Source organism: Podarcis bocagei (assembly GCF_964188305.1).
Source record: "Podarcis bocagei genome assembly, chromosome: 2".
Lineage (NCBI taxonomy): Eukaryota > Metazoa > Chordata > Lepidosauria > Squamata > Lacertidae > Podarcis > Podarcis bocagei.
In genome coordinates, this window is record NC_138126.1 from 58,910,499 (window position 1) to 59,054,677 (window position 144,179).

A 144,179-nucleotide genomic window follows, 5' to 3' on the forward strand; every position below is an offset into this window, starting at 1 on the left:
AACGGTAGAAATCCCAGGGAGTGGAATGAGGGAGAAGAGAATAAACGCTCTGTTAATCATTTGATCAAAAACCAGCTGCTTCTATGCATCTTAGACTGGATGATGAAGTTCCACAAAGGTATTTGGCTAGAATATTTTGCAAAATTGCTTCATTCTGTTGGGTTACTCTTACGCTGGTATAGTGTGGGAACAACAGCTTTAGCTGAGTGTGTTAGTAAAGAAGTATAAGCTGGCCAGCTTCATTCAAGATAGTAGGGAAGAGAGGGCATTTGCCATGGTAAGAACTAAATGTGGGATCACTTGTGAAGGAATTTGACTACACCATTTTACACAGCTCCTTGTGGATTCAGACAAAAATGTCCTCCTCTCGGTTATATCAAAGAAATAGTTAGAACCTACAAAGAACTATTATTTCTACTCCAAGGTAGGAGTCCTACCTTGGAGTAGAAATTGCTAAGAAGGGCATATGCTGAATACAAACTTTATTACTACTGCTCTCTGTGTTTGTGGTCTCACTCAAGACTCACTGCAGGCCAAGTAATGTTACTTGATTTAAACCAGTCTAGAGCCTTTAAGTCAAAAAGAGTATTGTTTTTGACAAAACAGAGAAAAAGACATGAATAAGTACATCTTAGCAATCAATCATGGTTCTAACTTCTGTACTTGAGCTTCAAGTACTTGAGCTTTCTTCTGTACTTTTACTTCTGTACTTGAGCTTTCTATGGGATTAGAGCTATAGGCTGGGGCAACACAGCCAGATGGGTGGGGAATGAATGCATGAATAAATGGAAATAATAATTAGCACTGCCCCTAGTGATTTTCTACACCCCCCATACACTCCCAAAGAGAACCCTCTTGCTTGCCCAACTCAAAGAGCACTTTGTGAGGTAGAACTTTAATTTGGGAATGTTCGCCAATGAAATATTGGAAGCCAGGCTTAGTGTCACATGCTATTTTAGGCCCAGGTAATGTGGTCTTTGTAGCTCTAGGAATTAATTAAATCACAGGAAAAGGAACAATTGCTTAATGGATAGAAGTGTCTGGTAAAGAGGACCATGTCTTTATTTTATTTTATTTATTTTTTAAAAAAACATGCCTCTTGATTGCAATAAAACCTCAAAGTGGCTTACAAAAAGAATAAAACAGACTGTTTCTGGGAGTGTGAGTGATGGAGCCTTGCTCCCCTGAGGGAGCAGATACATAGTCTGGGGGATCCACAACTGCCATTGGAGACCCAGGGAGTGCCTGTTGCCAGGTATGGTTGGTTTGCTAGCTATGGACATTCCTGGCCTGGAACAGCCTAGTAACAGCATTGCTCACTCTGGTAACCTCTCATCTCGATTACTATAATGTGTTCTATGTAGAGCTTACCTTAGAAGACAGTGCAGAAACTGCAACTCATGAAGAATGCCACTGCTAAAGTACGGATGGGTGCCTCTAGATATGGTCACAGAATCACAGAAATGTAAAACTGGAAGGGACCACGAGGGTCATCTATGTAGTACCTGTCTTCTGAGATATGGACAGGCTGCTTATAGGCTCAATTTAAGATGTAGATGTTATTACACAAAGCCTTGAATGACCTGGGATCTGTGCGTTACATGCTGTGTTATTTTACGGGTTGTGTTGGAAACTGCATTGTCACTAGTAGACAGTGGTGAAAAGCATCTACAGATTCTGGAAATAAGCAATGAACTCAACGCTACTTACTTTTGCATACTGTATAAGATTGTAAGTGGCACAAATGTGCAAAGCATTATTTAGATGCTTCAATAAACCAGCTCAGAATTGTGGTTTAGATCTTGCCAAGGTTCCAGTGACTGAGGGAGAGGCGGGCAAGTTGAAACCTGACCTTGGTAACACAAGCCAGAGAGAATAAAATAGAAATAAACACTATTATTCCTGGAAAGAAGCTCTCCTGCCCCCTTACTAAAGCACACTGCCATCCAGATCAGATTACTCTCAGATTCCTTTCTCCGCTCCACCTCTCATTGTCAGGGCAATGTTCCCAGACCTGGACAACAAAACTGCCATTTTATTCAGACCTCTCTTCTACAGATTTGTCAAGTGAGAGAAACATCTGCACACAGGGTACTCTCTTTTGCTGAGCCAAGTGTTTGGGACACAAGCCTGCTGATCTTCTTATTTAAAAGCATAAAACAATATTTGACCCTACTAAATCATCAGGCCATGTCACTTGCCTTGCCATGGGTTTCCACACTGTTTTACTCTGGTAGTATTTTAGCACATTAAGAGCAGCACACATACCACACTGTGCTCTTCAGCAGCTGTGCTTAACGAGCTTGGAGGTAACTGCAACGTAAACTTAGCTTTTGTTTTTGTTTCAAATCCTGATCCCAAAGCCTCAATAACCCTCTCAGAACACGCCACTTGCTTATGAACCTACAGTTGCCGTAGAAATCCTGTGCCATTTCCCTACTTACTGCAAGAAAGCATGGGCATGTACACATGTAACCCCCTATCCTCATCAACACTTTTTGTTCTGTCCCAGGAGGATATTAAAATGTACTGACAGCATAATTCAATGCAGAAGTAAGTTCCACATATTTCAGTGGGTCTTACACCCAGGTAAGTAGGTCCAGGATTGCAGCTTGAATCCTTTAACTCAATAAATTATCCCAGGGGTCACCAACTTTTTAGACCAGCAGGCACACCTTGAATTTTGACAAAGTGCTGTGGGCACCACTCACAAAATGGCTGCCTTGGTGGCATGGCGTAACACAAAATGGCTACCATGGGGCATGGCGTAACACAAAATGAGAGTGTGGTCCTTGTTGCTTCCTCCCCTCTACAGTGGTGCCTGCACTGTGGAACAGACCCAGCAGGCAGCTTCAGTAATGTGCTTTTTCCAGCAATTAAAAACACTTCTGTTTATCCCAGCATATGTGAATTGCTGATCACTGGATCATTTACTGTTTAATTGTGTTTACTGTACAGTTTATTTTTGGGAGTGTACACTTTTATTAGCTTTAATGAAATTCATAATATTGTTTTAATTATGCTTTGTTACCCAGTGTAAAAGAAAGGGAAAAACCCAATAAATAAAACATTCAGTCAGCAGCCTGCTAATGAGATCCTTTTCAGTGGCCATGTGCTATCTGTCATCTCTCAAAACAATAGTTGACCCAAAACTTCCTTTGGAGCGCTTATGGGTGGATGGATGTGGGCTGATTCTTTCATTATAAGTCAAATGAGGTGACACAAAAAGGATTGTTTTGAAGGTGACTAGCTTTTCCTTTCAGGTTTAGAGGCCAAGGCTGTCTGTTACTCCCCCTGGTCTGTACTGAGCTTTGTGGCAAGATCCTTTTATTCTGCTGAGCCATAATGAAACAAGCATAGCTAGAAGGAAGTGAGTCAGGAACCCCGGTCTGCTTCAAGGGAAAGTGTGATTCAATGCTTGCGACATCGGCCTTGTTCCCCAAAGGCTCCACAGGATGCTGCAAAATGAAATGAAATCGTGTAGTCCACAGAGACAGCTCACTGTACATCCTAAATCTTCTGATCTTCCCATAGGAGGGGTGCCTCTGCTGAGTACTGTATGTTAGCTGATTCCTTAGAATGAAAACACCCAAAAACTCTGTGAGCGAACTGAGCTGAAGGCGCTGGTTCTGGGCTGCCTGCCCACACTGACAGCTGAGCTAGGAACCACAGGCGTATCACATTTAAGAAGAGCTCAGCAATGATTTGGCAGAGACCTCCTGAGTCCTGTTTAGTCTATGCTTTCCTCCTCTGCAACTTGCCAGGGCTAAAGGTATCAGTAAAGGAGATGGACTGACTGGTGGTACTTATAGGCCACTTTTCCACAACAAGCTGGGCTCGGTGTGGCTTGCAGCAAACAAATAAAACCTTCAAAATAGGGAACATTGGAAATACAGAATACAGTAGTATCTCTGTTTTCGAACATTTCCATTGACGAATGTTTCGGTTTTCAAATGCTGTAAACCTGGAAGGAAATGCTTTGGTTTTCAAACACACCTCGGAAATTGAACATGAAACATGGCTTCCGCTGAGTGCAAGATCCTGAGACCTAGCTGTCGGCTATTGAGTTTTCAGTTTTCGAACGTTTCATTACTTGAACCATCTTCTGGAACAGAATACGTTAGAAAACCGAGGTACCACTGTATACAAAATACATAATAGTAAATTTAAAATAGCAGGAACCAACAATTTAGCAAGAACAGAATAAATTCAATATTACAAAGAAAAAAACAATCTAGGTATTATAAATACACAGAGAGAAAAAAGTTAACCAACAAAACAGTTGGTACAGCTCTTTCTGTACTCCAAGGAGCCTGGCTTAAATGCTGCTGAGAGACAAGTGGTAGAAGACATACAGCTGGCATGATGACAGGGGAGGAGAAAGTGAGGCTGAAAGGTGGATAAGGCAGCTCCAGAAGACATGTAGTGAAAGCAAGGCAGCCCTATAATACAATGCAGGGGGAATGGCAGTATCTCAGCGGCCGAGTTTCTGCTTTGCATGCAGAAGGTCCCAGGTTTAATTCCCGGCATCTTCAGGTAGGGTTGGGAGAGACCCCAGTCTGAAACCTTGGAGAGCTGCTACCAGTCAGTGCATGCAATATTAAGCTAAATGGACCAGTAGTCTAATTCAGAATAAAGCAGCTTTCTATAATCTTATATTTCATTGGAATTTATCAATCCATCATCTGACCTGGGTGCAACACTTTTCTTAGTGTTATTTATTTAATGCCTTCCTCTGCATTGTCTCTAATATCATACCAGCTACTTAGTAAAATAACCACCATTTTGGAATTACTGAGATGGAGCAAAAGGAAAACAAGGAGTCTGGCAGCACCTTAAAGAAAAAAATGAATTTGTGATTGCATCTGATGGAAGCAGAGTCTAGTCCACAAAAGCTCACGCCATTAAAAATGGTTATTGTTTAAGGTTCCACAAGGCTGTAGCTTTTGCTGCAACAGGGAGAAAAAACAGACATGGACACACCTCTTGAAATTGAGATGGAGAATGTTGCCGAAAGGGTAGGGAAGGAAAGAAAGATCATGAGGAAGAATCATGGGTCCTGAAAGAAGAAGGAAAATAGAGATGTGAAAGTGCATTGAAGGGTCAAAGGGTAAATGCAGCAGAGGCACTGTGGGTGCTTCAACCAGACTTTTAGCAGGCAAAGGAGGGGCAAGCGCTATCTTGAGGTTGCCCTTTCAAGCCATTGCCATTGTCTGTCCTGATATTTGTGTGCATGTATAATTCACCTTGACAAACACCAGATCAAGAAGACTTTATGAGGGTGCACTGCAATGGCATGCTTATTCCTAAGTAGACCCACCCAGTACAAAAGGTAGGGGAGTTTGGTTTTTCCTTAAAGCTGCTCTCCTTCTCCTCACCACCCACACTGGGGATCTTTAGAGGGTAGCATTATTACTAAGCATACAAATATCATTGGAAAGTATTGTCTTGGGCACAGAATTACTGAGAACCAGCAACACCTTCAGCCAAACTTTGGATTCAGGCCCCTGTGATCAGCCATGAATTTTTGAGTTTCTTTGGGCTAATCACTCTCCTACCTTTTGAGCTTCAGGGTACCATGTGAAGAATTATAATGTGGTAAGTTTGGGTGGTTGGGCAGGAGAGGATGAGTGGAGACTTTAAGGAATGCTGGGAAGTCCCTTAATGGTCTTGGCAAAGCTGCCAAGTACCTCTTTTGCTAGGGAGACTACAGGTAATATGTTTCTGTAGAAACTAGTTGTTAGAAAACCTTCCTGAAGTCTTCTAAAAGAGCAGAAGCAGAACTTTGCTCCTCCATCTCCATCTAGATGTAAAGGTGGACAGGGTTGCTGTGCCTTTAGTAGTTGTGTAGAAGGGGGTGGGATTTCATCAGTTGAAGCTCGTCCTGTGCCCTCTTTCACACCTGACCGGATTCCCTCCATCCTCAACTAAGGATGATGAAATCTATGTGTCTCTGTGTGAAGAGACACAATAGAATACTGAGGTTTTGGATAGACTGAGACACAAGAACCATCTTCAGGTGTTCAAAGCGAATGTATGAAGGGGCAAGGAGGAATCTGCAGGATGAGCCCCACCACCTTGATGATGCTATGCGTGCCAGACACATGTGATCATTGTTGGTCTGAAGGGAACCGTTTTCATCAGGTCAGCTAGGGTTCCTGTCCCCTTTTTGGAAACCCTGTATTTGAGTAAGGCAGCCCCTTCAGTCTAACACCAATCCTGCATGAGCTGGGAAGCAGGTCTGGCATTTGAAGCATTATGGGAGCAGGGCTTGCATCTTCATGTGTTCAAATGAAATTCCCAGAGAGCCAGAGAGAGCCAAGCATTTGTGGGTACTGACTTTCTGTATCTGGAGATTTGATGTGGAAGCAGTCGTCTCTGGCTGTCTGGTAGAGCGCTTAAGCTGTCCCTCCACCATACTTAACTTCTGTACAGTGGTACCTCGCAAGATGAATGCCTCGCAAGACGGAAAACTCGCAAAACGAAAGGGTTTTTTGAGCTGCTTCACAAGACGATTTTCCCTATGGGCTTGCTTTGCAAGACGGAAACGTCTTGCAAGTTTGTTTCCTTTTTCTTAACACCGTTAATACAGTTGCGACTTGACTTCGAGGAGCAACTCATAGAACGCGGTGTGGTAGCCTTTTTTGAGGTTTTTGAAGACTTTGGTGATTTTTGAAGCTTTTCCAAAACTTTTCCGACACCGTGCTTCGCAAGATGAAAAAAATCGCAAGACAACAAAACTCACGGAATGAATTAATTTCGTCTTGCGAGGCACCACTGTATTTTTAAATAAATGCAAACATTGCAAAACTCCAATAAAACTCCACAGACCTTCCAAACGAAGTGCTGCACCCCTGGAACTTCTCATCATTTGGAGAAGCAGGATGAAGCTATAATGGCTTGTTTTGCAGTGTTGTTGTTATGGCGAGCAACACTAAAACAATTTGTACAGAACAGTGCTGCTCCTGCATGGTAGATCCCCAAAGGGGAGGCAGGGCCTGCACTCTGCCCATTTTTCTGAAGAGCCACGGCTGCAACCCAACACAAGATTAGCATGTGTTTCTCTCGATGTCGAAAAAGAAAGGGTGGGTGAACAGAAAAAGCAGATTGAAGCCAAACCCCAGTTTGGAATATAGCCACCCGCAAACATCCTAAGGAGTAAAGAGTGGGCTCACAGTGGAAAGAACTAATCACCCACTTTGAATACAATAGTATCACTCAACTGTCAAGAATGCAAATGTATTTTAATATGGTACTTTCCAGCTGCTTCTTCACACCTCCCACACAAAAGGAAACCCTGAGTTATGCATCACCCAAAGTGGTTCTGAGTGTCTGCCTAGGAAGTAATACTTTGTATAGGCCACACTGTAACTGCCACGTAACACAAGCAAACAGAATGGACTTTCCCTTCCCAGCAGTGCTGCTGAAGGAAGGAGGGCTCTGCCCAATGTGTGGCAGTGGGGTTGATGGCAGAGGGAGAAAAGGAAGAGGCCTGGCAAGGAAACTTTGCAGTAGCAGGAGTGAAGGATCTGCTGGATAACCAGCGCCACCCTGGGGTCGGGACCCACTGAAAGCTAAGGAAGGAAATGGTAGAAGAGGTCATGAAAGACTTAGTTAAACCCAAAGGAAATCCCACTACGCAGCAGGCCTGCACTGAACCGCCAACACAATCCTGACCACAGAGTATCATCAGCAGAAATAAAGTACACTACGGGGGAGGAGGAGGGAAATGAGATCACTGAAGAACAAAGAGTTTGTCGTTGACTCAAATACAAAAAGGAAAGTCATGTGTTGCAGCAGAAAGCCACCATCCATCTAGTAAGGTAGCAATGCCCCTTGCAGGTTCTTAAATTTGATTCAGAGGAAAATATCTTTTGACCAGAGATATTGGACAGACTGAGCATAGCCGTTGATCAAAGATCACCAGTGTTGAAGCAATGATTCTTCAACATCAACTTTATTGGACTGGTCATGTTGTGTGGATGCCTGATGATCGTCTTCCAAAGCAACTACTCTATTCCAAACTTAAAAATGGAAAGCGTAATGCTGGTGGTCAACAAAAGAGGTTTAAAGCCTGTCTCAAGGCAAATCTAAAAAAATGTAGTATGAACACTGACAACTGGGGAACACTGGCCTGCGAGTGCTCCAGTTGGAGAGCAGCCTTTACCAAAGGTGTCATGGGCTTTGAAGACACTCAAAGGGACGCAAGGGAGAAACATGCTAAGAGGAAGGCATGCTTGGCAAATCCACACCATGATCAACTCCTGCCCGGAAACCAATGTCCCCACTGTGGAAGGATGTGTGGATCCAGAATTGGCCTCCACAGTCACTTAAGGACTCTTTGTTAAAACTGTGTTAATGGAAGACAATCTTACTCGGCTAAGAGTGATCACCAAAGAAGAAGAGCCGTTGATCAAGGCCATCAGAATCAGCATCACAGACGGTATCATATCATACTGCAGGCGAGGATTTGTTTGACTGAATGCTCTCCCGTGCAAAAATAATTCCCTGCACATAGAAAACTAGATGTGAAGAGGGAAAGAGTTTTAGCCCACCCTACTCTTGGACCTGCTGGTTTTAACAAACATTGTACCTTGATGTTTCATGACTGGCATGGTTACCTCACACAATTCTCCTTAGGGTGGATACGTTTGCACTGGCAAAAAAGAGAAAATGCATCACCAAAAAGGAAAGTAGAGGTTTGCACAAAACTGCACACATGCTATTTTGTATGTATAGATGCAAATTTAGAAATCATTACTTTAATATAAATAAATAAAGAAATCTCACATTATATTGGGAGGAGCCTATTGGAACCAAGTGACCTTTGTGTGGTAGGGATAGATGCGTCCATTTCAGTTCTCCCAATTTTTCATTTTTCCAATCTTAAATTCAGTTAGCTACATTTCTTCAGCTCCCCCTCCCCAATTCCTCCAATAATGCACATTTCTGTATGCCGCTTTCTCTAATGTACACATTTCCGCAAAGCAATTCCCACTAATGTAATGCATTTTTAATGCACACTTTATTATATGCCCTTTTGCACACATTGCTTGCTGGAGAACTGCATTGCAAAATTCAGGGACATGTGAATTTTCAGGGACATGTGAATTTTGAAGGATGGCTGCTTTTCAGTTGGTGTATTGTTACAGAAAGTGCAGATTTGGTAGGTTCACCTTTAAATGTGAACTTAACATCAAATTGCTTCCCCATCCCCAGGGCTTTTTTTCAGCTAGAACTCACCGGAACTCAATTCTGGCACTCCTAATTAAAATATTAGGAACTATGTTATACATTAGGGTAAAGAGATTCCGGTCCTCCCTCTAGTTATAAACCTACATTCAAAAAAAGACAAAGTAGGTATTTTATCCAATCATGCACACTGCAGGTGGGTTCTGAAGGGGTTATTCATATGAAGCTTTCAAGCTTAAGGAGTCATTAATACACTTTACACTAATTATAGAGAAAAATAAACACCATCTCATAAAGAGAAAGAAAGGATATAAGGTTTCTGAGAGGCCTGAAAATAGGCTGCGGAAAAATAGGCTTATTTGGTTTCTTTCTTTCTTTCTTTCGAACCAAAACACCCGAACTTTCTCGGTTCAGACTGACATAACCCAGAAAAACTGGGGAAAGGACAGTGGGAAGGGAGATGTCAGAGCCACTCATTTTTTTCCGCCCAACAACCCCTGGCTACAGAGAATGCCTGTTTCTCACTTTAAGTCCCACGGACTTCCAGGAAGGAGTAGTGAGCTAAGCTGAACTGCTATTCCCAGGAACAACTGAGGGGGTGGCAGGGATAGAACATGACTATGTTCTTGGAAAACCCGGGGGGGGGGAACCTATCACAGAGCTGTACAAATTCCCTTTCCCCTCCCTAAACTAACTGGACTGAAACCTCAAGCCTGCTCAATTTGACCAAATAAACACACACACATTTTGGAGCTGATAGGGGAGATAAGCCGATGAAATAAACAATGCTCTGGAAGCTTTATCCAGAACCATGTCAGACCTACAGATCCATTGAGAAATACATTAAATGTATATAAATATATATATTTTTAAGGAATCAGCTTGTTGTGGTTTTTTATTGGACTCATCTGTTTAATAAACCACGACTTAGCCTGCAAGCATAACCCCACTTCTGAGTAGACATGGTTAGGATTGCACCGTTGGGAATTAACTCTTGAATACACACACACACACACACACACACACACACACACACACGTCTGTGTGTATGATTTCTTTCTTCTTTCCAGCAACTTTTTGTCATTAAAAATACAAATTATTTTTTAAAAGTCAATTTTTTTTTAACATTTAAATCAGAACCAGAAAGTAAGGCATGGATCATGATGTTTATTAACACACTTAACTACAAAAAATATAACCATAGCTCACTTTTTCAATCTAAAATTCAGTTCTAATAACAATAATAATAATTTATTATTTATACCCCGCCCATCTGGCTGGGTTTCTCTAGCCACTCTGGGTGGCTTCCAACAAAGTATTAAAATACAGTGGTGTGTTAAACATTAAAAGCTTCCCTAAACAGGGCTGCCTTCAGATGTCTCCTAAAAGTCTGGTAGTTGTTCTTCTCTTTGACATCTGGTGGGAGGACGTTCCACAGGGCGGGTGCCACTACCGAGAAGGCCCTCTGCCTGGTTCCCTGTAACTTGGCTTCTCGCAGTGAGGGAACCGCCAGAAGGTGCTGGACCTCAGTGTCCGGTCAGAACAATGGGGGTGGAGACGCTTCTTCAGGTATACTGGACCAAGGCCATTTAGGGTTTTAAGGTCAGCACCAACACTTTGAATTGTGCTTGGAAACATACTGGGAGCCAATGTAGATCTTTCAAGACCGGTGTTATGTGGTCTTGGAGACCGCATAATGTTCTGCACATTTCCACATTGGTATGGTTTTAAAAAGGCCCTCCTGAAAATCCACCAGTATTTTAGGGCAAATTTATCCCAATACACACATTTTATATGCATGTTTTTCTAATATAAACATTTTTCCTAAGCATATTTTACCTAATATAATGCATTTTATGTTCCACCCCCAATACATTATATACACTATTTTTTTGCACACTTTAACTTAGTATATGCATTTTGTACAGATTACTTGGCTGGAGAAGTGTATTGCAAAATTCCAGGGAATGCAAATTTTGAAATGTGAACTGAACTGAATTTCTCCCCTTCCACATATATTTCGGAAAGTACAAAATAGTTTGTACTATTGTAGTTTGCTTGCCATGCATCTGGGCACCTCTTTAGTTATCATAACCAAATGATGGTTCCTGAAAGCAAGCAACAGGTTTTTGTCTTTGCTTGGATACAAGTCAGTAGCATTTTGAATCAAGATGGCAGACGGAACCTTTTAAATCTGTACAGTACTGTACAGGGGTACCTTTACCTTTACTGTTTTTTCATTTGTTTCTTAGAATTCCCAAAGCAATACTGGAGTCATTCTTTCAATGCTAGCTATTTTCCATTGTTCCAGTATTAAGTACATACTGATCTAGCACTGCTAGCACAGTGTTCTTCTGAGTTCACTATCTGATTTACTGTGAATGGGCATAGCACAGAAAGGAATGCCAGATCAGAGACTGGGATCTTGCATGAGATGATTTCTTTCTTTCTTTCTTCCTTCCTTCCTTTTTAAAAAGAAAAAAAATATGTTTTAAGTCCTTGTAGATTTACAGAGAAGTACAGGGAATAATAAAATAGCAAGTAAGCTCACAAATTCTTCTTGTTACATATTGAACCTACATGCATTTCAAAAGGGCCAAACAATGACCCAGCAAGAAAGATGAGCAAATGAGATTTTTTTAACACACTAGGAACTCAAAATAAAAAAGGAATAATGAAAAACAAGGAACTACAAAAAGGAAAGGAAACCTGCTGCCATAAATTATCATGTAAGGGCTACTCTTTCTCCCTCTTCACTTTAGCCCCAATTGATTTAGGTGTCCCAGGACATGAGAACAGAAATTCGGTAGAACGCACATAATTTAAAAAAGAATCATCAAATTTCAGTTTAGGGGATCCCTTGATTTGTGAGGAAATCTTATTTTGTATTAACACTTACCAGTCTTTATCCTCTGGTGTGGCCATGCAATGCAACAGGGGGACAGTTCTATGCTGGAGGCCTTCAGCAATGTGTAATATTGGGGTGGGGTGGGGTGATAGGAGACAGGCAGGCAGTGATCTTTAGCGTAAGTCTAAAGGTGAAATATACTTGAGTTGAGAGTGGATTTCATGCTCTTATTCAGCTCACAGTGGTGAGGAGGAATGGAAGTTCCCCCAGAATGTCTGCTTTATATACCGGTACATTATTTACACAATGGGCCCCACGTGATTGGCTAATTCTGGGATTCACCTGTAGGCCAATCCAGTTGCGGATTCCCTTCCACCTGGAGCTGGATTGGGTGGCTCCTGTGGACCAATCTGACTGCTGAATTCTGGATCCTATTGTTCTAGGACCAATCAGACTGTTGCATTCTAAATCCTCCTGTTCTAGGACCAATCAGACTGCTGCATTTTGGATCCTATTCGACTCAGTACATAACAGAAGGCCCCATGGGTGCCCCTAAAATCAGCCGTGACCTGTTGGATGGCAAAGAGAAGTCTTGGGGTTTGGGAGGTGTAGTGGAGAGAGGGCCCAGTTCCCCCAGGACAGTCTGATTTGCAGAAGGGCTGAGAAGCAGATGGTGCCAGGGATGCTTAAAGGTTCTCACCTCATCTCTCTGCAGAGGCTGATGACAGCAGAACCAGCAGCTAATCTTCTGCAGATCACCGAAATGTCCTGAAATAGCTCAACCCCAAAAGTGACAACAACCAAGGCTATCAACCTCTGATTGGCCAGACCTTTTGGCTGGTGTAAATTGTCATTACTTCACTGACAGGACAAAGTGATAATAAATTTAACCAGCACAGATATCTGAGCCATTAACTTTAATTAGAACAGGCTGGCTAGGACTCAAGCCTGCATAAATATTCTTGCCATTCAAAAGCATAGGTTTGCATTGACACAGGTCTCTATATTTAATGTACAGTACTCTAAGTGAAGCAATCAAAATAGATCCCCAAATAGACATGCAACTCTGCAGTTAACGAAGGATATAGATGGCTTTCTTAGAATCGCAGACAGAAAGATTTATGGGAAGAAACCACAGAAGGGAAGGAAGCAAGTCACTGTGCTTACTTTTTTCAAGCCACACACATGAACCATGTCCCAAAAGTTTGGATGAAATACTGGAGAGCGATGAAAACAGAAAGCTTCAGAGATTATGGGTAATGCTGGAGGAATTAGTGACCACATAGATATTCAGGGAAACAACTGTACTTGGCAGAATTACCGTCAGTATGGAGGACGCTTATCTGTATCCAGAGGCCTGGGTCAGTAGCTCCCCCAATAGGTTTGCAAGATAATTGCAAAAGCTGGAAGTTCTCTAAATTTCCAAGATCTACCCTCACAGTTTTGTGACACTCTGGATGGCCTGATAAAGGCATTACACTAATACGGATTTTGGAGATTTTCTTATGGGCCAACCGAGTTACATTTATATTTACATTTACAGTTCCGTCCCAGTGTGTTGAACCAAAGGTGAACTCCTTGCTGCGGTGTCCATCCCGCACATGTAAAAGGCTAGGAGACCTGGCAGGCTGGTAAGTCTACACCTTTCTTAATAAAGCACTAGAATTGATCACTCTGTTGTCTTTGGCACCCCCCTCTTTTTTTTTGGCATACCTGCACCCAGCCACTCCCATGAACCTTCCTCTTGGTCTATGGTTTAGAACACCCAGACAGTAGAATACAGAGTCTCTCTTAGCCTTCTTTGTAAAATTGCCATGTAGGTCACATCAAAGCTTAGATCCTCTAGAGCAGGGATGGGGGACATGTGGCCTTCCAGATGTTGCTGAGACTCCATCAGCCCCAGCCAGCATGGATAATGGTCAGGGATGATGTGAATTACAGTCTAACATCTGGAGCGCCACAGGTTCCCCATTCCTGCTCAGGACAAAGGCTAAAGTAAGGGTAGCCAAAGCGGTGTCTTTTACTTTTACTTACTAGATATGTGTAGTACAGCCCCCATCAAACCCAGCAAGCAAGGCCAATGCTCAGGGATAATACTAGTTGTAGTCCACAATATCAGGAGGAAATGACATGTTGTGAATAATAATAATAATAATAAATAATAAATTTTATTTATATCCCGCCCTCCCCAGCCAAGCCGGGCTCAGGGCGGCTAACAACAATCAAATAAACAATCAAATAATAACACATTCTAAAAATATTTCATTATAAAAATTAGTTAAAATCAAATTGATGGCAACCGATTAAACAAAATTCTGTGCAGGTTGCCAGAGGAGGGAGTCAGGCTGCGCCCTGACCAAAGGCCTGGCGGAACAACTCTGTCTTGCAGGCCCTGCGGAAAGATGTCAGGTCCCGCAGGGCCCTAGTCTCTTGTGACAGAGCGTTCCACCAGGTTGGAGCCGCAGCCGAGAAGGCCCTGGCTCTAGTTGAGGCCAGCCTAACCTCTCTGAGGCCTGGGACCTTGAGGGTGTTATTATTTGCAGACCGTAGGTTTCTCTGTGGGGCATACCAGGAGAGGCGGTCCCGTAGGTACGAGGGTCCTAGGCCGTATAGGGCTTTAAAGGTTAAAACCAGCACCTTAAACCTGATCCTGTACTCCACCGGGAGCCAGTGCAGCTGGTATAGTACCGGATGAATGTGATCTCGCAGCGAAGACCCCATAAGGAGTCTCGCCGCGGCATTCTGCACCCGCTGGAGTTTCTGGGTCAGTCTCAAGGGCAGCCCCACGTAGAGCGAGTTACAATAATCCAGTCTGGAGGTGACCGTCGCATGGATCACAGTGGCTAGGTCAGGGCGAGAGAGATAAGGGGCCAACTGCTTAGCTTGGCGGAGATGGAAAAATGCCGCCTTTGTTATAGCTGTAATCTGTGCCTCCATAGAGAGGGAGGTATCGAAGATTACACCCAAACTCTTAACGGACGGTGCTGGCACTAATTGCACCCCCGCAAGAGATGGGAGTTGCCCCCTCGATCCCATATCGTCCCGCCCCAGCCAGAGGACCTCTGTCTTCGAAGGATTTAACTTCAACCGGCTCCCACGTAACCACCCAGCCACAGCTTCCAGATATCTGGTCAGTGTGTCTGGGGCCGAGTTAGGATGGCCATCCGTCAACAGATAGAGTTGGGTGTCATCAGTCACTTGTTGTTGCACATCACCATCTGGTTGTGCCAGAAGAGGAACAGACAAGATAAGAGTTGCAGCTACTGGCCAAACATGTATGAAACCGAACAATCACAATTAAGGGGCTGCAACCCTAACTCCTAGCAGCACAAATGCTTTAATATTTTTGAGTCCTTAAATTAATATGTTATTTCATGTGGATAGTGATGCATAGTTGCCTACCCTGGGGGCAAGACCAGAACCTGCCTGCAGCTGCTGCCTGGCGGATCTCCCATCTCCCTATACCTGCTGGACCTATGGCCTCTTTGAGGACTTCCAGACCAGGACCTGCCTGAAGTTGTGCAAGTAGGCCAGGGAGCAGACCCCTGGATGGGCAGGCAGCATTGGAAACACCTGCTACCCTAGCTAGGCATGCACTAGTTGCTGGGGCAGCTCTATAAAGCCTACCTGCCCTTTATTGTCCCTTTGGGGGCAGCACTTTGGAGAGTGTTAAGCACTGAGAAGAGATTAGTACTATACAACAAATCTTGGAAAGTGGTCCTACGTGTTGTACCACTATCTTCTCTCTCTCTTTATTGTATGGAAATTTATGCATTTTACTAAAATAGCATGGCCAAATGTTCCTTTAAATTAAGGTGTGTAGGCACCTTAGCTTTCCATGAAGGATGAATCACATCATTTCCAGGGATTACTTCATTGCACATCCACCCTACTTAATGCCCTTGTGGGAGGTGTCTGGAATCTGACTGATATATCGCTTTTATTTCCTTTGATGCAAGGAAATGCCGGGGGGAATGTTACCATGCAAAATGGCTTTTATTTAGTTCATTTCATATTTATATGGGTCAGTTCCCAACAGTTCCTATGTTTCCCATCTTTGGGGGATACCTGAACGTAGTGGCTGTGAGAGATTGCACGTGTCCTGCATGTAGAAACCAGATCACCAAGAACTGATCCATACAGCTTGAGAGGAATTGTGGAATTAATAAAAAAAGTGAGAAGTACTGGTAAATGGAGGTTAAAACCAAGACCTCTTCAACCATAAGTTGAAAATGGCTGCAGGGCCATATCTTTTAGCTTGTCCCTTGACACATGGTTTTTGCTGGGATAGGGAACTTTAGGTTTGAGGGCCAATCAAGATACAGTACCAGCCTCTGCCTACCAAACTACCAATCATGACACAATGCCAGTCACTTTCACTAACCAGAAGCTACCCAAAGCCTGTATGCACGAAAACTTTCACTGCTCTCCTAAAACCATACAGCAGTGATGGGGGAACTGTGGCCCTGCAGATGTTTCCAAACTACAGCTCCCATCATCCCTGATCACAGGCCCTGCTGACTGAGGACAATGGGAGTTGGAGTGCCACAGGTTCTCCATCTCTGCCAAGAGGAAGTGCATCCAGCAGATTGATTTGGGGAGTACTTCTCAATATTCAGATCCAAGTAAATATTTGTGAGAGGATGACCAGCAGTTAATTCACTAAGGCTGTATTCATCTCATTGTAACTGCTTACAGCACAACCGCACATTAGCCATTTGCTCACAGCACATGGATTGAAAATGATTGTGTTAAGGTTTCATGCTACCCAGAGACATGCTGGGGCAAAGAAACATTCAAACTATTGCTGTTGCTAACTCTGAAGGTATGTTGCCTACACAGCAGGTTTCTAAGAAAAGGTGTGGATGCTAACGCATCATTTGCAAAGTGCTATTTTACCCCGTGTTCCTACATGCTCTAGAAACCCATTTCTCCAGTTAAAGGAAGCCTTTACTCCTGGAAGTATAACGACACAGAAATGATTGCTGTGGGTTCCATCATATAGAGTAATTCCTTTAAAACTATGCTAGGAATAGAAGTTCCTAATAGGAACCCAAAGTTCACAGCAGTTAGGCTTGGGACTGGGAGCTTTTGGAAATTTCCCCTCTTGCTGCTGCTTTCTCACTGATGCAGGGACAATAAAAGGAGTATTTATAATCCCTTCAGGCTGGCTTGTCTTTCACATGAAGCCCCTGTGACTTGTCCTTCCATGTTTTACAAAGGAGAAGAGAAACCAAAGAGAGGGAGGCACTGACTGCAATTTCAAGCTTTTCTATTAGGGATCAAGTTTAACTGGATCGCTGCCCATAACCTGTTCTCTAAAATGGTAAAGCAATTGCTTTAGCACATAGAAATACCTTGCATTCCCAACCTCCGCCCAGAAACATCTAGCCTGCTGGAGTAGTTTCTAGCAAGTATGAAGGTTATCAGAAAATAGGTATGTTAGGATAGAGCTGTTCCTTCTATTATTATCTTGGTCAAGGGACAGAGCAGGCATTTTAGCAGGCCATTTTCTCTGAGCATGGCTGAGATTGGAAAGCCCACAACCAAACCCAGGGGATGTTGTGGAGAACAGCAGCAACCATCTTGCTCCATTATGCAGATGGAGATGGGAAGAAGGCAGGCAGGGATGTACTGAAAGGGAGCCAGTCTCCCCTAAGATTGGTGGCAGCGGCAGGAGAGATAATAAAAAAAAGTAGCAGCTGTCATAGTCAAAGCTAACTGACAAAAGGATCCAGCTACCAACTGCACTGTCTTGCTGGATGTGTCTTGGGAGCAGAGCTTTGCTATGGCGGAAGGAACTGAGCGGAGAGCTTCTGTCTGAAGGAGGGACATCTGGCCCTCCAGATGTTGCCAACAAGCATGGCCAATGGATAGGGGTGGTGGGAGTTGTAGTTCAACATCTGGAGGGCCAAAGGTTCATCACACCAGCTCTAGAGCTTCTACCATTTTATAGTATTTATGAATGGTGCTCTTCACAGCGCAGGTGGCATTCCTTCCGGATCTTACAATATTAATTACATATTGGACTGTTTTGACATCCCGCCATGTTCTGCGCCTTGAAAAATATTTCTGGAGCCCTTGAGAACAGATATGGCTGTACCTTTTCCATAAACAATTCAAGGAAAAAACCCAAGATTATTTGTTTAAAATATTTATATCCCATTGAAGCAAGTAACACCACTTCGTAAAACAGTACCTCAGTGAAATAAGAACGATGCTTAAAAATTGCAACATAGACGGCATCCGGCAGCAGCACCTCAGAGGCAAATCATCAAAAGTGTGCCATTATCCAGATGTCCGTGATATAATCTAGACCAGCCAGGTTAATTACATATCAGCCCCTGCACATCGTAGATGACATAAATGGTGGTGTGTGGCTTAGAGGCCTCTGCAGATGCTGTGCCTTTCCTGGGATGTGTCAACTTCTTCCCACCCTAGATCACTAGGTAGGGGAGGGAGTAGTCCAGAGGAAACGATCTGCACGTGAAAGGACACACAAGGTGATGTCAGATGCTGCAACTTCTAGCCACCTTAAAATGCCCATTGCACCTGGTCACGGTATATGTGACTTGTGCCTAGGCTGTTGCCTATTTGTGGCTATAATTATGGAAAAAACAAACAAAACAAAAGCCCCACCTACTGGTCCCACACACCCTCATTTCAAACATCAACTATCATACCTCCTCATTACAAAGAATAAGACAACAAACAAGGGCTAAAGGCTAAGCCAGCTCTCACCAAAACATTATTCATGGCTAGGGCTGCTGAAAAGTCGGTACCAGTGGAATTGATGTGCCAGCCCCACAGCCCAGGTACATGTATTGTCTGGTACTGACATGTGCTGTATGTGCCATACAGCTGATCACTGGCTTCACCCAGCAAATCTGCTTCCTAATATTCCTATGCATTCTTGATCCAAACTTTCCATAGAGAGGATTTCCCTTTAATGAGAGCTGCCCCACATAGCACCCCTTCCACAAAAAAAGCAGATTATCCTGGGTGCTGGAACCTGGACCATTGTTTTTTCTTTAGAATATGCTGTCCTTTTCTGTAGGGCCACAATCTTCCCCCAAACACCGACTGGCATAGATCCCCTGCTTCTTTCAGCCTTTGCAGGCTGAATTATATTTCCAAGCAGATTTGTTTCTATTCTCAGAAACGTTGGCTGTTGTGTAAACAGGGGTTGCTTAAGGTTGTAGAGAGAAAAAGGTTCTGTTGCTCAAGAGCTCTCACTCTTGCATCTGCATGGGAGATGGAAGCTTTGGCTGATTGATATTATACAGCCTTTTAATTGTGTTTGTGGAAGGGGGGGCTATTGTTTTGTTGTTTTTAACTGTTTATTTGTCTGTTTTCTCTTGTATTTTTTTATCTTGTGAGATCTTTTGATGAAGGGCGGTGTATAAATTTATTAAAATAGATAGATAAATAAATAAAAATTTCCGTTATCTTGCATTCAACTGAAAGCCAGCGAGGAAGGGCTCCCAAAAGTCAAGATGAAAGCAACAGACATATTGCTACTGCTGGGGCAAACAGTTCTAGTTCCACAATTACGCATGTCTAAGAAACAAATAGAGAGGAGTCTGAGAAAGGCTGTATGCCTGTTCTGTACTTCTTGCAAGAATCCGCTCTCTCCAAAGCCCAGGGCTACTGGGGCCTAGCACAGTGGAGTATACTGCATACTGAATAACTGTTTAAGTTGCACATAGCAACTGCAACATTTGCAGAACACTCAGTCAGGCACTGGTGTGAACCAATCAGTCAACATGCTAACAGGCAGATCACTCTTTTCTGCCAATTGCAAATATATCAGGCTATCTGGACGTATAGAACAATGGATGCCAACCTTTTTGGGCCCAGGGGCACATTTGGATTTTTGAGAGAATGTCACAAAATGGCTGCCATGAACTGGACATAAAACTGGGATTTCTGGTAGGCTTATATAACAAAGCATCAACTGATTGGTTGACCTGAGAGAGGAGGGTTCAGATCCACACTTAATCATGATGTTCATTGGGTGTTTTGGTGCCAGTCATCACCTCTCAGCCTAATGTACCCCATAGGATTGAATGTGAGGGTGTAATGGGGAGGGGCATAACCATTATGCCACCTTGAGCTGCTTGGAGGGCTATTATTATTATAAATACAAAGCAATACAATACTCAGCACCTCAGATTACACAACATTTTCTAAGTTTAAATATCATGAGTTCTTTCTAGACTCCCACTTCTTTCTCTCTCACACTGCTGGGCTGGGGCTTTCTCGGTTCCTCATTTATGCTTGGCTGCTGACCTTTTGCTCTCTTCAGTGATAGCTGCTGCCTTTCCTGATGCATCATCCAGTCCGTTTCACAGACATATGCTGCCACACGGCTGTGCACAGCTATGGGGAGGACGGAACGGGGAGAACATGGCACTCCTTTCCACAAATATTTTCTGTTTTTAATTATTCTGCTGCCAAAACACTTTCTGTTTAATTATTGATTTGCTAAACTAGCTTTTATTTAATGATGCTCTGTGGTGATGTGCTGTATCAGAGGAAATAACAAACAGAATATCTCATACCATAAAATGGTTTCGCCACAAGGTCAACACTGGCTTCGGGTAGAATGTGTGAGCGAGTGAGAGAACTGGGGTGAATATTGGGTGAACAAGTGGATCAGACGATAAAATAGGCTCTGAAAGCTTGACCAACATCCACCATCTACCCAATGTTGGTTGTAGTTGTTTGGGCTCTATTGACAAGAGACCATTGTAACTTAGTGATAAACACACACTTTGCATTCGTAAGGTCTTGGCTTCAGTTGGTCACTGGGCTACAAAAATCATAGTCTGCACCACATCACTGCCATCCCTGCCAGGATTCCTCTTTTGGAAACCTTTTCAACCTCAGGACCACATGTCTTTGTAGACAACCTTCCACAAACCATAGGGCAGTGGTAGGTGGGGCCAATGCCAAAGGGAAGTAAGGCCAAAGCCACATACAGACCCTATTCACACATCCTAATCTCTCTCACCCCACCCTCTCTGTGACAGCTTGTAATGTGACGGCTGAAGCAAGGATTCCCCAAAACTAAGTGTGTAGCAACATCTCTAGACAACAGGCTAGTATCAGACAATACCAGTCTATGTAACAGTTTTGAATAGTAAAGACTGATGCAATGCCTTAGAGACAGACATCGCAAGTAGGCTACCACCAGCAGCTTCTGCCAACCTAGCAGTTTGAAAGCATACCAGTGCAAGTAGAAAAACAGGTACCGCTGTGGTGGGAAGGTAAATGGCGTTTCTGTGCGCTCTGGCACTTGTCACGGTCCTCCATGCACCAGTAGTGGTTTAGTCATGCTGGCCACATGACCCGGAAAACTGTCTGTGGACAAACGCTGGCTCCCTCGGCTTGAAAGCGAGATGAGCGCCGTATATGGTAGCTGGCAGGACAGACATGGATTCAAATCCTTAGTTGACCATAAAGCCCACTGGATATTATCTGGTCACTTCCCAACTCTTAACCTAACTTACTTCACAGGATTGCTGCAAGAATGAAATTAGACACTTTTCCCTAAGGAAGGGGAAGAGAGCAATTTAAGGTAGAAATATAATTTTTGTAGACGTATTTTATTGTGTGCAGCATAAAAAAAGCTAAAAGGCCCCTAAAGCCTGTGACACGACTGACAAGGTTTGTTGGGGCTTGTATTCCAACTGCAATGCATGCCTTGTTTGTGTTTGTTTATATGATTCATATAAGCAGGAGGTACCTCTGTTTTTGAGCGTCTCGGAAGCCAAACGTTTCAGTTTTCGAACACCGAAAACCTGGAAGTAATTGCTTCGGTTTTCAAACGTGCCTCAGAAATCGAATGGCTTCTGCTGCATGTTTTTCAGTTTTTCCAGTTGAACTTGCAACCAGCCCTTTGTGCTTCGGTTTTCAAACAATTCAGAAGTCAAACGGTCTTCTGGAATGGATTACGTTTGAGAACCGAGGTACCACTATATCGGAAAAGGATGTAGACATTCTCAGTATTGTGAGATGCAGTGACTTGCATTTTCCTGCTGTGGTCTTCTCACTGCTGTCAAGAGAGAGAGAGAAAATGCTTTAAAAAGTTGTGGCAAGAGGGCCACTCTAAATTCCCCTTTTGGTTTTATCTTAATGTCAAAAACAACACTGGAAGCCAACACAGGCTAAGAATATTTTGCTAAAGGTTGTGTTTTTAGCACTGGCAGGAACAAAATCTGAACAGCTGACAATGATTCATGCAGTAATTGTTAAAACTACATGTGGTTGTGTGGAGGGTTTCAGAATAAGTTTGAATCACAATTGCTCTTAGGGCAGTGGAAAAGTATTTGGTCCAAATAACAGGAGAAACCAGTCTGTCCTGGACAACTTTTTGTTATGGAGCAGCAAACAATAATTTTTGTTAAAAACAGTTACCCATAGTTTACCTGTCATCAGGCCTACTTACCCATCACATGTAGCCTAAGGTAGGTATTGAGAATCATAACCTAACTCCCTCCTCTAAAAAAGGATAATCTAATACAAATCAGTCAACAGTTTAGTGCACCATGATACTTGACAAAGAGCAAAACTATCAACCTCAATTAAAAAAACCCAAACTGAAGTCAAGGTATTTGCTGAAGCACATCCATTCACTTCTTTGGAGGAAGTGTCAATTTCACTTCTGGGAAAGAAACTTGCCTCACATAGAATGCAGAAGGATCAGAGAAATATTTCTTGGAAAATAAAACACAGATGTCTAGTTTTCTCCCCCCCCCCCCTTGGAAAAACAAACAAACAGCAGACGATCTTATGATTCACTACTTATGGCCCATTATCGCAATCACCTCAGCACTGTATGGGAAGAAAGTCTGCAGAAGGACTGCAGCAATTCACAGGCTATGGAGTGGCAGAAAAAAAGCTTAATTCTGTGCATGGTGATATGTGCCCACAACTGGGTCTCTCCCCTGATCACCAACCATGTGGTGAGGTGGCAAGGAGAAGAGGCCCTTATTCAACATGTGCAGTTCATGTTGGCTACTATTACTGATCTCGTTTGTTACACTGGCCATCTTCCAAGGAGCTCAAGGGAAAAGGCCTAGTATTATTCCCCTTTCACTCTCAGCAATTCTGCGAGGTAGGTCAAGGTGACAAGCGGTGGACTTATTGGCTGAAGGAGGATTTGACTCTCCGGTCCAACCAAATGCTCTATCCACTCCACCAAATTGGTTGGCTATGCCTATCTGTGCCTGAAAGCTGTGCTCCCAAGACGACTTCACATATACAAAGATTTAAGACTTTTCTCTTATTCAGCCTGTAAACAGAGTTTGGTGATCCGTGTTGTGAGTCTCCACCATTTTTAGGGGAGATGGAAGGTAATGGCAAAGGCAATCACAAACATTGCACGGGCTTCAATCAGGTTGTGGTTTCAGTGTGGTGTAGTGGTTAAGAGCGGTAGTCTCGTAATCTGGGGAACGGGGTTCACGTCTCCGCTCCTCCACATGCAGCTGCTGGGTGACCTTGGGCTAGTCACACTTCTTTGAAGTCTCTCAGCCCCACTCACCTCACAGTGTTTGTTGTGGAGGAGGAAGGGAAAGGAGAATGTTAGCTGCTTTGAGACTCCTTAAAGGGAGTGAAAGGCGGGATATCAAATCCAAACTCCTCCTCCTCCTCTTCCTCTTCTATTTCTAGTTTCATTTCATTTCAGAATGGATGGCTCTGTAACAGATCACAGAGCAGCCCCGTCTCCACATCAGGGTCTTCCCTGGAGAGAATCACCATGGGCCTGTAGTTGGAATTGCTGCGCCACCTCCTGGTACTCTGGCAAAGCCCATGTTATTTCCAGACACTTTTCCAGGAAAGCTCAAATTGTCAGATGCAGTGCGTTGTCCCCAAAGAAACCTAACCACCAGCAGCCTCAGGGGGAAAAACAAAACCCAGCCCTCTGCAAATTTCATTTAAGGAAAACACTCCCACCCCCTCCTTGCTGAGGCTCCAAGGAATTGAAAACATGTGCCAACTGACTAGGAATGAGTTCTATTAAATTATGATACAATTATGTAAAATGAGGAAAGCAGTAATATTACCTGCCCGCAGCTTTATGAAGCAATTAGAAACTCTCTAGTGAACTGGTTGTCAAATTGCAGACTTTCCATGGTGGAACCTTCCCTCTTGGGAGAAGTCTTTGGCCTGGGGTGTCACTGGCCCCTTGGAGCCTGCCACGTTAATATGTTCTCAGAGGCTTCTGAGATGAAGTGTTTTGCTAAACGTGTATTAGATGCTGTGGCACACAAAGTGCCAGGACACTTTGGCAAAGAAACTCATGCAAAAGAAAATGGCAATTTTCTCCCCTCGTGTCCTAAAGAGGAGGTCAGCACATGCCATGTGATCTTAAAGATCATTGGCTCAAAAACTGTAACACAAACTTTTATAAAAGGAGACAAAATGGGAAGGTAAGCATAGGCATATAGCAGCAGTTGGACTTGGGTTCAATTTCCCTCTTAGCCATGAGCTTGCTGGGCAGTCTTAGGCCAGTTTCCTCTGCATTGTGCCCAACTGTAAATTAGGACTAAATGGTCATTGACCTCTGAAGACTGTTGCCAGGAAAGAATGAGATTAATAATTGCAATTCAGGTTGCTTTCTCAAAATGTGTTTAAAATCATATTGTTAGAAAAGCATTGTTTAATGTTTGGATAAGATATAAGGATTTGTTAGAAAAGAAAACCCCAAGATGGTTGTCACCAATGGAAGCGAAGGCACAGAAAAAACTCAATATGGAGGCCAAATGGCCGAAATATTGGGAAATTCTGGTGCAAGATGGAGACAGAATAAAATTGCAGAGCTTTGAAAAATTGAAAAACAAAGTGCGAGATTGGCTCCATTATTATCAAATAATGGAGGCATACAAATTGGACAAAAAAGTTGGTTTCCAGGTGGAAAAATCAAAATTGGAAACAGAATTGTTAGATCCAAAAACCAAGAATTTGTCAAGAATGTATAACTTGCTGTTGAAATGGAACACTCAGGATGAAACAGTGAAATCAGCTATGATTAAATGGGCACAAGATGTTGGACATAACATAATGATGGCTGACTGGGAACAGTTATGGACCACAGGTATGAAATTTACGGCATGTAATGCCCTAAGAGAAAATTTAATGAAAATGATTTATAGGTGGTACATGACACCAGTTAAGCTTGAAAAAATTTACCATTTGCCCGATAATAAATGTTGGAAATGTAATGAGACTGAAGGTACATTATTTCACCTTTGGTGGACGTGCCCAAGGATTAAGACATTCTGGGAGATGATTTATAATGAAATGAAAAAGGTATTTAAATATACCTTCCTTAAGAAACCAGAGGCCTTTCTCCTGGGCATGGTCGGCCAATTGGTGCTAAAGAAGGATAGAACTTTTTTTATGTATGCAACAACAGCAGCAAGAATACTCATCGCGAAGTATTGGAAGACACAAGATCTGCCCACCAGGGAAGAATGGCAGATGAAGTTGATGGACTACATGGAATTGGCGGAAATGACTGGCAGAATCCGAGACCAGGGAGAAGAGTCGGTGGAAGAAGAGTGGAAAAAGTTTAAAGACTATTTACAGAAATATTGTAAAATTAAGGAACGCTAGAAGAATGTTGGAATGAAGTGATATGGCTTTAGTAGAAAGGTTATAAGGAATTAAGTACAAATAGATTAATAGAGTATTAAAGGAAAAATAAGGTTGAAATGTGTTAAGATAATTACAGGATAGGAAACAGGGGAAGATGGAAAGGAATTGCTGAAATAATTAATAGAAGTGGAATACAAAAAGGGAGGTGTGAGGAGGTCGTGGAAATATGTGAAAGAAAGATAAGATATTGATTTTTTTTCTCTCTTCTTTGTTGATGTGTTTTTAAATTGTTTTTGTTTTGTCTTGTTAGTTTAATGTTTTTCATGGAACTTTGGAGTGTCAGGCATAGCCCTATTGGCTTTAGCCCAAACGTAGCAGAGTTTTCCTGCACAGCGAAGAAGCTAGTTGCGGCAGTAATGACTAGTCAGCTAGACTCAGAATAACTATTTACAGGATTTATTAAAAAAGGAAAAATAAAACCAGCAGAGTTTCTGCATACAAAACAAAGCAAATAAACCCTATCTTTCTCTCTCTCTCTCATAACCATACACAGCACTTCTAACTCCTAACACACCTCACATCAAACTGTGCTAGCAATCCCTAGATAACAGAGTTGAGTGCTGCTCGTTAACCAATCAGAGTGAGTAGTTTCTAGGTCAAGCAGACCTGGGCTTTCTGCCAAGAGTAAATTGACACCAGCTTGAGTTAATTGGTGAAGCTAGAATCTGCAAGTTTCCCACGAGAACCAATTAACAGAAACTGAACACCCCCTCACAGATTCTGCTGAACAATTAACACCAAATACACCTATGTAGGAGATCATTTTTCCAGCAAACCTAAACCCTTGCACATTCGCTTGTTCTTTATCTTTGCCAATGGTTTAGTTAACACATCTGCTACATTTTCTTCACTTGACACATAAGTACAGGTGATTACATTGTCTTGTACACAGCAACGTACATTTTGGTATTTTACAGAGATATGTTTGGAACGCGATTTGAAACCCTCTGTTTTACTTAATGTTATACAAGCTTGATTATCAATGTAAACTTGTACTGGTTCTCCACAATTCACATTTAAATCTGTTAACAAATGCTTGAAATAAATCACCTCGTTGCACAATTCACTCAATGCGGCATACTCTGATTCCGTTGATGACACACTTACAACGTCTTGCTTGCGAGACCGCCAGCTGATTAAAGCTCCACCGACCCTTATGACTAGTCCTGTGACAGATTTTCTATCTGGCAAATTTCCCCAGTCACTATCACAGTAGCAACTCAACATTTCGTCCTCTGAAGAATTTAATTGTAACATATAGCCAATTGTCTGTTTGAGGTATCTCAGAACTTGTTTTACCCCTTTCCAGGCATTTAGTGTGGGTTTTGAGACCAATCTACTTAATATGCCTACTGCATAGCTAATATCAGGTCTGGACCACTGTGCTATATACAATAAACTTCCAATTACAGAGTGATATACATCAGGATGTTCAAATTCAGGACTCTCATCTATGTGAAGTGTTTTTATGAAACCTGGATCCATAGGCACCGCTGCCCCTTTGCAATCCTGCATCCTGTATGTAGTCAGTAGTTGTTTAACTTTGTTCTGCTGACTAATTAGGCAGCTGCCATCTTGGGCCCAGCACACTTCCAACCCTAGATATGTCCTAACCGGGCCTAAGTCTTTTGTACACCCACCTGCAGCCTACAATCTTTGCCCCCTCAGGCGCTGCTACTGGTGTAAAAACCTTGTGCTCATTCAGAGAGGACATCTCTTCCTCCATTGCCTGTTTCCAGCGCTCTGCCTCCTCTTTTGGTAACTTTAACACCTCCTGAAAACTCTTGGGTTCTGCACTTACACTAAACACATTTGCAGTATCTGGAGAAAAACGCACTGGAGGCACTCCTTTGTTTTGTCTTTTAGATCTTCTGGGAGAAAATTTTTCTTCTGACCCACTTTCCTCCTCAGAACTATGACGTCTCTTTTGTTGCTTAGCAACTGGTCTCTGGCTAACTCCACTTTCTTGAGAGCTCTTATCTGAACTTTCCTCCCCCTCAGACTCTGATTCTCTGTGTTTACCTTCAGAGTCATGAAGCTCCTGGGAAGGTTCAAACCAAACCTCAGTATTGGCATGTAGTCTCTCCCAGCCACTATGTTCACAAAAACTGGCATTCCTGGAGATCACAATGCCATTTGTCCCTTCAGCAAAGCGGAAACCTTTTCCCAGCTCCTGGTAACCCACAAACACTAGCTGTTTGGTCTTAGGATCTCCCTTCTTCCTCATTTGTTTCGGAATTAATACCCAGGCTTTTGATCCAAACACATGCAAATGGTCAATTTTGGGTTTTTTCTGAAACAATTTAAAGTACGGAGTTGTACCTATTGTTTGATGAAAGAGCCTATTTTGGAGATAACACGCGGTGAGCATGCTCTCCCCCCAATAAGACATGGGTAAATCAGCATCATCAAGCATGGAAAACATCATATCCTGTAAAGATCTGTTTTTTCGTTCTGCAACGCCATTCTCCTCTGGGGAAAAAACGTTCGTTTTCCTATGCCCAATGCCACGCTTTTGTAACCAATCTTTAAAGGCATTTGACATAAATTCGCCACCTCTGTCCGTCTGAATCCTTCTGAGTTTAATGGACAGAAATCTTTCCACAGATGCCACCCAGCCTTTAAACTTAGTGAACACGTCACCCTTATTTTTCATGGGAAACACCCAAGAGTAACGCGTGGCGTCATCCACAATTGTTAGTGAAAAGCGCGATCCACCCCTGCTTACAGCAAATGGACCAATTACGTCCATGTGAACCAGCTGTAGCGGTGACTCACTAACTCTGTCGCTTCTGGGGTAAGAGACTCTGTGGGTTTTAACCTTTTTACAAACATTACAATCAAGGTACTTGTTACAACTCTTTAAATTACCCCCATCAGCCAATTCGGACATTTTTAGTACACTTTTCCAGCAAGCATGCCCCATTTTCCTATGCAATAAGTGCACACAGTTGTCATGTATAGCTTTGTTATTCACTGCAGGCTGAGATTTACTGACTACTGCTGCAACTTGAGATCCTGCTTTAAGCCAAAACAAGCCTCCCTCTGACTTAGCAGTGCCTAAAATCTCACCAGCCTTCTTAATAATGCAACTGTCTCCTTCAAAATACACTTTAAACCCAGCTTTTAGCAAACAATCTACAGACATCAGATTGCTCCTTAATGAAGGCACACAAAGTACATTTTGCAGGTATTCACGAAGACAAGGAACAAAAACTGCACCCCCCGAAATCACTTCGGAAGTACTTCCGTCTGCTAGAGCCACCTGGCTGCGCTGTGCTGAGTTCTTGGAAACAAACAATTCATCTGAATTCACGATGTGGCGAGATGCTCCCGAATCGACCACCCAGACCGCTTGTTTCTCATCAGCACTCTTGACCTCGCCGGTCACCAGCTGAGCCGACTGTTTTCGTTTGAAGAATTTCTTTTTACGCTGCTGCTGCTGCTGATCTCGTCTCTGCTCCTGCACCGGCAACTGAGACTTGACCAACTCCGGACATTGTCTTTTTAGATGCGCTGAAGACCCACATCGGAAACAACGCCTAACAGCAAACGCTGACTCCTCACCAGTACGCTGCTTTTGCTTCACCTCTGGCACGGCATGAGAACTCCTTCCAAACCGCCCGCCAGTAGAAGTCTCTGCAGCCACCGACCTTTCTTGCCTCTTCTGCCATTCTTCAATCAAACGCCCAGTAACATAACTGACTGATAAATCACGCTCCTGTATGCCTTCTAGAGACAAAACTAAATTATCCCAGCTTTCCGGGAGAGAACTCAAAATAATAGCCACCTTCTCCTGCTGGTCTAATGCACAGTCTCTTTCCTGTAGCACAGCAAACTTTAACTGTAAACTGTGTAGGTGTTCCTGCATTGTAACCCCAGGCTGTAACATTGCCTTGTACAATGCCTTGCAAATGAACAGCTTGGAAACCGCTGTCTCACGCACATGGAGTTCTTTAAGTGCTTGCCACACACCTCTAGCTGTCTTGATTCCCCTCACATACGGCAACTGGGAATCTTCCAGCCCCAAGACAATTGTGGCCCTTGCTCTTTGGTCTTTATCGAGGTCTTCATCATCAGGCTTCGTAGGAAACTTACTCACCACTTGCCAGAGACGATCCCTCTGCAGCACTGCCTGCATGCATTCCGACCACAGCAAGTAATTGGAGTCATTCAGACGCTCAAAAGCCATCTGACCTGGTTGTGAGGCCATCTTGAGAGCGATGTCCCTGGAACCCGGAACCAGCTACTCACGACCACCGAGAGAGAAAACAGGAACCACAGCACCCAGCACTCACACGCTGCAGCTGTTGTCCTTGTGTCCGCTGCGTCACCAGCTCACCACGGTCAGGAACCAGCCAGAGAACAACAACTTCTGGAACTACTGGAACCAACGCCGTTGATGCTGACACCACCGCAACTCAGGCTGGCAGCACAATGCCCATAACCTCATGGAACTTTGGAGTGTCAGGCATAGCCCTATTGGCTTTAGCCCAAACGTAGCAGAGTTTTCCTGCACAGCGAAGAAGCTAGTTGCGGCAGTAATGACTAGTCAGCTAGACTCAGAATAACTATTTACAGGATTTATTAAAAAAGGAAAAATAAAACCAGCAGAGTTTCTGCATACAAAACAAAGCAAATAAACCCTATCTTTCTCTCTCTCTCTCATAACCATACACAGCACTTCTAACTCCTAACACACCTCACATCAAACTGTGCTAGCAATCCCTAGATAACAGAGTTGAGTGCTGCTCGTTAACCAATCAGAGTGAGTAGTTTCTAGGTCAAGCAGACCTGGGCTTTCTGCCAAGAGTAAATTGACACCAGCTTGAGTTAATTGGTGAAGCTAGAATCTGCAAGTTTCCCACGAGAACCAATTAACAGAAACTGAACAGTTTTAGTGTAAGGTAGTGTCTTTGTATTGTAATGTATTGTTTTTTCTTTGTTTTTTTGTAGTGTTTAAATTGTAAAAGCAATAAATATTATTTTTAAAAAAAGGTTGCTTTCTCAAAATGCTTAAGAAGTTAGGAATGCTGATATAATGCTGGGATAGCTCAGCCAGTACAGCAGGAGACTCTGAAATCACAGCGTTGTGGATTCAAGCCCTGCGTTGGTCAAATAATTCCTGCATTGCAGGGGGTTGGACTAAATGACCCTCATGGTCCCTTCCAACTCTACAATCCTATGCTGAGTCAGTCCAGCTGAGTACCATTTTGCACAACGTAGCCTAAAATGCACACTGAAAAATACAGCAGTAACATGTTTAATGACTACATCAGAGTGTGAAATTATAAAGCTGATGGACAGAATAGTTAGCGTACCTCTCAACAATCCTACAGGAGCATGTCATGTTTAGTGTGTGCTCCCTAGTTGTGTAGCTTGAAAATCCTCTCTAAGAAACCTGAACAAGTGTACGTACATATATATATATATCAGGGTTACAGCTAATAAGAGCCTGTCCTCAAGAATATTCACTGAAATGTTGCCTCTTAGTCCACTTCAGCCATTCTAATTGTGTGAATAAGATAGGTAAGGCGGCAGGATCTACCTGCTCTTTCAAAGAGCTTATAAGATGACTGGAAAGGAATTCCTGTCTGTGCTCAAAGGCTGCAAAAAGACTTCAACTTACCCCATACAAAAGATGTAGGGAAACAGTAGTTCTTGCTTGTATACACATGGAAGCAACATGTATCCTCTCCCTTACCAAACTTTAGCCCACAGTAGGGTGGTATAGCATAAGAGGCACTTAACCAGTCACATGACCGTTAAAATGCACACTGGAGGGCAGTTTTTATGGATGCAAGGATGTAACCAGCATTTACTAAATCCAGAATAACCAAGATGATCTTTCTGTCCAGATGTTTAGTCAAACCAGAGTAAACTGCAAAACCTAACTTTTGAGCAGAAGCCACAGGGCATTTCTTTCTTTGTCCTATTTGTGGCTTCTGTTCGTATTCGATCCGAAATCCTCTAGCTGGTTCCATTTAGGGAAGAAGCTCTACTATTGATACATGCACTTTTGTCCTTTCCTTCAGCAAATTCATCTCCTGCTTCTCCAGACATTCCTCCTGGATGAGTAATTTTCCCCTACCAAAAACCCTGGATAAACAAGTCTGGACTTGGATCTGAATTAGAGGCAGAGGTCTAAATTAGGTTCAAATTCACTGAGGTCAAAATCTTGTAAGTTAACATGCCAGCTCATTCAGGGCTGGGTCAGACATTTTGCTGCAAACCCAAATGTTTTGCCCCGGCGTCTGCTGCCACATTCCAGTGGAACCTGGGGGCAAGCACACTTCTTGCATCACACACAGCATAATGTTTGCCTGCCAAGGAACTGCTTTGGTTGTCTTGCCACACATGGTTGGGCTTGCCCTGTACTTGTATATTTCTGGTAGACTCCAGATTAAAAGATCAAGAGGAACAGGAGCAAGTTTTCACCCTGTCTTCATAAGCAACCTGTGTGCTTCACTCCCCAAAGATGCAGTGATGGGCCACCAACCTGGATGTCTTAAAATGAGATTTCCACAAATTCATGGAGGATAAGGAGGTTAGAAGGGTATGTTCTGTCAGTATCTCAGCTCGCAGTCAGAGGTAACTGGCCTCCCCCGGGCAACCGACTGAGATACTTGTTGGCCTTCCCGTCTGCGTCTCCCGGCAGAATACAGGCAAGGTCACAAATCGGCGATCCTCCTCAGACGTGAGAAGAACACACCATCCTCCCTCTCCCTGCATTCCCCCAGGGAGGGGTAAAGAGACAGACAGGAGTCTATTTACATGTTTTTTATTCCTGTCATTTCAGCAGTACAGAGAAACGTGACTGCACTCTCCAGACTCCAGCAGTAGAGTCACAACTCCACCCCTGTACTTCCAGTACAGGTCAGATGACACTCTGAGCTAACATCCGGTGCTCAGTACAGAGAATGGACTGCCCCTTTTCCCCAACAGTACAGTTCCAGACAACAACATCCTGTTTTGCATTCCAGCCACCTGCAGCTGGCTTTTGCATTGCTGCTTTTCCCCAACATGTTCTTCATCTGCTGTTGCAGGTAGTATGCCTCTGAACACTAGTTGCTGGGAATTCCAAGTGGGGAGAGTCCTGTTTCACTCACGTCCTGCTTGCCAGTTTCCCACAGGCATCAAGCTGGCCACCATGAGAACAGGGGGCTGGACTAGATGGGTCTTTGACTTGGTCCAGCAAGGCTCTTCTTACATTCATTGGAAGGTTCAATCAATTTAAGGTCTTCACATATGAAAACTTTCCCTCTTGATTGTTGTTAATGCAAAGTTGAACTCTCTATCATATTTTATCAATATAAACTTCTATTCGTTTTTGTGAGGCTTATGCAGCAAGCAAAGTGTGGGCTTTACTTTCAATGATCTGCTTAACCGTATGTGGAAAGTGGCACTATTCCACCTGATGAAAACCACTTGCTGGCAAAAATCATGGCAGAAAGATAGAGAGAGAAAATGCAGAGCAAACACCTTTCACGTGAGAACAGCAACAACCGTGTGACAGTTTGAAACTTTCTTTACATAACAGCTATCACACAACGGGGCCTGCTGATCACCTGAATGAAGTGTCCAGCAGGATGGAGTGTTCTTACTGGCTGTTTGAGAATATACCGTCAGAGTTCACTGGTACAGGTTCCAAACTCCCATCCCTATTGCAGCACTGAGGTCTAACAGAAGGATTCTTTTCTCTGTTGACTAACACTAAAGGCAGCTGTGCTGGGATGACAGAACTCATTCAGAATCTTCTGTTGTTTTCTCCCTCATGTTTCTGAATATGCAGGAACCGTGGCCTATACAGGAAGACAACAAAACACAGCATTGACCCCCATAGAGAGACAACAAGGGCTACAATGAAGAAGAAAATATCTCATGGCACAAACCTCTCTGGACTAGAATCCGCTTCATCAGATACAGGAAGTGCTTATAGTACATTCATGATATGCCTGAGTTATTTTGGTGGCAAGCTGGAGGTGACAAGTGGTGTTCACCTTCACTTACTTAGGAATGATGCCCAAAATGCATCAGGACAGAAAGAGAATAGTTTTTTTTCATGTGATTAATGGATTTCCAAACTGTTATTTCTTTTCCGAAGGCCGTCCTGCCATGGCATGCATGCCATGGAAGGAGAAAAACATGTGGCTCAAACTTTTGTAGCAGAATATGTGTCAGCTGGAGCAGGGGTCAGCAACCTTTTTCAGCCGTGGGCCGGTCCACTGTTCCTCAGACCATGTGGTGGGCTGGAGTATATATATATATATATTTTTGGGGGGGGGGGGAATGAACGGATGTCTGTGCCCCACAAATAACCCAGAGATGCATTTTAAATATAAGGACACATTCTACTCATGTAAAAACACCCTGATTCCCAGACCGTCCGCAGGCCAGACTGAGAAGGCGATTGGGTTGCATCCGGCCCGCGGGCCTTAGGTTGCCTACCCCTGAACTGGAGCATCTTTCCACTAAGACTCACAGCATTCCAAGCAGGGGGCAACACTTGCCAGTGCTCATTACGCTTTTGTGAAACTACTCTAGTAGACAGTAGAACAAGAATGAATGTAAAACAAGCACTTACTTTCCACAAAAGTCATTATGGGTGGCAGACACAAAGAGAAGCAAGTCGGGGTGACTGCACAGCCAGTTCTCCACCATCTCTGGGTGCCTGGGGTCAACTTCTAGAAACACACTCCTGAAAGCAGAGAAGCAAGAGAATGAGCCAACTTGATCAAAACTTCCTAATAGACAGGGCACTTCACATGATCAAATTGGCATGTTGAGAATGCGGGTTTAGTGGATCTGCACAGCGTTTTAAGCACACACTGAAGTGATTTGTGCAATTGCTCAAACACACTGAGCTTCCAAATGTTTTTGGCAGCTTTGAGGCTGCAAGTTGAGCATGGATTAAATTAAGAGCTGGGTGAATCGTGATGCAATCACACGCCCAGTTCAATTAGGTCATGATAGTTGGGAGCCTCAAGCTACCATCCGGTGGTTCATAAAGTCCCATACAGACTAGTCCAATTGACGCAGGCTCCTCATCTGAATACTCACTTCTTATTTATGCACTTCAGTTCTTAACCTGACAGCATATAATTCAATTGAGAAAGAACGCTATGACTCCTTTAAACTGAAGCAATCAATGGTGTTGAAGGAATGGTGGCGCAAGCAGTAGCAGATGGATTCTTTTGGTGGAGCAGGGGGTAAAAACCTGTTACTTGGGACCAGAAAATAGAACTCTATGAACCTAAGAACTGCTGGTGCTGAATCTGACCAATGGTATATTAAGTTTAACACACTATCTCCGAACAGGGGCCAAGAGCAAGCAAAGCAAGATTGAGAAAGTGCTTTTGCCCCAAGCACTTAAAACTATATTCAGCAGCTATGGCTGATATTCAGTACTTTTGGGTGGGTGTGTAACACACTGTGCTAGCCTGAAGCACATTCTTTTTTCCACCCAAAAAAGCACTGCTGGTGGACCTGCCTGCCCTCCCCCAAGTTGGAGGCTACCAGAATCTCTGGTTGCAATTAATCCTCTACGGCAGACACGTCCAACCTCAAGTTGCCTGCAATCTACCAACAAGTATCAAAAACTGGCAGTGATCTACCACCCTCCGTAGTCATTTCAGTTTATTAAACAAAGAAATAAATAATCTTTAGTTCACAGATACAGAAGTTATGTTTGGATATCATTATGACAGATCCAAATAGTTACTAGATGGAGAAGTAACTAAACAAGTGAGAAAAGTCAAACTATATTTTTATATTAGTTTGCATGGATCTGAGGAGTCAGCTTCTCTCTCTTTCTCTCTCCTGTCAAGGGGAGTCTCGCAGCTGATGGGGATCCCGATAGTGCCTCATGCCTCCCTCTGTGCTGCTCAGGGTTGCATCGCTGTGGAGACTGGCAGCGGCAGCGGTTGCTGCTGCATCTGAGGTTGCAGAGAAAGGCCCCACGACTGACCAGAGACAACCCGGCAGTCGACCGCGGGCTCGCGATCAACGTGTTGTACATGGCTGCTCTACGGTATGCATATTGTGAAAAAGATTTTCTTTCATTAGCCGTGAACCTACTGCCACTCATTGTCATGGAATCACCTGAGTTCTAGTATTATGAAAGAATCCTGGGGGCATCATTCATACATGCCTAACAATCATAATCCCCTCCTTATCTGCCAAATCAGTTATTTGTTCATGCTGAGCATTAAGCATTAATCTGTCCTTGAGTGCAACAAGGGCTAGAACACACAGTATTTTATCTGTGTATTATTGCATTTAATGCGTCCTTCTGCTGTTGTTAATTAGCAGTTGTGGTTGGGAAGGCATTCAGGATTGGGACCGCAGTGGAATGGAAGAGGGTTTTTTGTTTTTAAGAAACAAACCAACCAGGAGAGAATTTCTCCAAGAAAAAACAAGCACTTCGGGGAAATAATAGGATTTTCCCCAGGACAGTGAAAGGACAAGGCACTACAAACCTTTCCTCTTGCGCCAAGGGTCCAGATTCGCATTCCACCTCTGCTGTGGTTGCTGTTTAACAAGAACTAACCCAGATACATGAAATGCACGGCTGCAGTTAACAGTTATCATGTAGTTTGGTTCCCAGAGGACATTTTCTATTTAGAGATTCAGGATTCCACACCTGTCACCAGAACTAATTATTTTCTGCTACTGGACTAGGAATCTTACAATCTAAGTTTCTAGTGCACCCTGATAGACATCTTAATGACTATACCCAAACCCATCCCTAATGATTCTCAGCTTGAACACAGCCAATGGCAGTTTTGCAGGCTAAATAATAAACTGATGGAGAATGAGCCAAACCCAGGCAGTGAGTGCTTTCAGAGCTTTCCCACACGGAACATTCCCTCTGAATCAACCAGGCCCAGTCACACACACAAAATGGGCATGTGTGACCTTCAAAATGTTTTTCCTTCAATTCCTCCGCCACCTTTTTTGAGGGGGGAGTTAATAAATAACTAAAATAAAGCAAAAACTCCACAGATTCTATGAAACACTGGTTATGCTTTGAGGTTAACAATGAAAAATGATATTATAAACCCTGGAGTATGAGATGGCAAGATTTGTGCTCCAACTTTGCAGGAGGGATTTCAAGTTGCTTTTCTTTGGCTGTTAAATCACCAGTGCCTTTTTAAAACCCACAAGAATGTAGCAATATACGTGCTACCAGTTTTTACTTTCTCATGCTCCGGGAAAAACACTGCCACCCCAGCTCTCTCCCTCCCCATCCCAAGAAACTGCTGGAAAATATTTAACCACCTTCCAATTATCCGTCTAGGCTTAACAAACTTTGTTTATTATTAAACAAAATAAAAACACTAAGTTCTAAAAGACTTTAAACACTTTTCTCTCTTTTTGGTTAGTTCATTATTGAAGTCTGCTGGTTGAGGAATTCTCTATGCCCAGAGATGATCAACTTCTTCAATACAGTCACCGCCACCATTACATCACTGCTAACCCTCCCCTTTGGTTAGAGTAAAAGGTAAAGGGACCCCTGACCATTAGGTCCAGTCGCGGATGACTCTGGGGTTGCGGCGCTCATCTCGCTTTACTGGCCAAGGGAGCTGGTGTACAGCTTCTGGATCATGTGGCCAGCATGACTAAGCCGCTTCTGGCGAACCAGAGCAGAGCACGGAAACGCCGTTTACCTTCCCGCCGGAGCGGTACCTATTTATCTACTTGCACTTTGATGTGCTTTCGAACAGCTAGGTTGGCAGGAGCAGGGACCGAGCAACGGGAGCTCACCCCATCACGGGGATTTGAACCGCCAACCTTTTGATCGGCAAGTCCTAGGCTCTGTGGTTTAACCTACAGCGCCACCCACATCCTTTCGGTTAGAGTACTCTGAGCCAATAAAGCAGCCTTTCCCTTAAGCTCAGACAGGGACAGCAGGGAAGGAGGTCCAGAACAAAGTTGACTTTGATCAGAACAATGTAGTGCCCAGTTTACCCAAAGTACAGTATATTCATCAGGAACAGCAAACACATATTAGATGCAGCATGCAAAAAGTAAATTAATTTAGAATGCATAAAATAAAATGAAAGCCCTTCCTAACACAATAATAAAGTGCATGTTACACAACAATCCAATGAGACCTAGTTACTGTAATAGTGATGAGAAGGATGGTAACTCAGAGCAACTGCTTTGCATTCAGACGGCCCCAGGTTCAATCCCCAGAATTGACAATTTTGGCTGAAACCCCAGAGAACTTTTGCCAGTCAGTGTAGAAAACACTGAGCTAGGTGGATCAACTGTCTGACTCAGCATAAGGCAGCTTTCTATGTATGTTCCTATTGTGTAAAATTAATATTTAAATAGTTCCCGACTTCTTGTTTCAGTGCTATGTGGTCAAGGATTATTTCCCCCTTTTTTGCTTTTGTACTGAGTTTTCCTCTCTCGGCACCATTCTTCATCTAGTGCTAGGACTGGAAGGCCAAGGCAGGGCCCAGCTCAGAAGGGACATGACTCTCAGGAACCCTGCACTGAGAAGCACAGCCTAGGTGCCATGCACCTGGGAGCTGCAGGAGATTTCTAAGCTACCCCTCCACTTTCCAGCACTAAAGGGCAAGATAGCACAGGGAAGTGATGCAGAGGCCTCTGGGGTATTACTTCCTATAGTGCTGCGAAGGCAAAGGGCTGGCTGGCTGAGAAATGCTACCTCGCCCACCAATGCTGATGCAAACTGGTACTGCCTGATGACACTTTTGACCTGTAAGGTGCCAGGAGTGTAGTTAAAGGAGGATTGGACACTGCCACTAAGGGCTTTAGGCTAGTTGAGGGGGCACACACAGTTTCCCTCTCCCAGCAGGAAAACAGTCAGGGGAGCTGCCACTGCTCCCCACCTGCTAGCATTTGTCTGAGGCAAGTGCGTCACACTTACATAATGGTAGGGACAGCCCTGGCATTGCTGCTGTTGACCGCAGATCAGATCTCTACATGTATTGTTCAATTCGCTTCCACTGGTGGCTGTTCCACTAACCATCCTTTGTACAGTGGTACCTCAGGTTAAGAACTTAATTTGTTCTGGAGGTCTGTTCTTAACCTGAAACTGTTCTTAACCTGAGGTACCACTTTAGCTAATGGGGCCTCCTGCTGCCACCACACGATTTCTGTTCTCATCCTGAAGCAAAGTTCTTAACCCGAGGTACTATGTCTGGGTTAGCGGAGTCTGTAACCTGAAGCGTCTGTAACCCGAGGTACCACTGTAGTAGCTGTGCTCCACTGAGAAAGCACAGAGCTGACTGCCATACCCCAATTCTCCCTGATCTGGTACACTTAAAGTAACTGGAGGCACTGAGAGAACTCTCAGCCTCCAGAGAGGTGTCCAAGTTTTCCACAACCACTACCCAGAAATATTATTCGACATTTTCAATTATTTGTGATTTGTGGGGTTTTCTTCAAGTGTTTTGAAATCCGCTGAAACATCGTAGTTGCGAAAGGAAGCTGTGGGTTGTTTCCTAGGATTGAGTTTAAACTGGACTTGTAATAATCTGGCTAATGAAGCAAACTTTAAAGAGATCTTTCTCACACTTGTTTATTATACGTACTGTGGTTTCTCTCCTCCCAATCTATCTTAATGGAGATCTTCACCAGCAAAGCTACGTTTTCTGGTGGATGGGTGTGTTCTTAAAAGTACAGAGCCGCAAATTGGAACATCTCAGCCACAGCAGGGTATTTTGAGATGCAGCTGGCTGCTGGCCTTTAAGTTCCCAAATGAACTTCCCCAAATCATCGCAATATAGTATCTTAGGATCACTTCCCAAGTGCCACCTAATATAACTTCCTCAACTCCAGTGATTCCTTCAACTATTTTTTAAATTATCTTTTTGTAACTCTCTCTCTCTCTCTCTCTCTCTCTCTCCATACCAGCTCAGGTGCCAAATAATAGATAAAAGGTGCCGATATCTTTATGGTTTGTTGAAAATAACCAACGAATTAATGACACAGGTAGGATGGTCGAATGGTTAGGCAGGGGGCTGTAGACCCCCACATGGGGGTTTAATTCCTCCTCGTATCAGTAAAAGGGAGACCCGTGGTATTTCCACACCAAAATGCAAATTTGGAGGTGTACTTTAAAGGTGCTGGGCTAGGGCTTGGATTGAGTGGGGGTGCCCCTGTTTCACCCCTGCTGGCCTCTCCCACCCACTGTCTGTGGAGTGAATGCTGGGCCTAGCTCTCCCTCCCACCCACCAAACATGTGGGCATGCCAAAGCGCTCCTGACAAGATCTGCACTGGTGGCAACAGAAGAAACCCCCTAAATGGCACTTTCTAGGTGCAGGGATGAGCCAGCCTAGCTGCTGTCATGGGATGACACCAGGCCTGATCTGGACCTGACTGCTGCTCCCGCTCCAGGCTGACGTAGCAGTCTGTCTGCCTCCCCTCTCTTCTGCCCTGGTCACTGTGTGATTTTTAAGCAAGGGGAATAGGTAACAAGGGAGGATTTCTCACCTCAGTTGTGGAGTTTTTCCTCAATCCCCAATCTATGAACCTGAGACAGAAAAGGAAGAGAACTGGGAAAGACGGAAACTGCTCTCATTTGCACACTCCTGTCATTCTCTTCCTCCAAATTATTTTAGCTGTGGTGGCAGATGGTGTCCCTCAGGAAGTCTTATTCCCAGTTCCCTGCAACGAAGCTCCCTTATTGTTGGAAAAGAAGCAGCCAGCATTAGCCAGAACTTACCTGCCATCCTTGAGGATGTATGAAGCCAATTTCAGAATCTGTTTTATTACACTCATCCCATCCTTTCCCCCATCCAGTGCACCAAGATCCTCATATCTAGAAACCAAAGACAAGGTCTAAAAACCCAAAGCATTACCTAGCTTTACACACAGCAGCAAAACAAACAAGGCCACCTGAAATACATGTTTGCTACTGACAGGCAGTGGCAGTTCTCCAAGGTTTCATTCAGGCAATATTTTTTCTGGCCCTACCTGGAGTTGTCAGGGATTGATTCTGGAACCTCCTGCATACAAATCACGCGCTCTATCACTCAGCTATGGCCCATTCTTTCAAGGGAAATGGAAAAGGTCATGACACCTCAGAACCATGCCAGGGAGATGGGGAAGGGGTCCAGCAGCTGCTACCATCTCTTCAAAAAATGGCGAGAGCCCCTTTGAACTCAAAGATCTCCCCACATCATACCTAGACTGGCCTTTAGAATGCCAGCAGTCCTCACCAAAGAGCAAAAGGGGGGGCCAGAAATGTAGTGAGGAACAAAGAGGGGAGAGGTTTCTGGCTACCTGAGGATTTCTGCCGCCAACTGAGTCATGTCTTCATGGAAAATGTATGGTGGATTACTGATTATAATATCTATCAAACCCCAGGGCAGTAGGCATTCCCAGGAACCTACATTGAAGAAAGGATAAAAACAAATGTTAGGTTGACAGAAATGATAAATATCACCAAAATTAATGCTACTGAATATTTTTGATGCAACCAATGTATACGTATTGTCAAAAGAATTGATCTTATATACGATCTTAGCAACACAAATTGCAACTCAGTGGAAAACAGCCAAAAAACTTGCACTGAATGCTTGGTACTGCTCACTCTGGAATATAGCTACAGTGGTACCTCGCAAGACGAATGCCTCGCAAGACAAAAAACTCGCTAGACGAAAGGTTTTTCCGTTTTCGATTTGCCTCGCAAGACGAAATTTCCCTATGGGCTTGCTTCGCAAGACGAAAACGTCTCGCGGCTTTGTTTCCTTTGTCTAAAAACAAAGACATGTTTTGTTTATAAAGTTAATTTATTTTCCCTTCAATTTTTGAACTGCTCTTTACAGTATGTGTGACTTTAAAGAGCAGTTAATAAACTGTTGTTGTACCAAATTTGGCTTTGTTTCGACTTTTTTTGACCATAGGAACGCATTAATTGATTTTCAATGCATTCCTATGGGATTTCGTGCTTCGCAAGACGAAAAATTCGCTAGACAACAAAAATTGCGGAACGAATTAATTTCGTCTTGCGGGGCACCACTGTATAAAGGAGAAAATCACATATAATTTGAGATTTCAGCAAGGACTAGAATCCCCAGACACTTTTTATATGGTTTGGCATTTCCTTATGACATATATATATAGCAGAACCATCATTTTCAAGACAAGCCTGGCAAATCTGGAACGAGAGTTGACAGTCCTAACTTGGGCTCTGTTGTTTTTAAATCATGTGCAACTACTCATTCCATGTGCCTATTTTATAATTTTGTTTTTCACCATTTAATTTTTGTCTGCTCTTATAATTGTACATTATAGAACGAAATAAAAATTATAAAAAGCTTTACCAAAAAACAAAAGCAAAGCAAAACAAACTTTAGGTATAATAACAGGCTCAAAGGTAACTTGCGAAATTGTATTTGTTTATCCCTCCCAACTTGCCAGAATAACTAGCAGGTTGGTCTGGATCACATGTGTAATCCAGCCTTCGTAAACCATGGTTCATAAATCAAGGGTGTCAAGCACTCCTTCCCTCCTCTGACAAAGAGAAGATGAAGGAGAAGTACTTGGTCCAGAGACTAAACAGCAGCTTATAAGGCCTACACTGATCATCTAAATGACACCACGGTCCCCCCGCCCAATAAAAAAACAAATTAGAAAACCCTTCCAAACTTATAAACTGCAAAACAATGTTTAAGGGAACTGTATACTGTTAAAACAGTGGTGTGAAAAGCAGCAGTAGCGCTCTCCCAATAAGTGTGTCCTGCTTGTCAGGACTGGGCATGATGGTGGCAAGTTTGGGGGAAGCTACAGGTTGGTGGAAGCCTTGCAGAGGCCTCTACCACCAACTTGGAACTCCCTGACCTCACTGCCTTGCCCCTCTATTCCTAGCCACTGGGAGGGCACTGCTGCCACTCTGCTCCCCGCATGGGCTGCTGCTGTACCTGGCCGGATTATAAAGAACAACATATGAAGCTGTGGCAATTTTGGAATAAATAATACCTTAAGGGAGCTACAGCACCACAGGTTTCATAGCACTATATGGAGTGCTGAAACATGCCAATGGTTATATAATGGCAGCATTATAACACAAAGTGTTTCCCAGCATCATGAATGCCAATGCCCTACAGTTCTCAAAAGCCAAATTCTGGTTATTTTTATGTCTATTCACATCCTGCCTTTTTCCCTGACCGGGACTCGTACCTGTTAAGTTTTAAAAATCTGGCAAAATGGCCGCTTCAGAATTTTGTGAAGACATTTAAAGTGACATATTTGAAAAAGGGACTTTTTCTTCAGGGGAGGAAAAAGGTTACTGAAGTGCAGCCAGGTTTGCTTACCTCAGCATTCAAATTGTTTACAAAAATCAGCAAGCCACGCTTTGCAAGTACTGTGCTGCCATATAAGGCCTCAGCTCAACACATTTAACTCATTCTTCAACTGAAAATAATAATATACAGTACAGGGCTATTTTTTTTTTTACAAAAGCTCATGACACATTTTATAAAAGCAATAAATCAATAAAATAATTGAAAACAGAGAGCACTAAAAGGAATAAAAAGCAGAATACAAAATATGACGGAGGTAACTGGGCAAATTGATGCATTTTGGGTACCACATACTAATACAGTGTTGAATGTACAGAAATGGCGATTGGCAACTGTGTTCTGCAGGTCACTTCTGACATGTGAGAATTAGCACTCCTGCATTTTAATACACAATGGCTCTTGTCTTTGACCTTCCCCTGGTACCAATTAACATGAGCAACTGCATATATGAAACTTACTTGAAGACACATCATGGTGAAGGATCTTTACCCTGTCCTGCAGATGTAACCTTTTAGAGAAGAGATCATACATGAGATACAGATCATCTTTTAATGTAACAATTGAAAATGGCATTAAAACCCATCACATCCAATCTAATGAAGAAAACCATTGCAACAATCAACAGCACAGTTTTTCAGTCTGGAAACTGTGAAGTAATTATTATGGTTCTGTTTGGCACAAGCTCAAAAGAAAAAGAGAGAGATGTTATTAGTGTAACCATCAATTATGCAAAACTTTGATTAAGCAAGGAATTTTGCACTCCTCACTGCAGTTCTCCTCTGTAGGAAGTCATTAGAAAACTAAAGATGATCAGTCTCCGTGGCTGGCAATTACCGTATTTTTCGCCCTATAGGACGCACTTTTCCCCCTCCAAAAATGAAGGGGGAATGTGTCTGCATCCTATGGGGTGAATGCAGACTTTCGCTGAAGCCTGGAGAGCGAGCCCCACAAGCTCGAGGGACAGCGGGGAGGTGGAATGCTGCCATTCCGCTGTCCCCCGTCCTGGTTTGGAGGCTGGCAGCGGGGAGAAGCCCTCTTCTCCCTGCCGCCAGCCCCGCAAGCTCGGGGGACAGCGGGAAGGCGCAGCGCGCCATCCTGCTGTCTCCCGACATGCTTTGGAGTCTGGCGGCGGGCTTTCCCCGCCCCCAGCCCCGCAAGCTCCCAGAGCGATCGCTAAGCTGCGCGCAGCTTCAGGATCGCTCTGGGACCCGTTCTGGGGGAGGGGGAAGCTCGGGCTTTCCCCGCCCCCAGCCCCGCATGCTCCCAGAGCAGGCTTTGCGCAGCTCTCCGCAAGCTGTGGGAACCAGGCGCGACTTCGCACTGGCCTCCAATGGCTTGCAGAGAGCTGCCTGTTCTGGGGGCTGGGGTGGGGGAAGCTCAGACTTCCCCCTCCCCAGCCCCATGCCTGGGGGAAAAAAAAATCCCCCCCTTTATCCCCCCCAAATCTAGGTGCGTCCTATGGGCCGGTGCGTCCTATAGGGCAAAAAATGTGGTACTTTCTTCCTCCCCATCTCCTTTCCAACATCATAATATACCGCTAAATCACTAAGTTTAGCTGGCGGTATATTATGATGTTAGAAAGCAGAAATCGCCACACCCTGGCTGCTGCTGTGATATGTTCAACACCACCATGTGTCTGCAATATTGCTTTATTGGGGTTTGTATATATTGTATATATTGTTTATAGTGGGGCATTGCAGCGGTTGTGGAGAAGGTGGCCATGGGTTGAGGAAATGGCCTCACAGGCCAAATTAGGACCCCTGCCAGCCAAATTTAGCCACAGAAAGGTTTCCCCACTGCTGTCATTGAAGATGGGTAAAACAGAAATGTGATCAAACAAAATGAAATTTTGCAGCTGTATAACATTCTGCAGAATAGTTATTACGTAAGTGGAAGCTGAGAGAACAGTTGCTTGACAAGTCCTTACGTGGGTAAGCAACAACAGTCGGTGGTGGAATTTAGGAATTTAGGGAAGAAAGGGATGCCAAGTCCCATGGCTCTGGCCAAGTTTCTCAGTACAGGGATCATAAGCACATGGCAAATCCTGACTAGGAATAAAGGGCCCCCTAAAAAGAAAAGAAAATCCACCAGTCTGCAATCACATGCCTTTGGAAGATATGGGCGTGGGACTCATTAGCAGAGAATGGGTCTTACCCAAGATTTGCCCACAGGGGAGCACTAACATTATAACATGCCGCTTAAAAGGTGTAGCAAGCGCACAACTGGCTTAGATGGGAAGATAACGTGGCTTAATATGGTGGCCTTGTGGAAAACCGCTGCAGGGGGACAGGCCTTGACAGCCTCTCAAGATTAAAATGTAAAAATGAAAAGGTGAATTTGCAAAGCTCCATGTTTGCTTCCTACTCGCATCTCCTTATCAGATTCTCCAGCACTAGCAGATCGGGAGATAGTTCACCTGACATAACATCTAGAAGTCTGAAAATCCTGTGGCTGGTGCCTCTTTCACCAGCAGCCTGTTAGAAAAAAGCCACATGTGGGAAACAGGTGGCTCTGCTCTGCTACAGGCAGCTCGTATCTACTCCCAAAGTGAAAGTAGAGTAAACAGAGAACCAGGATGGGTGACTCTTTTTCAACTCATTTCTGGGTTGGCCTGATTTACCAGTTCAATGAACAAAAATGACTCAGAATCTGAAAACACCATTCCAAGACTATGCAAACAAATCTGGAGTCCTTTAGGACTCATTTACTCCACCAAATATTACTAATAGTCTTGGTTAGCAAAACTATTTGCAGAGGGCATATCTTTTCAAGAAATAGAGGGATAAACTACAGTAGGATAAGAGTCCCTTCTGATAATTAACTCATCAACAGGCTGCAGGCCTCTCTACTACTGCAAGTGCTCCTGGATGACACTGGTTATTTGGATCCACTTCAGTCTTGGTTTAGGCCTGGTTTCGGGACTGAATCAGTCTTGGTCACCCTGATGGATGACCTGTATCGGGAAAGTGGCAGGGGAAGTGCAACCCTGTTACTCTTACTTGATCACTCAGCAGCTTTTGATATCATTGAATATGGTCTCTTCCTAGATCAACTGTGTGGGATGCAGTTTGGAGGCACTGGACTACAGTGGTTCTGTTCCTACCTGCCCGGTCACCTGCCTAATTGCCCTCTTCAAGCATGCAAGTAGGGAAGCGATGGAGCAGAACCCTCCACTTGCCCTGTCTGGGGCAGATAAGAGCCCAAAAACATCTCAAATGCCACTGGCTCCCTACCACTGCTCTAGGAAATTGTGCAGACTGGGTCAGAGATAGAGGGCAAATGAATAGATGGTAGTGAGGAGCTGACAGGCCCCCAAGACTTGCACCAATAGCTGTGACATGCCTAGCTGGGCATATTCAATCTCAAGGATGAGAGAGAAAGCTGTCTCCATTACTGAAGCAGAGGGGCTGTGCTCTTCTCCAACCACTCACCCCTGATCTGATCCCTTGAATTTTCTTTTGTGAAGACTTGCAAATAATAGCCAAAGTGGGAAGGGCACCTTTGCAGAGGGCAAAAATGCTTGTGACTAGCTCAGCAATAATTGGAGCAGAATGTGGTGGCCTAAAAGAGGCCCAGCAGTCTAACTCAGAATATCGGAGGTTCCACCTGCAAGCTGCAATTTTCATGATCTTAAACTAAACTAATGCAACTGTCTCCTGCTCACATGTTAGTTGGTTCAACTTTCCCCCAACTCTGCTGCCATTCTGAACGGATTCCTCTCCCCTCCACCCCCACCAGCACAGCGGAAAAGTAGTCATGCTTGTTAATCAGAAATTCACAGGTATCAAAATACTCCTCCTATGAGATAGCTCTACTGTGTTGCACCCATTGTTATCTACTGATATTACAACACAATCTCTGAATTACTGTGTAAACATCCCAAATGGGTCTGGGTGCTACAGGAAGGGGAATAAAGTAAAGTCTCTAGCTGTCAGATAAGAACAAATCCATAATTAAGAAAGGGTAACTCTTATGAAATAAAAAGAAGGCATATGTTTATTGTTCCTTTCTTCACTCTGTCACATAACCAACAGGTGATATGTAGTAATTAATTTAACTTGATCATGATGATAGAGCGAGCCCATGTCTTATACTGTAAAACTTGTTTATATTTAAAAACCTGTGTAAAATTAAACAATGTATTAATAAGAATAAGAATTTAAATTTGTATACTGCTCTTCATCCGAAGATCACATGGTGGTTCACAACATAAAAATACAAAATGAGAACACAAAATACATAATAAAACAAAAACAAACCAATAACCCACCTCCTCCCACAAATCTCCCAAAGCAGATTTGTAGAATGTTAATCAGCCAAAGGCCTGGTTATAGAGAAATGTTTTTGCCTGGCGCCTAAAGATATGTAATGACGGTACCAGGTAAGCCTCCCTGGGGAGAGCATTCCACAAAAGGGGAGCCACTGCAGAAAAGGCCTGTTCATGTGTTGCCACCGTCTGGAACTCTTGTGGAGGAAATACAAAAAGAAGGAACTTAAGGACGTCTCTCCCTGTATAAACCATGCCAGATTCTACGTTCATCATCTGAGGCCCTTTCTCACGCGTTAATTCCCCCCTCTGTAGAGAGGGAAAGGTGCTGAAAGCCTAAATCTCAACATAAAGTAATCTGACCGTGAGAAGGGGCTGATGTCAATATCATTCACTTTCAGATCACCTTTTTTTCTGCTCAGTTGAGAGAATAAGGTCCAGAGTGTGGCTTGGTCCGATGACATGTTGGGACAGCTCCACGATAATCATGGCAGCAATGATGTCCTGAGCCAGTTGCCTTGGCACAAATGTTGAAGTCCTCCAAAACCAGCGGTCTTGGGAGTCCTCAACACCGCTTCCAAGACCAGTTCTGTCAGCTCAGGCAAGGAAACTCCTGGGCAATGGTGGTAAACTAGCAGACTCCCTAATCTGTCCTGACTGCCCAATGCCAGGAACTCAATTCTAGTTTCCCCAAACTGGACAGAGAGCCTGGAGAGAGAGAGATGGGATCTCTATAGATGACAGCAACTTGCCCTCCCTGTCCCTCAAGTCTGCCCTGATGCTTGAGTACCCAGGTGGGCACAGCTGCGTGGGACCAACTCCATCCTGCTCACTCACCCAGGTCTCAGTGATACAGACCAGATCAGCCTCCTCATCCATTATCAGACCATGGATGAGAGAGGTCTTACTCAGAGCACCCCTGGCATTCATCAATAGCAGCCACAGAGTCAAGGGCTGACTGATAGGACAACCGCAACCTGTCAGATTGGAGCAGGAGCTGGCACAGGGTACAGTCACTAACTGCCTGTGGTATTTGCCCTTTACCTGGCCTGCCCTCCTACCCTGAATTACTGTGATTGGGGTCGCCCCTGTTATTCCCAGCTCTTCTCTTCCTAGGAATGTCTTACTCCCTTATTTTAAAAATAATGAAACCCCCAAATTAAAAAGTTAAAAAGCAGTTAAAAACAATTTAAAACATTGTAAACAATTGGGGCAACACCAACAGCAGCAAAATCCACTAAGCTATACCCCGACCCAAGAGTCTGTTCAGCTGCCTTAGCTTTTGTAGCTGGAGTCAGTCAGGGAGCAGGTTCTCACAGCCAAGATCTTAATCTTGTCTTATTTTTTAAAAAAATCTGATCGAGTTTCTCCAGTAATTATAGGTTGGTTGTATGATAGTTGATTTAGTAATGCTTTCTAATATACAAGTGCAATAGTGCTTGGAGAGTTAAGGCAGAATTGTTTACGCTGCATCCCACGGTTTTAAATCCTGACCATTAAAAATGTTTGTTTATACAACCCAGATGCTTTGTTTAAACTGCCTGAAATTAGGAACAGAGCACCAGTAAACTGACCAAATGTCAGACACATTGGTAAAGAAATAGAAAATGTTGGCTATTAGTATATATAGGGTACGTGCTCTTAAAGGTAAAGGTACCCCTGCCCGTATGGGCCAGTCGTGTCCGACTCTAGGGTTGCGCGCTCATCTCGCTCAAGAGGCCGGGAGCCAGCGCTGTCCGGAGACACTTCCGGGTCACGTGGCCAGCGTGACGAAGCTGCATCTGGCGAGCCAGCACCAGCGCCGCACACGGAAATGCCGTTTACCTTCCCGCTATAAAGCAGTACCTATTTATCTACTTGCACTTAGGGGTGCTTTTGAACTGCTAGGTGGGCAGGAGCTGGGACTGAACGACGGGAGCTCACCACGCCGCGGAGATTCGAACAGTCGACCTTGCGATCAGCAAGTCCTAGGCACTGAGGTTTTACCCACAATGCCACCCGCGTCCTTACAGTGCTCTTACCTTGCTGCATTTTCCTTGGCGAGATTCACAGCAGCTTGTGATTTATCTGTGGCAATGACTCTGCTCTAAGAAAGAAAGAAAGGGAACAAGCACAACAGAAGCAAACATGAAATAATTTCTTGGGCACAGCTGGTGGGAAAAAAATGCCCTTTGGAGCAACTGAGATGAGCAAGGCCACTGTAATGCTTTGGAACAGAGCTCTTTCTAAGCCCCCATCTGCACTATATATTCAAAGCAGTTTCATACTACTTTTATATGGCTTCTCCCAAAGAATCCTGGGAAATGTAGTTTGTTAGGCATGCTGAAAGCTGGTAGGAGATCCCCTATTCCCCTCACAGAGCTACAATTCCAAGAGTTGCCTGCGAAGAGGGAATGATTGTTAAACCACCCTGGGAATTCCTGAGCCATGCCAGGTACAAGGCTGCTGGAGCAAAAAATAAATAAATGAATACGATGTTTGTTCTTAACTTTTAGACCTCAGGTGGCAAACTTTTGGAAGCAGTGGCTCGCCTTTCCATCCCTTGTTTCCTAGTGAAGCAGGGCAGGGGCAGGTCTCTCAACATTATTGTCATAAATGAAAATTTCACTCACATGAGGCAGCTTCTTCAGGAGACTCAGAGCAATCGCCCCTGAGCCACAGCCAACCTCCAGGATCACAAGCCCACTGTTCTCTGCAGACAGCTGGGGGTGCTTGCAGTTTGCTGAGGTCGATCGCTTCCTGCATTCTTCATCCACAATAAGGGAGACCAGTTCCTGGCAGGTAAGAAGCAGGTTCTGTGATGAGTCCACAGAAGTCTGACCCTAATTTCTCAGTTTACTGTCTGAATGCAGAGCTTTCTGTATGATACTGTAGAATTAGCTGGTGTGTTGAGGCATGTGCTGAACACAATATATTATATATTATAAAGCCAAGTGCTCTGAAAAGGGTCCTCGATTATTTCTTAAAAAAGGATGCCTACGAACCCTTAATAACATTAGCACAATAGTTTTGTATGCAGTGAAAACCTGTACAAAACCCCTTCACCATGCAGAAACAAAGCCTGTAAGAACAACGCAAATGCCCCAAAGTGCAAAGGCAAAAAAAATGATAGGGCTTTAATAATGTTGAGTTATTGTTAGTATTTTTTGTGTGTACATTTATGCCTGCATTAGTGTGGAATGGAGACTTTTCAGAAGGGCAGCTTTCTTCACCTGAGTGGCTTTAGACCAAAAAGTTTTCCCCAGGAGAGACGCCTGTTTGCCTGTTACACCTGTGTGTTTGCATACCTCCTCCTCTGGAAATTGAGCAACCAGAAAGTGGGTCATAATGGTACATCTGAGGCTACAGAAGCCTAGAAGGAATCCCATCTGTCTCTTCCAGTTTTCTCCCACGTGTTTGCAGCATGGCTGGTTGCTGTGGGAACTATTAGGATGTTGAAAACAGGTAATGAAATGTAGAAATTGGGGCAGAGGAGTCCTTCAGGGTTTGCTGCAAAACAATTACCCGTGGGGAGTGGGTGACTAGAGATATTCACACTGACATGGGGAAAAGGGAGGGATGATGCTCAGCATAGGACTCAGCCTGCAGGTTGTTCAATTCTATGAATGCTCTAGGACTATAGCTCCCATCAGCCCCACCTTGTCCAAAACATCTGGAGGGCACCAGGTTGGTGAAGCCTGTTTTAAGAGGCCCTCAATGCCTGAGGCCACGTTCATATGCATTCCAGAATTAAATTAATTTTCCTAATCTAAAAGTGAGAATAATGGATTATGTACAAAGCAAGGGGAGAGGGGAACAGATGACAGTATGCAACAAGAAACTCATCCTGGGCTACATTCTCACAAATGCAAAGCTGTAGTGATGAAAAGAAAAGGATTAGTATTTTTGGTGTAGGAGAGTTTCCACCTCCCCCCCCCCTTCACAAGCAGCCTATGCTCACGCACAGAATATTCTTAGAGCTCCCACAAGAAGGCTGGAGATTACACAGAAACTCCGGAAACACAGGTCTCTAGCACTCTCTACTTTCATTTGTTTTGCTCTCTCTTTTTCAACTAAGAGATGGGAATTGTGCTGCCGGCAGCGGTCATAAAAGGGGCACTTCCACGAATTTGCAGGTGAAGTTTGTACCCATACTTAGAAAGCTTTGTCAGCAAAAGCACCCTTGAGCGTGCTGGCTTTCTGGTACTTTGCAGCAATGTGTGTTGTACATACAAAGGTCTCAGCACTTCAGGAAAAATTTCAAGCACCAGGATGGAATGCTGAGACGTATAACATGAGCATACAAACAACGAGCTTATATTCACGGTGGTGTTTATATAACAGTTGCATAAAGAAGGGCCCTGCTTCCGCCCTTTTCCTTGTTAGCTTACTGCTTTAAGGATCAAAATTCCATATAAACAGAGGCAGATCCATGCAACCCTGGATCTGTGCCCAGTAAAAAAAAGGGTGGGAGAAAAAGAAGCACAGGGGGAAAGAAGACTGCTAGATCTTCCACACTAGCCCTACCCATGTCTTAAACCTCCCATAGTTGGTCCTCCCAGAGGCTTTCCTCATCAGTAGGCTCTTTGGTTGGCTTATATGTGCTCGACATAAAGCCAGGCCTGCCATCACCACGTCTAGTTTCATCCTTAACCAATGGACCGGTGAATGCCATTAATTTATGGGTATATAAGAGAGTGGGTTTAACTGGATTACCCATTCAGCATGCAGGGTATTTTGATTCACATTGCGCCGAATTTAGTGGGACTTCCAACTAGGTAAATGCAGACAGGACTCTAGAACTTGTGAAGCTGAATGTCGGAGGAATTCAGGACATATCAAAGAAACTACTTCTTCGCATGGCACATTGTTAAACTATGGAACTCATTCCCATAGGAGGCAGTGATGGCTTTGAAATTCATGGGGCATAAGGCTATCAACAGCTACCAGCCACAATGACTATGTCCTACCTTTCTTAGAGCCAATGGGCCTCTGAATATCAGTTGCTGGTACACACACACAAACACACAAACACACACACACACACACCATCTTGAATTTGAACCACTACATCTATGCACCCTGGCATATTAGTAATTCTGAATTATAATTTCTTCTAGAAAAAGCTAAATCTTGCTGCATCATTATCTCAGAAACTGGTTACTCTCACTATCTCCATTAAAGGCTCCCCTCCCACATATATATATATCAAGAAATACTACTACTACTACTACTACAAATAAAACTATGCTGGTAATACCAGGAGAACAAGGAGCTAGCGTAGGGCAAAATGTTCCAAGATTAGAACCAGAACAGCGAAAGGAAAAATGGAGAAATTAAGAGCAGTGGTCTGGACGTAGCCTAATGATGCAGCTACATAGGATCAGAGCTACAGAGGATAAAATTATGAGGTTAGAGGAATCAGTAGCACAGTGGTCACAGTTTCTTCCATGTTGTCTGCAGCCTTTTCCACATGGCATGCTAAAACACTGAAGAGGCATCTGACCTAGTTTCATGTATACCCCGCAGCAACTGGATAGATGAGTCATCAGCGTGGTGGTAACAGGATCGACCTATGGGAATATCACAATGCACGTAACTGCTTAAGAGCACTACCTACTAGTCATTCATTATGAGCACATCCCACATGCTAGACACCCTGCCAGTCTGAGTCACTGGCACAGGTTACGAAAAGCAGTTTGAGGATTTTAGTACGTCTTTCCTAGAACTGGAGGCTGAGCAAAAGCATTTCAAAATGAAACCTCCCTCCCTCCCTTCCGGCCTTGAAAACAGCAGCACCAGCTTTTTCAACAGCTTTGCTCTGGTATATATTGAACTATCATTGGGAGAGACATTGAGGGAAGGGCAGGGGAAAGAGAGAAACCAAAAAAAGAGGACTACTTGGTTTTCATTTGCTTTAAACGATGATCAAGAAAAACAACAGCATAAAATGCTGTAAGAGGAATGGGGCAGGATGCTGCTATAAGATCTGTGTTTGTCTATTCTTGTATAGTTAAGGGTTTAGTAGGCCATTACAATAGCAGGTGATGATTATGTTTTACTAGATATTTTGTTGATTATTGTGCTGATGCACAAAATATTTTACTGCCTTATACAAACATGTCTACAATTTTAAATTTTTAGTTGTGGTAAACATGTATGTGTGTGCACCGCTGTGTAACCTGCTTTTAGTGGAACACTGGCATATGAATATTCAAAGTAGAATATAGGAACAATGCTGAAGGCAAGAGGGCTGGAGCAGACTCTCTTAGTTCCATGAACTTTGTGAATGCCTTCACCAGAAGATACATTCCTGGAAGTACAAGTTTCTAATCTGGAAAACATTTCCCCAGAAAGGTAATTCTGGGAGTTTTGTAAGGGAAGATCACCTCACCTGAACATACAATCTATGTGTCTCCAGATGTCGTGTCAACAACTTGCAAAGGCTTGACTGGGCCAGAAATTATTTAGAAACAACCCAGTAAAGCATTCTGAAATTTTTGCAAGTAGTATGTTGGCACTGTATGACAACATACAGTGGTACCTAGGGTTACATACTCTTCAGGCTATAGACTCTGCTAACCCAGAAATAGTACCTCGGGTTAAGAACTTTGCTTCAGGATGAGAATAGAAATCGTGCTCCGGCGGTGCGGCGGCAGTGGGAGGCCCCATTAGCTAAAGTGGAGCTTCAGATTAAGAACAGTTTCAGGTTAAGAATGGACCTCCGGAACGAATTAAGTACTAAACCCAAGGTACCACTGTACAGGAAAACATTATTTTCCCTGACTAAATTATTGACAAAGTGCAGTTCAATGAGATAATGCAAACTTATTTCATCATGCCCCTTAACTCTGCTGCTCAGGGGGTCAATATTGCATGAGCTCTGGTATGGTTTCATTTCATTCATCTGAAGGAATACTAAACAGTTTCTCCATATTCCAATTTGCTTCCCGGAAATACCAAGGCATTCCTCCTGTCCAGTTATTGTGGCGGGGGGGGGGGGGGAGGCAGCTGTCACACACAAAATCAATATCTCCTAGCTGTCTTGTAGCTGGGTAAAAGGTAAGATGAAAAAAGGAAGTCTCTCGGTTCTCTAGGATGTACAGGATGTTATGATGCAAAGCTAACATCCTAAACTCTTAAGACACCATTGTAAGAAACAAGAAGTGACAGAATAGCCATGCAATCTTTACTAAGAAAGAATAGTTGCATTAGGAAGTACCTTCACTGGTGTAAGAATTCCCCCATGAGAAAAGGCCCACAAATGTTTGGAACATTTTAGCTCAGAAAAGTAGTTAAGGAGGAACATGAGAGATGCATAAAATCATGCATAGCGTGGTGAAAGGGATGTTATCTCCCTGCAAACTCCAGAAGTAAAATAGTTTGGCCAGAAAACAATGAAATGAATTAGTTCCATCGTATGTAATGGTGTAGAACAGGACTGACAAAGAAATAGGACAGGTCCAAAACAGGACTACAGGAATGAAAACTGCTAACAGTTCCCAAGTCATAGCTATACACAGGTAGGAATGGTTGATGGGGAAGAGCCATGGAGCTGGCACCACTGCTTACTGGGATGGCAAGCGGCAGCAGCAAAGTTGGGGCATTGTGGGCACATTGCCCCGTGGTGGCTAGTGCCCATTGGGAATGGCAGGGCAGAAATCAGGGAGGCTAAGGGTAGGTGGAGCCAGAGCCAATGGCACAGAGAGGCAGAGGCTACGACCGACCATGCCAACTAATACTAGCTTGGATCTCTGATGAGTTATACAAAGGCAACCCTAGGACTAAAGAGGAGGAAGCTGAGAGCCAGTGCCACCCCCTGGACTGGCTGTAAGAAAGCAGGTAGGTGGGGGCAATTGAGGTTGGCGGATCAGTTCCCTGTTTGCCCTAATGGACAAGCCTCCATGGTCACTGACAGAGCCAATTCAGCACTACTGCTGGTGCCTGCTATTAATGGCAGAATACTGATCTCTGGAAGTGGATAGCCTTTTAAATTCATGGAGAAGTTATTCGGGGGGGGGGGACACCTATGAATTTCTTTCATGTGAGGAGAAGGCATTTGGGTTGTATCCAGATAAAGTCGTACTTAGAGAAGACCCACTGAAATCAACAGACTTAAGGTACCCATATCTGTTGAGTTTTAAGGGGTTTCCTCTGAGTATTGCTTAGTGGGAGTGCCAGGGCCCTTTTAAGTGCAACAGTGCTGTGCAAAGAAGTCCTTCATTTCATCTGCTCTAAATTTTCCAACATTCAGCTACATTAGATGATCCCAGGGTTCTAGTAGAGATGTAAGAAAAGCCCTACTGGATCAGGCCAAAGGCCCTCAGCATCCTGTTCCCACAGCAGCCAGATGCTCCGTGAGAGCTTGCAAGCCACACCCAAGTGTAACAGCATTCCCCACACTTGTGAATCTCTAGCCACTGGTACTGAGAGGTGTGGCCTGTGTCTGACCCTGAAGGCAGTGCCCCCATTAATTGATCATTTTGGTTGCCTTTTTCAAGTGAAAAAGTAGGGCAGTCTATCCCATATTAAGAACATAAGAAGAGTCCATCTGGACCAGGCTAATGGCCCATCTACTCCAGCACCATGTTCTCACCAGCTGCCTATGTGAAGTCCACATGTACAACCCGAGTGCAACTGCACTCTCCCCTTTCTCAGCAACTGGCATTCAGAGGCGTATTGCCTGCAACAGCAGAGGTAGCACATAACAGTTGTGGACAGCAGCCATGGATAGTTTTTGGCAGTGTGAACTAACATGCTGCTTCTTCAGATTAAACCAGGGTGGGTTTAAAACCATGGTTTAAACATGTGATGTGTGAACTAAGTCACTGTATGCCATAACAGTGCTCTGGTTCCAACGTCATCTCCAGCATAAACACTTGCTGATAGAAGAAGGCATTGCAGGACACAGAGTCACCTCTTATCCTGGCAATCCCTACAGAAAACTTCCTTCAGTTTGCACACAAGATACAGAGCAAGGAAGAGCAGTTGTTGTTTTCTCCTGCTTCGGAAGGTAGGAACTGGACCAATGGATTGAAGTTACAAGGAAGGAGATTTGTGAAGGTAAGAGCTGTTTGACAGCTTAAAACATGACTGCCCTCTGGTGGCTTAACAAAAACCTGTAAACAGAAGACAGTTGGATAGCATGTGCTGCAGAAAACCCTAGAAATATAAACAGCAAAGTTTATTTAGCTCATAGATTCAAATCGTATACACAAATCCTTTGAGGCAGCTGAGGAGTGACACCCTCTCCCCCAGCTCGGAAACTGAACAAATCGTAAGAAACGAGGATTGTTCCGGGGGTCTTGACCTTGCCCTGATGCCCAAGAAAAAGCAGCTGCTGCGGCAGAAAGTGCTTACCGTGCCAAGCCGCTTGACCAGATCCAAATCTAAACAACTAAGTCTGACTGACTTCTCGGACTGGATAACTCCTGAAACAGCACAAGAGGCTACTGAAGGACTAGGATCAAGGTCGGAAGAGCAAAGGCAGGAGGGGGATAATCTCCATAGCGTGATGAACAGTCCCTAGTTCAAATTCTCAGCAGTTAGACAGGGTCTGGGAAGATCCCCCCCAAGCAGCCAAAAGGCCCTAGATCAAAAGGTTTAAGGAAAACAGACCTACAGGAAAGCTCTCAAAGTTCAAAGCAACCCAAGCAGCCCACACCTCCGCCCAAAAAACATCTCAAAAGCTACCCAAACTGCCTGAAGCAACAGAGGAGTTATTTACTGAAGAATTGCTAAGCTTGATTGGAGAGCAAAGACTACTCACTGGAAGGTCTCTGACGTTGATCTTCTGGAAGTTGGAGAGCATTGGGGATCGTGTGGCGAGGGGTCAGAAGGAGGAGAGCCTGGTGCGGTTCCCCAAGCCCCAGGGGAAGAATGCTGAGAATGCTCAACCAAGCAGGATGGAGCCCTTCAATCCTTCAAGGAAGAGCACCCAAGAAGCTCAGATTAAATTCTGTCCCTGGAATAAGACCAATGGCCCACATCCCACTAGAAGGTGTTTGCAGTTGGATCAGATAGCTTTGATCATCCGAAATAATTGGGAGAACAAAGGGCACTGGATTACCAGACCAAGAGTTTGCTCCTCCTTATCTGAACTACTGCGATCAAACATAGGTTCTTTGGACCTAAAAACAATAGAAAAATTGCCGAGCCATAAATGTAATAAGACTGCTTCTCAAATTTCATAGCCATGCCATTCCCCTGCTGCTTCCTAAAATGTGTGACTTTTTAAGTAGATTTCACATTTCAATCAGAAGGGTGTTTGCAGACTTGGACGCTGTGCCTTTATTATCAGGCAGTCAAAAGCCTGCTAGTTGACTAACTCTTGAGCTAAGAATAACATCACTCTCAAGGTTAAACCTTTCCAGAAATCAACCAGCCCCTCTGGCTGATTCTGCTATAGCTCCAGTTAATCCGGAGAGGCCTCAATTAGTGCCTCTGAAGAAATTGCTGCTCCAAAGGAATACTGAGGAAACAACAGCGATAATTAAAGCACCAACTAACCCTATTCTAGCAGAATTAGAGGATTTAACAAACCCTATCCAAGTCTTGCTGCGTGATTTCAACAACACCAAGGCAAAACCCCTGGATCTGGCCAATGTGGGCTGCATGAATATGAACACTAAAAGGTCTGTTAGAGAGGATATAGATATGGATGACAAGCAAGCTAGATTAGAAGTTACTCAGAAGCAAGGGGGATATTCTAAAAACAAACAAGATATATCTCTCGGGATACTGGACGTCCTGGGCTCTGAGCCTCGACCGAACTCAGCCGAAGCCCAACTAGAAATTCCCCGGGAAGGAATCACAATGCCAAACTTGCTGAATTCAGTACATAACACTAATCAACTCACTCTCCCCCCAGTGTTCCAGGACTGCCCCAAAGTCCATCTACAGGAAACTGACATTTTGATACATCAATCCATGCCCTGACCCATAAATGCTGGCTTGGTCACCAGAGGTCATTTTAACAGAGGAAATCCCTCCAGGAGAAACTACAAGGGAGTACAATTCTAACATTGCTCCAAGTTCTAGTGAACTTACCCCCCAAATTGACAACTCGAGTATGATCAGTTGCTAGTTCAAGAAGTGATGACACCAGGGTCCACGGACTAATAACCGCGGCCCCAGAGGTAGTGGAGGAAATACATCAGGAACCGTCTGGGGCTCCAAGCGATAGCCAACCTTTCGACATGCACCTAGATTGACTTTATGCCATGGCCGGGAACTTTCGTAAGAAAGTTTGTGGCAAATGGCCAATTATCACTCAAGTATTAATAAGAAAGTTTTCTAAGTATTTCACAGATGAAAACTCAGCTACCCAGGTAACAAAAATATGCTATACAGTGGTATCTCGGGTTACAGACGCTTCAGGTTACAGACTCCGCTAACCCAGAAATAGTACCAGAAATAGAACAGAAATCGTGCGGCGGCAGCGGGAGGCCCCATTAGCTAAAGTGGTGCTTCAGGTTAAGAACAGTTTCAGGTTAAGAACGGACCTCCAGAACAAATTAAGTTCTTAACCCGAGGTACCACTGTATGATCCTTCTGGTAATCTGGAAACTAGAAATGCAATTCTTTCATCAGCCAGCGTTCAAATGAAATTCCGGGGTAAGTACCTGCAAGAGAAATCCTGTTGTTTTCAAATGCTACATAATGACCTTGCAGCCCACGATCTTTGCTTAAAGAAATTGGTCAAGTACACAGCCTGAACAACAGGTTTATATGTATAAATGAATTGCTGGCAATTACAGGAAGTCACACATTCATACAGCATTATCTCACTGCTTGAACACTCCTCCCTCCATTCATATCCAAGAATCCATCTCCTAATTTGACCTTAAATCCATGTGGTTATTGTGCGAAAGATGTGGACATTCTTTCCACCAGACCTGTGCATCTAAAGCACCAGCAAATGCATGAGAGAAAGCATTCTTAATAACAACAAAACAACAACAACATTTATTTTTAAATTTAAAGTGTTCAAAGTGTTTCTGATAAAGCCTCACAACGTTCCTGGAAGGTAGACTAAATTAGATATTGCTAGAGGGGTGGAGGGCTGAGGCTACGTGCAACTACGGGTGAGGCAAGATTTCAATTAAAGACTTCCCTGCTGATAGCTTGCACTATGTCTAGAAGCAGCAGAATAGAAAACGATCCAAAAGCAGATGGAAGTGGATTTGCTCTGCCTTCCGAATTTAGATCTGTGTTATTGCTTTGGTGCTTGGCAACCTGCAAATATAGCAAAGTCCAAGAGTTCAAAAACTGATGGTTTGGTCAGCAACTAAGCATGCCGTGATCTCTTCCCTGGGTGATGAGAGGACAACACAGAAAATAAAGAGGTGATGCAACAACCAATTGTGTTGAGAGTAGAAGCAGCTCTACGATGGTTACACTGCTCTTTTTAAATCTCGCATGTAGTTATTTTGGAGGAAACACTTCCCTATTTATTTATTCTCTCCTCCACCACGATCATTTACGCAGCTGCTGTTTTTTGTTAGCAAGTTACACCCCTCCCCAAGTCTCTCTAAAATTGGCAGCCCCAACTTCTGGCAAATTCCAGGTGTTCTCGTTAATCTGTGAAATATTCCTGGAAGGTCAACTGGCATCAGTCCCATACTGCTAGGTGGAAGGGAAGACCTTCAGCCATTCTATACAATCTGGTTCTAAAATGATGCCTTCAAACTGCAGTTCCTAAGTCTCAAGGGGCTTAATGTGAATTACTGGCAAGCAGATCAGATATAACCCCTTACAAACTGTGCAGCCAGTTGAGAAACACTGACAAACTCCACAAGTTCAGATCAGGCCAAACCAGTGTTTACGTGCTTTAGCAAAGAGAAGGATCAGGGAAGAAGTTCAACAGCTTTGGGGCTTGAAAAGGAGGTCACATTACAAATACGTTGTTTGCTTTTTTTTTTTTTTTAAGTACAGAGGTTAGCATTTAATCAATGGTTCACATCAAACACAGCATTGAGTTGCAAACTAGGTTGGCACACATCGATCATGCAAGCATATGGGCAGAATAAGCAACACACTCTTGTGTTTACTATCAACACTTGCATCACACACAGCAGGCATTTGTTTAATGATTGCGGGGAGCAATATTGCGTGAAGATAGTGACAACACAGCATGGGAAACAGCGATATCACCAGATAGACTTGTGTTGGGCCATCCACTATCTTGTAAGTTCCATTTGGCACAGAAGGATTTGGCACCCAAAATATTAACAGATACTTTGAAGCTGGGATGTCTTTGTTAGAATAGTAGATATCTATGCAAAGGATACCAAAGTTAAAAGCAGTTCCTGCTTTTGTATGGGACATGGGCATTCATTTTGTCTAATTAATAAACTTCAACTTCCAGTCCTGAGGACACAGAACCTTGGAAACTTCAGTGAACTTTCCATAGGCTGAACTTTAGGTTTCTAGGTCTTGTGATTTTAAGCAACAGCAAAATGCAAAAGGAACAATCAGAAGAGAAAAAAGCACATTAGAAACCACTTGGATAGAGCAGAGGAGAATACAGAAAATAACTAAAGAGGAGCCAGAAAATTATGAGATGAAACCCCACCTTCTTGAATGGCTCACACCATATTTTGTGATCTCTGGGACCTTTGCTTCTGGAATATACTTTGCCTCATGGTTAGGCAAAACTGAGAAATAATTTGGACTTTAGAGGCATATGGTGCCTCTTTCATATACCCAGGTTTTTGTTCTTTTGTCTAACCTCTCTGTTTAAGCTCTACCCAACAATGTTGTTTTGTTTTATATTATATTGTTTCAGAGGTAGCTTATACCTCAAAAGAGCTATATACATTTCTGAAACAAAAAGCAGAATTTCACAATTGAAGACTATTAGAAGAGCACCGTCTTTACATATCTAAATACCACCACATATGTAAAGGTCACTGGACACTGGAGTCCTGAAGGGTTGGAGGTTAGAAGGGAAGGGACTCTGACTTTGCAATTCTTACTTAGGCTGTGCCAAGTTACTGCTGAAATTGTCCTGCCCTACTTTCTATTCCGCTATTGGAGCAGAGGAATGTCAGTTTGGAAAAGGAGCATGAAACTCAGGCCAAAATCACATGTGATGCTCAGTCACATGCATTTTCAACCTCCCACCCCCTTCTAATTCTTAAAAAAAAAAAGCACAACCCAAAAATAACTGGAGTGGCTGCAATCTTGAGTGGAAGACCAGTGGGAGGAGGGGCTGCTTGTTTCACTCCAGTTAACACACAAGCTGCAGCCAAGGTTTGTTCTTGGTTTACAGCTCATGGTTTGTCTGGAGCAAGACAAACTATGAACCAGGGTTTAGACAATACTTAAAGCCAAACCATGTCTTAGCTCACAGCAGCCAAAGCAAGACTGGAGAAGCAAAGTGGTCATGATCTTGTCTCTAGCAGCCTTGACATTCATGGTCTGGCTTAAGTAGGCTGGTACGTAGGCTGAGACCCTATCTGCCTGCGGACTGTCTCGCCAGAGTGGTGCATGCTCTGGTTATCTCCCGCTTGGACTACTGCAATGCGCTCTATGTGGGGCTACCTTTGAAGGTGACTCGGAAACTACAACTAATCCAGAATGCGGCAGCTAGACTGGTGACTGGGAGCGGCCGCCGAGACCATATAACACCGGTCTTGAAAGACCTGCATTGGCTCCCAGTACGTTTCCGAGCACAATTCAAAGTGTTGGTGCTGACCTTTAAAGCCCTAAACGGCCTCGGTCCAGTATACCTGAAGGAGCGTCTCCACCCCCATCATTCTGCCCGGACGCTGAGGTCCAGCGCCGAGGGCCTTCTGGCGGTTCCCTCATTGCGAGAAGCAAAGCTACAGGGAACCAGGCAGAGGGCCTTCTCGGTAGTGGCGCCCGCCCTGTGGAACGCCCTTCCAGCAGATGTCAAAGCGATAAACAACTACCTGACATTCAGGAGACATCTTAAGGCAGCCCTGTTCAGGGAAGTTTTTAACGTGTGATATTTTATTGTATTTTTGGTTTTTATGGAAGCCGCCCAGAGTGGCTGGGGAGGCCCAGCCAGATGGGCGGGGTATAAATAATAAATTATTATTATTATTATTATTATTAACATTACACGTAAGCTGGGTCACTGCATACATACTTTGCCATTGTGTGTTTGTGTGTGTGTGTAAATCAACTACATATATTCTAAAGATTTTCTATCTGAGATTTGCTGCAACCAACTAAGGTAAAAATATGTACCTCATCAAAGACTGTGCTTATGATAGTGCTCACCTCTCCCACTGGCCAGGTAGCAAAGACCACCCATGAGAAAGGAGGGAGGGGAAGGAATGTCCTTATGACTGCTTAATATTGTGCTTCCTTCAAGTGGAGGTGGCCGTATGTGTGTAGCAATGCAGCACTCTGGAGAAGAGCTGAGATTTGTCCCTTATGATGACTTGCCTCTGTCTCTGGTCGAGGAATGAAGACCGGAGGTTTCATCTTGAGTGTCAGATCCTGGAAATCCCACTCACCCAGAACATATTGCACTGGCATCCTAGAACAGAGGACGTGAATTACACTGTGCACTTGGCCAAGAATCCAGTAGCTTACAGTAACTCATCATCATGCTCAAATATACCACCCTCTTCCAAAGCACAAACAACTGGACAGGCAGTACCTTCCCTAATGGGTGGAGTGGGAAGGAAAAAGAACATTCAGTCCTATGACAAGAGAGATTTCAAATGTTCCCTAATGCGAAGTTTGAAGCACTGTACTACTGAAGCTAAAACTGATACCACAGGTTTTCCGTGACAGGCTATCTGCAACTCTGCAAGCTACTGACCAGGAGCCAGATGAGAATGTAAGAGCCCTTCTGGATTAAAGCAAACACCTATCTTTATCCAGCATTCTGTTTCCTACAGTGGTCAACTAGATGCCTGTGGAAAGCCTGCAAGCAGGACACGAGTGTGACAGCAGTGACCTCTTTGTGCTCCCCACATCTGGAATTCAGAAGTCTCATGCACACAGCCATCATGACTATTAGCCACAAATAGCCTTATCTCCCCTGAATTTGTCTAATCTCCTCTTGAAGCCATTCAAAGTTGGTGGCCAACACCACACCTGGTGGAAGCTAATTCCATAGTATTGTGCTGCAATGAAGAAGCGTTTCCCTTTGTCTTTACTGAATATCCCAACATTCGGCTTCACTGGATTATCTCGGGTTCTAGTATTATGAGAGATGGCCTATTTTTTCACACTGTGCATAATTTGGCACTTCTATCATGTGCCCTCTTGATATGCTCCCTGTTGATCATGTCCCCACACAAGCCCCCAAACTTTGCAGCCTTTCCTTACAGGGGAGTTGGTTCCATGCCTTTGAGCACTTTGGTTGCCCTTTCCTGCAGCTCAGGTTCAGTTCTCTCCTCCGACATTCACTGAGCAATGAAAACATTCAAAATTCTGGATACAAAGTCCCTTCATAACCACTTCGAGCAAACTGATCCAACGAAGCATTCCTCTTTGCTACACTTCCTTTTGTGGGTGCTGAATCCCCAGTTCCAAGGATCAGAAAAAGTCACCACTGGCATTTCACATGGTAGATTCCATCCAGCAAGAAGGAACTTATTCTAGATTCCTGTCTCTAAAGTCTGTCATTCCTGACGGTGCTTAGTACAGTGGTACCTCGGGTTAAGTACTTAATTCATTCCAGAGGTCCGTTCTTAACCTGAAACTGTTCTTAACTTGAAGCACCACTTTAGCTAATGGGGCCTCCCGCTGCCACTGCACCGCCACCGCACGATTTCTGTTCTCATCCTGAAGCAAAGTTCTTAATCCGAGGTAATATTTTCTAGCAGAGTCTGTAACCTGCAACATATGTAACCTGAAGCGTATGTAACCCGAGGTACCACTGTATAAAGCTAAAATATGACAATCAGGCTTGTAAGACTACGGTAGGGATGGGAAATCTGTCTCCCACCATGCCCTCCTGGCTCCGTCACAACTCCCCACCATATCCCTCCTGCTAAGCTGCAGCAATGCTAGTGACCAGGTGTGTGTTACTGCCCCTCCTTGTTGGCCACTCCTGGAAGCTGGAGTGCAACATCTAGAAGGGCAGTCTCCTTATCCCTGTACTATAGGAAGGCCAGGCAGCTGTCATGTTACCATAAGCTTCTTGGTCAGGTATTCTTGCCATCTCCTCACAAAAAGCAAGCCACACATTCTACCCTGAGGAATCATAAACTAGCCAAGGTACTATTCTCACTCGCCACCCCCTTTATCTCTCAATATACACTCTTACTAGCGTCAAGATAAGGATCCAGCATGTTTAATTTAGAATCCAATAAGGTTATATATTTTAGCTTTCAGGTACGTACAGATCCAAGAAATGTAGATAAGAAATCTACTGGCATCTTTATTAGATAGGCAACACACTTGCTGACAGTTAAATCATTCTTCATAGGCAAAAGGCATTGTGAAAGCCCACTTGTCTTAAAGGTATCCGCATTGCTTAACACATCTGATGTGTACCTAAACGCAATCATGAGCATTTTTTTATTCTGTAATCTTTTCTTATAAGGGAAAAAGAAAAAGGAACACTTAGAAGGCTGCATTGCCTTTCAGCTTCTGAAGCTGAACCACCGAAAGAAATATCCATGCTACCCACTTCTCTCTCTCTCTCTCTCTCTCTCTCTCATTCTCTTGTAACATTAGATGGTCCAAGAACAACCAGGAACTGAAGCTTGGTGAGTTGGCTGCTTAGCTTGGCCTACAACTACAGCTGCAACGATTATTGTTGGGGTTTGTACAGTTTATTCATACTTTGAATACCTGAGTCTTCTTCATGATTTCTGGGCAACAAGAGAAGAACGCCAGAGACAGGAACTGATGACTTGTATGCATTTCTGCCTACAGCAATATAACCTTGAACTGTTTTTGGTTCCAAAGGCTCACAGCATCTTTGTATCTCAACATCTACTTTTTTAACTGCTTACTGAGCAAAGCTTGTGTTAACTTAACAATGGACTTTCCCATGTTGTCATTGTTGTCTTCTTTCCCAACTTTGCTGACAGGGTTGTTCTCTCTTTTGTAAGCCTCCACATATACAATCCACTTACATATTAAATGTGCTGTAAATGCAATCTTAACAACACTAACTAGGAACTAAGTTCAATTAAACTCACTAATTAAGCATAAACAGAATTGGGCTGCACATACTACTTTTGTGGGACTCTTAACTTTACATGCACTAATGATTGGGGCACAAATGAGCACCTGAAATGCAGCAAGAATAGCACTAGGAGCCAGACTTCTGGGAGGCTGGAGAAGAAGATGTAACCACACTATCTTCTCCTGCACATCCATTTTGCAGCTGCAAGTCTCCTCTGCAGGAGTCAGCTGTGAACCATTTAGCTTTGTGAGAAGGCAGTGCCCTCTCTGACCTGTTGGTCAGGGTGCTCTCTGCCACAACACTAGCAATGTGCATTAACTTTATTTGTATATATTTACTTTTGGGTCACTTAATTTTGGTTCAGCTCTTGTTATATATTAAGTCTAGATTATTTCATTGTAGTAATGAATTAATCTTGTGCTTATTGCATTGCTGATTTTGTATTATTTCAATTTATTATGTCCTACAATACATTTTTTCAAATGTTATGCATCTTGATAATAAGTAAATATTTATTGTGAGCCCCTTTGGGAATAGTTAAATAAGGAAAAGCAGAATGCAAACAAACTAAAACCTAAGTACAGTATCTGGCTTTCATATCTTAATTTTGCCTTCATGGGAAGCAATCTGCTTACTATAATTAATAGCTGTGGCAACATGTACCTGGGCTAATAAATATTGATAGAGAGATGAAGGGTAAAGTTCCTCCATCTGTATATTTCCTTGGTAAGCAAATGCTTAATTCCCCTGAATGGGCAGAAAGACCAGGCTGTCTCTTCTCACTTTGACCCAAATCTAAATGGAAGGTATAAATACTCAAAAACTGTGATCTGCACATATCAGGAAGTATCCAGTGGCTATGCAAGAGGAAGATCCCAGATGCCTAAAGAGGCAGGTGATACTCAATTCAGATAACCATGCCACATCTGGTGGTAGCAAAATGCCAGCAAAAATATGTGTTTGTGTTACAGTGGTTAAGAGTGCAATTGAGGAGACACAGGTCAAATCCCCACTCAGCCATGAAGCTCAATGGGTGAGGTTGGGCCAGCAACTATCTCTGCCTAACCTACCATACAGGATTGTTCTGCCAATAAAATAGCAGGGAGAGCTATGTAAATGACCTGGAGCTCACTGAAGAAAATGTATGATACAAATGTAGTCAATACAGTAAATTATAATATCACTAGCTGCTTTGCATACATGGTTAGAAAAAACATTAATAGCTAGATGGCTAAAACACTCTAGCATGGAAAGGAATGCCTGAAGGGAAGCACACGTTCAGAGTAAGCTGTACCTGCTGTATCTCTCCCATGTTTCCAGAAGTGCCTTGCTATGGAACAGAAGCATAACTCATGGGTGGGGAACCTTTTCTGGGCAGAGGGCCACACTACTGCAGTGGAAAGCTGCCAGGGGCCACATTCCAGAAGTGGGAAGGTCCAATGGTGAGCGCAGTGGGCTAAATCCAACCACACACGATTAACACATGCACACAGTGCTATTTCCCATGAATAGAAGAGCACTGAATTCTTAGTAACTGCACGCAAGTTTCACCTTCCATTTTCTCCACAGGTTTCCTTCACCCCACTCCTCTGCAAAGATATTTGTAGGTTGCTTTTTTTTTAAAGGAAGCTGAAGCTCTCTAATGCTTTCCTCTGTCCTGAGTATTGAAAAAAGAACTCAATTCCTACACAATTCAAATAATACCCAATGTACAGATGAGCAGCAAGTCTTGCCTTACAGCTATAAAAAGCACCAAACTTAAAATATTTATTTCAAAAGAAAGCACCAAACTTCAGAATGCAATTGCACTCCAAAACTTGCACATTGGGTGGAAAATGCATCTGGTCTGGTAGCCTGTCACTCTTTCTACCAGAAAGTAGACAAGAATAGCAGAGGAAAACAGCAAAGGAAATTACAGACAGATCTCCTAAGCCCAACACGCAACAAACCATAATGGTCAAGTATGGACTATGGCTACCTATATAAGACTGCAATCATATGCCTACTTACTCAGGAGTAGACCCCACTGGACTCAATGGGGCTTAAGTCTGAGTAAGCAAACACACAGGTTTGCACTGAAAAGTTTCATGAACTGTGCAAATACAGCCTCTAGTGGTGGCCGGGTCAAAGCACATATATTTCCATAAATAAAGATGAAGTGAAATGAACTTCCAAACTGAGGCACACAATGTAAAAAGACACAGAGAGAAATGGGAGAGTTGTTTGAGATCAAAAAGCTCTCCTTTCACCCATCTTCTACTGCACCTGAGGGAACAAGCTAGTTAGGGTCCCAGGGTAGGCTGTGTGGCATACATAGCTCACAACAGAGACAAATGGCCTGGGAGGGTGGAGAAGACCTCAGGAGCAACACCCTAAGGAGTCTCAAAGCGACTAGCATTCTCCTTTCCGTTCCTCCCCCACAACAAACACTCTGTGAGGTGAGTGGGGCTGAGAGACTTCAGAGAAGTGTGACTGGCCCAAGGTCACCCAGCAGCTGCATGTGGAGGAGCAGGGAAGTGAACCTGGTTCACCAGATTACAAGTCCACCGCTCTTAACCACTACACCACACTGGCTCTCACAAAGCAGCAGGATTTAAACCCTACTCAAGAACTGATGAGTGGGGGTTAACTCCTGCTCAGTTTAAGCAGCCCAGCACTCCTGTTTGCACCTCTGGTTTTCTGAGGCTCATAGAGGAGCAGGGAGTTGTGTGTGAGCGCTCTGCAAAAGCGCTGCTCTTACCTGGGGTGGGGTAAGGAGCCTTGTGTGATTTCATAGGTGGGTGGCTTTCCTCACCTGTCAAATGAGGCCCGCAAGTCTGATCCTGATAAGGATCTGACCTGCGGAGCCAATAAGGTTCTCTACATACTGTTCTAGACCTCATATAGGACATCAGGTGGTGGTGGTGGGGACAAGTAAAAATGTGACTGAGCCAAAAGGGGTTTTCCAGCCACTACCAATCAACTGATTGGCGACACCTGCAAAGTGCTTTGTGAAGCACTATGTGCAAGTGTCTGAAATCAGCTGATAGTCAGGGCTCTGTGCACAGTGCTGTGCAAAAACAGGTCACTTGACATCACTGTGACATTGGATGATAGACATGTGGGCAAACCTGTCCAACATTGCCCACCAGGGTGGGTGGGGAGAGATAAAGATTCAGCCCACTTTAGAAGTCTATTGATTTCTAAGCTTTCAGCAGCTATTGCTATAGCTGGCCCACCCATGAAACAAGGTGAAGCAACTGGCTCATGTGGCAGGATCACACTGTCAATCCTACTTCCTCACCTTTTGAACCTTCCCTAACCCCTTCGTCCCTGGCAGGGAGCGAGGCACCATTCTAGGGTCCACCTCAGGTGTCAAAATGTCTTGGGCCAGCCCTGGCTATTGCCCTTCATCTTCAAAACTTTTACTCAGTACCCTCAAGGTAAAGGTAAAGGGACCCCTGACCATTAGGTCCAGTCGTGACCGACTCTGGGATTGCGGCGCTCATCTCGCTTTACTGGCCGAGGGACCCGGCGTACAGCTTCCGGGTCATGTGGCCGCAAACCCTCAAGAGCTAGATGCTATTATTGTCTTAGTGGGGTTAGAGTACAATAAGGGATGCAGGTGGCACTGTGGTCTAAACCACTGAGCCTCTTGGGGTTGCCAATCAGAAGGTCGGCAGTTTGAATCCCCGTGACGGGGTGAGCTCCCATTGCTCATTCCCAGCTCCTGCCAACCTAGCAGTTCAAAAGCATGCCAGTGCAAGTAGACAAATAGGTACCGCAGTGGCAGGAAGGTTAAACGGTGTTTCCGTGCGCTCTTGTTTCCATCACAGTATCCTGTTGTACCAGAAGCGGTTTAGTCATACTGGCCACAGAACCTGGAAAGCTGTCTGCAGACAAACACCGGCTCCCTTGGCCTGAAAAGCGAGATGAGTGCCACAACCCCATAGCCGCCTTTGACTGGACTTAAACATCCAGGGGTCCTTTACCTTTAGAGTACAATAAAACAGACCCCAGATTAAAAGAAGTCCAGTTTTCTGTCCGATTCTATATTGTGAAAAATATGGAATATTAACAGTGGGGCTACTTGTATTTCTCCTAGGTTTTAAAGCATAAACATATTAACACAGCAATAACAGCTTATTTGTTTCAACAGGAGGATTAATTAGTATGCAGATTGCTATAAAATCAGAACCAAAGAGACAGTGGGCAATTCGATTCACTATCCAAGATAATGAGTTCCAATACTGTACTGTCATTTTCTTAACCCTAATTGTTCTAAACTCACAAATAATTTAAGAAATTGTGGCTTTAAAATGCGTGCAAAATTGTCATTATGAGTGCTAAGAAATCTACAGAACTGATTCAGCCACCATAGATGAACACATTTCAGCGATCCAAGCCTTAAATATTCTCCATCTACCCTGGACGTCTCTTTGCTGGAAATGCCTCATTTATTTAAATTATTTAAGACCGCTTAATTGTTGAATGGCATTATGTAAGCCTAGCAGCCCAGCTTGTTTCTTGCACCTCTCTGCTGGCTCAGTTCTTGCAAAGGCCCTATGGATTTAAAAAGGGATTTACTCATGATTTATTAAAGTGCTAAATGGACGACTAAATGTTTGCTACTATACTGCAGAGTGGTAGTGATAGCTCAGCAGCTACTTCTAGCACTAGTACCTACTGGTTTGTCTTGCATTTTATTTTTATTACTAAGTAATATGTAAGTGTGCATATTTCTAAGCTAAACTGAGGTCAATTCCCAGTAAAAGAAATAAATTTAAACGTATCCCTCCAACCTTGAAGACAGGACTTGACCCCTGTCTTCATTTTAAAACTACTTTAACTGCCTGACATTTCATAGGCATCCTAATAGAACAGTTTTTTTCTGCAAAGTCCTTGAGAAAGTGAAACAAATCAGCGTAAGTACCCACCTTTGTAGCCGTTTTGCACATAGCTGCTGGATCTGTTCTCGTTGCTTTGCGGAGAGGGGAGTAGAGATGCTGCTGGCATTCAAGCTCTGGAACTGAAAAGTTATTTACAGGCATTTAGACTAAATTCTGGTAGCCCACAAAACTAACTCAGCACCCAGGAGGGTTAAATGCTTTTCTTGATGGTCAGCCCACCTACCCTCTCCATTGTACCGTGATAAGAGCTCTGCTGGGTGAGACCAAAGGTCTACCTAATACAGCATTCTGTTTCCCAATAAACAATTAGATCTGGAGTGGAGAACTTGTGGCTCTCCGGACGTTAAAGGTAAAGGGACCCCTGACCATTAGGTCCAGTAGCGAAAAACTCTGGGGTTGTGGCGCTCATCTCACTCTACTGGTTGAGGGAGCCGGCGTACAGCTTCCGGGTCATGTGGCCAGCATGACTAAGCTGCTTCTGGTGAACCAGAGCAGCACACGGAAATGCTGTTTACCTTCCCGCCAGAGCGGTACCTATTTATCTACTTGCACTTTGAGGTGCTTTCGAACTGCTAGGTTGGCAGGAGCAGGGACCAAGCAACGGGAGCTCACCCCGTTGCGAGGATTCAAATCGCCACCCTTCTGATTGGCAAGCCCCAGGCTCTGTGGTTTAGACCACAGCGCCACCCACGTTGCTAGACTACAACTCCCACCTTCCCTGACCACTGGCCATGCTGGCTGGGCCTAAAGAGAGCTGAAATCCATCAACCTCTGGAAGGCCATAGAACCCACTAAATTTGATTAATCTGGAAAACCAACAAGCAGGGAATGACAGGGAATGAAGGAAATAGTCCCACAACCATTCACTGGCATACTGCCTCATGAACAAAGGTTCCTAATCGCTATTATGACCAAAAGCTGTTAATAGGCCCATTCTACATGATTTTGTCCCTTTTAAAGTAGCCTCGCATTTAACAACTGTAGCTATGCAGAGGAGCAATTGGGCTGTAGAGGATGGTTTGTTCACAGAAGAGAACAAGGATGGTGGCTGAGGGGTGGAGTGTTGTGATTTCCCTCCACCATTCTGCCTTGCCATGCAGAAAGGAAAGACCCTTCCACCAAGACTAGCACGGAAACCAAGCGGGCTGGCACAGAATGAACTAAATGCTCCATCCCTACTTTTTTAGTTCACTTAATGGAAGGCACGTTTATACACTAGACTGCTAAGAGGCTACTAGCCTGCATTTCCATGCTGACCACAGAGGATTTCCACCAAGGAAATGCAGGCTACTAATCTCTTATTAAGCTAGAAAGGTTAGCTATTGTTTATTGGTTGCTTAATATTTTATGTATTTAATGTATGATATTTTAGTGTTTTTTTGGTTTCTATGGAAGCCGCCCAGAGTGGCTGAGGAAACCCAGCCAGATGGGTGGGGTACAAATAATAAATTATTATTATTATTATTATTATTATTATTATTATTATTATTATTATTAGATTAATTATCCATTCATTCCTTTCTCTCTTTTTTTTGCTGGCTAGTAACTGTGTGGGCTCATTTACCAGTCTTGTAAAAAGTCTTCTGAGCAGTCTCTCCCTTTCTGATGGCATAGCAGTAAAAAATCTAAGTCCCCTGCAGTGCTTCAATCCAAAAATTATGGGCTTATGAAAATTGGGGCAAACTTAAATGTCAGACATTTTGACCAAATAGCATGCTGCCAAACATCCACAGTGGTACAACTTATTTCCAGCTGTGGAACTGTTTAAGCAGTTATTTAGCCATTACAATCTATGGCAAACAGATATAAATAGCAATCCAGAAAAAGCATCAATGATGTAAACACGATAAACTGTACTTGGATGCTACTGCAAACAGCCGATGTGCTTGGTGAACCTTGATCAGAGCAGAGCAAAGTTATTTAAAAGGAGGCCAAGGCTTAGCCTCTCTGTCTACAAGAAGCACTATTTACTTCATTGGAGAAGCTTGTGATATATTAGAGCGCAGAATTGCTGGCTAGTGAATCAGACATGAGGCAGATCTTCCAACATTCATTTTGGTGCTCTGCACAGACAACCACTATTTTACCCACATCACTTAACTGTTTTTGCTCCCAGGACATGAGAAACAATATATTCGGAAGATGCCTGTGCTTCGGGGATCTCATTCACTTCAAACACGCCTTGCCAGTAGTTGACCAAGTCAGCAGCTGTAACCACACCTGCCTTATAACAGAAATACTTTCTTAGCAGTCTGTGACAGGGATTTAGATTGGAGCCTTTGGCAGGACTCTTCCCAAGATGAGGGAACAAATGCAAAAGCTTCCTGTACAAAGAGCTAGTAAGAACTTTCATGGCTCCAGAAGGTTATGGTTTCCAAGAATGAGAACAGGCTCAACTTTTTATAGGCCACCAAAGTACACCACGAGTCTCTAACACCAGCAGTCTGGTTTCAGAAAATACTCCAGTCTCATCAGTGCTTATACAGCAGAATGTCAACAGGAGATTCTCTTGTCCTTGCAGAGCACACAGGTGATTCATTCATCCAGTAGTAACCTAGAGAAAAAGAGACAACCAAAGGAAATCATCTCAAATTCAGGATAAGCTCACTTACCATTTAGGCTGAAGTAATTTTTAAAGAGGTCATTATAGACACAGCATAAATGATGAACTCATATGACACATGAAAATGAAGAAGGCACAATGCAGTTCACTTTCCATAATTGTGATTCTAACCACATTTGAATAAAATTAAGCAGTACTGAAACTGCCCAGATTTGCTTTTCACCAACACTCAAGCTACAGGCTAGTGCACAATCAGGAGGGTGCTAGTATGCTCATGTCCTGTTTGTGGGTTTCCAAAGCGCATCTTATTGACCACTGGGGGAACTGAATGCAAACTACAAGGGCTCTTGTTCAGGTGTTACATAATTCCTACACACCTTGTTTGTCACACATATACTATACACCAAGGGTACACAGACTATAAGCTTGTGGGATCTGGTTTGTTTTTTACTTGAACTCTGAGATATACCAACCGGAGCTTAGCACAAAAGACTTAGAATGAAAGAACTCTGAGCCCAGGAATTTGTTTTGAGTAGCAGAATGGAATGGAACTCACAATATACAACTATGTCCTCTGTGGCTTCTCAAATAATTCAGAGAGCTACCAGTAGGTCTGGATCTTTCTTCTGCTAATCCCAGCTATATACATGATGCAATAGTGATATTGTCAATTATGGCTTCCCAACACAGTTATGCAGAGTATGTTTGTTGTGTGTGATTGTCTTGACTACATGTGGATTTCCTTTTAACAGTGCCTTCTGTGATCTGTGGCCTGGGACATTCATCCTAAATATGTTTACATAGGAGATTAGGCCCAATAAAATGAATCTAAGTGAGGTGTCGGTTCCACCATCCGCAGTGGTAGGACTGATATTTGGCCAGCTTTAGACTGATTAGACTATAAAATATATTAAAAAACACATTTTTTAATTCATGCTTGACCAGTTAACAAATTGCCCACATAGGGAAAAAATTATAATGGACAGCTGATGCAGGCAACAAAGCATAGGAATATAGAATGGGAGGTGCGGACAAAAAGAGCCAAGGCTCCTCTATAATAAAGCATATAAAAGGTATCTGCTATTTTGCATTTTTAAAAATGTCTTCCTGTCATGATCCAAGCAGATCAGAATGTTATCCCTTTTCTCCAAATAATCAGGAAGTAGCCACAGACAATGAGAGTTGACAAAATAGTCTGAAATAGTTGAAAGTAGTATGATACAGCTGTTTCCTATAACACACACACACACACACACACACACACTTATTTTGTTCTGGTGTCATTTCTGATCAAACAGGTAGCAACGACAGGAACTTGTACACATAGATGATAGTGGAATAAGCACAAATGCCTCTGGCAACAATCCCTGCCTCCATCATCCCATCACCTTCTTCTGTGAAGATACTATCCTCTGTGAGCAGTGAGAGTGTCACATACAGTCAACAGGAGAAATAGGAACTTCCTTTCCCATAGTATTCCAAGCCCAGTAGGGCGCTCCTACGCATGCCTGCACGAGTTTAACGGGATTTACTTCTAGGTTAGTGTGCAAACCTTATGCTGCAAACGACTGCAGTTTAAAATACATTATTCGTTGGGTGGAAGAAGGCGAAACCATTTTGAGCTAAACCTTCACAGAGCCGTTTCCGCCGCCCGATCAATGCAGCTGAACAGCAGATAGATGAAGTCAGAGAGAAATTCTGAATAAAGCGCGGGAACGAAGCTTGGCTTAAGAACGGTTTCCTATTTAAAGACGGGGAGAAGGAGGGAGACCAATTCGCAGGTCCTTCCTTCCAAGTGAGAAGCCTTACGGAAGGCTTTTATGGACACGCACATTATAACAAAATGTGGCGGCAATGAGATATTTTGTTCCTTTTTTTACCTGCAAATTGACAAAGCACCAATGCAACTACCGCGCTTCTTTCCCAAGAGCAGGAGGCGAGACTCTTACGCAAATTACGAGACTGGCAAGCGACGCGCTTCCGGTTGGGGCCGCAAGCAACACGGCCTTACTCGCTAACAGCGACGGCGGCGTACAGTTCCGCCTGAAAGGGAAAGCCTCAAAGCGTCAATTTTCCGTAAAAGGCAGAGCGAACGAGGCAAGGGGGACCCCGCATGGAAGCCTTAGCCCATTGCAGCAGTTCCACAGGAGTGGCTACGGCAGAAAACTGTGCACGAAAGAGAGAAATAGAGTCTTCCTTGCAAGTTCACTTGGAAGGAAGTCCTGCAGTGTTCAGTGTTTCTTAGGATTTAAGCCTTAAATTTAGCACGGGGGCGGGGGGGGGGGGAAGCCTGATTGTGTTCATGGGGCTTCAGTCCAAACAACTGCATAGAAGATTGCACACAGGTGCTGTTCTGCTGTTGTCTCTTAGCATCTGTCTCTTTCTGGAGACAATGGAGGAGTGTGTCAGAGACTGGCTGGAGGAAGAGGAGTAGGGGGAGGCATCCACCAGGGAACCCCCAATGGGAGCCCAGGAGGCAGAAGGCTCAGAGCCAGGAGATCAGTGGTGGGACACTGGGGAGAGGACAAAGGGAGAAGATTGGGAAGAGGTGCCAAATGCCAAAGGGGCAACAGGGTTTAGTGAGCAGGGAGAGCCTGTGCCAGAGAGTAGTTCACATTCAGCAGCTGAAGCAGAGGAGGGGAGTCAGGAGGCTGCTGAAGAATCCCAGGAATCTGTCCTGCTTCAACAAGCTCCCCTCCCCCATCTCCCAGAACAAGCAGAATAATGAGGAGGGAAGGACAGAGACCAGAGGTATGCACACGCAATTTGAGATTGCTGGGGAAGAGCCTTAGAGAGGCATGGAAGACAGGGACCTTCAGTCCTGGCAACTGCTCCATAGGGGCAAGACCACTAGTTTGCTGAGATCACTAGGTCAAGTTGTGTGTTTGTTTCCTTGAATAAAGAGATAATGGAGATCTGCTTCCTTTATTGCTGACCTGTGTCTGACTCCAACCCTGATAGAGTGTGCCTTTGTGAGTGAAGTCAAACTGTTGTAAGGTTACAGCGCCTGCTGTGGCTGTAGAGACCAATACAGGAGATAGTTATATTGTAGCTGGGGCAGATGAAGGTGTCAGGTTGTGCTGCTACAGATGCATCATGGTGTTTCTTCTCTCTGCGCTCCTCCCAGTGGTCATTCCCCTTTGGCCACTGCTGTGGATTCACAACCTGACTGTTTCCAGGTACTGCAGGGATTCCCAAATGGCAGGGTTGATGTTGCTAGCCTTCATGTCACATTTGCATACATCTTTGTAATCCAGAGTTGGTCTACCAGCAGGCCTGATGCCTGAAGCCAGCTCCCTGTAGGGGATCCTTTGGGATCCTGTCATCTTCCATTCTGTGGACGTGACCAGCGTAGATATCTGCAAACATGCTGGGAATGTGGGTTTGAGAGAGCACTTTTTCTTTGATATTCTGTCCTAAGTAGATTTAATTTGAGAACTGTTAACTATTTCATAATACTACTACTAATAATCACATACTGGTTTTCATAAAAATATCTAGAAAAACTAATGCAGGTTAGTAGCATCACTTTCCTAACTGAACTGGGCCTCAAGCCACTGTCTTGTCACCCTCATTGGGGTCTCAAAGGTAGAGGTTTGTCAATAAATAAATAAATAACTGAAGTGGTTTTGATGATGGACTACATGCATGCTGAGTGGAAGCGCAGATCCAGCAGGGGGGTTCAGACAACAATGAGTGCTGCGTTTTGGGTGGGGAGGAAGCCTCCCACTCCCAGCATTTGATATCTTGCAAGAGACAACTGTAAGAATCATGAGATGGAGCCTCTGAGCATGGGCAGAGCACCCACCTCTCAAAGGTAGTTAAAACAACAGCAAATGTATGTTGCACACGTTAAAGAACCCGCCCGCCCCCCCCCCCCATTCCACACATACGCGTTTTCTTCATTGCTTTATTGTTCGGGAATTCGAGGATGGGTTTGGAGGCGCGAAGGCGGTAAAATACAGTCCTGCTGAGTAGGCAGTCTGACTAGTCGAGGACCACTTTGCACTAGACGATGGATTTGTCCCGGTCAATGGCACAGCAATAAGGGGCAGCTGCCGAGAAGAAAAACCCTAGTAGAGTTTTCACCGGCTCAAGCGCCTGCTCCCTCGCCCTGCCGGGCACGCGAGACGCGCCCGGATCCAGGCTTCTCGCCGTTCATCTCCAGGGCTCGCATTGCAGCCCATCTCTTCGCGGTGGCATCTCCCCGCTGTGAGTGACATCCCGGCCGGCTAATCCGAGCCACAGCGCTGTCCTCTACTGGCCAATCCCAGGGAGAAGGGGAGATCAAAGCGGAGCATCAAGAGGGCCGGTGACAGGAGGGAGGGAGGAAGGGCTTCACCCAGCATCTCGGGAAAAACAATGGCAAGTAAGACCATGGCAGCAGCTCCTGCTTTCCTGTGCAGGTAATCCGAATAGCAGCAAAGCCCCCGGAGCCACCCAGTCTCCCAGCAACCAGAGCGATGTGCTGAGGTCCCCAGCCTAGGCGGCCATTGCATGGGAAGCGGAGAGGGGGGCAAGAGTCTTCCACGTCCAGCACAAGCGCCCCTGGCTGGTCCTCATCTCTTTGCCCTCCTCGCCAGGGCCACTCTCACAAGTTGCACAGGGGGCTCCGCCAGAGTGTCAAAAGAAGGGGGCGGGGGGGGGGGGCTAACGTCTCCCTCCCTCTTTGGCCTCCGCGATCCTGGGCTGGGCGGGGGGCTGCATTCCCAACCCAGGCAGGTCAGCGTCTCCGGGACTTGCAAGGGACCCGGGTCCTCCTTGCCCGGCGATCGCCTCCGTAAGTGCTGGTGTCATCATCATGGTTTTGTTTAGGCTGCTGCTAACGGGGCCCGGCACGGCCACGCGCGCCCGGCAGGGAGCGAGGAGGTCGGCGCTGACCTCTTAAGCAGGCCACGGAGATGGGTGGAGGCGGTCGGGAGGAGCGCCAGGCCAGCCAGCCACCCCAGGAAAAAAACCCCAAAATCATTCTCGGTTCCCTGACATTCATCATGTGTTGTACCTTTCCCTGGAAGGCTTCCTTTCGCTGTCCTGGTCTGTCACGTTGGGAATTGGGGAAGTGGGACGGGGAGCTGGATTTAGTTCAGAAGTGGCTGGGAACCGACTCATCCCTTGCAATAAGCAGAGCTCTGCCCGGACAAAGTTTCTCTTTGACTCTCTTTCTCTCTCTCTCAGTGCTTAAGCGCACTTCCATTCAAGGCCCCAGCCAAGCGGGCAATTCTTCTTGAGGTTCAACAGGGGGGCCTTTGGGAATAGGGGTAAATAGCTCCCCACCCACCTCCACCCAAAAAAACCCAGGCTGGTCTTGTATAACAATGATAATCAATCTTGGGAAATGAAAATCCATTTGCATGTTTGAGCCACACAGTTCTCACTGCAGAGCAATTAAATAAGTGAATGAAAAGTCGGGGTGGAGTTTGCTTTAGAAAATAGACTTCTATATAAAAAAAGTGTCCCAATGTTCTTTCCTGGTTTCCTTCATTCTCATGAGCATGCTCCTCTCCTGGGAAAAGAAGGACACCTGAAGTGATGGGGAAAGAGTCCTAACTACATACGCAGTATGATGGGTGAGGTTCAAAGTGGTTAGGGCTGCTTAGCGATGTGATATTGTGGTCATGGTTGAAAGTTCTTTAAAAATGTCAGCTCTGATGACAACTCAGCTGTAGCAATATTAAGGTAAAAATAGTGTCCGGTTAAAAACAACGACCCTCAAGGGTTAAAATAAAACTGAGGCTGTTGCAATGCGCTGCACATTTACGAGAGAGTAAGTCCAACTGAACACAGTGGGACTGCTGAATAAACATGCATAGCACCTGAATGCTGGCATATATGTGCAGGGTGAGTTTCTAGTTTTCTCATTTAAAAGAAAAGCATGGTGTGGCAGGAGGAGGAAATGTAAAAAAGGGGGCAAGTGCATTCTAGGAGTTGGAAGAGAAGAAAGGCTTAATCATTAGGAACTTTTAGCACAGGGGGAAAAAGGCATTTCAATGGCATTTATATATTTTTTTAAAATGATATTTATTGCTTTTAAACCTTACAAAAAGAAGAAAAGAAAAGAAAAAAGAAAAGAAGAAAAAAAGCAAAAGAGAATACAATACAATACAATACAATATATAAACAATTCAGAACGCAACATTAACATTAACACATTATACAAAACAAAAGCAAAAACAATTCAGAAAACACACATCATACCATCTCAATATCCTCTCTTTCATTCCCTTGTTTCATCGACCTCCTCTCACCTCCCTTTTTGTATTCCATTTCTATTAATTGTTTCAGCAAATCCTTTCCATCTTTCTCTATTTTCTGTCATGTAATTATCTTAACATATTTTAACCTTATTTTCCATTAATACTATAATACTTATTTATACTTAATTCCTTAAAATATTTCTACTAAAGCCGTATAATTCCCTTCCAACATTTTTCTAACACTCATCAATTTTACATTATTTCCATATATAGATTTAAACTTTTTCCAATATTCTTCCACCGTCTCTTCTCCCTGGTCTCGGGTTCTGCCAGTCATTTCCGTCAATTCCATATAGCCCATCAACCTGGTGATCTTCTGTCCGAGGCTCTTAACTCTTTTCCAGATCCCTTCTGCAAGTCTTCTTCATATTTATACATGCACTTTACTTTGTCTTCTCCTGATCTTGTTCTTATTTTCCTTCCTTTGATGCTGAAAGGTAGATCTCTGGGAAATTCCCCATCTAGCAATATTTTTATTCCTTCTCGACAAGTCAGCCAAATCTCCATAGTTAGAACTGAAATTCAAAAGATATTTCCAGTCGTGTTTCAAAGTTCCTCCAAGTCTGGCAGTCCCCACAACTCCAGTCTCCTCCTGACCCAAGTCCAGGTCCCAAAGGTCAATAAACCCCTGCATGAGGGGATCTATCCAACTTTCTTTCTCCAGTCCAAGCGGGGCTCCAATCCTAAAAGTCTGACTTTCTCTAAATTCAGTCTTGAAAGGCATCAACTTATAATCATCAAATTGCAACTGTAAGGCTGGGGCTCTCTCCCTCTCCACTTGTGCCACTTTAGGTTCCACAGCAAAAAATTTCTCCCCCGCCTTCTCCTCAATTTGCCATGTCAAAATAGGTCCCTGTATCGATTCCTGAATAATTTCTGTATTAATATTGACTTTTTGTGCCAAATTAGTCACTTTTTGTTCCAAATTATCAATTTTTATAGTCCTCGCATCCGTCTTCTTATGAAGCTGTTCCAATGAATCATTAATCTTACATAATGCAACCACTAAGGCTTCTTCTGTCAACATTCTTAACAGTCCAAGGTCAATCCCAGATTCTCACAGTTTTATCTTGCAGGTGGAAATTCCCCCAGCTCAGCTCTTGTAACAATTTCAAAGGCTTCCTCTAGGGGGAAACAATTTCTAATTGTATCAGTCCTTTTAAGCACAGTTCAAACAGTAAAGTTAGTTTCAATTTTCAGTTACTTTTACTCCTTTTTAAATGCAGAAGGAGACAATGGAAACAATGTATTTCTCTTCTTTAACTTACTGTCAGCAGGCGATCTATTCACAGTCAATGAGCATATCCAAAATTTCACTTTTACTAGCAGCTCGTTTCCAGGTTCAGAGCGGTGGTAATTTGACTTTCTTCACTCTCTCCTGCAGGCTTATGCGATCTTAAATTTCCCCCCTCTTCTCCTGCTTCCAAGGGGGGTTTGATGATTTAACCGATGGAAGTTTAATCCTTTGTGAAAGACTTTCCAAGGCTTTAGCTTGCAGCCTCTTTGCTTCAATCTATTTACAAAAGGGGAAGGCAGACTTCCTGTTTGAAACCTCCCCGTTTCGGTGCCAAATTAAGACGTTTAAAAATCCAATTTTCCATTCTACTCACGGGTAGTTGTTTTAAGATCAAATTGTCCACAGGAAAAAGTCAGCGCTTTCCTGCAACAGCAATGCGGCTTCACTCCGTGAAAGAAGCAGTCGATTCGAAGCACCGCACCACTCACCCCATGTCGCTCCGGATCCCCGAAACCGGGTTTCCCCACGAGTAGGGAAGGCGCAAAAGGTGCCAGCCGAATCCCACATCCACAAGCTTCTCCCACCTGTGGTTTCTAGTGGGTCTCCGCCTTCGCCGTGGCGGCCAGACCCTGATTTCCACGGAGCGGATTCCTCCCAATCAGAGGAATTCCGCCATTACCGGAGGCGCTAACCCGGAAGTCAATGGCATATTTTTTTTAAAAAAATGTAGTAATAAATACTATGGAGTGCCCAGAGATAAAATATAACTGCAGTCTTATGCCCACTACCTCCTGTTGGGAGAAGATGCCATTGAACTCAGTGAGACTTGCATACGAGTAAAGATGCCTAGGGTTGTACAGTCATTCTCTTAAAATTCAATAATTCATGCTCTTTCATTAAAACTAACTTAGCAACAAAAGGAAGTGCTTCACACAATGTATGCATGTAGTTTGTTCTTCGAACTTAACATCACAGGATATTGTTATAGTGAGAATATGTTTAAATGACTTGATTCAATTCAGGAGAACCGATCTGTTGTTAACTAAGTTTCATTGCCAAAAGTGCAGTAGTAAGGATTAATAACAGGCATGGGATATTGCTATTGAGTCTTGCCTTGAAGGCACCTCAAGTACTGTGCCCTTGTTGCTTGTCCACACTCAAGTCCACTCACATGATACTTCTGTAGGTCACCTGACTAGGCCATGTGAGATTCCAGAAGGTCAGCTGGCCACCTGGTGAGTTACTTGATACTCAGCTAAACTTATTTCTATTTTATTGACTCACATCTATGTTTATAGCACATGCCACCATCCAGAAGGCTTGAGCTGAGTAACTATAGTATAGCCTTCCTAACGAAACAGAATGTTCAAATTAAAAGAGGAATTCATTGAGACTAGCTTCTGGGGAGATGTGCCTAGGATTGCAGTATTAGTGTTTTAAGGTGGTTAAGAGTTTGGTTCAGATTTCAGATCAACCATGAATGAACTGGGCTGGTCTTAGGCAGCTCTCCCTCCTCAGCTCTTCATCTATAATATGGTCCTAAGAATACCAGTCTAATTTATAGGGTTGCTGTAAGGATACCTTGGAAGGTAACGACTGATTTATCCTTTCCCCTCTATTGCTAGAGATTAGCCAATAGGACTTCAGAAGAGCAAGGGAAGAAAATGCAAGGAAAGAGCTTTCCCATCAGGCTTCTTGACTGAAGAGGCAAGGAAATGCACTTTGCAGCAGAAAAGTAAGAACTTGGTTGTTCAAGACATCAACCAAGGAGAAGACAACCAAAAGCTCTGGCCCAAAATGAATTATAGCACATCCACTGCGAACACTTTGTACCACAGTGGCACTCGCACTTCCGAGCCAGACCATGGGATGACTGTTGACAGTGCTGGATCAGAAACTGCTACGCTGACTCCTGAAACTAGCAGCTTTAACAGCACCAAAATTCCAGATGTGGCTGGCAATGGTTCTGGCATGGGGACCATGCTGCTGTCCTTCGGCATCATCACTGTGATTGGGTTGGCTGTTGCTATGGTAAGACAGTGTCTACCATGTGGTTCCTATGGGAGGGCTGCAGATTGCTTAGTTCAGGAGCTCCACTATAATATTTCAAGTAGGGTACAAAAATGCCTAAGACTGGGCCAGTCCTTGGGTGCCAGTCTACCTTGATCATGTATCAGTTTAAATGGCATGGCTTTTCACCGAAGGACCCTGGGAATTATTTTCTCATTTGGGTGTTTAAAATCCTCTGTTAGAGATCCCAAGACACCCCTTCGCTCCAAAAACACAGAACTGCCATTTTCTAGGAAAAGGGAATAATTATTAAGTCTAGCTATAGCGTTGGCTTCAGAGATGAAGTCCAAGCCAGTGCATGTCTACCCAGAAGTAAGTCATGTTGCGCTTAATGGGGCTTGCTCCAAGGTAAGCATGTGTATAGGGTTGCAGCCTAAGGTTGCAATCCCATTCATATTTTCCTGAGAGTAAGGTAGTTGAACACAGTGTGACTTGCTTCCAAGGGTTGCACTGTAAATTAAGCTGCAATCCAATATGGGCTTATTTGGGAGTGAGGTTTCCTGCTGATTATGCATGTCTAGGATTGCTCTCTTAGTTACTGAGTTACCTCTTACTGAGGTAAAGTTAACTGGGTTTCCAACTAGTTCTTCCTAGTGTGCATTCGTGTACACGAATGCCCCAATCCTACACCTGCTTTCCTAGGAGTAAGCCCCATTGCACTCAATGTAATTTTGCATGCCAAAGAGTATACAGTACTTGTTTTTCCTAGGAATTGGTGTGAAAAGGTTTCTCCAGTACTTACAACAACTTTCTGCTTTTCTAGGTTTTATATATCAGGAAGAGAAAACGGTAAGTGCTCCTTGCTGTTGGTAAAGCAATTTTTAGAGACTGATTGTTTCTGTATTTGAAAATCTCCTGTAATTGTAGCACCCTGCTTGTGGTTAACGCTTAGCTGGAATGAAATATTCAACACAGCAATAGAGAAATTAAAATAATAATTTATTTGTCAGACAAATAAATGAGAGACACAGTGGTATATGGTTACCAAAGCTCTGCCCACTCTAGCCCTGATGGCCAGCACTTATATTTCCTCAGCCCAGCCCCCTTGCTCCTCCTTTGGCTGCCTCTGTCCAATCAGCCTGGTTGAAATTCCTATTGGCTGTTTGCTAGAACCAATCATAAGAGATACACCCATTTCCTATTACCTTTTATGGGAGACAAAGAGCTATATTTCCTTCTATCCATAAATGGCAGACAAGTAGCCATATATCTTACATTTGCCTTGACAAGGCACCTTAATTACCAGATCATCTTTGCCCTATTGCCCTATTGCCCTATTCACTCCAAAACAGATGGCTAAAACAGATGGCTCATGGTTTTAAATTTTATCTTAAACAGAGATCTTGGGTTCACCTTCTCACACACCATCAATGAAATAAGAATCTAACATAAGAATCTAACATTTCTTACTTTCTAAATCCTTTGCATAATTACATTTAGCCAATAAATTTCATACATTAACATAGATAGATTTTTAGAAGGAAAGGAACTTAGTAAAAACAGCTTCAAAACAGCTTCAAACCTCTTCAATTTACAACTTCCTTTCCCAGCCAGCTGCTGTTCCTATTAGCTCTTGCCCTTTAACCTTAGGAAGATGTGGCTCGAGTCTGATGGGAGGCACCCATTGTTAAACAATAATTTTTACTATTTACCAACTCTTAATTAGTGTTTTTGCAGCTTGATTGTATTCTGTAATATGTAGGGTCACTGTAACCTTTGCTCCCAGCCTGTAATTTCCTTTTACAACTTTGAGAAACGTGTCTCCTGCTACTGCTATAAATCAGAGGCGCCCTGTTTAGGAAGATAAACAGCTGCCAGAGTACTTAGCCAGCTGGTTTCTGCCTGGCATGAAACATACAAACATTTGCAAATATATCTTTTTAAGCTCATTTTAAAATACAGGTCTTGATCAGATGCCTCATAATAACCTCTGCACTTAGGCAGCAGAGACTGAACCAAGCCAAAGATTGTACCGTTAAAGCAATCTGATACATGCCTCCTCAGAAATAAGTCCCATTGAGTTCAATGAGATTTTTCTCCCAAGTACATACGTATAGGATTTCAGCCTAAATGCAACTTTGGTGATGTGGTCCCTGCTCAGAGTACTTAAATTCTAAACGGTTGCTGAGCAAAAACTGGAACATTGATGATCCTGCGCAGTCCGATAACTTCACAGTGGTGGAATTTTCACTGTCCGTTTCCCCTCTGTAGACTAGAGAAGTTGCGACATCAGCTCATGCCCATGTACAACTTTGATCCTGCTGAAGAACAGGATGAGCTGGAACAAGAGCTGTTGGAGCATGGCAGAGATGCTGCTTCTTTGCAAGCTTCACAGAATAAGGTAATCCTCCCTCCCGCCCCCGACCAAGGCATTGATAGTTTGGTATCTTAAAGGGGTATTGTGATCATCTCTGCTTGCATGGCTCCAGGCTAGACCCACATCAGGTTAGAAGAAGATTTTCTGTGCTGCTTTTCCTTCTGAAGCCATGACTCTTCCCCCCTTTTTCAAAGTACATATATGGGATTGGAATTTGTGATCAATTTTAGTGCCAAAATTAAAAGGTTTCTGTAAGTGATTATAAAGGATTAGCTGAAGTTATTGCAACAATATGTGTGTGCGCGCGCAGACACACGCACACAACTTTCTGATTTCAATGGGAGCTGCTTTTAGTAAGTGCACAAAGGATTGCAACCTCTAATGCTAATTAAATGAACTGAGTGGAACCTGAATGCAGGAGACACCTGGAAGATTCATTTGTTCAGCTGAACTGTTTAGATGGCAGTTGTAATGGCCCTATAATCATTGTCCTAAATGTGTGAAACTGCTTTTATACTGCATCAGACCATTGGTCCACATAACCCAGTGTTGCCTACTCTTGAATGGCAGTGGCTCTCCAAGGCTTAAGATACAATTCTTCAGACATAAGTTCTTTAAGTAGAGTTTCTGGGATTGAACCTGGTATCTCATGCATGTAAAGCAGGGGTGACCAGGCCTGCAGGATCTCCTTTGGGGTGTGTGTGTGTTTTTACTAGCACTCTGAGGTTCCCCAATGACAGTTGGGTGTAAAATAGTAACTCAGGCCGGCTGGATGCCTCTGAGCATATGCTCAGCCCAGGAATTTGCGATCAGCACCAGCGCCAAACTTGCAAGTTCTTTCACTCAAAAATACATGCCTGGTTCCTCTCCCACCCCCATAAAAAAAATACTTTGCAGCAACATAATTTGTGGGAGTAAAGAGTTTTTGTTGCTGCTGCTGTTTCACCCTTGAGAATACTAAAACCTTGCTAATCTACTGCAAATAGCCAGCAATCATCCATTAGATCCTGACCTACCTTCTGCTTTCATTTAATGTAAAGCATGTATTGAAGTCAAGATGATATAGAGTGGAACCTATATTGGCTGCAGCTCTCGAGTTCTATAAAAATCATGTGTTAAAAAGTGATGAGGGAGAAACGCTTCACAAATGCTCAGAAGAAATCTTTACTATTGAGCTGCATGCTTCAAATTAAGCTTTTGCATAGAAACAAGTTCCAGAACTGAGCCATGGCTTCCGTAAAGAAGGAGAGGAAAGGAGAAGCGTTAGCTGATCTCACAATGTATGTTTGTTTTCTCTTCGCATTTTCTCTAAAAGCTTAGCCAGCAGGAACAGGAAGATCCGGTATGTTTCTGTGCAGGTGGCGGGAATGGAATAGAGTAGACCCTTCTCTTGTACCTGAACCTATCCTGTATTAGATCAGTAGAGAAATCCTGGTAGCTTTGAGAAACTTATCTTGGCTCGTGATCAGAGCGACAAGCTCATGCCAGCAAAAAACCTGTTCATGTTCACATTGATAACTAAGGAGATTACGAGCTACTGGTTCAGTGTGATGAAATCAGTTCTGCGATATTATAAATAAAAAAACTAACAAACAGCTTTTGAGGCAGTTTAGCGGGATTTTAAGCCAAAGTGGAACATGCTTAGAAATAGCAGATGGCTTAGAAGTGAGCAGATGGAGCTGCCCCTGGCTATAGGGTCGTAGTGATTGGGTGCCACCAAGTAGGGGTTCTGAAAAGTCAGAGGAGGGTAAGGCTACCTCCTTACCCACCTGGCAGTGCCAGCTCCTTGGGTCCCCTTCCTGACAACACTCCAGCGAGGCGGGTACTGCAGGGGCCTCTCCTAGTGTGATTTCCTCCCTATTCCAAGTCCAGGGCCATGACAGTAGCAGTTGCAACACCTGCATTCAATTTTTGCTTCATTTCTCCCTCCCTGCCCACCTGGCGTTTTTCTTCCCCTAACAATATTTGTTTGTGGACAAACATCCTGCCACCCAGGCCACCAGAGAGCAAGACATTAGTTGTGTGTTTACTTTTACGATACATGGACCTTTAAGAATCTGGCTCACTATTACTTCTGTCATAGGATTGCCTATGAGGGCAACATTTTACAGGTCCCAGAGAAGCAGATGAGGGTAAAGTACACACAAATTCCTTCTTAAATCTGTTTCCACCACTGTCTCTTTCCAATTTCTTTTTTTGGGTTACAGACAAATCAAGGGGTACTCCAGAGACCTAGTCGCCTTGTGTTCACAGATGTTGCAAACGCCATCAATGCATGAGCAGTGCTTCCTCAGTCCGAGAGGCAGGAGGGTGACACCAGCCAGCTAGCAACTTACCACAGACAGTGACCATTGATTCCAGCTGGGGGAGAAGGTGCCAGGAACCAATGTGAAGCCTGTTGGGAATCTGTTGCCATCAAGAAGCTACTTCACTCAGAGCTTGATTGGTAATGTCAATACCAAGCTGTGTGTGCTGAAAAGTGCAAGGTTATTTCTAAGGCCTTCCTCCATTGGGTTGTTGTCAGAGTATCCTAATGTCAGAATCTTGCGGGTTAACCCAATCCACTCCATGCAATAGACTCCCATTCTCAGATATGTGGGTGCATCTTTCTGGCACTGGAAGCCTGGGCAGTTGTCTCTGTCATCTGAACACAAGCCTATATTATGATGTGCACTTGGTTGTCCCATCTCATGTTTCATGCGCATAAGAGGCTGACCTTAAGCATGAGCACAAGGTCCAGAATTTTCCTTGCGACCTTCTATTATATTTCTCCAGCGCAGGTACTCTAGCTAGCTCACCTTGAGGACCATTTGCAAGATGATGCTGTAGAGTGTGGCTTCTAGAAGCTGGGGACTCTCCCATATCAGAAGGGCTACCTCTCCTGAGCACTTAACTAAAGGGAGAGTCTTAAAAGTAGGAGCAGCAATATGTAACTCATGGATTTTGAGATGATTTATCCCATCCTTCTTCAGCCAAGACCAGTTGCTTTTGGAAGAGTATTGTGTGCACATGCATATTCTTGCATATACTTAATCAGATATGGGTTTATGTCCATACAGAACTGTTAAAAGCCTGACCTGTGTCTGCCACAGGATCTGCATTCAAGGTTCTTTTTGCATTCTTTCGAAAATATTCAAGAACATTACAAGAAAAGCAAAAAGCGCAGGGCAGTTTTGTATATTAGGTTCTTTTTCTGACCTGGCTCTGTGTTCCATGCTGAAGATATTCCAAATTTTGTGATAGTTACTAAATCGAATAAATCCTACAATGCAGGCAAACCTCAGTACATGTAAGTTAACACAGTTTTATTTTACACCCCTGGTAGGGTGGGAAGGAGAATGTTGTTATTTATTTATACATATATTAAGATAATTTATATCCCAGCTTTCGACTAAAAATAGAATGCTCGAAGGGCTCGGGGTGTAGAATGCAGATTTTGTTTTGCCCCCCTTATTTTCAGCATAGGGACAAGGAAGAGAGGGGATTACCCTTCCTCTGGAACAGCCTTTTCCAATCAGATGCCCTCCAAATGTCTTGGACTACATCTCCCATCAGCCCCAGCCAGCCTGAGGGCTGATGGGAGTTGTAGTGTGAAACATCTGCAAAGCACCAGGCTGGCAAATGCTGATGTAGAACACAAGGGAACAATTGTGATGCTGATGTAAAGCCCCACACTGTCTTTGCTGGGAGCTCAGGTTCCTTATGGTTGAACAGGGATATTTTGGAACACTGAAATTTTCTTTTAGAATTGTGAATATGATAGTTTTGTTCTCCTCCCCAGTGGTGGCTTACATACTCAGGAATTTGCAGTAGCAGCCAGGAGCTGCGTTAGGTCAATCTTTGTGGTCTGATTATGTCTATGCCTATTTCTGAAACCCTCTTGATATTTACGTATTTATTAGATTCCTATCCTGTCTTTCCACCTCCACGTTCGAGGAGACAAACCAAATAGCCATTACACGAAACTGCTGTAACAAATCAGTCAAGAAGCATCGAAGTAAAGTACAATCAAAGGGACAGTGTTTCTTGATGGAAAATGGGAGAGCCTGGTTTGGACCCTCCTGCTGTTGGTGGTTGGTTGTGCCCTACGATGTCATTAGTGCACAAAGAGAAAAGCCAAAGCGTGGGCAGGTAAAAAGCCCTTCTCCTATCCACGATCACTGTGCAGTTCAGCATCATAGCTCCTTGTACTCCTCCAGATGTTTTTGACCACAACTCCATCAGCCCCAACCAGGATGACTAATGGTCAGGGAGGATGGGAGATGGAGTGAAGCATAGAAGGGCCACTGTGCAAGTATTGACATTTGTGGGCAGCTATGCACTTTAGTGCAGGTTCTGAAGCTAACCACAAACTACTTATTTATGTGTGTGCTGCTTATCAGGGCAAAGGAAAGTGTGGCGCAGTATAAGTAGGATTTCATATTGAAGTGTTTGTGGGGGATGAGAGTATCCTGGCTGTTCTCTGTGCTCGCATGAGAGCTACAGCATCCGAAACGCACTTCGGTTTCCATTGGGAACAAAATGGGAAGCTGGGGGGAAAACGTCAGAGAAACCTCATTCCAATCCTTTAACCTTCTAAACCCAGTTTCTCTTTCCTCCCTTGATAGAATTTTTTTGCTTGGCACACTTGTTTCATGCAAGAGGCAGGTTGTGATCATGTAAAGCTGGATCCATATGATAGATTTGAGATGCTCTGCTGTCATGCAGACGAGTAACTGGTCTGATATATGCAGAGCGGTACTGTTGATGTGTTGTCACTGAATGTGCCCCCCCCCCCCCGGCCTGTGCATGCAAGTTTGCCACTCAGGTCTTTTCTAGACCTGTAAAACGTGTGTGTAGAGGTGTATAATGCATATGACTGGCGACGTGAGTATATAGTGTCAAACTCCATGAATTAGAACTTTGCAATCAGTGTTAAGTCTCCCTACTCCCTATGTATCTTCTTCACTTTTGGGGTGTATAATCGCATCGGATCATGAAAACTTTCTCATTCAATGATCATTTCCCGAGGGCATTCACACAAACACCAGTAACACAATTCCCTCTGCCAGTCCTACTTGACACTCCTTTTGAAAGACAGAAAGAAAGAAAGAAAGAAAGAAAGAAAGAAAGAAAGAAAGAAAGAAAGACTCTCAAAAGATTCCAAGGGCTCAGCTGAATCTACAGTTCACAGATATCTTTCACTGTGACTTCAATTTCCGTTGCAACCCAGATCTATAAGACAGCAACCCTGGCTGGCATTGATGGCATTCAATAAGGCTGTAGCTTATAAAGTGAAGTATATTGAGGCATTGGAGGTTGGCAGTAAGGCCTCCAACACTGAATTATCAGGTGGTTCGTTAGCAGGCAGCAGCTGCTACTCAGAAGTTGTGCACCACCCTTTGCCAACCATAAGTTTTGGACTACAATGCTCACCTACCCAGGACAGTATATCCCCAAAACATTTGGAGGGCACCTGGTTGGCAAAGGCTGCTCTATTCTTTGCAGTGCTGGGTTTCTTTTTCTCACTGACAGCATTGGCTCTTTAGCATTCTCATCACTGAAGCAAAAAAATAAAATAAAAAATGACTGGAAAATGAAATTTGTTTCCAAAGGCAACAATATGCTCCATGAAGTGCCATTAACTGAAATCCTTGCAATTCTCAGGCACTTGAAAACATAGAGGCTGAGTGATTAACTTACTGCATATTTGGTACAAGCGTGCACTTTGATCATAGGCTGTTTCTGAAGGGCATGCTATATATAGTATGAATGGTTCTGGAAAGGAAATGGGATATTATTACCAGTTCCTTTCTGCCCTGCATCTGGAAGGCTTTCAGTAATGTAGTGCTGATGGCTTCACTGAAAGGGCAGCGCAGGTATTTGTTAGGCTTGTGTACCATCGTATTCTTGGAATGCAATAGCCCTTTCTTACATGGTACTTGGAAGTCTCTGCGTAATGTAGGATAACCATTGCAATATGTTCCTGTATTTGAGACGTTATTAAAATATTTATGTGAAACCAAGCGTGTGTTTTACTTGCTCTGATTGCTGATCCTGAAGAGTATTACTTGGTAAATGGCTGTCAATGTTTTGTCTGTTATGTGACAGCTTTCGGTAGTAAACTCATAGGGTGAAAAACAGTTGGTGTCCTTGCGCTTATGGGAGGACTTTTGATTCAGCAGAGATGTATGCTAATAGGAGGGGAGATAATTCTTGCTCTATTTGGGACCCACTAGGATGGGGTGGAAGGTGGCCCCCCAACCATCTGGAGGAAATTTTGAGGTGCACTAGTTGCAAGCATGTTTTTAGTCAAATTCAAAGTGCTGGCTATAAGGTCTACACCAGCAGATCTCCTAACCTGCCCCACTACTTAGATCAGCAAGGTTTGGGGAAACACAAGAAAGAGAGTCTTTTCTGTGGTGGCTCCATGGCTCTGGAACGCCTGACCAGCTGCTCTCTAGAAGGCTACCTTACTTCAGACATTTGGAAGGCCTTGGAGTCCTGCCTGTTTTATATGGCCTATTCATAATCAATGCATTTTGGGGGCTGGTATTTTTTCTTTGAACTCCCAGACTTACAGAAAATACGTTTTGTATTTTGGCCTGAGTGTTCTTTTATTGCTTTGGGAGAGAGTCTGTAGAAATGTTTATTCTGAGTTCTTAAGAATGCAAGCTTGAAGAAGGCAGTCTATATACATAATTTAAAACAAACAAATAACACTCAACGGGAAGCCTCAGCCAATCTCAGATCCCTGCCATGTGTCCCTCTTTGATACTGTTTGCTACAGTCATGTTTTTACATTTTAAGGTGTACATCTAAAATTGTAAGGCTGCAAGTCACCTCTACATATTTCACAGGAACCATTGACTCTGTGCTGCCATAGTCATTCCTGTCTTTTGCATCCCATCTTCATCATACGTTGTCAATTCAAATAGTCAAAGCTGAGCTACTTTATGATGTGCAAATGTCCCACACTCCCACTGTGCTTATCGCATCTTGTACGAAAGCACAAAGTCCAAGAGAATTAGGAACCAAAAGGTGGTGTTGGAGATACAGGCTTATTAACGAGAAATCAAAGACCCCTGCCCCACTTCCCACCTCTAAAGGCATAATCTTCCCCCTCTTTTTTGCTCTATCAGTAGATCAGTATCAGCTGTCAAAAGCTCCCCCAAAATTTTTAGACCTCAGATGAAACAGATCCTAGCTTTTCTTCTGCATCATCTCAAGCCGTGATCTTCTGAATAAACATAAACCCAATTTTCTCAGCTGTTTCTGGCCTGCTGCATTTCAAAGACCTTATCTTCATAAGAAAGTCCAGGAATCTTTGAGGTCTATGCCCATCTGAAAATGCGGCACATAAATGAGGATAAGGCATTCAGGATTTTACAAACAGCAGTGTGTTAGGGCCATGCTGGCTGGGGATGATGTGAGTCCACAACATCTGAAGAGCAACAGCTTCCCCAACCCTGCTATAAAACTGTACAATAAACAAAAACCTATGTATTTGGATTTCTGTTTCTTTAAGCAAAGGGTGGGGAAATCTGTTGCCCTCTGCATATTGCTGGACTACATTTCCACCATCCCTGATAATTGCCCTTGCTGACTGGGGCTGATGGGAGTTGGAGTCCAACATCTGGAGGGCTATAAGTTAGTGACCCAGATCACCTAGCTGGTTCAGTTGGGCTGAAGATTTGCAGTGCCCCTCTCTAGATGGCGCTGCAGCACAGAAAACAACACATTAGCTCTCTCCTGAGAGCTGCGCTGGTGCTGTAGGACCTAGGCAACCCAAGTCACTATTTCGAAACCCCTTGCAGTGTGATAAATATGTAAAAAGGACCTGTTCTTACAGATCAAGGACTAATCCATTTCTTGAGGAAGAGTCTTCTTACGGCATGATGCACTATCCCAAAGCTACATTTGCTCACAGAAAGGTTGCAACTGTTTCCAGTAAACAAAGATTTCCTTGAGAAGCAGCAGGTACACTAGACTTGCATGGCAATCTTTGCAGTCCAAGCCATTTATGCTGAAAAGGTGAACAACAGCCCTTTATTGGACCAAAGAGATGAGAAGAACCCAAACCCAAGGGCAACTTCTGGGTTCCTTTTTTTCCAGATCTTCTTTGGAAAAGGGCATGTTTACCTCTTGCTTCCCTCCACATGCAGCCATAAACTATGTAAGGCTGTGCATTGACAATCATTTCTCTGGAATAACAGAAACAACTTTTTCCTTGTGGCTACTGTGATATTAACCTTGCTCCAACACCGGTAGCTTGGAAGTAAATGGAGATGGGTGAAATCTGTCTGAACTAGACTCAGAGAAGATTGGATTAAAATCCTGGCTTCCCTCCCACTCCCCTGCCAATCATCCCAGCCTCCAAATCATCCTTCCCATCACTTCCCACCAGTTCTCCATAACACTTACCTCCTCCTTTATTTACGGTAGCTGGCCAGTGCAAGTGGTGGTATCTAAGAAGGACAGAGGCCTGTCCCCACTGCCCCTTGCTGTATTACTATGTTGAGTACCAGTAGGAAAGCTGTGGTGGTCCTTGGGATTTGTAGTTTTCCCAAGGCTACTTCCAGGTGGCGGCGGGTGGCCTCCCTCTTCTTCTTTCTCTGAACATCTCTATTAGCTAGGCAAGAAGAGGAAAGCTGAGGCTGATGGAGCAGGTGTTTAGTAGATGGGGAAAGGTGGCGAGGCAGCATTTCCCATGGGCAAAACCCAAAATTCTATAATAAAGCATCAAGCCTCTAAGAAGTGATTCTCTACTCAACTCAGGCCTACAGATTTAAGTTTCGGTTCCTAGGACACAAACCCCAATGGACTTTTGAGTGATTGTACATAGGAACCCGCTGCTATTTGCCATTCAATTTTTTCTCATTTATTAAATTTATTAAACACTTTGGGAGTGTGAACATTCATCCTGACACAGCACAAAAAGGTTTTTAAAGAGCACACTGTTACTTTCATTCCAGGCAAACCCTGATGAGCTCTAATCAACCTCCTTCAGCCCAAATGTACCATTTTAAAAGTGAATGTCTGAATCTTGTGAGATTGGCAAAAATTGATATCAACAGCATGGGGGAAGAACAAGCATTGGGATTCGCTTGACACAGTTGGCCCAGGGAAGGAATTTAATATATTAGAACAAAGAATTGGGAGGTCCCACGGTGGCCAACCGGGGACACTTCTTGATGGCAAGAGCAGTTTGACAATATAACCAATCCCCTGGAGGGGTGATGGGCTCTCCATCACTGGAGGTCTAACAGAGGCCATCTGTTGGGGATGGTCTAGCTCTGGACTCAAACAATGAGTCCCCTTCCAACTCTATGATGGTAATATATTTTACTTTAGAGACACATCAACAAGCCGTCTGCTGCTGAACCACAGCTGGAGAGGTGTCCAACGATCTACTGGGTTCTGTACTTCTGTTGATCCTGTGACATCCTTTTCCAGATGTGCCTAAAGAAAGCATGAGACAAAGAGTACATTAAAACAATAGCTTTCCCCATAAAACTTTCCTCCTTCAGGCAACCCTTTCAACATTGAAATGTCTGCGAAGGAGGAACTCCTGTGAATGACAGAAGATTCTGGAGCAGCGGCGCCTGTTATTGGGAGCACAGCCAGTTCTGAGGGAATATTGCCAATAGGGCTGTGGGGCATTGCCACACTTGAACCAAATGTGTATCCCAGCACAATGTAGTAGGGAGAAATCGGCAAATGGACTAAAGGTCACCTTCCAGGAAAACTTTTCCACTCTTTCTGACCTCACTGCATAGGCTGTAGCACCTGCACAGTTTGGCTGGCTAAGCTCCATTTATTTCAGTGGGGAAGTGAGCACGGGATTACAGCTATAGCCCAAGGCAACACTCAGCATTGTCAGGCAACTGCTTTGGTCCAAATGCCCTGAAGCTACTTGGCTGGTACTTGGCCCTCTGACCCATCCATGTTCAATGACAGGAAGGTGTTGGTTGCCAGCCAGGAAGCTGCAGTGCCTGCAATGGGGGGGGGGGGTGTGAGTGTTGGAAGGGCCTCATTGGGTGGTACCCCTCGAGTTGGCCTTGGCCACCTCGTTAAAAACAGATCTGTGCTGGATCAGTTGGGTTATATATCTCACTTGCAGACTATCAGCCTTTTGGCATACATCTCTCACCCATCTGGGTAGATGCTGGGGATATGTCCATTATAAAGTGCACCTTCCTAACCCCCCCAAGAAAGCAGGTGCATTGCGAGCGAGCAACAGCACTGAGGTGCTCTTGCACAACAAACCTGTTTTCATCCCTCTACCCCCAACAGGATTTGTCTGTGGTAAGAAAAGTACTAATAGGAAAAGCACTGGCAGCTGCCACTTGATGGTGTCATTGTATAAACCCTGTGCAAAACAATTAGGGCAAATGCTCAATAAATGGGCCCGTCTGGCACGGGTCATCTTTTCCCAATACTCACTCTGTTGCTTCACCCTTTTGCATCTATGTTTTATCAAATGGCACAGGACAGGAGGTGCCGCATGAATGCAGCTATCCTAAGCAGAAGAGGAAAGCACAACCCGCTGCAGCCGTGGTTTGAAGTGGCACGAAGGAGCTGCCTACCGTGCAAACCTGACACAGAACTGGGCAGGAAGTGAGGCCATCACAAAGGAGTCTGTGGCTGTAGCTGACATCACCGTGCGCCTTAGAGGCGGGAAATGATACGACAGCAGAAGTCGGAGAGGAAATGGACTCAAACAAGTGAGGTTAAACACCCTGGCATTTATCAGGTGGCATCTACATCAACTTTCTTAGAAATCAAGGCAGTGCTTGTCAGTCACCAGCTTACTTCATACGTCACATGATTAAACAAACCTAACAGGCAGCAGGGTGAGACCTCTTCTATCTCTCCCTTTTAACCTCAAGCCTTAACAACAACAACAAAAATTGATGAGTGGCTTCCTTCAATGCATTATAGTGCCTCCACCCCCGTTTATGCGAGGGCTGATTCTCATGTTATCTGCGGAAGCCCCACTTGAATGCCACAAACCTTCTGTGGCAGGGCACGATGTATTAGAACTTGGGTTGCTCCTCCCGTGAATGGTAGCTTTCTGAAATTCTTCCTCCTGGACAACAAGCTGCAAGAGAAATGTAAGCATCTGACATGAATGATAAGGCTATTGACAGTTACTAGCCATGATGGCTCTTTCTGCCCCCATTATGCCGCTCAGTAACAGTTGCTGAGAATGTCACATGGAGAGAGGGCTGTTGCACCCAGGTTCTGCTTCTGGCTTCCCATAGCAGCCCCAAGAGGCTGGGCGAGGTGGGCCTTTGGTCTGATCCACTAGGGGCTCTCTGATGGCCCTGTGACACTGATAGGGGCTGTGACCCTGCTTGCTTTGCTTGCCAACCATCTCTACACATTGCCAAACCCTCATTCCTCCCCACTAAGCTCTTTGCTCACCAAACCCACCTACCCCCCTCGCCAAAACACCACTTTCCGCACCATAGGTGCCAACTCCCTGAGGCCCTGGGTGCCCAAGCACCCACAAAATCCCCCATGAATGGGCTGGGCACCCACAAATTTTGGTGCCAGGGCCATGCATGCTGTATGGCACCCATGGCCACAGGCACCCACGGTTACGGGGCCAGGTTGGCACTCCTGTTCTGCACCCCTTTGCTTACCTGTCCTGCCAACCCCTCCTATGCTGTGCTTTAAATGCATGGTGTGGACATGACCTAGGCTTAGGTATTACGGTAACAAACCTCTCCTTCTGCTTCAGATTCCACATTGTCTCCAGCAGTGTATCAGATATACAGTTGCAAAGCTATGTTGTGTGAGTCATGACGGAGCCTTTTCCCCTCTCTGTGTTGCTGGCAGTTTAACCACAGGCCAGCCTATGTCAGCAGGTGTCTTACTGCTAGTCACTGTGACGGTTCTGAATACTTAGCGAACAGCCTCCTCCTGCTTGTATTTTTAGTATGGGGTATTGTTTATGATTTTTAAAACTGCAAGTTGCCTTGACCATTCCGGAGCATGGGTAATAAGAGATCTCTATGCACAGATGATAGGAGGTAACTAATTTACTGAAATACTAGAAATGCAGGGGGGGGGAGGTGATACAATTTATAACAGATTATTAGGTTCTGTTGTTGAGAAACATCTTCTATCTCCATATAGGAGAGAGATCAATTGTCACAGAGCCCAAAGTAAAAGGACCAAAGCAATTAGGGCACTAACTGATGAATAATCTTAGGGCAAGCCTGTTCATATTTACTTGGAAGCAAGTCCTATTATGTTCAGTGGAGCCTATTCCCAAATAATGTTTATAACTGCAGCTGTCCTCTTGGTTGCTAAGGAGTGATGGTAAAAAATGGAATTTAAACCGCATGTAGATCAACACTGGGGAACCTGTGGCCTTCCAGATGTACTGGACTCTCCTTCCTTGGAGGTTTTTAAGCAGAGGTTGGATGGCCATCTGTCAGGGATGCTTTAGTTGAGATTCTTGCCTTGCGGGGTTGGACTAGATGACCCTAGGGGTCCCTTCCAACTCTACAATTCCCTAGGGGTCCCTTCCAACTCTACAACTCTATGAACAGCTGGAGGGCAACATTTTCCATCAGGCTATTGGAATAGACTGGCTGCTGGTCCATCCATCAGTAGCACAGTGGCTTGCCTCAAGATTTCAGGCTCATTCTTTTTGCTGGTTGATACAGTACTAAAGTTTGTTCTCAATCTCTTGCATGCAAGTTGATCTTGCACATTTCATGACATTATTGATGAGGAGCAATTTCAAATGTCCCAAATATGCCATGTGAATGGATGTGCTAGCTCGTCACTCTCCAGATGTAACTTGGTCACTCCTCAGATGTAACTTGATCCCAGGCTTATGTGATCAGTCTTTAGGAACATCAGATGCCACTTTTTTTTTAAAAAAGGCATTTTTGATTCCATTTAACTTACCCATTTCCGTGGTCGACCCCTGGGCCTTTTTTCAACCGAGGTGTGTACCTGCAATAATGGAGAAACAATAAGAACCTTCTGTTTAGTCAACAGGTGGTCACAGAAGCAAAGGAACGAGAAACTCTATATTTTTCCCTCAAAGTGCAGTGCCTAAACGACACACACTCTCTCTCTCTCTCTCTCTCTCTCTGTGTGTGTGTGTGAGAGAGAGAGAGAGATTTCTTTGGAAAGGGGCTACAGTGAAAGATAAACAGTGATACATGATAGCATTAGCATTAAGAAGATGACTGGGAAACCACTGACAGAACAAAGAAATTGAGGAAGCTGCCATATATAGAGGCCTGCCATTGGTCTATCTAGTTCAGTATTATTGCCTATGCTGACTGGCAGCAGCTCTCAAGATTTTCCAATCAGAAGCTCCCTAGGCTCCCTTACATCCTTGGCAAGGAACTGTACCACTGCCCCCTGCCCTTTGTGGCCTTGGCAAGCAATGTTGGCTGCCCTGAGCAGCAGAGGAGCAGCTCAGGGAGTGCACAGGCAGCCATTCCAGCTCCTAGTCATTCCAAGCCAGAGTGGAGAGGTATGGTTTTTGTGTCCCTCTGTGCTTGCGCCCTTGGTGGGGCCAGCCTGGCTAGCTCCTAGGTACACACCTGTTTCAGGGTCTTTGCCAGCCTTCCCTGGAAATTGAATCTATAACCCTCTAAGCAGATGCTCTACCCATGAGCTATGGGTCCTTCTCTAAGTAAGCTATTGCCAACAGAGAGGAAGGTGCTGAAGATGCTTAGGTCGATGCAGGTGGTGCAGTGCATTTTGCCTCAAGCACCAAAACGAGACATGTCGTCCCTAGCAGAGGCTAGCCTATGTCGGGTCTTTCCTGAGCATTCATTCTGAATTCATCTTGGTTTGCTTGCACAGTGATTATGTGGCTTCCTCTTCATCATTCATCTATTCTGTGTATTTCCCTGTCACTTTCCTAACTGCAAACCCACCACCTATTTAAAAAGTGGATTCGTTACATAATGGCAACTGAGCTCTTTAATGCAATTTAATCCACTAGGGGGCAGCTCATAAGAACCTGACAGTGATTTATATTACAGTAGTGGAGAATTATGAAAAACAAATGGACAACAGCAGCTGCCCAAGGGAGACGATGGTGAGTTTGCAGCTGGTGAAACATATTTATGTAGAGGTGGTAGATAATGAAAGGAGGCTTCTAGGCTGCATGGAATTTACATGTGAATTTAATCATTTCTAAAGCTATAGGAATGAGAGGATGCCAAATGCTTAAAGATGGGCGCATATTGCATCACAATTAATGCAGCATTGCTGGTGAGGTTATTCTTCAATCTTTGGCAGGAATGCCCTTGGGTTTCATTATTCTGGTCCCAAGCATACCAAGAAATAACTAAAATAATTAAATCACCTGTTCAGGCTTCCTAGTAACTGTTATTATTGAATATGTAGATGGACAACATGAGAGCTTGTTACTCTAAAGAGCTTCTGACTTGGGTGTTATCTGCAGCTGGGATTTCAATAGCTTAGCAACGGAAAACCTTGAAAAATCAGCATTTGGCTGTGTGATATAAGAACCTATAGAATTTGGCTATTGGGGGGGGGGGAATCACACACAAATTGTGAGTTTCCAGGAGGTTGGAGGATCCAGAACATTTCTATGCCATCTGGTGGGATTTTATTTCTTTTGCTCGATATTCGCCATCCACGTCCGCTCAGGAAGTATCGATTTCTTGATTTATATTGGTGTGTTACCATTTCCTTTTCTTACAATTTATTGCTTATCAGCTTTTTATATGGTTTGATGCAATGCCCAGCTAATAATGAGGTGCTAGTAATGTCAATAAAATTTTGAAAATAATAATAATAAAGATGGACACCTTCCTTCTCTCCCTTCTCGGGGGATATGGGCCGAGTGCCAATCAGCATGAAAGCTCTTTCTGTCACTGGTTCTTACCATCTGTCCACTCCCAGCACTCAGCTTTTTGCTTCCTTTTGGCCTTCCACGAGGTTTCTTTGGTGGCAATGGCCCAACAGGCTCCTGTTCGGATAGGGAAGGGGCATTTACTTGTACAGTACAGAGCAAAGATCGTGTGTTTCACACACGTTAAAAGGGCAGCAGCACCAGCACAAAACAAAAGCAACCAGAAATCAAACAGGAGTTTTATTAACCCAAGTGCTTTTGTGCAACAAGCTCTTTATCAGGACAAACAGTAAGGAGCAGCTCATATCCACTGCAATTTCTTAGATGGATAGCTGCAAAAGTAGGGACAGTCCTAACCTACAGTAAGTCTCACTGACTTCAGTAGGGCTTATTCCCCAGTTAAGTGGGGTTATGGTTGCAGCCTAAGTCACACTCAGAGTAGAAATCATTTAAGTTTGCTGAGTTAATTGATTGCAATAGGCCTACACTGAGTACAAGGGTGCCAACTTGAGTAAAATATTGGGGGGTGGGTAGGTAAGCCCTGTCCCACACAATTGATCAAATATTTTATTGGGCCCCCTGAAGGGACATTGGCCCCTAGGAGTTGGTTTCTATGCCCAAGTATGACTTGCATGCAGCCCTTGCATTGCATTTGTCAAAATTCAATTCGGGCCATGCCTTAATCCAAGACAAAATGTTAAGAGTTTTTATCATATAAGCTTAAATAAAATAAAATAGGTATGCGATTATGCAAGTGTTTTCATTCTGTGGGAGAATGATGAACGCCCTCCAATGAGAAGAGAGATCTTAACATTTATTTATTTTTTTAAAAAAAGGAAGTAGTGGATAAATAAAGCCAGTACAAACATCATTAAAGGAGAGGGAGAAAGAATAGCTGTAAATGAACATGGAGTAAAGGTGAAACGAATATTTACAAAGATTAGAAATTTGGCAATTGTTCCACTTAAATCATGTGTAATTTTGAATAAAGATATTTCAAAGTAAAATATTTTGCGTATGCCTTTGAATGTGTGACATTTGTAACTCATCATGCAAAACCCAAATGATTAAGAACTCTGGAGTGTTTCAGTTTTGGCAATCCAAAATCCCATAAGCAACCAACTGTCAGCTATTCATTACCATTTCATGTTATCCATACAATTCTATGAGATAAAAAGTGACATGCACAGCGACTATAAAACGCTGCTCATTCTTTGCCAACCATCAAATACTGTCAACCAAAGCAGTGAATTGCAAGCCAGGTTCTTGCAGTGGTGAGGTGCTTTGAAAGCCTATTAAGAATTTGCCGGTGTGGACTGAGGGCAAATGATGTAGCCATGATACTGATGCTAAGCATCTTTGGATCTGGTTAGTGCCTGGATGGGAGATTTCAAGGGAAACTCCTGTATACTGCCTTAAATTTCATGGATATAAAGCATGGTATAAATGTTCTAGATAAAGATTTCCCAATGAGAAAAACAACACCTCGTCCATCACCAGTGCTGGATTTACATATAAGCTAAGCAAGCTATAGCTTAGGGCCCCACTCTCTTGGGCCCCCCCCTAAAAAATTAAAGTAAAAAAACAAACACCTGGATGTACAATTCCAAAATATAAGATAAAAAACAAATAAAATAAAACCTACATACAGCAAATGGCTTTAGATACCTGTTAGGTCCATAAATTGCCATATAGCATATATTCAATCCAAAAAACAGTGACAATTTGTTGTTGACAAAGGACAGCTGGACATATAAAGGGTCCCATTACCTTCAGTAGCTTAGGGCCTCATCAAACCTAAATCTGGCCCTGTATTGATATTCTACTGTGCTGTTACAGCAATAGGGGGGCACTGTGTATATCGAGGTCAGCAAGGTTTATCTTGCCTGGGCCGGATTGGTCCTCCGGAGATCCCTCCATGGGCTGGATCACACGCACGCCTGCGATTTTTGGCATCAATGTATGCATTTTTTGACGCCCCAGAAGCAAGTCCCTGCACCACGCTGTGGCAACTTAGTGCAGCGCATGAGCAGGTGGTTCAGTTCAGGGGTGGCTCGTGGGCTGATCAAACGACCTCTGTAGGCTGCTTCCGGCCCATGGGCCTTAGGTTGCTGACACCTGGTGTATATTCTAGGATGTTCTAACAGTGCATGAGAGTTAGGTGAATTCTGCTCCATTTGGAGTATGAACTCTAGAGCATGCCCCAGAATCCTTTGCAACATGGAGCAGTTCCTTGGCAGGTATAGAAAGTGTTCCCTGAAAAAAATAAAATATGAAAACCACTACTATATACTAAATGTAGCATTGCAGCAACGCTGTCAGATATTTAAAGACTACTATCCAAATGCTGCAGTGTATCAACTCACAAATATCGAGAGAACATTTGAGTGACCAGGAAACTTCAAGAGAGTATTTGACATCGATATTTGCATATTTGAGAATTCTGAGGAGAATGTTGTGAGAACAACTTCATTTTCTTTCCAAGATGGGGCAAGAGCAGTGCAAATGTTATTGAGCATCACTGGTAAATTTCAGTTCCTTTTAAAAACAGGTGTATGGTGAGAAAAGAGATTTCCTAGGGCGTACAGGTCAGCAGATAAACAAACATATGTCACCCTCCACTTAGAACTGAGTCATTCCATGTTGCACATCAAAATGTTTAGAGTCATTTTGGCAGTCCAGTATTATTCAGAAGTCAATCCCTAATTTTGTCTCACAGTGTTAACCCTCACAGTCTCCTTCTGCCTCAAAGTGCACCAGCACTGGCAAGCCTGAAGAAACTCAGGGATACCAGGGAGCTGGGATATAGTCCCACTCTTGCTGGTGGTACTGGCAGGGTCTTGCAGACCTGGAGTTCCTGACTGGGAGTTGCTCTGACTGCTCAGGCCAGCGACAAACAGCACCAAAAGTTGGTGGCACTACAGCTGCCATTCATATGTTAAACTGTACAAGTTTGCTCACAAAGCAATTGCCCTGCCAACGGAGAGGCATTTAAGTGCATTTCAATCTGACTGCAAGCCAGGTTAAGATGCCACCCAGACTTCCCCAACCAGGTGCCCTCTAGATGCTTTCAACTACAACTTGCACCAACCCCAGTCAGCACAGAGCCCAGTTCCTGGTTTCAAGAAGGAATGGGGGTTGGAGACATCTCCAGACCTTTTGCCCTTCCCTTTCTAATCTTCAGCCAATCTCTCAAGGTAAGGAGACCTCCCTGGCTACATAAGATGTGCCCCTTCACATGCCTGTGAAGGTGGCCCCAGCTGTCTCAACCATATTCTGTATTAGCAGCTGATACTGAAGAAATGAATCACGCTCCTCTTTGAAGCTGTAAGATATGCTGCTAGATATGCCTTTCCCAGTTTAGTTAAGGTTGAACAATCAACCAGTCACTCACTTAACAGCAGACAGGTTAATTTCTTGCCTAGTAGAATGTCTTGCCTAGTAGAAAAAAAGAGCCCTTGAACCCAAACATTAGAGCTTTCTGGACATGCCGAACTGTTCTGAGGTGGGTCACAACTAAGTTTAGTCATTCTAATAATACCACTTTCTTTATGTCTAAAAAACTGTCATCAGCTTCCTTCTTATAAATCTTAACATGGTGAGAAGGCAAAGCGCCGAGGCTGAACACTTACCTGCGGCTGCTTCCTCGGCCGTCCCCTCTTTCGTTTGGGCAGCTCGGTCAGAACAGTGGACCCTGGTCCCGCCTGCTTCCCAATGTTGCTCATAGCACACTTCACCAGTCTCTGGAGATGATCAGCCAATGGTTTTCCCCACGCTGCAGCCTTTTAAAGGAACAGGAGTGAACAATCCCACTTCTACCCTGCTTGCTCTCAGCTGTACACTGCAGAAGGAGGAATGCAGGCACATCTGACGGAGCACTCCCCTCGAGGCTTTTAATACCCCACCGGATGAATCTTAGGACAAGGTATCATCATGTTCTCCCACCTTTTCCTTCCATCCTCAGCGAGTCCCAAAGTCTTTATGGAGGCCCTCAACAGTACCTATCTGTGGGTTGTGTTAGCTCCAAAGGGCTCAGGGATGTTCTCCTGCACGGCTCCCACAGAAGGCTCCACACAGCAACTTACCATAAATGATGGAGGAACCAGCTGGAGGTAGCCAGTTTAGTGGAGCTTATGCAGAAGAACTTTTCAGCTCTGTGCAACTCAGGCTAGTGGCCAAATATTCAACAAAAATAAGCTTCCTCCCCAAGAAGGACAGAGAAAAGCATCTGAAAGAGGAGGGTATACTAGGCAGGATCACCTGCAGCATTTTAACACTATTTCTTGTCCCTCCCTCTGTACCGAAGATTCATTAAGAGAATCGTCTGAGCAGCATCAGGGCAAAGGTGATTTCCCAGTTTCTTTTAACAGGCAATCCACATGTTCATTTTAGATCCAGACCCAGAAAGGTGATGAAGAAAGAGGAAGCTTACCTGTCAAGAACTTAGATAGCACAACTTGCTCTGGCCCCAGCACACTCAGGCACCCAAGGAAGGGAGCGGGGAGTAGAGAAAGAGTGGCTCAGTGAGTCACCCTTTTCCTGCGCGGGGTGGGGAGGGGTGGGGAGGTGGATCGCTAGTTTTGAAAGCTATGTCTGTTCATTTTAGGAGCCTCACTCTTTACAATGCCTGTCTGCAATTCACTCCTGGTTAGTGATATGGAAAGCAGGTTGAATGCTGCTGCTGCCTATGTTCTAGTGATGGCAGTCTTGAGCTGTGGCAGCAAGTGAAACTTGGAAACGTTCACTTTTTAACTCAGCTAGACTCAGACAGGGAGGGAAACCCCACCAACCCAACCAGAAAGCGCTGGTTCTCTCAGCTTCCCCATTTACTACAAATAAAACCAATTTCCTAAAGAGCGAGCAAGAGGGATCTGAACAGAGAGGACATAACGTTTTTACGCACCAGCAGCGAAAGGAGGGTGATTCCATGCATCGCGACCTTGTTTCTCTAAAACTGCTTTCTCATATGAAGAAATGAAACGTACACTGGGTTTGAGATGAGGCAGAGTGGTTCTAGGTCTGCATGCAAAACTCTTTGGGGCTTTTGTCATACGTCAGCCTTCACAGTGACACACAGGACTGGAAACTTACCCAGATTAGAATTCAGCAGGCACAGCTAGGGATTTAAACTAAGGTCAGGCCTGCAACACAGATGCCTGAGTTTCTAATCGGCCACTGATGTGAGCAAGTGGAAGCACAAGAGAGCACTCGCCTCTCCCCAAAGAGCATGTGAAGCTGTCTTATACTGAGTAAGACTGGTTAAAACTGCAGTCCTGTTTTCCTATCTGTCTAGGGACTCAACTGGAGGTCATTTGCTACTGGAGGCTTTCCACTGTAGAAGCCAGGAATTGAACCTGGGAACTTCTAATGCAAAGTTTGTGCTCTTCCACTGAGCAATGGAAGCTCATTCCCTAACAGAAAAGTCCTGCCTTTTAGTTTTTTGGATGGACCTGCTTACAAAGTGCAAGGACAACATCTGTTATCCTAGGTAAAGGTAGTCTTACTCAGTATAAGACAGCTTCACATGCTCTTTGGGGAGAAGCGCGTGCTCTCTTTCTTGTAAAGGGATTCCTGACCATTAGGTCCAGTTGTGACCGACTCTGGGGTTGCGGCGCTCATCTCGCTTTATTGGCCGAGAGAGCCGGCGTACAGTTTCCGGGTCATGTGGCCAGCATGACTAAGCCACTTCTGGCGAACCAGAACAGCGCACGGAAATGCCGTTTACCTTCCTGCCGGAGTGGTACCTATTTATCTACTTGTACTTTGACATGCTTTCGAACTGATAGGTTGGCAGGAGCAGGGACTGAGCAACGGGAGCTCACCCCGTTGTGGGGATTCAAGCCGCTGACCTTCTGATCAGCAAGTCCTAGGCTCTGTGGTTTAACCCACAGCACCACCCATGTTATCCTAGCATGTACCAAATAGGTACACATCACTGCTAATATTTCACCCCTAAGTCTATTGATGCTGTTTTACTCTGTTAAAGAGTGAGGCCCTAAGTAGACTTGCTTCCCCCTAAGAGAGGAAATAGATGCCCTGCTTAGGATCCGCTGGATCCAAATGCAGACAAAAAGAAAGAGTCAGTAAGTGCGTGTGAAACATATGAATTCTTCACCCCAAAGCAGAATGATCTGCCTTATAGATCTGGGGTCCTAGGCAACAGCTGGGGAGTGAGTCTGGTTTAAGCATTAACAGCATATAAAAACCTACAGTGTTGAAAAAATAGTCTCACCCAGCAGGAGCTGAGGAGGGTGGGAAAGCCACTCAAAGTCACACAGGCGGGAAGTCATCTATCTTTGTGAAATACAACAGTTAAGACACTTAGATGGGTCCTTCCAAACTCAGTGTGGTCTTTATTTCATTCCACATCCTCAGCAAAAACCAACAACCCTGTGGCCTGTGGTAGTAGGATTTCCACTCTTTGCAGACTGTACTGGAAACAATGACGGCTTCCTGATTTCACTCACACCAAGTGATTTATGGCTGCATACCACATTTTGCAGAAGAGAATGTTTTCAAGTTATTACTCTCTGAACCTGTGCAGATAAGGAATGCAAAGAGGACCTCTCCAGAACACAGAAAGCCAGGTGCAGAGGCTAGATTAGCTAGGCTAGATGAATATATGTATCTGGAGATGTTGGTAGACAGGGTGAACATGGAGCCAGAGGCAGTGCTACTCACGCACTCCTCTCATATCGAGACTTATTTGGTCACTCAGATGAAATTAATCTTGTGATGTGAATCAGAATCCCTGTATCAGCACCCATTATATCACAAACATCTTTTCAAAATATTATATTAATATTATTCTGGGAGATCCCAGATCAAGAACGGGGAACACACACACACTATAATATGAATCCTTGCCTTGCTGAGGTCCCATGGCAAAGCTCACAAAGCTCTTTGCAAAGGATGTATCATTGAGGGGCTCTAAGGGTATGGGAGCCCCCTTCTTTATTAAAGGGACCTTCTGTTACATCCACATGGCCAAATTAAACACCCTCTCCCTCAACATTAACAAACCAAGTAAGAAATCTAAATTAGAAGAAATCATTTGAATCACTTTCTGCAGGCAGTTTCTGGGGACTGATTATGACTTGCAACTGCTCTGTTTCATGGCACACAGATTTCTTTTGAGCTTTAGACATTTTCTAGATTGCACGTTTGCCAGATTCAACTAACCAGTCCTGCTGGTGGAAGCCAACTGGCACAATGGGAATTCTGCCCCTCTTCCCTAATTGCTCCCTTGCCAATTGGCTCAGGGGGGTCAGGAGAATCCCCAGAGCAGTATGCAAAGAGAGGAGAAGGGAGATTGTTTCATCGGGCTGTTCTCAAATGGCTGAATAGGTATAATACAGGATAGGGTTCCTGTCTCTGTTGACAGCTGTGTAGATAGAAGAAGGTTAGATATGTCATGAGTGCTGAATTTCCCCTTTCTACATAACTTTTAAAGGGGCAGCAATCCTGACTTCCTTTGCATCCTATTCTTTCTTCTTCTGGGATGTGATGGGACATACCCCACAACTCCCTTGTCTTAAATGAGCTGGCAAAGGCACCATTTCCCTCTTGGGAAGCACCTGGTTGGGCATGCTGCCCTTTACGTCCCCCCAAATCCCTGCCTTTCATATGCTATACAGTGGTACCTCAGGTTAAGTACTTAATTCGTTCTGGAGGTTCATTCTTAACCTGAAGCACCACTTTAGCTAAAGGGGCCTCCTGCTGCTGCCGTGCTGCTGGAGCACGATTTCTGTTCTCATCCTGAAGCAAAGTTTTTAACTTGAGGTACTATTTCTGGGTTAGCGGAGTCTGTAACCTGAAGCGTATGTAACCTGAAGCGTATGTAACCCAAGGTACCTCTGTAATGTTAATGTTTTTGCTTATCTGTTCAGAATGTTTTGGGACAAACTGATCAGAGCAAAAGGTTGACAAAAGATTTCTTTGCTATTTGCATTTGCAGCTATGAGAATGGGCACATCAAAAATTAAATGATTACATTCTAAGGTGCAGGAGTGGGGCAACTCTGGTGTTGGGACTCCAATTCCCATCAGCCCTAGCCAGCACTGCCAATGATAAAGTATGATGGGAGCCAGAGTCCAGCAACAGGAGGAGGGTTAAAGGTCTCCCATCCTTCCTCTGTGGGTTTAAACTGTTTTGTGGCATCTGACTGAGTGCCCAGACGAAGGTGAATTTTCCAATTAATTATTGAATGAGGTTTGCAGGAAAAGTTAATTCTATTGTAGAAAATGGAAATAAGGAATAAATTCCTGATAGCTGAAGAGATTCCAGATAGCTTCTGGCAGCAATTATGGTAGGCATATATGAAATCATCCTTGTGTATCAATTTGTTGGGGAATTACTATACATTGTTAACATGCTGGTTTGTAAGACGAAGGAGATGAAAGTAGAGCTGTCTTGGTGCTGGCTCTTCTTGTGGGTGAAGTAACCAAGAAAGTGGGAATCAGGTTTTCTAGATGAGAATCATTGCAAAACATTCTAAGACAGCAAGGATCTTTGCTCCATTACACCTCAAAATATAATTTTTGGATGTTTTAATGAGTTAGGTATGAAACAGGAAACAGTTTCACTTAGTAACAGCAGCAGTATGTTTAATTGCTCATTACTGGGGAAGAAAGAGGTGCCATCTATTCATGTGTGTGGAAATAAGTGGTGGCGCATGATTAGTTGTTTCAAGTTAACTCATTATGTTTGGTATAGAGAAAAATAAAGAAGATTAGAAATTGGCATTTGCTTAACAAGTTTTTTCCGTATTGGAGTAAAAATAGTGGTAATGTGGATAATGAAGATGAACTAAATGTACTGAATTGAATTATATTGAGGAAATAAGAGTTGAATATTTGCCAAACTGATATATTTATTACTGACACTGTATATTCATTATTTTGCATGCAATATACCATTTTCCCCAGTACATTTATTAAAGAAAAATGAAGGTTTGGGAATGGAAGATCTGATCCCTATCTTTAGGGTAAGATGGAATAGTTCACCTCCAAATGATGTGATTTTCAAATGGGAATTTGTTCTGTTGAGGTATGAAGAAAGGGAAAATTGGGGTATTGTTGTTTATTTTAAGCATTTTTCAACCCTCATTTTCAGTCAACCAACTTTACAGATGAAATCCACTAAATTAGAATAAATAATGAAATTCCAAGGAACTAAAATAACATGATGCTGGATTCTGTGGACATGACTAAGTCAGCACAGATGTCGCTGACACACATAGGAGCCAACTCCTAGGGACGAAGGCCCCTTCGGCTCTCGCAATAAAATATTTGAAAGGGTGCCCCCCCCCAGTTAATAGGCATTGCCGTTCAAATGGTGTGTGTGTGCCACATCTTGTGTGGAAGAACACATCCTTGAGTGAGACTTTATCCTGCTGTTTAATACCCAAATTCTTCTCCATGCAGCACATTGAGGCGTCACTCCTGATGGTTGTTAAGTTGCCCACAACTCACTTCCACAAAGCAGTGTGCTCAACACACAAGCCTGGTAGATTTTTATAATGAAACGTAGTGTAAAATTGGCTTACAAAAATCTTAAATGCAAGAGTGACTCATGGAAGAAGAAAACAAAAGTAAAAGGCAGTCAAAATACTGATTTCTGAATTTTTTAAAATTCAGGGTGAGGGGGTGAATGTAATAGCCAACAAACATTATAGCAGTGGATGAAATACTCCAATTGTCCATGGGGTGGTGCCCTTCCATCACATATATTAGAGGGGCTTTCTGTCTGCACTTTCCACTCAATAGTGACAAATATAAACACAACCACGTCATCTTTACATTCCCCTGGTGAAAGCGGCTGCATTTTGCAATGGGGTTAATTTATTCCTAGGGTTCCTGTCTGGTTGAGTTTAAAACGGCATAGTTTTTATTATTATTCTAATTATGTACAATCCACATCTGGGAGATGGTGGTGATTTGGTATATATTTAGTGAACGAGCACATACAAATGGGCAATAGTCTTCTTTTTTCTATGACGACCCTAGTTGAAATATTCACAGAATATCCTGAGCACAGATAACTGGGCTGCTGGGGGATGGTTAGTATTCACAGGGATTTCTCATATCTTGACCACAGCATCAAGGGGTACCTAGCATGGTCCATTGACAAGATACATAGAACATGTGCTCTCTATAATATTGGACGTGCACCCTGAATGTTCCCCCTGCCCCAGGAGGGGGGAAGGCAGCAGGAGCAGAAGACAGTTGATTCACAAAACCGCTCCCACACCTGTGTTCACCTGACTATGTGTGAAGTGCAGGGGCGGCGGTGCGGAATCACACTGCAATTCAAAGGAAGGGTACATGCCTTTTTGTAAGGGAATGCAATGTATGATGCAGAGCCAAACACCTCCTATGGTAACTCCTATGACTACTGTCAGATCTAGTCCCTAGCCTTCAGAAACTGTACCTTCAGACTGTTACCCATCATGCTTGGGCACTGCCAATGGTTAGAAGGAAGCATGGCTGCATGCTCCCTGGCACATGCAGCATGTTCCTCAGCCTTTTGATACCAATAGCCATGGGGATTTCATTTCCAGCATCTTCCCTGGCTCTTCATCCTCCTGGGCAAATTGTTTACACAGTAAAGCTTTGGCCTGACGACGCAGTCTGACACCACCTTCCCTGTTGGTCTACCTCCCAGGACTACCTTGATGGCCATGTGTGGGCCAATTTCACATGGACCCGTTTGAGGGATGAGACAGGAGGAGATGTTTGTGCATACCAGCCAATCAGGGACAGCAGTGCTTATTGAAGGTAGATAATCCCTCTTCTAAGACTCAGCTACAGGGCCGGATTTAGGTTTGATGAGGCCCTAAGCTACTGAAGGTAATGGGGCCCTTTCTATGTCCAGCTGTCCTTTGTCAACAACAATTTGTCTCTGTTTTTTGTGTTGAATATATGCTGCATGGTAGTTTATGGACCTAATAGGTATCTAAAGCCATTTGCACATATCAAAATATGTATTTTATCAAAGTAATTGTTGAACTGAAATACAATTAAGAAGAAGTATATTTTTGGGGGGCCTCCAAGAGAGTGGCGCCCTAAGCTATAGCTTGTTTAGCTTATATGTAAATCCAGCACTGCTCAGCTCTCAGTGCAGTGACAGCCCACCTGCCCACCTGACCTCTTTCATGTCCTCTGTTCTGTCACGTAGCATGAGTTCGCTAATGGGTTCTACTTGGCCTTGCCATTAAATAAATTACAAGTGGCAGGTTCAGTGCAGGTAGGGGGAAAATACAGAAGCATCAGAATGGTGGAAGGATATTTACACACTGCTTACTGGTTTGGGGGGATTTGGGGGCAGGGAGCTAGTCCTCAAAGCTTATTGGTTGGGACTGATGACTGGGACGCAGGTGGCACTGTGGTCTAAACCACAGAGCCTAGGGCTTGCTGATCAGAAGGTGGATGGTTTGAATTCCCGCGATGGGTGAGCTCCCGTTGCTCATTCCTTGCTCCTGCCAACCTAGCAGTTTGAAAGCATGTCAAAGTGCACGTAGATAAATAGATACCACCTGGGCGGGAAAGTAAACGGTGTTTCTGTGCGCTGCTCTGGTTCACCAGAAGCGGCTTACTCATGCTGGCCACATGACCTGATCAGGGGCTGGAGGAGGAGTTACGCTAAGACCAGACCATGTCATTACCGAGGAGGCAGGGTTAGTCGTTGTTTGAGGACTATCCCTGCCTCCAGGTCTGGTCCTGACCGGAAGGATACAGGAATCAGCAAGGGAAACCCACATGACCTGAAAGTGTTGCTGTGCAATGCCAGGTCAATGATGAATAAAACCACTGCCATCCATGACCTGATTGTGGATGGAGGATTTGACCAGGCATGTGTGACAGAGACCTGGTTAGATGAAACAGATGGGCCTGTCCTTGCCGCTGCTTGCCCACCAGGTTTCTCTTACGCACAGCAACCCAGGTCATGTGGGCGGGGAGGGGGGTTGCAGTGATTTTTAGGAAGTCATTAGTCTGCACCAGGCGTCCTATTGGGAAGACCCAATTCTCTGAGTGCATGTTCTGGAAGTTGGGCAATAGGGGCAGTACAGGATTCCTATTGGTGTACCGACCTTCCCGCTGCACCAAGGATTCCCTGCCCGAGCTGCTTCAGGTCGTGGCAAATATGCTCCTGGAGACACCTAGCTTGGTTGTCCTGAGGGATTTTAACACCCATGCCGACACGACCTTACAAGGGGCCGCTCGGGACTTCGTGGAAAGCATGGCCTCCAAGGGGCTGTCCCTGAATAAGTTTGGCCCAACTCATAGCCGAGGACATGCCTTAGACTTGGTGTTCACCTCTACGGATGTTGGTGATCTGACACTAACTAAAAGCGAAACAAAAGAAGTGCCATGGTCAGATCACCTCCTGGTGCAACTGGACTTCTCCACGACCCTTCCCCTCTGCAGGGAGGTGGGACCAATTCGGATGGTCCGCCCCCGCTACTTAATGGATCCAACTGGTTTCCAGAGAGTGGTAGGGGATGCTTTATCCCAAGTTGATGGCCTCTCAGCTGATTCCCTGGTGGCCCGCTGGAATGCGGAGTTAACCAGGGCTATTGACTGTCTGGCTCCAAAGCTCCCTCTCCGATTGCATGGAGCCCGGACAGCCCCGTGGTTTTCCCCGGAGCTGAGGGCGATGAAACAATCGTTGAGACGGCTAGAGCGCCGGTGGCGGAAAACTCACTCTGAATCAGACCGAACACGGGCTAGAGCTCAACGTCGAGCCTACCAAGTGGCAATGGCGACAGCGAAGAGGGCCTTCTTCGCCGCCTCCATTGCATCTGCAGAAAACAGCAGCAGGAGACTTTTTCAGGTGGTTCGCAATCTATCGGAACCACCTGCACCACCTGGGCCTGGTAGGGACCCCAAGATCTCCTGTAATGCTTTTGCAAAGTTTTTTGCAGATAAAGTCGCTCAGATTCAGAAGGAGGTAGACTCCACCGTGGGAGCAGGGCCAGGGCGGGAGAGTGCTAGAGTTCTGTCTAGTCCTGTTAAGCTAGCAAAAATCTATCACTTGCCCGATAATAAATGTTGGAAATGTAAGGAAACTGAAGTACATTCTTTCACCTTTGGTGGACGTGCCCTAGGATTAAGGCTTTCTGGGAAATGATATATAATGAATTGAAAAAGGTATTTAAATATACCTTCCTGAAGAAACCAGAGGCCTTTCTCCTGGGCATTGTCGGCCAATTGGTGCCAAAGAAAGACAGGACTTTTTTTATGTATGCCACAACAGCAGCAAGAGTACTAATCGCTAAGTATTGGAAGACACAAGATCTACCCACTCTGGAAGAATGGCAGATGAAGGTGATTGACTACATGGAACTGGCTGAGATGACTGGCAGAATCCGAGACCAGGGAGAAGAGTCGGTGAAAGAAGACTGGAAGAAATTTAAGGACTATTTAAAGAAATATTGTAAAATGAATGAATGTTAGAAAGATGTTGGATAGAAATTAAGTGGTTTCCAGCTGTAATGCTTTAGGAGACATGAAAAAAGGATTATAAATGGGTAAAAGTTTAATGGTAAGGATTTGCTGAACTAACAGGTTGAACTGGAATACAAAGAAGGGAAGTATGAGGAGGTCGGAGGAAATAAGGGTATGGAAGTTATGTCATTGAAAATTAATGTGTGTTTTTAATTGTTTATTATTCTGTATGTTTATTTTTCATTTTTTTCTTATATCCCAAAAACTTTTAATAAATATCTTATAAAAATATATATATATATGGGATCAATTCTGATCTGTTACCTCCGAGGATGTGGACAGGCTGCTTGGACAAGTGAAACCGACCACCTGTCTCCTTGTTCCTTGCCCATCCTGGCTGATAAAAGCGAGCTGGGAAGGGCTGGGCGATGGGCTCTGCGGGGTGGTGAATGCTTCCCTCTGTGAGGGAGCCTTCCCAGACCCGCTGAAAGAGGCGGTCATTAAACCGCTTCTTAAAAAAACATCTTTAGACCCAGCCAATTTGGCTAACTATCGCCCAGTCTCAAATTTACCATTCTTGGGCAAGGTGATTGAGCGGGTGGTTGCCAAACAACTCCAAGCATGCCTGGAGGATGCGGACCATTTGGATCCCTTCCAATCGGGATTCAGGCCTCACCATGGGACTGAAACTGCCTTGGTCGCGCTGGTTGATGATCTCCGGCGGGCTAGGGACAAAGGTGAGAGCTGTTTCCTAGTTCTGCTGGATCTCTCAGCAGCCTTTGACACCATCGACCATAACATCCTTCTGGACCGTCTTGAGGGGCTGGGAGCTGTGGGCACTGTTATACAGTGGTTCCGCTCCTTTCTCCTGGGCCGTGTCCAGAAAGTGGTGGTGGTGGGGATGAGTGTTCAGACCCCTGGGGTCTCACTTGTGGGGTGCCTCAGGGTTCCGTCCTCTCCCCCATGCTTTTTAATATCTATATGAAGCCACTGGGAGAGATCATCAGGGGGTTTGGGCTCGGTGTTCATCAGTATGCAGATGACATCCACCTCTACCTCTCCTTTAAATCAGAACCAGTGAAGGCGGTGAAGGTCCTGTGTGAGTGCCTGGAGGCAGTTGGAGGATGGGTGGCGGCTAACAGATTGAGGTTGAATCCTGACAAGACAGAAGTACTGTTTTGGGGGGACAGGGGGCGGGCGGGTGTGGGGGATTCCCTGGTCCTGAATGGGGTAACTGTGCCCCTGAAGGACCAGGTGCGCAGCCTGGGAGTCATTTTGGACTCACAGTTGTCCATGGAGGCACAGGTTAATTCTGTGTCCAGGGCAGCTGTCTACCAGCTTCACCTGGTACGCAGGCTAAGACCCTACCTGCCCGCGGACTGTCTCACCAGAGTGGTGCATGCTCTGGTTATCTCCCGCTTGGACTACTGCAATGCGCTCTACGTGGGGCTACCTTTGAAGGTGACCCGGAAACTACAACTAATCCAGAATGCGGCAGCCGGGACCACATAACACTGGTTCTGAGAGATCTGCATTGGCTCCCAGTACGTTTCCGAGCACAATTCAAAGTGTTGGTGCTGACCTTTAAAGCCCTAAACGGCCTCGGCCCAGTATACCTGAAGGAGCGTCTCCACCCCCATTGTTCAGCCCGGACACTGAGATCCAGCGCCGAGGGCCTTCTGGCAGTTCCCTCATTGCGAGAAGTAAGGTTACAGGGAAGGGCCTTCTCGGTAGTGGCGCCTGCCCTGTGGAACGCCCTCCCAGCAGATGTCAAGGCAATAAAAGGCAGCCCTCTTCAGGGAAGTTTTTAATATCTAATGCTGTATTGTTTTTAATATTCAGTTGGAAGCCGCCCAGAGCGGCTGGGGAAGCCCAGCCAGATGGGCGGGGTATAAATAATAAATTATTATCATTATTGTTATTATTATTGACTATGTGCTGGTCCCGGGGGGAAGGTTACCGTTGGCGTAGTCAAAGTCCGGTCCTGGGTCACTAGCCTGGAAACAGTTCACAAGGAGCGGGGCGAGGTCCGAAGCAGGAAGCCGGGTGGGGACAGGAACACTGGAGGGTCAGGTCTGGGTCTGGGCAGGAACAGGTACTCAACAATGACGTTGCTCCCGCAACCTGGGACCGGGCTGACTGGCCTTTATCTTCTCTGAGGCCAGGGGCGGTCCCGGCCCCCAGGAGACCCGCCTCTCCTGGCCTTAAGGCGAGCACTCCTCCTGGGAGAAACCAGTTCCCTTCGCCTCTCTGCCCTGAGCCTCTGCAGTTCAGGAGAGGCCCAGGGGGAGACTCACCTGTAGGCACTGAGTCCTCAACCACCTCTGGAGCAAGAGTGGATTCACCTGGTGCCTGCTCCTGAGGATCCGGCACAGGTGCAGGCGCCTCAGAATCAAGGCCCTGCCCCAGTTCAGCCGGCCCTGGAGGCGGGGACTCCTGTGCAGGCTGGGATTCCTCCGGTTCACCCTCTGAATCGGATTCCCAGGCCATCACAGACTAGTAGTTAAGCTGCAAATCAGACAAGCAATACAATGAAGTTGTGATTCTAATTCCACCTTCATTCCAAGGACAAGCCTTTCCTCACCTTTTGAATAGTCCAATGGTGTACAACCTGCTCCCTGTCTTCTGGATTAAGCCTTGGTCACACCTTCAGCCTCTTAGAGTTGACACCTTGCCCTGGAAAAGAAAATATATATACTCATTTACACAGGCTTGCGATGCCCCTGAGATGAGGAGACCTACTTGTTATGCTAGTATGGGATTTGCTGCAGCTGCAGGTGTTGATCTGGCTTTGCCCCAAGGTGCTTGGCACCAGCATCCTGTTCACGCAGGGTTTGTGGAGGAGGTTTTGCAGCCAATGGTGTGTGCTGAATCCCCAATGAAGGCTTCCAGCTGGGGCCCAGTGGAATGATGGTTCTAAGCAGTGCTGGGATATAATCCTTCTCCATGTCACTCCTTCTGCATACTAGTTTGCACAGAGTCCAGCAACAGAATGAAGATTTTATGCTTGTTCCATAAAAGCTGTGTGAACAAGTCTAGCACCTGCACAGATGGCGTACCTTGTAAATATAGCTTATTTGAAAACAGCTGCATTGGCCATCCATATACAATTCAAGATGCTGGCTTTCACTTATAAAACCTTGCAGAGACTGGGGCCTGAATTCTATTTATAAAATGTTGATCATGGTGGTTTTTTTTGTGGGGATGGGCAACTTTCAATAACTCCTGAACCACCATAACAAACACTTTATTTTGAGCTGTACGTTTTAAAGAATAAAATAAAACTAGAGAAATCAGAGCCACAAACTGTCTTTGTGCATTCATAATACAGTGGTACCTTGGTTCTCAAATGCCTTGGTTCCCAAACGCTGAAAACCCAGAAGTTAGTCTTCCCGTTTTCGAATGTTTTTCAGAAGCCGAACATCCAATGCGGTTGTCAGCTATTGTTTCCAGGGTGCCTGCACCAATCAGAGGTTGCGCCTTGGTTTTTGAACATTTCAGAAGTCAAACAGACTACTGGAACAGATTAAGTTTGGCGCTTTTGTTTTTGCTATTTATTTTGCGTTTGTGTTTTTGAGGCTTAATTTGTTTTTGTGACTGTGTGGAACCCAGTTCAGCTACTGATTGATTGATTGTGTGACTGTGGAAATGGATAAAAGCCCCTCATCCAAACAATGACTATCATCAGTGCAGGTAAGAAAATTTTTTTTTTAATTTTTATCATCTACGATATTGTCTTATTTATTTTATAGTACAGTACATTGATTAATGCTTTCATTTTCGCGTCTCCGCTCCTCCACATGCAGCTGCTGGGTGACCTTGGGCCAGTCACACTTCTTTGAAGTCTCTCAGCCCCACTCACCTCACAGAGTGTTTGTTGTGGGGGAGGAAGGGAAAGGAGATTGTTAGCCGCTTTGAGACTCCTGAAGGGGAGTGAAAGGCGGGATATCAAATCCAAACTCTTCTTCTTCTTCTTCTTCTTTTATGGATCAATGGTCTCGTTAGATAGTAAAATTCATGTTAAATTGCTGTTTTAGGGGTTGTTTTTAAAAGTCTGGAACGGATTAATCTATTTTGCATTACTTTCTATGGGAAAACACGCCTTCGTTTTAGAACGCTTTGGTTTTGGAACAGACTTCTGGAATGGATTAAGTTTGAGAACCAAGCTACCACTGTACCTTGGCAAGTAGGATACTTTAGGCTGAAGCTTCCTTCAGGTGGGGGTGAGGTTGACTGAAAAAAGGAGAGGAATATTTTTCCTTTTTTTAAAGTCATGCAGTTAGCAGCAAGTTGACATGCAGACATTTACAAGGTGAAACTGCTTCTGGCACGTCAAATCAGCGATGGATTAAAGCTTTGCCTAGTAAATGTCCATCAAGTCACTGTTTAAGAAACAGGAGCGGGGCCATTAAAAATGTATGGCGACCTTCTTCTACACACCTTGGGATGCCAGAGATGCTGCAGAGCTGTTCTGAAGAGTGTTTTGCCCCAGTATGTTCCAAGAGGACCCCTGGAGACAGAGCAGATCCCTCTGGAGATTGGCAGAACAACCCCACATTCGCTTTGCACGTGACTGGGAGCGGGGTGGAGAAATGCCACCCAGGGCCAGATTAAGACATTTAGAGGCCCTCAGCTCTGGAAATATGATGGTACCAGCCATATGTAATGCAAAATAAAGATGACACTAAACCATAAAATAAAAAATATATTTTTTTTAAACTGACACCAAGCTTACATGTATGCTGAAAATACAAAAGCTTCTTTTGAAATTTTCTGATTGCAAAATTCTGGATAAGTTCATCAAACTGACTTGGCGAAGCATTTCTGCTTCCATGAACAGGAGGGAAAGTGAATCAAGTCTGTCCTGGCACATTGTTGTTCTCTGAGGATTATTATTTCTTCTTCTACTTCTACTTCTACTTCTACTTCTACTTCTACTTCTACTTCTACTTCTACTTCTACTTTTCAGCTCAAAAAAAAAGAGGGCTGTGTGGAATATTTAGTAAGCATCAATGCTAGGAAAGTATGTAGTGTGGTCTCTGCATATGGACATACACATTGTATTCTGTCTTTCACAATTGTGTCATATAGCTCAATGTGACTGCATTTTTCTCTATTTCATTAGATTTTGGGCACATGTAACAGCAGAGCTGCTCTACTGCTCTACAGAGATTCCTGTTCAAGACAAGAGTGTATGAGTCAGCTAGCTTTTGAGGACCTTGTGCATATTGTTCATCAGATAAGTCTATATTGTTTAGAAAAGAATCTACTTGATACTTCTTCGTATGCTTCACCATATTATCCATACTTTAGCTTCAGGTGTGTCAAATATGGTGTAGTCAGTATACACATAATTTATCTCTGAGATTCAATGCTGTTTCTGGTGCGCTGCCATCATTTGCATTTTTTTCCTGATTCGCTTGTAGGACTGGGCTTCTTTGTAGTCAGTATCAGGAAGATTGCTTTTTGATATGTCTTCAAATCTTTTGAGATCATTCCTCAAAGTGTGCAAGTGCTCTGCTAATGACTGGCAGAGGTCTGCACATGTTTGCAAGTCCAATTCTTCTTCTCGGAGAGTTTGTCTTGTGCAATAAAATCACTGCAGAATTTCAGTCCATGGGGTCAACATGAACACAAACTAGCTCTTGCATCTTGTTTGCAGTGCTTTCCGCCTCTCATACAGTTTCTCTCTCTTGTAACTGATCTTCAGCTATACTATTTAATGCACCCACAATCTTTGAGTAGGACTGCACTTGTTGCCATGTGCCTCCCAGAGAGAGATTTCAACCCTGAAGTAGAGTGTAAGGAAATTTAACAAACTCTTTATTTTCCCTGTGGTGGCTTCTTCAGTGCTTTTCAAATGAAATCCTTTCACATCTATCACATCACATCTCTTTCTTCCATTGAAGTCAATAGGGAGGGTTTTTGGTGTGCTGGGTCTGGGGACAGCTGTGCTATCCACACCTCCTGTGTTGCCCATGCCCTGTGCATGACTCTGCCCCATTCCAGCCATTCTGTCATGTTGCTTGGCCAGTGGAACATCTACACTGGCATCAGCATGTTCTGACAGCATAGCTGTTTTGGTGGCAGAGTACCTGGTGTTGCACTCATGTTGCAGCAGTTTCACTGAATGCTATGGCACCTCAGCTAGGTCATCTAGAATACAGGACTGTGCCTTATGCCTTCTAGTTGCTGAAGGACAAAATACACTAGGGACTTACACTCTATAATTCATCAGATTATGCTAATACCTTGGAGGCCAAAGTCCGTGAATTGATGTTGTTGTTCATGCCTGCTAATAGTTTAGGGAGCTGCTGCATCTCTGCCAAAGAGAAGGGATCTGTGACTCTTCTTGGTTCTTGTTTGCTAGTGAAGCCAGTGGATGCATCTGGAATTCTGAATTGCCACAGTTAGCGCATTGACCTTGCCTGACAAGGTTCTACTATAATCTCCTGTTTGATGGGCATCAGCTGTACTGGATTGAATGGCTTTAGAGTAGGGGTCCTAAAACTTTTTAAACAGGAAGCCAGTTCACTGTCCCTCAGACACTGTTGGGGGCTGGACTATAGTTTGAAAAAATATATGAAAAAATTCCTATGCACACTGCACATATTTTATTTGTGGTGCACAAAAAACAGGAAAAACAATACAATATTTAAAATGAAGAACGATTTTGCCCCAAGCAAGCTTGCTTGCAGGGGGTGTGTATGTGTTGCTCTCTGTCCTCTTCTTTATAATGTAATAAATGATTTAGTTGCCCCTTTCCAGTATATATTGAGGAATCCGCTCTCAGGGAAATCTCTTCCTATACCCCAGGTATTCCCCCAGGTTGGATTTCTCCAACAACCCCACATAATCCCAAGGATCCCTCTGCATTTCTGGACTAGTGAGCTCTCCTTAAAAATAGAACATCGGCCAGGAGCATCGTGGAAAAGGAATGAATTTCAACAGAATGAGATCTGAGGGCCTCTTTTGACAAGCATTCCCTGCAGGGAGCCGGCACTCCTCGCGTGACAGCGTGCACCACAGCCGCCCCATTTACCGAAGTGGCTGGGGGGGGCAGGTGCGACATCTGGCTTGCGCTTTAAGGAGAAAGGGGTGAGGATGCACGATCGCTTAGGGCCGACCACTCAATCAACCCCTTACCTGCTCCTGTGAGATCAACGAGGCCTGCAAGAGGGGTGGGGAACTGTCTCTGCCCGGTTTCCCACCTTGGGATCATAGCATGGAAGGGGCGCCATGGAGGGATGAGCCTCTGGTCCTTCGCCTCCCCTGCTGGCAAAGTAGTGAGTGGGTGGGGGGTAGGATGTCTTCTCCCACCACCCTCCCACCACACCAGGCAAGGAGGAGCTCTCCTCTCCCCTCACCCCAACGGCCCATCTGCCCAGGAGATGGAGAGCGGCATGGGAGGCACCAGGCAGGTTTGCTTCAGTGACGAATGGCTAGGTCACTGTTGGGATCCCTCTGCTTGGAGCTGCTCATTGGCACAGTTAATGGGTCTTGGCATAGCTCGGTTGCAGCAGGCACGATGGCTGGGGCGCTGCTGCTCCCTCTTTTCCCTATGAGTGAAGCCATAAACGCTGTACTTCCTTTCGCCATAGACCTGTTAGACAGTGGCGGGTTCTGCAATTGCCGGGCGGGCCGGGTTCAGGACCCTGGTGGGCCGGATGTGGTCTGCGGTCCATAGTTTGAGGACCCCTGCTTTAGAGTAATGGACGAGAGAGGCACTAGGGAGATTCCCCCCTTTTCCTTGCAGTGGGCTGAGGAGGGGGAGGGAAAGAAAGGAAAAGATTATGTTATGGAAGGATGAGCAGGAATCATGTTCTAAGGTCTGTGTCCTACAATGGGCTGGAAGGAGAATAACAGCACGCCGGAAAAAGAATGCATGGGTGAACTTTAGCAGTGCTGTGAAGGCTTTGTTTGCTCTGGGCTGACAATGGCTGCCGCCGATGCTATCATAATAAGCAAGCCAAGGTTACTGTCTTAAAATAAATTGCCAAAGTTATTACTGCAACAACTGCAGTTAAATATAGAAGAGCCATAAAAAGTTGCAATTAAATAAAATTACCTTTAAACAGCTATTTCAGAGCTAGTCACATGAAGGCAGGATGAGAGACAGGCGTGCTGTTGTCTTCAACATAGATCTTCTCAGTGGGGAATTTCCACCAGATCCGTTGACAGCACTAGGCAACAAACATATTATTGTTTTTAAAATGCCATCCAGTTCTTGAGAACAAACAATCTCAGGGTGGCTAAGAATAGTACAAAAAACAAAAAACAAACCTGGTTCAAATGATAAGACGACCAAGGTTAAATTAAAACAGCAGAAGTTGTAAAACACAACTGTGTTATCACCAAATTCAGTGAATATTTAAAAATGCCTTGTGGGTGGGAACTATTCGCCAAGCACTAGAAAGACGTAAATAGAAGCATCAGACCCTCCCTGGAGAAAGCATCCAATAAAGAGGGCACCTCTCACCAGTCACTAAATTTAAGAAGAGATGAAGCTCCTTGGCAGATTACTTGCTCTGCAGGTAGAAGGCCCTATTTTCAGCTCCTAGTATCTCCAGGTATGGCAAGGAAGACTTCTATCTGACCCTAGAGAGCCACTACCAGTGAATTATAGACAACAATGAGCTAGGTAGATCTGTATAAAACAGACCCCAATGATCCTAAGGAATAAAGTTTTCCATCTTCTGAAATCCACCAGAGTTCTAAGCTGCCAATGGAGCCTCTGCAAGGACAGCAGTCTCCCTGCTGCAGACGTTCTTCCTTCAGTGCACATAGAGAGGTGGGGTTGGCACAGAGATGCAACAGAGAGGGCAGAGCCAGCCAGTGTAACCCCTCTCTTACCCCACACAATTTTGACGAGTGCCCAAACCAAACATTGCCAGCATACCCATAAGAAGACTTGTGGCAACATGTGCTGAATATAAGGTTCTTTTTATTAAATGCAACAGTCTGGAAGGTCTGCAACCATTCAAACCGATTAATCATATCACAGCAGCCCAGGGAAGAGAGGTTAAGTGGTGAAGGATTAAGTGTCTCCCCTCTGCTGGGCCTCAGTCTGTGGCCATTCACCAAATTGTTGGAAGTAAATTCTCGCTCCTTGTTATGTGAACCTTGGGTATGTGAACCTGACATGCACACTGTGGCCTTGTTGTCTGAGGTCCACCAAGGTGCTCATGCAAAGCCTAAAGGGCACCCCAAGCACCACCCAAGCCAAAGGCTGTGGGAGGGGATGGAGAAGGGTTCTTAACTCAACAGTGCCTTCTCGGTAGTGGCGCCCACCCTGTGGAATGCCCTCCCATCAGATGTCAAGGAAATAAACAACTATCTGACTTTTAGAAGACACCTGAAGGCAGCCCTGTTTAGGGAAGTTTTTAATGTTTGATCTTTTACCGTGTTTTTAATATTCTGTTTTTAATATTCTGTTGTACAGAGAGGCTGGGGAAACCCAGCCAGATGGGCGGGGTATGTATGTATGTATGTATGTATGTATGTATGTATGTATATATAAATATAACAGTGCCTCAGGTTTAACCAACTGGTTTGTCCAAATTACCTCACTTGCCTAGACTAAACCAGTTCAACACTAGGTATGTTATTCCAAAGCCAATTAGACAATGTGAAGAGGAGTCCTTTAAAAACCCTGTAAAAGACAACTAGCAAAGCCCACATTATACAGGGAAGGAGGGCGCTTCAAATGAAGAAAGAGGAAGAAGTTGAGACAGAACCAACTTAAGAAGCCAATCTACTGCCCAGTCGCCATTGGGAGCATGAGCCCCAGTAACTCCTTCCCTGGGCAAAACCACACAAGGCTTCCCAATGGGTGCTGGGTGAGTGTGCTTGTGGCAAATTTTAAAGGCAATCGGGCACTTTGAGGTAGGCTTGCCACTCATTTTTAGGACAAGAATGCAGTCTTGTGAATGCGCCTCCCTGTGTTGCTAAAACACACAAAACAGTATGAAGGTACTTTTCACAAGACCTCTTTATCCTGCAAACACATAAGGGGGAAATTCACCTCTAGGTGGCTTTCTGACTAGGAACATGGTTGTGTGAATCAGTACATATTGACTTTTTTTTTAAAAGAAAAGAAAGCTCAGACATTTCTTCCCTCCTTGTGAGGGAGGCTCAGAGAGGGAAAATGTATAAAACTGCCCATTTTAGCACATTTCATAGCAGTGCTAATTACACAGTTTGAAAGCCTTTGCTCTGGCGCATTCCAAAGCCTAATTACAGCATGTGTGGAAAAGCACTTTTCATCAGAGATGATTTTTGCCACCTTTAAATCTGGGACAAAACTCAACCTCTTGCCCACAGATTCCTGCGACTTCAGACAATCCCCCCTCGTATGCCCTTCATTCCATAATGACAGCTGTGTTAAACTTGCTGATATCGCCATTGTTAATGCTCCGTATATACGGATCTGACATCTCCTGCAGGGCCCAAGTCCTGCTGCTGGTTACCCCTCATTACAAAGCTGAATTCCCCTTTACCCTGTGCAGCCTGTTTTGTTATGAGATGTTCCGTGCCTGGGAAAGGGAGCTCAATCTTGAGGGGGTTTCATTTTTTATCCCCCCCCCATTGTCTCTTTATTAGACTGACCCCTTGTGAACTCAGCTGCTCTTGCTCTCCTGTGGTGCCAAGTGTAAAATTAATATTGACTTGAAAATCTGGGCACCACTTTCTGGATTTAGAGCTGCTGTTTGGAGTTAATAGGAATGCAACAGTGTTTCACACCCTCCGCCAGCTATTCAGTGACTTTAAATGCTTGCAGATCATTTATAACTGCAGTGATTAACTCTTAATAGGCTCCAGGGTTTTAGGATGCACAGGCGCTTCCCCCAGAGAGCTCTTTTCAGAGACTCTCAGGTTCAAGGTCAGGATCCTGTTGACGTTCCTTAAATTGGTTCTGGCAGTTACTCTTGCCATCATTCCTTGGCAAGGCTCTGTGGAGATGCCTTTTATGAAGCCTGCCAGGGGGGAAAAGAGAGGTATCAGGCAATCTTTGGGGATACTAGGGTCTGAGAAGCCCTAGTCACATCGAGCTACCATTTGGCTTTGCCACCTCCTTTGGGCCAGATTGTAAGAGGCCTTGCACTACCCAGAAAAGCTCTGCTAGATGGCATAGAAAGGATGCAATGGAGGCAGCAAAGTATGCCTCCTTTGATGCCTTCACTGCCACTAGGTAGGATCGACGATGAGCCCTCACCAGTGTTCAGTTGCATTTGCCTGACATTTTCCTCCACTCATGTTTGAGCCATCTATTTCCTCACCCTAAACTCTGGAGTACCCCAGGGAGCTAAGCAGGCCCCACGAAGCAGGCAAGGATGCTCAGGGAAGATCGTGTCAGTGGTCCAAGCCATTCAGATGTTCCAGAGATCAGCCAGGGCTTTGACAGGGCACCAGTCATATCAGCCAGAAAACGCCCCAGAGCCTTCTGGAAATGCATTGGATAAACCAGCCTGTGAGGGTCCAACAAAAACCCTGAATTTAAAAACACACAAGTTAAAAACAATTTAAACCGTTTTAATCAATTGGGGCAATAATAACAAAACCCGGTAACCAATACCCCACTCCAAGAGTCTGTTCGGCAGCTTCTGCTTTTGTAGCTGGGGTCAGTCAGGGCCCCACCCTCCCAGGCCAGGTGGAAAAGGCCTGCAAGGCAGGGAGCAGGTCCCCCAGACTCACAGCCAAGATGGACTTACGCCATAAGCTCTCATGGACTACGGTCCACCTTACCAAATGCATGAAGCGTTATCTTGACTTGCAGGTATGGATATACATAGCTGGGTGAGGGGGACTGCACAGTTTGAGGCCAGAGGGTTATCCTGACAGTTATTCTGATGCTGGTTCTTCGTAAATATTCATCAGTATTACAAGCTGCACTCTTCAGCCTTTCAATGTGACATTCAAAGAGTACAAGGCAAGGGGACTGTTTTGTGAATAGTCAGCTTTAATCCCAACATGTGACCTGTCCCACACCCTAGGTCTTATTCTCATTTAGTAACCAACTTTTAATTAAATGACTATGTATCCTATATCCTCAACATTACTCATCTTAAGTTCAAAACCATTAAATATATTTTAAATCCTTGTGAGACATTGCTGCTGGGATGACACGTGAGATTGGGTCAAGGGGTGTTGACTACCACATTAAGTGGTCATATCTTTTCTGGTTGGTATCTGATGAATACAATCAGCCTTAATTCATATTTCATGTAGATTTTTTTCTTCTTCTGTTAATTTAGATACAGCACGTCTGTATTTGCTGATACTTTTCTAATTGTGGGGCTTAGAATCTTAATGAAGAATGGTCACTGATTGCTTCCATTTATCATGTTTTCCATCTAATCAGAAGTGTAAGGAGAGCATATTATTCAGGAGACTCTCTGTGGCAGAAACCAAGGTGGAACCCAATGTGAGATACTTAAAAGAATTTTATTGTATGTGAGAAGATGGGATTCATTCCTTAAAAGACTACTGAGGTGATTGGGGCTATTTCTTTCTCTTCATGATGCCTCTCCAGGTAAAATGCCCGAATATCACTTAAGCAGAACCTTAGTTTTGAAATTATTCTTCAGTTCCTAATGTGATCATTGAGAGACATTTCACAACTCTTCTTTTGTCATTGAAACCATCATTTATAAAGTGCCTACAATCTCCTAAGTGTTGTACTAAGGAATAACAACATAGGCTCGGCTAACAGGCTTATGGCGCAAAAGGAATAGAGGAAGAGGAAAAACAAGCAAGTACTGGTACTCATTGTTAAAGTTGCATAAAGTCACAATTGTTGTTGCAAGTGGGACCCACAGCAACATGTTGCAGGATGCCAGCCAGCCAACCATGCCTTCTTTCAGGCTTGTTGTTGTTGTTTAGTCGTTTAGTCATGTCCGACTCTTCGTGACCCCATGAACCAGAGCACGCCAGGCACCTCTGTCTTCCACTGCCTCCCGCAGTTTGGTCAAACTCATGCTGGTAGCTTCGAGAACACTATCCAACCGTCTTGTCCTCTGTCGTCCCCTTCTCCTTGTGCCCTCCATCTTTCCCAATATCAGGGTCTTTTCCAGGGAGTCTTCTCTTCTCATGAGGTGGCCAAAGTACTGGAGCCTCAGCTTCACGATCTGTCCTTCCAGTGAGCACTCAGGGCTGATTTCCTTAAGAATGGATACGTTTGATCTTCTTGCAGTCCATGGGACTCTCAAGAGTCTCCTCCAGCTCCATAATTCAAAAGCATCAATTCTGCAGTGATCAGCCTTCTTTATGGTCCAGTTCTCACTTTCAGGCTACTCCATTCCATTCCACAGTCAAGTTAGCATCCCCTGGCCATTAAGTGCACAGTCTTCACTGGGTGTTTTGTGGTTATTTTCCCTTCTTCTTTTTGCACTCCTTGTTTCTTGGTAGCCCCATTTTGGCTACATAGCCACCAGCCATTCTATGCTACCAGCTCTCTATTGATGCATTGCCTGTGCTCTCCATCTCACTCTGGAGCACCACGTTTGTGTTTACTGCTTGCTGATGGTGCGCAGCATTCTAAAAAATCCAGTTTGTTTAATGGTAGCAGATTCACCAACACAATTGTAAGTGCAAGGTATCCAAAAAGCCTTAGCTATTTCAACTGAGCAAACAGCTGTGCCACATAAGGGGAATGGCTTCAAAGAGACAAAGGTACTATTTCCTGCCCCATTAGTCAATTTAACATTAATGATGTTGCAGAAATGACCATTTTAGTAAAGAGCATCATCCAAGGGAAAGGTAGGAGTCTCGGTCTAACCTGTGAGCTTTCTTCGCTTTTGCACCCATGGAAGAATTCAGGCCTTTATTGCAGCACTTTCACAAATGCAACAGGAAAATGGAGACAGCTGCATCAATAGGAGACTTCCAGGAACCAAACCTCAAACCACAAAAGCATATTAAAGAAATGAAAGAGGGATCAGGTAACCTGCTTTGTCAGAAGTCTTGATTTGAATTTGATGGGGTTGGCAGAGCTATTGGTGAAATTAGAACAAAGAGCCATGAAGTGGTTGAACATTTTCTATTTCCTTCCCTAGCTTTTCCTTCCTTGTGCATATTATTTTGGCAATCTATTAACAGTCCAATGGTCACAGTTATATTCTGTGCATATCGCTCCCATGATGAGCAGAAAGCCAGCAGATCCTTTATGTCTCAAAGGCACATAAATCGGAAATCATTTCACTAGGGTTTAAATCTTCTGATTTATTTATTGCTTTCCCTCCTTGTCAATGAGTGATCACAAATTTAAATGTTGGAAATGAATTAATGGGTGCAAGTGTGCCATAAATATCTCACCTCCCTCAACCAGAGATGTGGCAACTTTATCTGTGGAACTGTCATACCAAGAGAGCCTAGATATATGAATGTTTTATCTCCCAATAAAGGCCGTGCAAATGGTAGCCTCCTGTTATCTCTAAGCAGCCTGTTGACTCACTATTATTTATTTATAAAACATTTCCGATTGCCTTGCTACCCAATAGGAAATCAAGGTCACAATTCTTAATAAGAACACAATTAAAAAATGAATGAATAAATAAATAGATAGATAAAAAAATACAAAACTACAAAGCCAGTGGATTTTAGAAATAGCTACTGTGTTAACATATGAATCCTGGATGTGATAACAAAAAAAATCAGTCCTTTAAAAACATTAGGATACCTATCTCCCTAGCCTCTCTAGACTCCATCTCTGGTTCCCCCCATCTTTAGTCTTCATGTTTGTTCTGTTATTCAGATAACCCCTTATATCAGGTGAGTGGAACCTTTTGCTCTCCAGATGTTGCTTAAATTCCTACCATCCCTGGTCATTGGCCATGCTTGCTAGGATTGATGGGAGTTCTACTTCAGCAACATCTAGACAACCAAAAGTTCCCTGACCCCTGCCTTATCTCTACTGAATTCTGTGACAAATGCGCATAAGGTTTTTACTCTCCAATGAATTCACACCAGAGGTGGACCAGTTGTCAGTAGACCACATAGCATGGCTAGCTGGCTTCAGGAGGGTGGGGGAGAATGCGTGGCAACTCCACCATGTGCCTCTGAATCCATGGAGCAGATCAGCAATGTGGGAGGACTGATGCAGACAAGCTCCAGTTCTGACTTTTATCTTTCATCAGCTTGGGTGGACTTTATGATGTTCAATGATATGGGAAAAGGTCATGCAAACAATGTAGTTCTTGCAAGGGGACACCAACTGACAAGATGGAAGCATGACCTTCAAGCCTAATTTTGTCCAGGGAACTCATTTACACATGCAGCAAATACTAACAGTTGGTGGTTAACGTAGCCAGGTTCTCTTGTAGCCAGGGGTTGATGCAAACACATTTCAAGCCCTGGTTTCTAAACTTGATTGCGACAGCAATCCTGGATATGTTAACCATGCTTGCAGCACTGTGTACGTCAGGGGTTGGGGAACTTTTTCAGGCCAAGGACCGCCTTCCCTTGTGGGTCATCTTCTGGAGGTTGCATGTCAGTGTTGGGTTGGTGCCAGAGGCCAAAATGGGTGGAGCAGCAAAGGCAACTATTGCTTTGTACAGTAGAGATCGATCCAGTGACACAAAAGTCAGCTTCAATATACTTCTCCCAACCACGGCACTTCATCGTCCATCTGCCTAAGCAAGAGGCATTATAACAGTGCAAGGACACATTTAAGCCAGGCAACAGCACTCAAGGAGATATCAGAGCAGGGCTAGGGAAGGATGTAGAGTTGGGGAAGGAGCTGGGGCCTGGGAAGAGTCTCAAGGGCTGGATAGGGAAGCTTGTGGGGGACACATTTCGCCTGCAGGTCTGAGGTTCCCTATATCTGGCATACATAATGCTTAATCCCGGCTAAGATGAACGAGGGAATTTATACTGTGATGTGAGGGAGCATGCATTCCAGGGCTATTGCTCCAATGGTAAAAGAATATCAAACAGTACTGTTGGGTAACAGAGGATTAATTTTTGGAGAAGGAGCCATCTGCATCCTAGTTCACCTGCTAGTTTGCAAACCATGCTTTGCAAGGAACAACAGCAATGCCTGCACTGGACTTTTAGTTTCTTTTCCATAACTCAAACCATGCTGGTAGCAAGTCTGAACTTCAACAGCAATGTGGGGCTAACCCTGTTTCACTTTAGTTCTTCCCCATATTCATATTCTGCTTTCCATAATGAATGTTTTTCTTTATTCCAGTGTATGCCAATTTAAAACTGCCTATTTGTGAAGCTAAGCTGTACACACAAATAAACACAATCTGACTGGGAGGCAGGAAGCCTGGGTTTCAAACTAACCAAGCAGCACCCTAGATGACACTGACTTTCAAGTAATTTGAGTTAAATTCTGAGCCTGTAGCTTTAAGACACTGTTGCACAATACTAATTTTCAATTTGTGGTAAATAAATTGAGCAACAATTTCCTCTCCAGCTCCCAGGCTGCATCGTGCTGTAACCGGGATTTGACAGGTTTCACGGAGTCACGTAGCCCTCGGAATTTGCATCTTATTCCCTGAAATATTCAAGCCTAACAAAAATAAATGCTAATGCAGGAGCCCGTGTTTGGATTGGTGAAGCAGATAATCTAAGATTAATTTCATCTGACAATTAGAAAAAGCAACCGTACAATTCCAGTGTCAAACTCTGGTGCAGGGCTAGTAGCTCTGAGCTAAACCAGAGATGCAACTTAATGTCTGTGCCTCTATGAACACACATGTTCCTTGGCACCTCCAAGCACCTGCCCAGGGGAGACCAGTTCCAGACAGAGGAGCAGGACCATGGACAGCTCAGAGTGATGAGCAGGAATTCCATGCTACAGTGCAGAGCAGCCAAGATAGGAAATTGCTCTGGATCATGGGCAGACAAAATAAGGCCTGGGGGCCGGATCCAGCCCAATCACCTTCTAAATCTGGCCTGTGGATGGTCCGGGAATTAGCATGTTTTTACATGAGTAGAATGTGTCCTTTTATTTAAAATGCATCTCTGGGTTATTTGTGGGGCATAGGAATTTGTTCACCCCCCCCATATAGTCCGGCCCCCCACAAGTTCTGAGGGACAATGGACTGGCCCCCTGCTGAAAAAGTTTGCTGACCCCTGCTCTGGATTTAATTGCGGTCTTAAGTCAGCCTTCCCTGACCTGACGTCCTCCAAATTAAAGCCAGATTTGGTCAATTGTGGCAATGGTGGATGTGGTGGGAGGAATCTGGGCTTCAACCAGGTCAGGTTGGGCCTCCTGGAGCCATCCCTTAGGGTGTGTGGATGGGGTGAATGCCTCAAGTCTCATGCTATGCACCTGCCACCAACACATATGGCCAGCAGTCCCTCTGCTTGGCTGGCCCTGCCACCTCCTGCTAACCAGTGAGGCTGTCCACCTCTATCCTCCAGTAAGGAAAACAGGGAGAGAGAAGGCAGAGGACCAGAAGCAAAAGCAAAATGAAAGGGAGGAGGAGAGAGGTCACATCTGCTAAATCACAGCAAAATGACAAGAGGGGAGGAGCTCCCATCATAATCCTGTAGAACAGGGAGAACGGCAGAGGCAAGGAGGATTTTAGCTGCATGCACACAACATGTGTGCATTTAAAGCACACTTCCCTCCCAAAGAATTCTGGGAACTGTAGTTCACCCCTCACAGAGCTTTGATTCTGAGCAACCTGAACAAAACACAGTTCCCAGAATTCTTTTGGGCAGGGGAAATGTGCTTTAAATGTGTGGCATGTATGGAGTCACAAAGGTAAGGGGATGGTGGTGGGCACACAGAGTGGTTTGCCCCACGCCCCTTACTACTCTGATTGTGGATCAGGCGCAGTTGAAGATCATGGCTTGGAAATCTTGGAGGAAAGGATCTACATTTGTTCCTTCTCCCCCCTGCAAAAAACAAACAAACCCCCCCCCCAAAAAAAACTGCCTTTAGAAGTGACCTACAAATGAAAAATTGATGTTGGAGCCTGATAGAGATACTTGTCCTTCCCATGTTTAACTTCAGTGTCACATTAGCTCAGCTCGCTGTCAAAACAAGTTCCGTTTTGCTGCTGTCAGCACAGTGGGTTTAACGTAGCTTAAGAAAAACATCTCACAGTATTCTTTATACTTCATACATCATCTCCAACAAGCCTGATAGCAGAAAACAAGCTGCTACTGTGCAGATCATTACTGGTGATCATGTACACAGGCAGGCCTGATGATGGAAGAATAATGCCTGATTTCTTAAGGTCCATTTTTACCTGCACAAATAAGCAATGAAAAACTGTTACTGGGTTGGGTGTAAGCAGCATATGTGAAATGTACAGAACTCACGTCGGGGGGGGGGGGGGATGAGCCCAGAATTTCAGTGTTGAGAAGAAAATTGCACCAGAAAAGCAGCTTTTGAACGTTGCCACTTCTCTGCTCAGCAGAATGGATTTCAGGCCATACACGTCAGCTTCCTATTGGACAGATTAGTGATGCACACAGTATCTTTCTCTGTAAGATTTTTATTTTGTAAAAAACAACAACACACACACACTGTTTACATCAGTTCTGGAACTGAGATGTCACAAACAGTATGCTGAGAACTCCTGTAGAAGCAATCCCATTTTATGCTCAGATCCAGAGACTTAAGGGAGAGAGAGTGCAAGAGAGAGGGAGAGAGAATCAACATAGGTTCTGAATCATTTTTATAATGTAGGGACATCTCTATTGAAATAACAAAGAAAAATAAAACTTACTTTCATGCAAAGAATATTAATTGCATATCAGGACGTGGGTGGCGCTGTGGTTTAAAACACTGTGCTGCTTGGGCTTGCTGATTGGAAGGTCGGCGGTTCAAATCCCTGCAACGGGGTGAGCTCCTGTTGTTTAGTCCCAGCTCCTGCCATCCTAGCAGTTTGAAGCACGTAGTGCAAGTAGATAATTAGGTACTGCTCCGGCGGGAAGGTAAATGGCATTTCCGTGTGCTGCTCTGGCTTTGCCAGAAGTGGCTTAGTCATGCTGGCCACATGACCTGGAAAAACTGTCTGTGGAGCGGATAAACGCCAGCTCCCTCTGCCTGTAAAGCGAGATGAGCCCCGCAACCCCAGAGTCGTTCGCGATTGGACTTAAATGTCAGGGGTCCCTTTACCTTTAATATACTGGCACTGCTGCAGGTGCCATGCAATACTCATTCCACATTTGTAAGAAATCAAACTTTCACTGTGGCAGCTCCCATGCTTTGGATCTCCCTGCTTATTGACACCAGCCAACTAGGTGCCTTCCCTGTAGTCCTAGGCTTTATTCCACCTGGTTCACAGACCCAGTTTGGCACCCTCCCCATGTGCATTTGCATACACACGCAGCCTGGGAGCCTCAATGGCACCCCTCTTGAGGCTTCACCCAGGACATATAAAACCCCAGCTAGCCAACCTCCCCACCCCCGTAGCTGCAGCTCTGCTTTGACACACCTAAAGCAAGCTAGAGTGCAAAATCCAAGGACAGAATTCCATTTTGACGCTCAAGCGATGGGTGCCTATGAAAAAATCCAGCCCCTCTCCCTTTTAATACACAGCCATAGATCCTTCTGTTAGGCATGAGGGTATAAACTATAGTTCTGACATTACACTTTCACGAGCCAACGATGCTAAATGAATACTAAGTATTAGCTGTATGTGCAGTTCTAGAGTGTGTAAGCCATAGATTTTGAAAGTAATATAAGGAACAGTCCCTGGATGGAACAAAAAGAGAAAGCCCTAGACTTAACACTGCACAGGTTATTATAAAGTAGAGGATTGCTAATAAACATGAATGATTTATCATATCAGCTCATCTCAATCAATTTGTATTTCCCTCTGAAACTTGGTGGTTAAATAGAGGCAATAAATCATTCCATTTGACTCCATTCTTCTGCTCTGATCAAGTCCCATTTCTATAAACTTTATTTCTTTCTGCAATCATTTGTGCCAGTGGAGTGCTTTGAGGAACTAGCATTTAAGTTCATTTCAAAGGAATGGCCTTGTCCTAAATGATTGCTTGGATGAAAGGCCCTTGATTGCCCATTCCCCAGAACACCTTTGTTGGCTTCAGCTTTGACCATTAGATATAACGGCTGCAGACAATAGAATCTCAACTCAGGAGAATTGTCCAAGACCATGGTTCCACAATGCAGGAGAAAGGTCCGGGACCATAAAGAACTGCCCAAGACTGTAGGCAGGACAGCAATTTCCTGTCCATGCTCCCATGCCTCCATCTTCTTATATCCATTTCCCAATCTTAATGGCACAGTGCAAAACAATTAGAAGATCTGGGTGGGAGAAATAACAAAACAACTTCTGGCAAGCTATCTAGGAAAGACATTTCAGCTGGGCCTTCTCAGAATTTTACCTTTTTGTTCTCCCCTGCCATTGGTTATTTCCAAACCTATCTCATAACTTCACCCACATGGAAAACTGTATCTAGCCATTTGTTAGTGTTGAACAATTGATTGTACGGTTCTTGTCACTCTCAACCCCTCCTTATGCGTTATCTCCCGGAAAAAAGCTGCCACTGAAACTTAGGTGGCATTTTACACATTGTCAACCTGACAAGGGTGTGCACTAATCTATACAACCAGCCTCTAAAGAAATGCTAATTTATCCAGCGGAACAGACAAGGGCAACTCCATTCAGTTCTCACCTCTTAGCAGCACATACAACTATTTCTTAATGGATTTCCTGTACTCACCTCTTGCCAAACATGCTCCTGTTCCATCTAAGCAAAACACACGCAGCGGCTGCGGTGTTTTCCTCAGACACTCATCAGCAGGCATTTTCCCACCTTTATTTTAAACTGTTAAATCTGTGCCTCGGTGTGTTTTGATCACTTCAGGAAGCATTTAAAAAGAGTTAGAAGGATGCTGAAGATGCTGCAGAGTGCAATTTACACCCACATATGTGGCTGCTCTCTGCAACACTCAGGTTTCATGGAGGGGTTTTAATGAAGGGCTAATTAAACACACACACACACACACACACACACACACACACACACACACACACTGCTAGAACTAAAACATGTTCTGTAGCCCACAACTCTCTGTCTCTTCATGCACCCTCCTTAGTACGATATGCAGTTATCCATGTTCCTTCCCACTCCATCAGTAAGTCCCGCAGCCATCCCACTCCATTAGATCTTCACAAAGCACATAGTTAATCTGCAGAATCCACAGCTGATGTGATGATAGCCTCTAGCTTAGATGTGTTTACAATTAATGGAGGATGGGTGTGTCTATGGCTACCATTCATGATGACTTCACTATATGCAATCTCCAGGTTCCATTCCTCTCGGTGCCAGTTGCTGGGGAAGGGCACCAAACTGGGGAGGGCTGTTGCTTTCACAGCCTGGGTGGTGGAACGCCTTCCCTCTCAGCAACTCGGCAGCAGGGCAGGCATTCTGCAGAGCTTTGCCACAGTGGAGCAGGGCAGTGGAACAGGGGTGCCACCCCTTGCAGGGTGCCAGCTGAGGCAGTCAACTCACCCCACCTCATGGGCGTGCCAGCTCTGCTCCTGCTCCTTTATGCCCACAGGCATTTCAGCTCTTCTGAAAAGCGCCTTTGCATGAAGAAGGATGAACTTCTACCAAGCTTAGGTTGCCAGCCCACAAGTGGAAGTGGAGCCTCCATTTTTCTCTGCAGGAAGGCACTGTATGCGGCTGTATGCCTCTGAACCCATTCTGAACCTTAGTGGCCGCAGTAAGTGAGGGAGGAAGACTGTGAAATGACACAGAGGTCCAGGACATGAGGTACAGCAGCAGCAGCCTTACTTGTTTTCTTGGTTTAAAGAATAGTATGATGAACTTCATCTCTGGGCAAAGACCTGACAACCCTACTTAAAGATGAAAAGGGTAGACTGAATATAATTTTTCCTGAAGCCAGCTTTTCTGCAGCTCATTTCCCAAGCACCTCAGATCAGATTTGTTTCACTGTTTGGATTTCTGAGGTTGTGTGTGTGTGAGAGAGAGACAATCTCTGGAGGCATCAGAGATGGCAAATGTTCTGCATTACTAAAACTAACAGTGTGATTAGATGTATTAACACAAGTTAAAAACCACCATACTTAACCAACCGTTTGGACGTTTCTCTAAATTTTGCTAAGAATCTCCCCTTTGCTGACACTGTAAAAGCTTGCCGTCTTCTCCCTCAAGCCTTTCCGCTATCCATTGTAGAATTGCTCCCATGCCTTCTTTGAATGAATGTCCTGATCAACACTGGCTGTGCTTCAGAATCTGTTGATCTTCTCAGAAAACAAAAGTTCTAGAGCACCATGGCTTTCCTCTACTAACAAACTTCTCAATACAGTGGTACCTTGGGTTAAGAACTTAATTCGTTCTGGAGGTCCATTCTTAACCTGAAACTGTTCTTAACCTGAGGTACCACTTTAGCGAATGGGGCCTCCCGCTGCTGCTGCGCCGCCACCGCATGATTTCTGTTCATATCCTGAAGCAAAGTTCTATTTCTGGGTTAGCGGAGTCTGTAACCTGAAGCATATGTAACCTGAAGCGTCTGTAACCCGAGGTACCACTGTATTAGGATCAGGATTAGTTTCATCACCATATCAGTATGGTAGAGATTGCTTAAGTAGTTTGAGAATGATGACCCTCAGCTCAGTCTACATGAGGTAAAATCAGAAATGTGTCTTTGATTTTCTAAAAAAGAAAGAAAGAAAGAAAAGAAAACAGCAAGCTGATCTCATCCACTTGGTACTTCGATATGAGAAATAATGTCTTACAGCACAATTCTAGCTATGCATACTCAGAAGTAAGTTCTACTTACTTCAGTGGGGCTTGCTCCCTGGTAAGTAGGTTTGGGATTGCAGCCTTGCTGTGGGAGCATACAACGGCTATCGCTGTACATAAAGTCCCCTGACAAAGAAGGGAGATGTGTGCATGGAAGTCAGCATGGGGTCAGATTACTGGCTATGCACTAATTTACCCACTTCTCTATTTTTCAGCTACTTGAGACAGAACCTCTTAAAAAAATAGCCCAATTACATAGCCATGTTCTGGATGCATAGGAACAAAATGTGAAAGTAGGGAGGACATGCCTCTTTTGTTTAATAATGTCCAGCTAAGGTGTGGGAAAGTGGGGAACGGGCGGCCTTTAACAAATACCCAAGAACCCTTCACCCTGGCCTCGTTCTACTTCCTTATCTCCTCCTCTTGCTCAGGAACATGGACTCTGAGCAGGCAACCTGGCAGGAGCCACAGAAAGAAAGGGAGGCCCCTTGCCTCCACTATCAGTCTCTCTCTGTGACCCTGGAGGAACCGATTGCTGCAGTGGAGAGGCTGGAGGCAGCCGATAAGCCTCGGCAGGGCGATAGGCATCGGCTGCCTGGTTATCAAGGGAGAACAAATACCAAATAGATTTTGATTTGCTCGTTACAGCTTTTTCATTTATCCAAGGAAAAAGAAAAGATGGAAAGGGAGGTGGTGCGGGAGAGTTTTATCCTACACACACACGCACACACACAGGTTTGTGACGTCAGATCTCTTTGGTGATAGGCTCTTAGGGCGAGTGGTTATCCCACATGAAGGCTTTCAAGGAGGCTGCTGCTGCTGCCGCTGCCACCACCACCAATAAAGGTGTTTGTGTCAGACAGCAGCTGCCCAGAGCTTTCATTCTAAAGCCAAAGCTGCTTGTGAGGAGGCTGTCATTCCTCATGCCGAGGAGTGTGGCAGTGGGAAGGCAAGAGGCACGTTTGCCACCCAACACACACTGTATGCTGCATCCAAGTTACATAGCAGGGTTGGTTAATGTGGGCCCCTTCCCCCGATTTGCTGAACTCCAATTTCCCTGAAAGTTGGCTATGCTGACTGGAGATGAAGAGAGATGGAGTACAACCGGAAGGCACTAGGTCTTCCACTCCTGTTAGACATGGTGGAGTAGCGGGCAACTTGCTGGACTTCAGCTATGCCCGAAAACCAGATTCAAAGGCTGCTGAGCCATGAAGCTCATTGAGTGACTGTGAGTTAATCTCCATCTCATATCCTGGCCCACCTCCCAAGGTTGTTGTGAATATACTGTTGTTGTTGTTGCTGTTGTTGTTGTTTGGGATCTATCTGCCTTGCCCTAAGCTCCTTACAGGCCCTGAGCTCATTGCAGGAATGGTGGGGTAAAATGGAACTATGCATTAATGTAAGCAAATCAGAGCAAATAGATAGGATTCTAAGAATTGATTTGCTTTAGCTGAGATTTCTACATTGCAGGGGGTTGGACTAGATGACCCTTCCAACTCCACGATTCTATGATTATAACAGGAGGAACTTTGCCAACTTCCATTGAAAATACTGAAGCAGGCAGACAGTGGCTTCAAACTGCTATGGAAATCAGAACAATTCAGGGGGAGAAATACTATTAAGACAAAGCTATCTGTCACTGATTGCCTTTGGATACTAAATTCCGGAGGCCGCCGTCCCAGAAGACTGAGCTGTCCTTATCTGACACTTTTCTTAAAAGACTTGAACTCACTTATTAATTTAGTGAAAGCGCTTTCATTTTGATGCATTGTCTGAGTTAATTGATTTGCTATCAATAACTTGCATTGATTAGGCCTCCAGATCTGGCAGCTGCTAAAGACCAAATGATGCGCATGCACACTCATGCTTGCTTTCAGAGCAGGAGTTCAAAAGACCAAAATAATTTAAAAACCAGAGGGCAACTTCAAAATGACTGCAAAAAGGTAGATGTCAATCTGTTCCCAGGTGAGGAGGATAAAAGAGCTATGCATAATTATCTCCGAATACAAATAGGTTGACCCAGCATTGTTAGATAAATTGAAAATTTATTTCATTATTCCAACGTCACTTCACTTCTTTTACAAAACAAATCCTTCTGTTCCTAGGGTTACATACCAGAAATTTACATTCACACAATTTTTGGATTAAAGCACTCTATCACCCTAACTCAACAAATCCACTTAAAAAAATGACTCTTTGTAGTTAGGAAAATGATAGGCCGATGCATTGATAAATGGGTGATTAATAGGAAGATACACATCCCATAAACAAATCAGAATTAATAGTCAGTGCCATGTAACTGCCCTACAATCAAATCAGAACAAATACTTTATAAAGTCCAGGCATTAGGCTGCATACACAACTTACATTTAAAGCACATGACTTCCTCCAAATGACAATGGGAACTGTAGTTTACCCCTCATAGAGCTGCAGTTCCCAGCAGCCTTAACAAACTACAGTTCCCAGGATTCTTTGGAGGGGCGCCATGTGCTTTCAATGCACCATGTCAGTGTGTAAGCAACATGTGCACTTTGCAGAAGCAAATAAGAACAAACGCTGAATAAATTGGTCATCTGGAAGAACCCTGTGTCTTTAATAGCAGTCTGACAAGAAGATTTAGTGGGCACAGCTCAGTAAAAAAAAAAAAAAAAAGTGGTGGCAAAAGCTTCACCGGCTAAAATCCTACATCAGATTGCTGTTAAATGCACTGGAACAGAGCCACCATGGTAAGTGACACACACAGCTTTATCAAGCACTGCTGATGCGAAGTGTTAACTGCGGTCGGTGGAAGGGCAGAGCTCAGGAGTAGAGCACATGCTTTGCAGGCAAAAAGATCCAGGCTTAATCCCCAGCCCCAAACCCCCAAAAGCCGCTAGAAGGGCTCATCCACACTTCTGCTTGTCCTACCGCTTTCCCTCAGGCAAACCCGCTCTTTACCACCAAATTGGAGCAAACGTCAATTTGGTTTCCTGCAGCGGGGTCAAACAAAAAACTACTCAGACCCATGCCTGGAAAGCAGAAAACCTTTCAGACCCATGCCTTCTAGGCAAAGTATGGACAAGTCCCAAGTCAACGTAATGCTTAGCTAGATGAACCAATGGCCTAAGGCAGTCTTGTATGTTTAAAAGGAGAGGGCTAAGGGCAGTTTCAAACATGGCTAGTGAAAAACCCTGCTGTGCAGTTGTGCTTCACTTACCATTGTGCATCCATGTCAACCTCAAGAATCAAGATTGCCAGGTTTTCAACCAGAGATATCACACGTCCATTTAAACTAGGGGTGGAGAACCCTGTAGCTCTCCATGTATTTCTGAAGTACAACATCAGCCGTTCTTCACCATTGGCCATGCTGGCTGGAACTGATGGAAGTTGCAGTCCCACAATATCTGGAAGGCCACAGGTTTAAAACTCTATGGTCACAAGGAAGCAGCAGAATAGAGGTACCTCAACTTCATTTATTCTTTTGCATCTTTTTTACCTGTTGTTAGTTGCTCTGAGCCCGGCTTTGGCCGGCGAGGGTGGGATACAAATAGAATATTATTATTATTATTAGTTGGTTGGATAATAACAAGGAATAATACTGTCCCCCTGTCCTCTGCTGGGCTGCAACCTTCTCAGAGCAGTTTATACCAACAAAAGATGTGTGCAATAAAATGTAGGGAGGTTATCTTTCCTGATAGGGCTCCTGACAGCTCCAAGAAATAACTAACTGAGGGGATGGAGAGCAGGGCTCCACTCACTCAGCTGAGAGACCAGTGCTATTTGGTTTCTCCTTTCCTTGAACCATTTCCATTCAGACAGGTCATTGTAAGAACTTTGCAACATTAGAATCTTCCCTCCTCACCCATTTATCCTTTTATTTCCTTATTTCATTTCTTTAAGATCATAAGCTTGTGGACTGTCTAGCTTGTTACTGATGTTATGCAAGACCCCTTTGGGCTGAAATGTGGAGTAATAATACATAACATAAATAATGAACTCAAATAGGTGCAACATCGAAATGCTGAGAACAGACTTCACACACCCCTACAGTGGTACCTTGGGTTAAGAACTTAATTCATTCTGAAGGTCTGTTCTTAACCTGAAACTGTTCTTAACCTGAGGTACCACTTTAGCTAATGGTGCCTCCCGCTGCTGCTGCGCTGCCAGAGCACGATTTCTGTTCTCATCCTGAAGCAAATTTATTAACCTGAGGTACTATTGCTGGGTTAGCGGAGTCTGTAACCTGAAGCGTCTGTAACCTGAAGCGTCTGTAACCTGAAGTGTCTGTAACCCGAGGTACCACTGTATTAGACACCTGGGAAAAAGGAAGGATATGCAATAGACAGGACTTATCTTAGATCTTGAAAATTGTGGATATGAAATGGTATTTTCTGTGTTCCACACCTTACATAAGCCCTGCTGGCACAGACATTTAGCTGACCTTTGCAGGAGCATGTTCCTAGAGAGAGGACAAGCTAAGTGTGTGTTAAGTTCTTATTTAATATAAGACAAGCTGACTCACTTTGTATGCCCAGAACAACAGGCTGTTTATTGATGAACAGGCCAAACACACACTATATAGGAAAATGAAAGTAGTCAGGCTGCAGCCATCATGGGCACTGTTTTATTTTTTATAAATAGTCCTCTCTTGTGAGGGTGAAAGAATTCCCATACAGATACTGGTGAAACTCCTTTAGGCTGAGTAGTTAGGCTTTCCCTTTCCAGCTGACAATAGGCCCATTCTGCTTTTAGAGCTCATCCATACTTACCTTTCCTCCACTCTTTTCAGGCACAGTCTGCTCCATTTAAAGCTCCATGTCTAAAGTGCCCCTGTTTTGCTCCAGAGCTTTCCCCATGAAAGCCTGCTCTTTAAAGCTCAATCGGATCAATCTATGGAAAACCTAAATTAATGTTTGCTCCAATTCAGCTTTAAAAAGCAGGTTTTTGAGGGGAAAGCTTGGGCCACTCCCACAAAAGACTAAAACCCTGCTCAGACATGGAGTGTTTAAGCACGGACCTCTGTGGGGCAAAAGGTAAGTGTGGATAACCTCTTAGTGTCCTGGAGGCAGAACCAATAGACTCTTCTTTGGCTGGATATATTTTACAGGACAGAATAGGCCCCGTCCACAGGATGAAGCGTCACAAAGGTCAAAGTGGACCAACAATTCTGTGGATCTGAGTTGCTTCTTAGATTCTTGGAAAGGCTCTCCAGGATTTACCGTAAGATGTTTTCTGTGTCCCTTTGGAATCTGCCTGGTGCCGACAAATCTCCATGGGACAACCTGTTACACTGGCACAACCCTTTGTGTGTATCAATTGCAGTGAATTTCTTGCAGTCCTCCTCAAGTTCCATCTTCTAGTAAGCCTGGGACATGTCCAGCTTGCAAAAATGTCCGCCTCCTCCAAGCACTGCTCAGTTTGTGGAATGGGCTAGTTGTCTTGTTCAGAAACTTGGTTGCTTGTGACTTTGTAGTCCTCACAGATGCAGACACTCCCATCAGGCTTAGCCACAGGCACTAGGGGTGTTGCACTGCCCATTCTGAAAACAGCACAGGGGAAAGACTCTCCTCCACGAAGGGGAGGGGAGGGGTTGTGGTCGGGGCTCGAGCTCCGGCTAGCAGGGGGCGTGGCCCCCTGCTGCCCACTCACCTGGCTGGCGCTCACGCCCCCCCGGTGGCCATCCAACCGGGGGCCACGGTGGGGGCGTGTTCAGCAGCATTTTGCTGCAGCGCCAGCCTTCGCCCGGCCTCATTCTTCCTGCCTTCGCCCCTCACGAGTCACCCACCCTCCACTCCCTTTAGTTAGGGCTCAGGTTTTTCGGCCTTGCTATGGACCTTAGGTTGGTCGCCCTGGTTGGCTGGGGGGCCTGGTAGGAGTTTTTTTTCCATTTGGCACTAGGCTAATTGGTTTTTTCGCCTACCTCGTAGCAATCGTCACAACTTTTTCTTTTTGTGGTATTGGGGGTAGGTTAGGCATTGGAATAATGTGTTGCGCTGTGTGGAAGTGCTAGGTGTGGCCATCGCCTATGCCTTCAATTTTTTAGGGGTATTCCGTTAAAGGAATCTGGGGGTCGTGTATTCCGTCCGATGCCTGCTTGGCGGGAGGCCTTGGCACGACCCTCGGTGACAGCAGGGGTGAGCCTATAGTCGTATCAGCATCGACAGGCTCCACCTACTGGTGAAGAACCCAATTGTTTCGATCCAATGCCTAAGCCAATACCTTTTCAAATGCTGTAACCAATAAAGTTGTGGCCTTTCTCTAGCCCATTAACCTTATATCTTGCGTCCTTGTGTCTTCATTTCACTTCACCGGGGTCGGGTCCTCGAACCACAAATGATGCCTTCTCATTCCAATCTATCCAGTTTGATTCATTTCTCTCTCAGAACATAGGGCACCATTCTGGCTTTTCAGTATTTTGGCTGGCTGCCCTCCTAGATATAAATCCTGACCCTTATTCCTCTTGCTGTACCTAACCCTTCTTGAAATATTTTAGGTCCTTGTAGATCTGACATGTTATGTACCTCTACTTTGCAGATTTGGTCCCAGTCTAGTTTTTAGTTCCTTTGGCCATTTTTAGCCAAACAACTTTCTCTCTTTATGACTAACACCTACAAGATTTTATGCTGTCCTTTTTGTGTGACTGGAATAATCATTGATCCTTGGACTGGGGTACTTTCCTCAGTTTAAAACCTTAATTTCATTCTTGTCTTAACCGATGGATTCAAGCCTCCTTTATATTGTTGGTAAGTCTCTTCATTGTCTTCTTTAACAACAGCTCCTGTATCTATTTCCAGGCCTACTGGATGATTATTGGACTGTAGTTATTTTAGAAGGATACACTTTCCTCCTTGTTACACAGTAAACAGAGCTTACTGATTTACCTGCTTCCCACTCTCCTCCAGTAAATGACAAGCATTTTGTTTTCTTGACTGTCCCCTGGCCCAACTCAGTTGTGCAGCCCTTTGCAATTTATTGCTAAGTGCCCAGTTTTCCTGCATATATAGCACTGGGGACATTCTGAGTCTTTAAGCAGACAGTGACTGCATTTTTCCACAAATGACAACACTTCTCCAGACCTCTAAGTCTCTATTGTGGGCTGTGCACTTGGTTTATAGACTCATTTTGAATGTCTTTATTATCAAGATGCAAATCCTGCAGATTTCTCACTGCTTCTTCCACGGCTGTTGCAGCCTTTGCAGATTTGTTGCAGGTCAGCTCCCCATCAGCCAGTAATTGCTTTGGGATTTTAATATCACCAGCTCCACACACAAATCTAACTCTTCACATCTTCTCCAGAACATTTCCAAAAGAAAAAGGTCCAGTCAGCTTTTTGAGATCAGCTCTACTCTGTGCTATAGATTAGCCTTCTTTCCTTCTCCTACTATGGAATTCAAAATGTTCCACAATTATGCTTGGCCTTGGAATATAGTGGTCAGACAAGATCTTTTGCAATTCTGCCAAACTTTTGTCCCTTGGCTGTTGTGGTTGCACCAAACTCCTTTAAAGGAAGTAAGTTCTACTGCTACAAGCACCGAGAAACATTGCCTTTTGCCACCCTCTGTGATTTCATTGGCAGGGAAATAGTGGTCTAGTCTTTCCGCTTATCGCTGCCATTTTTTAACAAGTTGTTCTCTCCTGTTAGTACTCTGAGAATACTCTCCTGTCAGGCAGAAATCCAATTAGTGTGGCCTCTCCCAGCAATGAAGTACAATCCAGGGGGAAAGCTACTGTTGTTGAATTCTTCCTGTCATGCATCTGTTAAAAATGCAGGTCCATCAATCAGAAGAAGAAAAATCCTGCTAATCACCAAGTAGGGTTCCCGCTTTCTGAATTGCTCCTCTTCCTGTGCATTCTAACCGTAATGCTATAGGCAGAAATTGAGTTTGCAAACCTTGTCTTGGCAATGGAGAAAAGTCATTGAAAAACCTTTGCCTGCCAAATTTCTTCATGCCCAGCTGCTGTTAGAAGACCAGGTTCAGAGCCAGTAGAGAAGGTGTCAAATCTAAGGTTTGTATTGGGCTACTAATACACAGCAGGCAACAATTGATCAGTTGGCCTCTAGGCTGCCGTCTTGCTGCTACAGATTGAATGGCTGCTGTCATGAAACTGTCCCACACCAGGAAAAAGCTGAAAACGAGCAAATGGGACTTTTTGAAATAGATCAAAGGAGACTGGAATACACTTTGACAATTGCATTTAGTATTGGCCACTATCAGAGGAAATGATCCAGATGGTTGTGTCACATATTGGAGGGCTCCTAAGAACTTCCCCTTTCATCAGTGAATCCATCCATGAACTAAGGGGAGGTGTGTGTGTGTGTGTGTTGTTTTTTTAGCAAATTGTAAACTTGGGGCGGATTCAACAAATGGGTCCTGCTAGCAGATGCCAGGGCAAGGACTTATGCCACCTGCAGCAGGGCTTCCCCTCTCTCTTCCCGCCATGTACCCCAAATTTGCTCAGGGTGTGTGTGAAGCAGGGGAACTCCTAGGACAGTATGGGGGGGGGAGGG

The 144,179-nt window shown here is 44.3% G+C and overlaps 3 protein-coding genes and 1 long non-coding RNA gene across 7 annotated transcripts; 2 read left to right on the forward strand and 2 right to left on the reverse strand.

Annotated features, from left to right (window-relative positions):
* Nucleotides 1-20,428: 20,428 nt before the first annotated feature.
* Nucleotides 20,429-74,828, reverse strand: HEMK1 (HemK methyltransferase 1, mitochondrial release factors N(5)-glutamine). Of its 2 annotated transcripts, XR_014003651.1 has the most exons (12): nucleotides 74,694-74,828; nucleotides 72,352-72,804; nucleotides 70,278-70,369; nucleotides 62,655-62,748; nucleotides 49,868-50,029; nucleotides 49,277-49,341; nucleotides 43,447-43,496; nucleotides 40,968-41,073; nucleotides 40,408-40,503; nucleotides 34,290-34,403; nucleotides 33,274-33,507; nucleotides 20,429-22,100 (listed from the first exon to the last, which is right to left on the reverse strand). XR_014003651.1 is itself a non-coding variant. In XM_081178024.1 (11 exons), the coding sequence occupies exons 2-11, from the start codon at nucleotides 72,601-72,603 to the stop codon at nucleotides 33,453-33,455; spliced, it is 1,086 nt and encodes a 361-aa protein (XP_081034150.1). In that variant the 5' UTR covers nucleotides 72,604-72,804; nucleotides 74,694-74,828; the 3' UTR covers nucleotides 33,216-33,452. The 2 variants fall into 2 exon arrangements, 1 of the variants encoding a protein (XP_081034150.1); XM_081178024.1 differs by lacking the exon at nucleotides 20,429-22,100 and having other exon boundaries at nucleotides 33,216-33,507.
* LOC308577878 lies at nucleotides 24,326-32,265 on the forward strand. The gene is made up of 3 exons (XR_014003745.1): nucleotides 24,326-24,658; nucleotides 30,704-31,079; nucleotides 31,231-32,265. It is a non-coding gene; the product is annotated as an uncharacterized lncRNA (long non-coding RNA).
* Nucleotides 74,829-77,100: 2,272 nt separating the features above from the next.
* LOC308580310 (uncharacterized protein C3orf18) lies at nucleotides 77,101-87,178 on the forward strand. The gene is made up of 5 exons (XM_081181631.1): nucleotides 77,101-77,219; nucleotides 81,930-82,335; nucleotides 83,138-83,163; nucleotides 84,586-84,715; nucleotides 86,899-87,178. Exons 2-5 carry the CDS (start codon nucleotides 82,102-82,104, stop codon nucleotides 86,968-86,970), a joined length of 462 nt encoding a protein of 153 aa, XP_081037757.1. The 5' UTR covers nucleotides 77,101-77,219; nucleotides 81,930-82,101; the 3' UTR covers nucleotides 86,971-87,178.
* A 6,379-nt stretch (nucleotides 87,179-93,557) lies between these two features.
* On the reverse strand, nucleotides 93,558-104,039 carry LOC308577803 (uncharacterized protein). 3 transcript variants are annotated; one of them, XM_081178197.1, is made up of 6 exons: nucleotides 103,969-104,039; nucleotides 103,169-103,318; nucleotides 99,570-99,653; nucleotides 97,601-97,648; nucleotides 95,687-95,774; nucleotides 93,558-94,132 (listed from the first exon to the last, which is right to left on the reverse strand). In XM_081178197.1, the coding sequence occupies exons 2-6, from the start codon at nucleotides 103,259-103,261 to the stop codon at nucleotides 94,032-94,034; spliced, it is 414 nt and encodes a 137-aa protein (XP_081034323.1). In that variant the 5' UTR covers nucleotides 103,262-103,318; nucleotides 103,969-104,039; the 3' UTR covers nucleotides 93,558-94,031. The 3 variants fall into 3 exon arrangements, with proteins under 3 accessions (XP_081034323.1, XP_081034324.1, XP_081034322.1); XM_081178198.1 differs by having other exon boundaries at nucleotides 103,169-103,377; nucleotides 103,969-104,017; XM_081178196.1 differs by lacking the exon at nucleotides 103,969-104,039 and adding an exon at nucleotides 103,622-103,846.
* Nucleotides 104,040-144,179: the final 40,140 nt, after the last annotated feature.

What these genes read in the sequence shown, in the direction of transcription:
- HEMK1 (XM_081178024.1), bottom strand. Translation starts at nt 72,603, where the DNA reads ATGAAAGTTCTTACTAGCTCTTTGTACAGGAAGCTTTTGCATTTGTTC. An exon ending in TTCCTCGACCAGAGACAGAG is followed by an intron (nt 50,030 to 62,654) that starts GCAAGTCATCAT and finishes CTTACCTGCCAG; the next exon opens with GAACTGGTCTCCCTTATTGT. An exon ending in CATAATGACTTTTGTGGAAA is followed by an intron (nt 33,508 to 34,289) that starts GTAAGTGCTTGT and finishes CTTCCTGTATAG; the next exon opens with GCCACGGTTCCTGCATATTC.
- LOC308580310 (XM_081181631.1), top strand. Translation starts at nt 82,102, where the DNA reads ATGAATTATAGCACATCCACTGCGAACACTTTGTACCACAGTGGCACT. An exon ending in TTGGGTTGGCTGTTGCTATG is followed by an intron (nt 82,336 to 83,137) that starts GTAAGACAGTGT and finishes CTGCTTTTCTAG; the next exon opens with GTTTTATATATCAGGAAGAG. An exon ending in TGCAAGCTTCACAGAATAAG is followed by an intron (nt 84,716 to 86,898) that starts GTAATCCTCCCT and finishes TTTGGGTTACAG; the next exon opens with ACAAATCAAGGGGTACTCCA.
- LOC308577803 (XM_081178196.1), bottom strand. An exon ending in GGGGTCGACCACGGAAATGG is followed by an intron (nt 95,775 to 97,600) that starts GTAAGTTAAATG and finishes TTTCTCTTGCAG; the next exon opens with CTTGTTGTCCAGGAGGAAGA. An exon ending in ATCGTGCCCTGCCACAGAAG is followed by an intron (nt 94,133 to 95,686) that starts GTTTGTGGCATT and finishes TGCTTTCTTTAG; the next exon opens with GCACATCTGGAAAAGGATGT.